The sequence below is a fragment of the Moschus berezovskii genome, chromosome 22, assembly GCF_049115385.1.
Source record: "Moschus berezovskii isolate FMDL1 chromosome 22, NW_MosBer_1.0, whole genome shotgun sequence".
Lineage (NCBI taxonomy): Eukaryota > Metazoa > Chordata > Mammalia > Artiodactyla > Moschidae > Moschus > Moschus berezovskii.
In genome coordinates this window covers 12203970-12319980 of record NC_142481.1, presented here as the reverse complement: position 1 = coordinate 12319980, position 116011 = coordinate 12203970, and the positions used below count along the sequence as shown (strand labels likewise).

General features: G+C 47.7%; 5 protein-coding genes, 3 long non-coding RNA genes and 1 other non-coding gene across 17 annotated transcripts; 6 read left to right on the top strand and 3 right to left on the bottom strand.

The window, feature by feature from the left end:
* Positions 1 to 3367: 3367 nt before the first annotated feature.
* LOC129546753 (cell adhesion molecule CEACAM21-like) lies at positions 3368 to 16408 on the bottom strand. 2 transcript variants are annotated; one of them, XM_088830303.1, is made up of 4 exons: positions 16252 to 16408; positions 14978 to 15337; positions 11516 to 11803; positions 3368 to 4589 (listed from the first exon to the last, which is right to left on the bottom strand). In XM_088830303.1, the coding sequence occupies exons 1-4, from the start codon at positions 16313 to 16315 to the stop codon at positions 4483 to 4485; spliced, it is 819 nt and encodes a 272-aa protein (XP_088686429.1). In that variant the 5' UTR covers positions 16316 to 16408; the 3' UTR covers positions 3368 to 4482. The 2 variants fall into 2 exon arrangements, with proteins under 2 accessions (XP_088686429.1, XP_055268006.2); XM_055412031.2 differs by lacking the exon at positions 14978 to 15337.
* On the top strand, positions 10580 to 10704 carry LOC129547390 (U6atac minor spliceosomal RNA). Its single transcript, XR_008684067.1, has one exon. It is a non-coding gene; the product is annotated as a U6atac minor spliceosomal RNA (small nuclear RNA).
* A 1411-nt stretch (positions 16409 to 17819) lies between the features above and the next one.
* Positions 17820 to 34056, top strand: LOC148774341 (uncharacterized). The gene is made up of 4 exons (XR_016035846.1): positions 17820 to 17972; positions 18512 to 18557; positions 21204 to 21310; positions 33922 to 34056. It is a non-coding gene; the product is annotated as an uncharacterized LOC148774341 (long non-coding RNA).
* On the bottom strand, positions 27529 to 34081 carry LOC148774340 (C-X-C motif chemokine 17). Its single transcript, XM_088830306.1, has 4 exons — positions 33941 to 34081; positions 30143 to 30223; positions 28990 to 29091; positions 27529 to 27951 (listed from the first exon to the last, which is right to left on the bottom strand). The coding sequence occupies exons 1-4, from the start codon at positions 34017 to 34019 to the stop codon at positions 27854 to 27856; spliced, it is 360 nt and encodes a 119-aa protein (XP_088686432.1). The 5' UTR covers positions 34020 to 34081; the 3' UTR covers positions 27529 to 27853.
* A 13231-nt stretch (positions 34082 to 47312) lies between these two features.
* On the bottom strand, positions 47313 to 70007 carry LOC129546751 (uncharacterized). 4 transcript variants are annotated; one of them, XR_016035841.1, is made up of 5 exons: positions 69862 to 70007; positions 68968 to 69065; positions 66815 to 67045; positions 52936 to 53046; positions 47313 to 47449 (listed from the first exon to the last, which is right to left on the bottom strand). It is a non-coding gene; the product is annotated as an uncharacterized LOC129546751 (long non-coding RNA). The 4 variants fall into 4 exon arrangements; XR_008683934.2 differs by having other exon boundaries at positions 68968 to 69028; XR_008683935.2 differs by having other exon boundaries at positions 52936 to 53043; positions 68968 to 69028.
* Positions 47367 to 68088, top strand: LOC129546750 (uncharacterized). 3 transcript variants are annotated; one of them, XR_008683932.2, is made up of 4 exons: positions 47469 to 47501; positions 54456 to 54504; positions 63964 to 64012; positions 67693 to 68088. It is a non-coding gene; the product is annotated as an uncharacterized LOC129546750 (long non-coding RNA). The 3 variants fall into 3 exon arrangements; XR_016035844.1 differs by lacking the exon at positions 54456 to 54504 and having other exon boundaries at positions 47367 to 47501; positions 67693 to 68070; XR_016035845.1 differs by lacking the exons at positions 47469 to 47501; positions 54456 to 54504 and adding an exon at positions 61799 to 62471.
* Positions 69424 to 80285, top strand: CD177 (CD177 molecule). The gene is made up of 9 exons (XM_055412023.2): positions 69424 to 69569; positions 69645 to 69785; positions 70024 to 70206; positions 70876 to 70995; positions 71194 to 71358; positions 75746 to 75886; positions 78556 to 78732; positions 78869 to 79000; positions 79769 to 80285. Exons 1-9 carry the CDS (start codon positions 69518 to 69520, stop codon positions 80020 to 80022), a joined length of 1365 nt encoding a protein of 454 aa, XP_055267998.2. The 5' UTR covers positions 69424 to 69517; the 3' UTR covers positions 80023 to 80285.
* An 856-nt stretch (positions 80286 to 81141) lies between these two features.
* Positions 81142 to 91981, top strand: TEX101 (testis expressed 101). 3 transcript variants are annotated; one of them, XM_055412024.2, is made up of 7 exons: positions 81317 to 81450; positions 88142 to 88349; positions 89362 to 89470; positions 89599 to 89742; positions 89873 to 90061; positions 91358 to 91486; positions 91644 to 91981. In XM_055412024.2, exons 3-7 carry the CDS (start codon positions 89407 to 89409, stop codon positions 91877 to 91879), a joined length of 762 nt encoding a protein of 253 aa, XP_055267999.1. In that variant the 5' UTR covers positions 81317 to 81450; positions 88142 to 88349; positions 89362 to 89406; the 3' UTR covers positions 91880 to 91981. The 3 variants fall into 3 exon arrangements, with proteins under 3 accessions (XP_088686430.1, XP_055267999.1, XP_088686431.1); XM_088830304.1 differs by lacking the exons at positions 88142 to 88349; positions 89362 to 89470 and having other exon boundaries at positions 81142 to 81450; XM_088830305.1 differs by lacking the exon at positions 81317 to 81450 and having other exon boundaries at positions 86657 to 89470.
* A 7868-nt stretch (positions 91982 to 99849) lies between these two features.
* Positions 99850 to 103439, top strand: LOC148774339 (seminal plasma protein A3-like). The gene is made up of 4 exons (XM_088829968.1): positions 99850 to 99925; positions 101950 to 102081; positions 102597 to 102748; positions 103267 to 103439. The coding sequence occupies exons 1-3, from the start codon at positions 99850 to 99852 to the stop codon at positions 102734 to 102736; spliced, it is 348 nt and encodes a 115-aa protein (XP_088686094.1). The 3' UTR covers positions 102737 to 102748; positions 103267 to 103439.
* The last annotated feature ends 12572 nt before the right edge of the window (positions 103440 to 116011 follow it).

Below are 116011 nucleotides of genomic sequence, written 5' to 3'. Positions count from 1 at the left end.
AACGTTCTGTTGGGTGATCATTAGAAGAGATGGATTATTAAATTCTACAATGGATATGAAGGAGGAAGCAGAACAGGCTCTATCTTGAAAGCTGGACTCCATCTTGGGTCGGATTGTGGACTTTTAAGTTCTATGCCCCGTATCTATGGAAACGACATACCAATGGAAAACCAGGCCCCTGGAAGGAAGAGCCCCAGGGCTCTCCATCACCTAAAAAACCCCCTAATTATCTGTGTAACTGAATAGAATCATACATTCTATTATGCTTATTGGGGTATGACCACAGGCCTATTGATAACTGTCCACTGTTAACTACCTAGGCTTAAGGCATATGAATCACGGTTAAGGTTGATTGTATCTTTCTTTTTCCTTTGTTCAGACTAATTTCAGGGAATTTTGGGGAGGTGGGTTTGGGCACATATGCTTAGGGTATATAAGGTTTTCACAAAAACTGGTCGGGGTCCTTGGTTAAGAGGAGACTCTACCTTGGGCCCGCCGGTGTAATAAAACTGCACTCCACTATCTGCATTGTCCTTTTGAGTGAGTGTGTTTCCTGGAACGTGTGGTCACAACAGATACAATGATACAGCAATGAGAATAAATTAGCACAACAGCATACAATGAGATGGATGACTCTCATAATTTTGAATGAAAGAACCAGACAGAGGTAAGGACATACTGTGTTTTTCCTATGTGGAAGAGCATGAACAGGCAGACCTATCTCACGCATTGGAAGTGAGGATGCTGGTTACTCTTTGAAGGGAAGTAATAGACATTCTAGGAATCAATGAATTAAAATGGACTGGAATGGGTGAATAAAACTCAGATGACCATTATATCTACTACTGTGGGCAGGAATCCCTTAGAAAAAATGGAGTAGCCATCATGGTCAACAAAAGAGTCCAAAATGCAGTACTTGGATGCAATCTTAAAAATGACAGAATGATTTCTGTTCGTTTCCAAGGCAAACCATTCAATATTACAGTAATCCAGGCCTATGCCCCAACCAGTAACGCTGAAGAAGCCGAAGTTGAACGGTTCTATGAAGACCTACAAGACCTTTTAGAACTAACACCCAAAAAAGATGTCCTTTTCATTATAGGGGACTGGAATACAAAAGTAGGAAGTCAAGAAACACCTGGAGTAACTGGCAAATTTGGTCTTGGAGCACGGAATGAAGCAGGGCAAAGGCTAATAGAGTTTTGTCAAGAGAACGCACTGGTCATAGCAAACACCCTCTTCCAACAACACAAGAGAAGACTCTACACATGGACATCACCAGACAGTCAACACCGAAATCAGATTGATTATATTCTTTGCAGCCAAAGATGGAGAAGCTGTATACAGTTAGCAAAAACAAGACCAGGAGCTGACTGTGGCTCAGATCATGAACTCCTTATTGCCAAATTCAGACTTAAATTGAAGAAAGTAGGGAAAACCACTAGACCATTCAGATATGACCTAAATCAAATCCCTTATGATTATACAGTGGAAGTGAGAAATAGATTTAAGGGACTAGATCTGATAGAGTGCCTGATGAACTCTGGACGGAGGTTCATGACATTGTACAGGAGACAGGGACCAAGACCATCCCCATGGAAAAGAAATGCAAAAAAGCAAAATGGCTGTCTGAGGAGGCCTTACAAATAGCTGTGAAAAGAAGAGAAGTAAAAAGCAAGGGAGAAAAGGAAAGATATAAGCATCTGAATGCAGAGTTTCAAAGAATAGCAAGGAGAGATAAGAAAGCCTTCCTCAGTGATCAATGCAAAGAAATAGAGGAAAACAACAGAATAGGGAAAACAAGAGAGCTCTTCAAGAAAATTAGAGATTCCAAGGGAACATTTCATGCAAAGATGGGCTCGATAAAGGACAGAAATGGTATGGACCTAACAGAAGCAGAAGATATTAAGAAGAGGTGGCAAGAATACACAGAAGAACTGTACAAAACAGATCTTCACGACCAAGATAGTCACGATAATGTGATCACTGACCTAGAGCCAGACATCTTGGAATGTGAAGTCAAGTGGGCCTTAGAAAGCATCACTATGAACAAAGCTAGTGGAGGTGATGGAATTCCAGTTGAGCTATTTCAAATCTTGAAAGATGAAGCTGTGAAAGTGCTGCACTCAATATGCCAGCAATTTGGAAAACTCAGCAGTGGCCATAGGACTGGAAAAGGTCAGTCTTCATTCCAATCCCAAAGAAAGGGACTGCCAAAGAATGCTCAAACTACCACACAATTGCACTCATCTCACACGCTAGTAAAGTCATGCTGAAAATTCTCCAAGCCAGGCTTCAGCAATATGTGAACCGTGAACTGCCAGATGTTCAAGCAGGTTTTAGAAAAGGCAGAGGCACCAGAGATCAAATTGCCAACATCCGCTGGATCATGGAGAAAGCAAGAGAGTTCCAGAAAAACATCTATTTCTGCTTCATTGACTATGCCAAAGCCTTTGACTGTGTGGATCACAATAAACTGTGGAACATTCTGAAAGAGATGGGAATCCCAGACCACCTGACCTGCCTCTTGAGAAACCTGTATGCAGGTCAGGAAGCAACAGTCAGAACTGTACATGGAACAACAGACTGGTTCCAAATAGGAAAAGGAGTACGTCAAGGCTGTATATTGTCACCTTGCTTATTTAACTTATATGCAGAGTACATCATGAAGAACGCTGGGCTGGAAGAAGTACAAGCTGGAATCAAGATTGCTGGGAGAAATATCAATAACCTCAGATATGCAGATGACACCACGCTTATGGCAGAAAGTGAAGAGGAACTCAAAAGCCTCTTGATGAAAGTGAAAGAGGAGAGTGAAAAGGTTGGCTTGAAGCTCAACATTCAGAAAACAAAGATCATGGCATCTGGTCCCATCACTTCATGGGAAATAGGTGGAAAAACAGTGGAAACAGTGTCAGACTTTATTTTTTTGGGCTCCAAAATCACTGCGGATGCTGATTGCAGCTATGAAATTAAAAGACACTTGCTCCTTAGAAGGAAAGTTATGACCAACCTAGAGAGTATATTTAAAAGCAGAGACATTACTTTGCCAACAAAGGTCCGTCTAGTCAAGGCTATGGTTTTTCCCGTGGTCATGTATGGATGTGAGAGTTGGCCTGTGAAGAAAGCTGATCACCGAAGAATGGATGCTTTTGAACTGTGGTGCTGGAGAAGACTCTTGAGAGTCCCTTATACTGCAACGAGATCCAACCAGTCCATCCTAAAGGAGATCAATCCTGGGTGTTCATTGGAAGGACTGATGCTAAAGCTGAAACTGCAATACTTTGGCCACCTCATGCGACGAGTTGACTCACTGGAAAAGACTCTGATGCTGGGAAAGGTTGGGGGCGGGAGGAGAAGGGGACGACAGAGAATGAGATGGCTGGATGGCATCACTGACTCTGTGGACATGAGTTTGAGTGAACTCCGGGAGTTGGTGATGGACGGGGAGGCCTGGCGTGCTGTGATTCATGGGGTCACAGAGTCAGACACAACTGAGCGACTGAACTGAACTGGAGATCTTCTTTAGGGTAGGAATGACATATTGACTGACTTGGGTGTTGCTAACATGGATTGTTCAACTCCTGAAAGTTCATAGATTTTTTTTTTAGAAACAGGTTTTTAAAAATTTATTTTTGGCTGCGCTAGACCTTTGTCGCTGCAAACAGTCTTTCTCTAGCTGTGGGTAGCCGGGGATCCTTTTCACTGCAGTGCACTGGCTTCTCATTGTGGTGGCTTCCCTTGTTGCCTTGCCTGGAGAACCCCATAGAGTAGCCTGGCAGGCTATAGTCCATTTGGTCACAAAGAGTTGGCCATGACTGAACGACTAACACTTTCACTTTCTGCGGAGACTGAACCCTGTGCTCCTACAGCTGTTGACTTTCAACACCCCGAGGGAATTCTGGGTGGGATGAGGCACTCTGTGCTCCAGGGAATCTGGTGGGGTAGCTGGATATTTTCAGGAACTGATTTCATGATTCCCATCCTTGCATCTCCTCATCTCTAGAAAAGCACTAAATCCCATCATGATGACATCACCTCCTCGTGTCTAGCAGAAAACCTTATAACATGAGCACTTAATCGCCTTGAACTCCCCCTTCAATGAAATCTTATATATTGACCTTCCCCGACTGCCTCTTCGGAGCAGGCTACCAGAGCTATCTGAGGTGCTGCCTCCCGGGCTACAGTCCTCATTTTGCCCCAAATAAAACGTAAGTCGCAGCTCTCAAGTTGTTCACCGTTTTTAGTCGACACCCCTCTAAATCAGATGGGGGTGGGAACAGCCATGTCCAAGAGAGAGGGGGGTACAGGCAGCATGAAGACCAGGGAAGAGGAGACCCATAAAAATCAGTGCTGAGAAGCAGGGCTTTAGGAAGACTGAGGAGCAGATCCAGCCCAGAGATGAAGATGAAGTCTCCTTCCCTCTCCCAAGCAGGGCAGTCAGCCTCGGAGCAAGCAGAACAAGAGGAAAGGCAGCATACCCTACAGTTTATTTGAGAAGCAGAAATACATAAGGGCTGCTATCAGAGCCAAACCAACCAAGGTTCCAATCATGATGCCGGCAATCGTTGTGAGGTGAAACAGAGAGTCTGTCATGGAAAGAAAAGAAAAGAACAGAATGAATGAAAGTGACATTATTTTACAGCAGGAGGTGCTCTACGAAAGAGTTGTCAACATTAAGTAATCTACTTGTGCCTTCAAGAAATCGATTTTCTGTGGGAGAGCTGTTGTGTGGTGATTAGGTGACCAGATCCTTGTGATTTTCTTTCTCTCTCCATGTATTTCTAGGTTGGTGACCAGAGTTGCCTCAGTTCCAATCTGGTCTTTCTGCACACATATATTTCTGAAGGCTTTGGAAATGTAAGAGGGACTGATGGTTATTTTTGTATGTTACTATTTCCCACCTTTTCATGGTTTTGTACATTATAACTTCCCACCTTTTCCTGGGGCTTCCTTGGTGGCTCAGATGGTAAAGAATCTGCCTGCAATGTAGGAGATGTGGGTTTGATCCCTGTGTCGGGAAGACCCCCTGGAGGAGGAAATGGCAACCCACTGTAGTATTTTTGCCTGGAGAATTCTATGGACAGAGGAGCCTGGGGGGCTACAGTCCATGGGATCGCAAAGAGTTGGACACAACTGAGTGACTAGCTCACACATCACCTCCCACTTTTTCATGACTGCATCTTCCTCTGGGTACCAGGTGTGACAGCTATGAATATGTGCCTCTCAGGTGTCTTGTGGTGGGCATTTATTGATGGAAAGCCCTCTGAATTCACTGCCCCTTCGCACAGAGAACACCCTTCACACGCTCCCAGTGAGGATGTGAATTCAATCATTCTATGAGAAATGATAGGGCCTTCCCTGGTAGCTCAGCTGGTAAAGAATCTCCCTGCAATACAGGAGACCCTGGTTTGATTCCTGGGTGGGGAAGACCTGTTGGAGAAGGGATAGGCTACCCAATGCAGTATTCTGGCCTGGAGAAGCTCTATACAGTCAGAAAAACAAGACCAGGAGCTGACTGTGGCTCAGACCACGGTCTCCTTATTGCAAAACTCAGACTTAAATTGAAAAAAGTAGGGAAAACCACTAGACTATTCATGTATGATCTAAATCAAATCCCCTACGATTATATAGTGGAAGTGACAAACAGATTCAAGGGATTAGATATGACAGAGTACCTGAAGAACTATGGACAGAGGTTCGTGACATTGTACAGGAGGCAGTGATCAAGACCATCCCCAAGAAAAAGACATGCAAAAAGGCAAAATGGTTGCTGAGGAGACCTTATAAATAGCTGAGAAAAGTAGAGAAGTCAAAGGCAAAGGAGAAAAAGAAAGATATACCCATCTGAACGCAGAGTTTCAAAGAATAACAAGGAGAGATAAGAAAGCCTTCCTCAGTGATCATTGCAAAGAAATAGAGGAAAATAATAAAATGGGAAAGACTAGAGATCTCTTCAAGGAAATTAGAGATACCAAGGGAACATTTCATGCAAAGATGGGCACAATAAAGGACAGAAATGTTATGGACCTAACAGAAGCAGAAGATATTAAGAAGAGGAGGCAAGAATAAATAGAACCATACAAAAAACATCTTCATGACCCAGATAATCACGATGGTGTGATCACTCACCTAGAGCCAGACATCCTGGAATGCAAAGTCAAGTGGGCTTTAGGAAGCATGACTACAAGCAAAGCTAGCGGAGGTGATTTAATTCCAGTTCCAGCGACTGAATTGAACTGATGAGAAATTATCTTCCTCCATGGGTGACTTAAGCTCAAGGACTCCCCATCAGCTTTGCAGACACCCTCTAAAACTGCACTGCAGCCTAAAACTTACTTCCTTCTCTTTCTTTTTCACTTGGGTCAGATATGCCTTGTGGTCTAAGGACCTTCCCAGGCTCCTCCCACTCCTGCCCCACTTTCCTAAACAGGCATTCTCCCAGTAAATGTCTTGCATGTCTAGTGCCATCTTGGCTGCATCTCAAGATGAAAAGTATCATACCAGACAAGAAATCTTGCAGTCAAATCTTTTTTTTTCTCTCCCATATTTAGTCAGTAACATGTTCCTATGAGTCTGTTTTATTCTTTCTCTCCCTTCCAATATGTAATATTTTTTGTATCACTTTCTTATCTGTTTTCTTCACTAGTCAACTCAAATCTGAAGATGAATGCTGATGTTAGCTATTGTTATGAGTGAAGTCGCTCAGTTGTGTCCGACTCTTTGCGACCCCATGGACTGTAGCCTACCAGGTACTTATTATAAGACAGATTCTCTGCTATATACTTTACACGTACCACATTTGATTCATATAATAACCCTGCCAGGTCAACATTCAGTTCAGTCGCTCAGTCATGTCCGACTCTTCGTGGTCTCATGGTCTGCAACACACCAGGCTTCCCTGTCCATCACCAACTCCCAGAGCTTACTCATACTCATGTCCATTGAGTCGGTGATGCCATCCAACCATCTCATCCTCTGTCATCCCCTTCTCCTGCCTTCAATCTTTCCCAGCATCAGGGTCTTTACCAATGAGTCAGTTCTTCGAATCAGGTAGCCAAAGTACTGGAGTTTCAGCTTCAGCATCAGTCCTTCTAATAAATATTCAGGCCTGATTTCCTTTAGGATTGACTGGTTGGATCTCCTTGCAGTTCCAAGGGACTCTCAAGAGTCTTCTCCAACACCACAGTTCAAAACCATCAGTTCTCTGGCACTCAGCTTTCTTTATCGGAGAAGGCAATGGCAAGCCACTCCAGTACTCTTGCCTAGAAAATCCCATGGATGGAGGAGCCTGGTAGGCTGCAGTCCGTGGGGTCGCTAAGGGTCGGACACGACTGAGCAACTTCACTTTCACTTTTCACACATTGGAGAAGGAAATGGCAACCCACTCCAGTGTTCTTGCCTGGAGAATCCCAGGGAAGGGGGAGCCTGGTGGGCTTCTGTCTATGGGGTCACACAGAGTCGGACACGACTGAAGTGACTTAGCAGCAGCAGCAGCAGCAGCTTTCTTTATAGTCCAACTCTCACATCCATACATGACTGCTGGAAAAACCATACCTTTGACTAGATGGACCTTTGTTTGTCTCTGTTTTTTAATATGCTATCTAGGTTGGTCATAACTTTTCTTCCAAGGAGCAAGTGTCTTTTAATTTCATGGCTGCAGTCACCATCTGCAGTGATTTTGGAGCCCAAGAAAATAAAGTCTGTCACTGTTTCCCCATCTATTTGCCATCAAATGATGGGACCGGATGCCATGATCTTCGTTTTTTCAATGTTGTGTTTTAAGCCAGCTTTTTCATTCTCCTCTTTCACTTTCATCAAGAAGCTCTTTAGTTCCTCTTCACTTTCTGCCATAAGGGTGGTATCATCTGTATATCTGAGGTTATTGATATTTTTCCTGGTGATCTTGATTCCAGTTTATGCTTCATCCAGCCTGGCATTTCGTGTGATGTACTCTGTATAGAAGTTAAATAAACAGGGTGACAATATACAGCCTTGACAAACTCCTTTCCCAATTTGGAACCAGTCTGTTGTTCCACGTCCGGTTCTAACTGTTGCCTCTTGACCTGCATTTCTCAGGAGGCAGGTCAGGTGGTCTGGTATTCCCACCTCTTAAGAATTTTCCACAGTTTGTTGTGATCCACACAGTCAAAGGCTTTGGTGTAATCAAGAAAGCAGAAGTAGATGTTTTTCTGGAATTCTCTTGCTTTTTCTATGATTCAGTGGATTTTGGCAATTTGATCTCTGGTTCCTCTGTCTTTTCTAAATCCTGCTTGAACATCTGGAATTTCACAACTCACGTACTGTTGAAGCCTGGTTTGGAGAATTTTGAGTGTTACTTTTCTAGCATGTGAGATGAGTGCAATTGTATGGTAGTGTGAACATTCTTTGGCATTGCCTTTCTTTGGGATTGGAATTAAAACTGACCTTCTCTAGTCCTGTGGCCACTGCTGAGTTTTCTGGTTTGCTGGCATATTGAGTGCAGGTCAACATTATTTCCACTTAACAGATGAAAAACCCAAGACTTCCAGTGATGATAAGAAAAAAGGTACCCAAAGTCATATAACTAATAAGAGGTGGATCTAGTGTAGTCCTTGACTGTAGGACTACCTGATTTTATAGAGCCCAATGGTAGTAATAGTAATAATAACATCTAATAGTTTGAGTGAACTCCGGGAGTTGGTGATGGACAGGGAGGCCTGGCGTGCTGTGACTCATGGGGTTGCAAAGAGTCGGACACGACTGAGCGACTGAACTGAACTGAATAGTTATGGAACATTTCCTCAGTGTGTGGAATTTTACTAAGGGTTTAATTGAATAGTACGTTAAATCTTTGAAACAATGACATGAAGCACAGACGTTTTAGTATGATTTCAGTTGAGGACTCTGGGGCTCAGTGAAGTTAAGAATCTCATGCAAGAATTTATAATTGTAAATGGTTACCCTGAAAAAGAAGAAAGATCTCAAATCAACAAGCAAACGTTACAAATGAAGGAACTAGCAAAAGAAGAACAAACCATACCATAAGCTAGCAGAAGGAAAAACATCGTAACAGAGTGGAGATAAAAAAAATAGAGAATGGAAAACTAATAGAGAAAAAACAATAAAACAAGAAATTGGTTCTTCAAAAGAGAATAAGAAAGGCTTCCCTGGTTGGCTCAATGTTAAAGAGTTTGTCTGCCAATTCAGGAGACATGGGTTTGACCCTTGATCTGGGAAGATCCCACATGCTGCAGAGCAGCTGAGCCTGAGATCCACAACTCCACATCTAGAGCCTGTGCTCTAGAGCCAGGGAGTTGCAATTACTGATCCCACGGGCTGCAACTTCTGAAGTCCATAGGCCCTAGAGCCCATTCTCCAGACAAGAGAAGCCACTGCAACGAGACGCCTGTGCACTGCGACTAGAGAGTAAACCCCACTCACCACAGCTAGAGAACAGCCAGCGCAGCAGTGAAGATCCAGCACAGCGAAGTAAATCAACAATTGGGGAAAAAGATGAACAATTTTGACAAAACTTACCTAGACTGATCAAGAAAAATAGGGAAGATTCAGATTACTAAAATCAGCAAGGAAAGTGGGGATGTTGCTACTAATTCTCAAGAAATAATGAGTTATAGAAGTATTATGAGTAATTGTATGCCAACAAATTGCATAACTTCAGTAAAATGGACAAATTCCTAGAAACACAGATGCTACCAAAGTGGAATCGCAAAGACTGCAACCCCATGGACTGTAGCCCGCCAGTCTCCTCTTCCCGTGGACTTCGCCAGGCAAGAATACTGGAGTGGATTGCCATGCCCTCCTCCAGGAGAATCTTCCTGACCCCGGGATTGAACCTGCATCTCTTACTTTTCCTGCCTTGGCAGACAGGTTCTTTACTACTAGCACTACCTGGGAAGCTCCAGTGTTATAGAGGCCATATATTAAAACCCACATCTAACACCATTCTAAGTGTGAAAGACTGAAAGTTTTCCCTCTAAGATCAAAAACAAGATAAGGATGCCTGCTTTTGCCACTTCTATTCAAAACAATATTGAAAGTAATAGACAAGGTTTCCCCGGTAGCTCAGTGGTAAAGAGCCCACCTGTCAATGCAGGAGACATGGGTTCCACCCCAGTCTGAGAAGATCCCATATGCAATGGAGTAATTAAGCCTGTGCGAAAAACCCCACACAGCCACAAAGACCCAGCCTGGCCAAAAATAAATAAAACAATTATTTTGAAAATTAATTAATAAAAAAGTGCCCATTGCATTAAGAATCTATACCAGGTATCTCATTTAATTCTAATAGAACTTTGTGAGTTACAAACAATAACTTTAAAAAAAGTAATAGACCAATTCGGTGCCAAAGAAAGAAAAGATACTAAAATTGTAAATTAAGAAGCAAAATTAACTGTTTGCAGAAGATGTGGCCTTAAATATTAACAGAAAACCCTAAAAATTTCACAAAAAAACCTGTTAGGTCTAATAAACAAATTTGATAGAGCTGTAGGATATGAAACCAACACATAAATGCAGTTCTATTTCTCTATATGAACAGTGAACAATATGAAAAGAAAAATTTAAAACTTCCCTTTATATGCTGCGTGAAGGATATAAGGCTAACATGCCCCTTGACAAAAATAGCAGAGGCCTTTGGACCTGACAACATGCCTACAGTGAAGGAATTGCTACCTGAATCATAGTATCTAACCACCATTTTTATAAAAATAAATTCCACTTATAACAGCATCAATAAGAATAAAATTTAGGAATTTTGGAGCTGACAGACTTGTACAAGAGAAACTAAAAAAAAATTTTTTTCAAAGGAAAAACATAGTGTAAGAAATTAAAGAAGACATGAATAAATGAAAAGTGTTCGTGGGCTGGAAGACTTAATAGTGCTTAGATGACAATACTAACCAAGGTGAACTGGATATATGGGTAACGACTGCAAAATATGAATGGACTTACTTAATACCACTGAGCTATAACCTGCAGAATTATTTACATGATAAATCTTACATTTTTTTTTTTTACCATATAAAGATCGTGTAGCAGAAAAAAAAAAAAAAATCTTGTGCAAAGTCACAGAGTAAATGCCGGCCCCAGGATTAGAAACTTACTGAATTTTTTTTTCTGTGTGTGTGTGTGTGTGTGCATGTTTGTGTGGGTGTGTGTTAGTTGCCCAGTTGCATCCAACTCTTTGTGACCCCATGGACTGTAGAGAATTCCATGGAATTCTCTAGGCAAGAATATTGGAGTGGGTAACCATTCCCTTCTCCAGGGGAATCTTCCCAACTCAGGGATCAAATTCGGATCTCCTATATTGCGGGCAGATTCTTCATCCTCTGAGCCACCAGGGAAGCACCCTGCCTTTTTTTTTTCGGAGATGGAGCTGTTAGGATTTTGCTATCTTTTTATTGTAACAGTCTCCTCACTGATATTCTGCCTGCTGTGACCTCGATCCACTGTGCACCCCGTTGGTGGAGCCATCCTCTTGGGAAGATGGAGCATGAGACAAGCGGTCACTTACGTTTCACCTTTTTCACCTTCAACTCAAAGGTCTCACTTCTGTTGGAAGTGCCTATGTTGAAGATCTCACACTGATAATCCCCGGCATTTTCCTGCTTGACGGGGTCTATGGTGAGGCTCTTCCTGTCCTCGGACAGGAAGATGTTCTTTGCGGATTTTAACTGCCGCCTGTTGAAGATCCACTTGACGCTGATGTCAGTTTCATTTGTGATACAGGTAATGACCACCCTGTTCTCTTTTTCTCTGACCATGGGGTCGCTGACTTGGATGGAGGGCCGCTGCAGCAGGCCTGTGGAGAGAACAGAGGAGGTGACTAGGTCAGCGGCCTGGGGCCAAGCTCCTTCCTCGGGTGTCTCAGCCACTGCGGGGTCAGTGAGCTCTGTAAAGGTGACCCCGAGGAGGACCCTGAGCCTGTGAACAAGGCTGTGGGTCTCTCTTCAAGAGAAGATGTGTCAGGAGAAGTTTCCCTTTCCTCCCTCACCTCAATGATACCTGAATGACCCTGACCTGTCCATTAGACATCTCTGCGGTACCTTCTCAATCCATATGTACAGCATCCTCAGCCTGAAGTGAAATTTTCCCTGTGAACTTTGATGGACCCTTTCCTAGAACTTCCTTTGGTTCTAAAAAGTTTCAGGTCTCATTTGTTATACACCCTTCTGTGTATGTTACGGAAGACAGTTTTGCCACCCCTGTGTATCTGTGGGGCCGAGGGAACTTTACGCAAAGCAGGAAAGGCAATTACTTCTCTTTGAAATTTTTTACTGGCTTTCCCGGAGGCTCAGAGGTAAAAGATCCGCCTGCCAATGCAGGAGACAGGAGATGTGAGTTCGATTCCTGGGTCGGGAAGATTCCCTGGAGAAGGAAATGGCAACCTGCTCTAGTATTTGTGCCCAGAGAATCCCACGGACAAAAGAGCCTGACGGGCTATAGTCCATGGGGTCACGAAGAGTTAGACGTGACTGAGCGCACACGTTTGCATCTAAGGGCAGGGAAGCTGTGCAGAGCAGGGCCAGTCCTTGATGGAATGACGGAGAAAGAAGGTGAGAGACATGGAAGGGGCAGAGAGAGAGAGAAATGTCCATTTACAAGCGACTTCAAAGTGGGGCTTTCAAGTGACTTCAAACATCCAGAGGTGCAAGAGCCCCACCACTGCCCAGAAGCAGGACCCCTGCCTCCCACCCCTGGAAACCCTCCCACAGCGGAGCAGCCCCATAGACACCATGAGACTAGGCTCCAAATGCACTTTAGGGGCAGGTGGTCAGAGGGTAAAACATGGCTCCCCTCCCTGGAAAGACAGGCGGCAGGCGTGGCCAGAGCCTCCTAGGACTCTGCTTCCAGATTCCAGCACCTGAAGAGATCACAGATCATTCATTCGTCCTTATTCCTTCCATTCTTCCCTCCCCAAAAAAACACTGAGAGCCTGCTGCCTGTCAGGCCCTGCGCTGGCTGCAGGTGTAGATGGGGAGTGAGGAGCTGAGTCCTTTCCATTTTACTCCAGTGGGAGTGACACCCAACACCTCTAGTAACCAGCAAATAAATGATCTCTGGTTCACTCAGTGCAAGGAGCTTGTCCATCAGCTACCTAAGGAGGGGAGGCCTGGACATTCCTGTCACTGATTTGATGGTTGATGCAGGTAATTTAGTTCTAGAATACAGAGAAATAATTCTGAATAAACAGAATTATTTCTCTGTTTCCTTTTACTTCTCAGTTCACACACTCTCTCTCTGAGTTGGGGATGCCCAAAAAGAAAGGATCTGAACCAACAGCTGGCTTCTGCATTCCTAGATATTATAATAAGACCCCTGGGATGGAGGAGAGGTGGAGCTGTGCTGCTGGCCTGACCCTGATTGGCCAGTTATGGTCTGCGTGACTCTGATTCACTGATTGAATCCCCCTAGTTGGACTGTGAAGAAAGCTGAGCGCCGAAGAATTGATGCTTTTGAACTGTGGTGCTGGAGAAGACTCTTGAGAGTCCCTTGGACTGCAAGGAAATCCAACCAGTCCATTCTAAAAGAGATCAATCCTGGGTGTTCATTGGAAGGACTTATGCTAAAGCTGAAATTCCAATACTTTGGCCACCTCATGCGACGAGTTGACTCACTGGAAAAGAGTCTGATGCTAGGAGGGATTGGGGGTAGGAGGAGATGGGGACGGCAGAGAATGAGATGGCTGGATGGCATCACCAACTCGATGGACATGAGTTTGAGTGAACTCCGGGAGTTGGTGATGGACAGGGAGACCTGGCGTGCTGTGGTTCATGGGGTCACAAAGAGTCGGTCACGACTAAGCAACTGAACTGAACTGAATACCTCACTTTCTCTTCCATAAAATAGGCTAAATGGCAAATTATCTCTGGACTGTCAGTGTACTGTAATGACCTTAAATCATTCATAATTAATAACCTAAAGCTGGGCATAGTACTGTACTTCCGTACTGTGCCAAGTCATTTCAATCTTGCCTGACTCTGTGTGACCCCATGGACTGTAGCCCGCCAGGCTCCTCTGTCCATGGGGTTCTCCAGGCAAGAATTCTGGAGTGGGTTGCCATTTCCTTCTCCAGGGGATCTTCCCGACCCAGGGATCGAACCTGCGTCTCCTGCATTGCAGGTGGTTTCTTTACCACTAGCGCCACCTGGGAAGACCAAATCATTCATAATTAATTACCTAAAGCTGAACATAGAAAAGTCACCAAGTAAACTTGTTTACTATTATTTGCGCCCACAGGAGAGGGCTCTCTGGGCTGCCCTCTGCGGGGTGAGGAGCTGCCGGGAGCATCTTCTCTTCTCTGGTCTTTCTTGGGGACGCTGACCTTCCTCTGGAGTCTCCTCTGACCCCCAGGGGGTCAGCTAACAGTGTGGGGACCCAGCCTAGCCTGCTTTCCATGCTGAGTCTCGGGGGAAGGACTGGACTCCACCCCTGCTCAGACGCGGCTCTAGGGGCTGAGCGCCGATGACCTGCTGAGAAACCTTGGCCTCAGGGAGCTGGGGAGTCATCCGCCCCAGTCAGCCCCGCCTGAGAGGCCAACACCCACCAGCGGCACAGGTTCTCCATGGTCGCTGGAGCCGGGACCCTGGGACAGGGTCAGGGAGGGGCTTCCCCGTGGGCCTGAGCTTCTCTGTGAGGATCCCTCAGGCCAGGGCCCTACTGGTCCTGCAGGGTCTTCCTCACGGTCATGGTCGCAGGGAGGGAGCCAGCGGGGCTGGACCGAGAGTTCTCTCCCTCTGCTGAGTCCCTCCCATCAGACCGTCCTTCTTTCTGCAGTGTCTGCAGGGTCCAGATCCCGTGAATGGAATTCTGACCCTTTGGAGTTTGTCTCCACAGTTTGTGTCCTAAATGTTCAAACCCCAACACGGGACATAATGTAGAGGGAGATGGAGGCACCATCCGGGTCTGTCAGTCCTGCCAGTATGTATAGAATTCACCTCACTCAACACCCCGAGGTCAAAGAGGAAGCACTCACTGTATACTTGGAGATCTCCAGATGCTGAAACATTTGTTAAATCATGCTTTACAGTCATCGCAGTGTAGGTCCCTGAGTCCTGCTTCTTGACAGATTGGATTATCAGGGAGCCATTGGGTTGTACTGTCTCTCGACCGGTGTTTAAAGGCCCACGCATATGTGAATTTTCAAGTACTTGGTAGCCTTCAATTGCAGCGTTTTGCTCTACCCTGTTCCCTCTGAACCAGCCATAGCCTATGATAAACCCTTCCTTTCCGAGGATGTTTAAAACAGCGACCGACCCTTCTGCAGCAAGTGGGGGCACTGTTTCAACAGTGAGGCGGGCAGTGGTGGGCGGGGTCCAGAAGGATAAGAGTGAGACTAGGAGAGAAGAGAGAGAAACCAGTTAATATCTGACCAGTGTGGGGGAGGGGAACATGGCGCCTTGGGTCCCGAGCAGGTCTCTTCATCCCTCAGCCTCGGTGTATGAGTGTGTGTGTGTGAGTGTGTGTGTGTGAGTGTGTGTGTGTGAGTGTGTGTGTGTGTGTGAGTGTGTGTGTGTGAGTGTGTGTGTGGTTCAAGGTCAGCAGCATGACCCCCATCACTTCAGCGCCTTTGGGCTCGTTTTTTCCTGTTTCCCCAGCTGTGCCCTGGCTGACTCCCTCGCTGCCCTCACACGCCTGCTCACACTCAGGGGCCTCTTGGGAGCTGCCCCTCCCCCCGACCAGCTGCTCTGAAGACCCTCCGTGTTCACTTGCTGACCCTTCCCCGCTCGATTCCTGTGTGACTCCTGTCAAAACCTACCAGCACATTCTCCATCTCTCTGCTTGTCTGTCTTCCTCCCCCCAGAGCGTGGGCTCTGTGAGGGCAGAGGCTTGTCTGATTTTCTTGTACCCAAATTTCTGGTGAGGGAACCTCTACAGCCTGGTGTTTGTCAGCTTTTAAGAGTTGTAGAGAAGGGTGTTGTTTAGTGTCTTGGTGTGTTCTTTCTGGAGTGACACCCAGACATGAATTGTTATTATTGTCATCAGTCTTCAATAGTTATTGCTCAGTGAAGAATAATTTCTTAAATAACTTGTAAAACCTACAGCAGTTGAGGTCTCCCCGCCCCTCACCAGCTCTAGTTCATGCAGCGTCCCCTGTGGCTGAGCCCCCCGCCCTCCCCTGCTCCCCTGTCCTCTGCCCTCGGGTCTGAACAGAAGCCCTCTGTCCCCTCAGAGCCCTGTCTCCTGCAGGGACCAGCCAGTCTCTTGTTCTCCAGTCTCGGCCCACTCCCTAAAATTGTCCCCTCTCACCTGCCAGGAGGAGCCTGTTCCAGGGGACATGCCTCCTGCTTGCAGGGCCTGACGGGGGCTGCATGGTGCCTGCTGTCTGCTGTGTCCCTCCGTCTGAGGAGAACTTCTGGTCCAGAAACGCTCACGAGCACTGCATTGCTTGTGTGAGCTGTGCTGTCCTTCCTGCTCTGTGCTGGGCCTGCCCCCCCAGCAGGAGCGCTTGGTTGGGTCTCTGCCCAGGCCCCGCCCTCTCCCTCCCCTCTCATCCTGCCCCCTCTCCCTCCTCTCTCATCCTGCCCTCCCTGCTGGCCCCCCTCCCCCATCCCCTTCTGTCTGTATTTCTAGTCCCTGAACTCTGCCGAGTCCTCTGCCTTCCAGAGGAGTGAGTTTCCACCTACACACACACACACACATCTACACACAGCCCTACACACACACATGCCTACATACACATACCTACACACACACACCCCTACACACACATACATAGCTACACACACACCCCTACACACACATACATAGCTACACACACAGTCCTCTGCCTTCCAGAGCAGTGATTCTCCACCTACACACATACACATCTACACACACCCCTACACACCCCTACACACACACACATGCCTACACACACATACCTACACATCTACACACACATTCCTACACATACACACCCGTACACACACATGCCTACACACACCCCTACACACCCCTACACACCTACACACCCATGCACACACATACATACCTACACACACAGCTACACGCAGACACCTACATACACACATGTCTACTCACACCCTATACACACACACCTACAAACCCAAATCTACACACACCCCTACACACACCTACACACCTACACACACATACCCTACACACACTCCTACACACACACCCACATACCCCTACACACCCCCTACACACACAGCTACACACAGACACCTACATACACACACATGCACACACACCCCTGCACACCTACACACACATCCCTACACACCTATACACACATTGCTACACACACACACCCCTACACACACTCCTACACACACACCCCTACACACACATACATACCTACACACACACATTCCACACACCTATACACACACACCTACAAATACACATCTACACACACCCCTGCACACACACATCCCTGCACACACACATCCCTTCACACAGACCCTATACACACACCCCTACACACACACCCCTACACACACATACATACCTACACACACACATTCCACACACCTATACACACACACCTACAAATACACATCTACACACACCCCTGCACACACACATCCCTGCACACACACATCCCTTCACACAGACCCTATACACACACCCCTACACACACATACATACCTACACACACACATTCCACACACCTATACACACACACCTACAAACACACATCTACACACACCCCTGCACACACACATCCCTACACACAGACCCTATGCACACACCCCTACACACACACCCCTACACACACACCCCCACACACACACTTGTGTGGACAAGCACAAATCTGGGGTGTCCAGTTCCGGGGTCCCCACTCCTCTGGACCAGATGCACACTCAGCCTCCCCCGCAGCCCTCCCTCATCCCCTTCTGGCTTTTCCCTTCAGAGCAGGAGCCTGGCAGGGGAGGCACATCAGGAACTCCTATCACAGGGACGTCATCCCCACGATGCATGGGAATCACCTGTGGAGCTTCATGAAGACTGCGAACCCCCAGGTGACACCATGGAAATGTTTTAGCAGCCACTCAGGTCACATGCTTGCCCAGCCTGGCTGAGACTTCATAATGTGGGGCGGGGCAGCCTCTCCCCAGCTTCTATGCACAGAGAGGGTCTGCAGATCCTATTAAAATGCAGAGCCTGACGCAGCAGATGTGGGGTGGGCCTGAGAGTCCGCATCTAACAAGCTCTCAGGTGATGCTGACCATACTGGGCTGTGGAGCACGCTTTCAACAGCAAGGCTGATGGTGACAGGTCAACTGTGAGGCCGACCCACCCATCCCAGCGTCGGCCTCTGCCGTGTTCTGGTCTGGGGTCTGTCAACACCGCACAGACCCTGGGGTCTCCAAAATGGGTGATAATTTCTGTGGTGACATAGAGACCCAGATGGTGCCCCAGATCTTCCCATTGTTCTCAAATATCTGAGAAGGTTAAGGTCATAGATGACTGGAGAAGAGAAAGGGGTCAGCTGAATGATGACTGGTGAGGGGACCTGACCTCCACTTTCGAGTGTCACCAGCCTGGCGTCTGTTTTCAGGGACAGAGACCCAGAACCGGGTGTTGGGAGGAGCTGCAGTTTGCAGGTGAGAAGGGAAGGGTTTCCTGTGTGTCCTGGGAAGAGAGGAACCTGGTGCTGGGGGGGGGGCTGACTGTGGGCTCCCTGGTCCTTGGAGGAAGTGTTTGGGGAGATCCTCCTGCTTTGTGTCTGTTGGCTGAGTCTTGGCTCATAAACTGTCCATGTTCCTCCCTGCCGTTGGGGGTAGCCCTGTCACCCTGGCTGATTTTCCTGTGGTCACTGTGACCTTTCCCACGGGTGGTGCCAGGCAGGGGTGGGAGCTGACATGGCAGGGTGTCCCTAGGCCCTTAGAAGGAGCGTGTGGCACAGAGCAGGCACAATAGGAAGGGCCCCGAGGGTCTGTTTAGAGGAAAGGATGGATTTCAGGCTCCTTCTCCACCTCCTTCAGTTCAGTGCAGTTGCTCAGTCATGTCCAACTCTTTGCGATCTCATGGACTGCAGCACGCCAGGCCTCCCTGTCCATCACTAACTCCCAGAGTTCACTCAAACTCATATCCATTGAGTTGGTGATGCCATCCAACCATCTCATCCTCTGTCGTCCACTTCTCCTCCTGCCTTCAGTCTTTCCCAGCATCAGGGTCTTTTCAAATGAGTCAGTTCTTCGCATCAGGTGGCCAAAGTATTGGCGTTTCAGCCTCAGCATCAGTCCTTCCGATGAATATTCAGGACTGATTTCCTTTAGGATGGACTGGTTGGATCTCCTTGAAGTCTAAGGGACTCTCAAGAGTCTTCTCCAACATTGCAGTTCAAAAACATCAATTCTCCAGTGCTCAGGTTTCTTCACAGTCCAACTTTCACATCCACACATGACTACTGGAATAACCAGAGCTTTGATGGACCTTTGTTGGCAAAGTAATGTCTCCACCTCCTTAACCAAAGTGAAGTTCGCCTGTTAATTTTTCGTATGTTCTCTGTATGACCCGATGTCACCCCCTGGAGGTCATGAGCAGACCTGGGGCCAGTGTCGGGATATGTACCAGGTGTGCTGACCAGGCTCCAAAGTGTGTGAGTCAGCCCTGAGCCCTGGGCAGAGGTGGGTGCTGACCTCCAGACTGGGGCTGGTCAGCTGGGGTCCAGGTCACTGTGGGTCCCCGGGCTTCCTGACTCCATCCCAGCACAGGGTGAGCCCAGGGCGAGGATGGGCGTTATCCAGTGTCAGGAGAACCATCCATCCAGGTGGACGTGTGCTCAGGAGGAGCTCTCAGTCCCTGAGGCTTCAAAGGAAGGGCCGTGGAGGTTCTCTGGGGCTTTGGGGAGAGGGTGGCGGCCTGTGGGCTGGACCCCAGAAGGCCCTGTTCTTGCCCCTCTCACAGCACTGGGGCTGCACTCTAGTTCTCTGTGTCCCCATCAGTGGTCTGTTCTTGGCCTCCCCATGGTACCAGGACCTGGGGCAGCTCCACCTGGAGACTCCGTCACGCAGGCTCCCCTGTCAGGGCATGGGAGAGCCCCATGGGACCCCAGCCCCTCTGAGATGGAGAAACTGCAGGAGCTGGGTTTCCCTCTTCCACCCTGCTCTGGAAGTTCCCTAACTTTCCCCAGATGCCTGGGGAGGCTGAGGTCTCTCCAGGGACCAGACCCAGGTGTCCCCACAGATCAGGGGCCTTGTGATAAGGAGCTGTTCCCTGATTCCCGTGAGTTCATGCTGGGGCTCCCCGCCTCCCCAGGGTGACTCCCGATGGGATGGAAGATCGGGAGTCTGAGCCAGGTCAGGTCTCCGTGAGAAGGGGAAGGTCTCAAGATGCCGGCCCAGGCCCTCCAGGGAGACTACAAGATTCTTCTGCAGTAGAGATGGGAGGGGGTGTGATTATCTAAGAATGAGCAGGAGTCTGATTCCTCACAGTTAAGCGGACTCTGTCATCTCCCTGGGTCAGGAAGATCCCCTGCAGAAGGAAATGGCAACCCACACCAATATTCTTGCCTGGAGAATCCCATGGACAGAGGAGCCTGGCAGGCTCCAGTCCATAGGGTCACAAAGAGTTGGGCGCGACTGAAGTGACTTAGCACTTAGCATGTCCTCTCTCCTGATTCCTGGAGGAATCAAGTCCCGTCAGGGAGCAGCAGCCAGAGACACTTGCAGCTCTCCTCCCAGGCTGATGCCGTGCCCGTGTCCACAGGAAATATTCCCTGACCTCTAGGTGTCACACTAGGGGTGGACCATTGCACGGCATCCCTCATCCATTTTATGAGTGTTTATTGATCATTTCTCACTGAGCGCACACAAATGTTGAATAGCTTGTCTGGCTTCCATTTCATCCTTCCAGACGTCATTGCTGGAGCAGAACCTTCTGTCCAGAGCTCCCTGTGGACTCAAGTAAGTAACTGTTAGTTGCTCAGTTGTGTCCGACTCTTGGCAACCCCATTGACTGAAGCCCACAAGGCTCCTCTGTCCATGGGATTCTCCAGTCAAGAACACTAGAGCCGGTTGTCATTTCCTTCTCCAGGGGATCTTCCCAATTCGGGGATTGAAACCGAGTTTCCTGCATTGCAGGCAGATTCTTTACCATCTGAGCCACCAGGGAAGCCCCCGTCTCAAGGACATGACAAACACATTTTTTAAAAAGTAATCTTATTTATTTAGCTGCGGCTGTGCTGGGCGGGCTTTCTCTAGTTGCGGTGTGTGGGCTTCTCATTGCGGTGCCTTCTCTTGTTGCAGAGCATGGGCTGTAAAAAGTAGAGCCTCAGTAGTTGCAGCTTAGTTGCTCTGAGATACGTGCAGTCTTCCTGGACGAGGGATCAAGATTGTGTCTCTTGCACTGGCAGGTGAGTTCTTTGCCACTGAGCCACCAGGGAAGCCCCGATGAACACATTTGCCGTCAGGGGCTTAATGTGGAAGTCCCTTGCCCTGGCTCTGCCCCCTGCTCTCCCAGTTGGCTCTCAAAGAAGAGTGAGTGCTTATTATAACTCTGCCTCCCATCCCTGAGTTGCCCAAGGTCTCACACAGCCTCCCTGGCACAACAGTCTGGGTGCTGGGTGCTCTTGAAGCCGAGCTGACCACAAGCCAGAGCTTCAGTTGATTTTTCTAGTACTGGGGAGAAGGTCCAGGTGATGGTATCAGGCAGTTTGTGGGAACTTGCCTCCAAGGCTTGACGACCACCACTTGAGGGAACTGGTGGGTTCCTCCCAGTGGCATCTTGGCAGAGGGCACAGATCAGGTGCTTGAGGTGTTCGGGTGCCCATGAGACCTGAGGGTAGAATCACTGGGATTAAGCTTCAGGAATTTCCAATGTCCCTGGATAGGGCTGGAGGTGAAGCCTATGGTTCTGGTGACGTTTTGGACTGAGTGACTAAAAGAGCCCCCCTGGGCAACTGCAGGGCCCTGCATCCACTAATTAGCCTCCCAGTGAATTCAGGGGCTTCGTGGCTGAAAGCCAGCTCAGGGGGACAGGTGGGGGTGGCTTCTCTGTTGTCCTGAGGACCAGGGGAGCCCGAGCCTCAGGTTATCCTGCCTCTGGTCACAGGCAGTTGGCTCTGGGAGATGGTCCAGGAGCAACCTCCAGTTTTGTATTTGATTTTAAATGGAAATGAAAGTGAAAAGTGAAAATGTTAGTCAGTCAGTCGTGTCCGACTCTTTGCGACACTATGGACTGTAGCCTGCCAGGCTCTTCTGGCCATGGGCTTTTCCAGGCAAGAACACTGGAGTGGGTCGCCATTCCCTTCTCCAGGGGATCTTCCTGACCCAGGGATCAAACCCACATCTCTTACGTCTCTTGCATTCGCAAGCAGGTTCTTTACCACTAATGCCACTGCTGCTGCTGCTGCTGCTGCTAAGTCGCTTCGGTCGTGTACGACTGTGCGACCCCATAGACGGCAGCCCACCAGGCTCCACCGTCCCTGGGATTCTCCAGGCAAGAACACTGGAGTGGGTCGCCATTTCCTTCTCCAATGCGTGAAAGTGAAAAGTGAAAGTGAAGGTGCTCAGTTGTGTCCCACTCTTCGCAACCCCATGGACTGCAGCCCACCAGGCCCCTCTGCTCATGGGATTTTCCAGGCAAGAGTATTGCCACAGGCAGCTATAAGTTTATCCCCCCTAAATATGCCTCCTGAACCCGAATGTGCCCTTTGTCCAAGGTCAGCCCCAGTCTCTCAACTCCCCAGGGTCCTCTTTGCTCCGCTTCTAGCGCGATCAGTCCACTAGAGGGCACTCACGCTCCTCTCTTGCCATCGAATGCCCGTGTGTTTGCTGCCAGTCACCAGCCCTCAAACACTCTCTAGGTTTGCTCGGGGTGAAGCTCCTGGGACAGACATCAGGGTCCCGCAGGAAGAACCTCACATGGAGGAGTTGGCAGGATGGACTGGTGACCTGGAACCCACCCCAGGACCCAAGTCACTGCTGAGGGGGCGGCTCTGGGCACAGTGGGCAGTGTGGGCTGGACATGGTGCCCAGACACCTAGGCCACCGGCGCGGGCACTGGGGGAAATGGCTGTGAACCTGCGGCCCCATCACTCGGGATCTGTGCACGTGGCCTTGGCTGGGCTGCTTAGGAACTTTCCAGAATGGACCCCCCCACAGCAGGAGACAAGTCCTCCCGGGCACTTCAGGAGGCCTTGTGCTGGGAAAGGTCAGGGGAGATGCGTCCATCACTGCGGCACAGGTTCTCCCATGGCCTGAGGGGGCAGGTGGGGTCCCAGTTTCACTGTCAACCCCAGATCAGGACCCGGGGTGCTGGGACGGTGAGGTCCTGCCACCCTGCCTCTCAGGACACCATTCCTGCATTTGACACCCCTCCCAACTCCCTGCAGTGCCAACCCCTCTGAGACCATCTGTCCACCACTGTTCCATCTCAGCCCTCACAGCATACTCTGAGTGAGTCTGTCACTCAGATTGTCCCCGAGACATCACATGGGTCACTCCATCCCTTTGCTTGAATCCTGATGCCTGTCTGGGGCTGTGCAGGGTCCTGGAGTTTCCAGTTCCCTGGATATAGTGGACACAGTTACAGTTCATGCATGCCTTCCCTGGTTAATCAGATGAATGTTTGAATGCCTGTGTGCCTGGCACACTAGACTCTACAATTGTGGGGTAAACAAAGTGGACACAGCCAGCTCTCGGGGAACCCACAGTCTAGCTGGGGTGACAGTGAGGATCCCGCCCACCCTCCTGAGGGCTTGTAGCACCAAACATCCTCCTACACTCTCCAAACCTCACAATTGCCTAGTGATAGGCAGTCCTGTCATTATGCCCATTTTATAGCTCAGAGGGTTGAGGCAGGGAGACTGCAGCACACCAGGCCTCCCTGTCCATCGCCAACTCCCAGAGTTTACTCAAACTCATATCCATTGAGTTGGTGATGCCATCCAACCATCTCATCTTCTGCCGTCTCCTTCTCCTCCTGCCTTCAATCTTTCCCAGCATCAGGGTCTTTTCAAATGAGTCAGTTCTTCGCATCAGGTGGCCAAAGTATTGGAGTTTCAGCCTCAGCATCAGTCCTTCCAATGAATATTCAGGACTGATTTCCTTTAGGATGGACTGGTTGGATCTCTTTGCAGTCCAAGTGATAGCATATTAAAAAACAGAGACATTACTTTGCCAATAAGGGTCCATCATGAATGGATGTGAGAGTTGGACTATGAAGAAAGCGGAGTGCCAAAGAATTGATGATTTTGAACTGTAGTGTTGGAAAAGACTCTTGAGAGTCCCTTGGACTGCAAGGAGATCTAAGCAGTCCATCCTAAAGGAAATCAGTTCTGAATATTCATTGGAAAGACTGATGCTGAAGCTGAAACTCCAATACTTTGGCCACCTGATGTGAGGAACTGACTCATTGGAAAAGACCCTGGGAAAGATTGAAGGCAGGAGGAGAAGGGGATGATAGAGGATGAGATGGTTGGATGGCATCACCTACTTGATGGACATGAGTGTGAGCAAGCTTTGGGAGTTGGTGATGGTCAGGGAAGCCTGGCGTGCTGCAGTCCATGGGGTTGCAAAGAGTCAGACACGATTGAGCGACTGAACTGTTGGTGTCCCACTGCATCCTGGCATCACTTCATAACCAGGTTGCCCCTTGAAGGCCAGCTTCATTCTGGGGGCCACTGTTCATCCCTCCTGGCTGGCAAATTGGTCTCTAAAGTAAACCCCACATCCGAATCTGCACCAAACTCTATTACCCATTCAAGAAATCTCTTCTGCTCTGAAGTGGGTTTCTGCATGGTGGTAGGTTTGGTATATATATAATTTAATTAATTAATTAAACTATTATCATGCTGGGTCTTCATTGCTATGCAGGCTTTACCCTAGTTGCAGCGGGCTGTGGTCACTCTCGAGTTGGAGTGTGGGGGTTTCTCGTCATAGCAACTTCTCCTGTTGCAGAGCACGGGCCCTGGGGCGCACGGACTCGGTAGTTGTGGCTCCCAGGCTCTAGAGCACAGATTCGTTAGCTGTGGTGCGCAGGCTCAGTTGCTCCTCGACAGATGGGATCTTCCCAGACCAGGGATCAAACCTGTGTCTCCTGCATCGGCAGGTGGATTCTTAACCACTGGACCAGCAGGGAAGCCCTGGTTTGGTTTTGCTAGAAATCTCCACGGTAAAGACCCCAGCTGGCCTTTGGCTCCCTGGGCCGGAGCTGTGTGCTGAGCCCGCAGGGTCCGACTCTCACCGTCTTTCTCAGGACATAGGTTTAGTCTGGGCTGGTGGTCCATTTTGGGGTTGAGGTCTAGGCTGGGCCAGAGGTGGTTGATCCGGCTTCTTGGGGGGCTACAAGAGGCTCTATAGGACCAGGTTCTGACTGGGCTCCGGATCCCTCTCTCAGTTCTGGGTTCTGTTGAGTTCTAGATTCTTTTCCTGGCTCAGGTCTGTGCTGTGAGGCAGCTTCCTGCTTACTAAAGGGCACCCTTTGGATGGGCAGTGACGGCTGCGGGGCAGAGACCTGGGGGGCACGAAATTCCTGGTGCAGAGTGGATTTTTGTTGTGCTCGAGGTTCCTGCTGGGCTTCAGCTTGGTGATGGGCAGGGGCTCCTGCTGAGTGAGGGTCTTTGCTGTGCAGTGGGCTATTGGAGTCTGTCGGTTGGGTCCCTGCTGATCCTCAGAAGGTGGCTGGTCAGGGTGTTTTTTCTGGTGCAGGCTTCAGCTGGGTTATAGTTGTCTGGCATGGTTTTGATTCTCTAACAGGCTTAAATACCAACTTAGAACCTGGCTGTGCTGTGCTTTTTTATTTTATTTTTTCCTCAAGACAGATATATTTTAAAAAATAATTTTATGTATTTATTTTTGGCTGTGCTGAGTCTCCACTGCTGCGCGGGCTTTTCTCTAGTTGTGGTGAGCAGGGGCTGCTCTCTTGTTGTGGAGCATGAGCTCTAGGGCGCGCTGGCTTCAGTAGCTGCAGCACGTGGGCTCAGCAGTTGCGGCTCCCAGGCTCTGGAGCACAGGCTTGTTAGTGGTGGTGCCTGGGTTTAGCGGCTTCGCGGCATGTGGGATCTTCCCGGACCAGGGATCGAACCTGTGTCTCCTGCATTGGCAAGCGGATTCTTTGCCCCTGAGCCACCAGGGAAGCCCTCGTGGGAGATATTGATCTCCCTGGCTTCATCCCTCTGGGTCCCCACAGACCTCCTTTGTCACAGATCCCTCATGGGTTACTCATGATGGCTCCCCCACCGTTTTGGGTTCCACTCCTTCAACCTGGCATCCCTGGTCTTCCTTTCGGAGGTGGTCGGCAAATGGGCTGAGCACCGCTGGCTCCCCGCTCCTGTGCCCCTGTGCCGAGCAAAACACTTGTGTCTCTTGCTGTAGGAGGAGGGCTGGGGACAGAAAGAAGCTGGATGTCCATCACCCTCCCACCAGAGGGTTATGTCTTAAAGGGGCCCCATTCCACTCCCCACTCAGACAAAATATTTCTTCTCATGAAGGCAGCATCCCAGCTGAGTCCTCTGTTTCATCCAGATGACAGAAGCTGGACTCTGGAGGAATGTCCCTTTTCTTTCTTGATTAAAAAAAAAATTCACTTGGCTGTGCTGAGTCTTAGTGGGATCTTCGTGCTGACATCTTCCTGTCGGCAGGATCTTTAGTTTCGGCATGCAAACTCTCAGTTGCGGCATGTAGGGTCTAGTTCCCTGACCAGGTACGGAACTCGGGGCCCCCTGCATCAGGAATGCAGCGTCTTGACCACTGGACCTCTAGGGAAGTCTCAAGTGTTCCTTTTCTTACTTCTCCTTCTGATGTTTGAGGAAAGGGTCAGAGAGGGAAGGGGATCTACCCCGTTATAACTTCCCCTCTTTATTTATTCTTTCTAATGGTTCCCACTTCAATTTCCTTTTATTATTGTTCTGATCATTTTATTCCCGTGTTAAAAAAGAAAAAAAAAAGGTATCTTCCCATTTTTACAGCTGGAAAGCCCTTTTCAGTGGCATTTGAGATCTTCCACACTGTCTTTCCCAGGTGGCTCAGTGGTAAAGAATTCACCTGCAATGCAGGAGACACAGGAGATGCTGGTTCGATTCCCTGCATTGGGAAGATCCCCTGGAGGAGGGCATGGCAATCCACTCCTGCATTCTTGCCTGGAGAATCCCATGGACAGCGGAGTCCAGCAGGTTATAGTCTATGAGGTCGCAAAGAGTCCATCATGACTGAGCGACCGAGCACTCTAGCCTTGAGCTCTGCCTCTGCACATGTGTCTTCTGTAGTTGCCTGGAAACTTAGAGTCCAGTGACCATTCATGATGATGACAGTGGTGATAATCATAAATACTGGGGAGGCATTTTATGTGCTAGGAAATGGCACCAGGTTCTTTTTAAACTTATATTACCGTTAGTAAGACAATGTCTGATTCATTGCTTTCACTGCTTTCTTTGCCTTACCTAGCTCTTACCTCAGGAAGGTTTGTTGGATGAGTAAGAGTAAAAATGTGGGCAGCGGAGAGAGACTGAAGGTGGTGTTGAATAGAGGTGTGTCTATAATCTGGAAACGGTTTGGAATGAACAGGGTAAAGTGGGTAAAGTCTGGATTGAATGTGCATTTCAAGACCCCATTTGAAAATGATTTTGATCTATTACATGTAAGTATATTTATTGACTTTGTTTGCCGTTTTCCTGCTTGTGTTTACAGTTGGGGAGGACCAGCTAGGTACTCAGAGATTCTCGGTTTCTTTCAGGTAAGGAAGCTTAAGGCTGTGTAAAGGGGCGGCCCCAGAAAAAGACTGTCAAGTGAAGAAGGCACTAGAGGGGTCAATAATCTCAGGGAACATGCTTTGGGGATGATTTAGGGAGTGGGCACAGGAATGGGGGAACGTGAGATGGGAGAAGAGCGTCTTCTAGGTGTGCTCACGGCTCTGTTGACTGAGAATGTTTCATCGGGAGGGTGGGGTCTCAGAGTGCCTAAAAGGGCAGAGCAATGCTTTCTAGCAGACATCGTGTGAGAAATTGCTGGCAGGCTCTGGAGGGCTTGGTTGGCTTCCTGTGGTGTCTTTGGTGTCCTAGGGTGAAGAGAAAAGGGAGACACTGCAGTTAAAAACATTTTTAGAATTTATTTTTTTTATGAGAGCTTCTAAAATGTTACAAGTGAGACTCATCCCATGGGGGAAAATTTTTAATGAAAAAATATCTACAGTAAGGAGATAAAGGATGTCCCAACCCCAGCTGCCACTCCTGATTCTGGTGAGCAAACTGTTGTTAACTAGTTTGCTGCAAAGTTTTCCATACCTTTTGTATATAAACTTAATAGTTGTTGTTGTTATTTAGTCGCTAAGTGGCGTCTCTTTGCCACCCCATGGACTATAGCCCGCCAGACTCCTCTATCTGTGGGATTTCCCAGGCAAGAATGCTGGAGTGAGTTGCCATTTCTTTCTCCAGGGATCAGCCCATTCTTGATCATGTAATATCATAATAATGCCACAATATCCATCAGTTTAACACTTGCCAGTATACTTTTCATATGACGTTTAATTATACCCAGACTAGGGAGGAATCTCATTGTTTGACACCAACACCGGTGTCATCATCAGAGATCGGCGACCAGGTCCCCAACAGCCCCATCTCCCTCCACTTAGATAAGCAATGACATTCTGTCATCAGAGGCTTTGGCGAGCCATCTCTAGTATTAGGGAAATCGTGTTTTGCTTTTCCTGCTCTTCCTGTTTCCCCACATGTTGACCTTGAGTAGGATGAGCTGCGATGGATGCTAATCCTGATCTTCATTTCATCTCTCTTGTCTCTTAACCCCTGCTTCGTCCCTAGCTGGGGTGTCCCTGGTGGCTCAGATGGTAAAGAATCCACCTGCAGTGCAGGAGACCCAGGTTTGATCCCTGGGTCAAGAAGAACCCCTGGAGAAGGAAATGACAACCCACTCCAGGATTCTTGCCTGGGAAATCCCAAGGACAGAGGAGCCTGGAGGGCCACAGTCCGTGGGGCCGCAAAGAGTCAGACACGACTGAGTGCCTGACACTTTCATTCTCATCCCTAGCTGATTCCACAGGCGACTCTGGGTTAAGGAGGGTCATTCTTTGACAACTTACTGGTTTTCTTCATCCTGCTCTTGAAATGATCACAGGGACACGGCTTCTTTGTCAGTCTGGGCGCTGTCGTGAGTGTTCTTCCAGGGGCTCTCAGGAACAAATCTGAAATAAGGGGGTTGCTGCTTAGGAAGGTTCATATGTTTGAGGGCGATCTTCCTTGCCTCCCCGTTGTTTTTCCTACTGCAGTGGGAAAGGGTCAACACAGAACAGTTATATGACCACCAGGGTCTCTAAGTCGCTTTGCTGACCTGTATGGACAAGAATGGGCTTCCCCGATAGCTCAGTTGGTAAAGAATCCACCTGCAATGCAGGAGACTCTGGTTCAATCTCTGGGTTGGGAAGATCCGCTGGAGAAGGGATAAGGGATAGGCCACCCACTCCAGTATTTGGGGGCCTCCCTTGTGGCTCAGCTGGTAAAGAATCTGCCTGCAAAGCGGGAGACCTGGGTTCAATCCCTGGGTTGGGAAGATCCCCTGGAGAAGGGAAAGGCTATCCACTCCAGTATTCTGGCCTGGAGAATGCTCTGGACTGTACAGTCCATGGAATCGCAAAGAGCCAGACACGACTGAGCGTGTTTCACTTTCAAGGGCAAGAATTTGGTGGCAGGTTTGGAGGAAGCATCAGAGTGTCATTAGGGATACCAAAAAAATGAGCAATGAGTGGGAGAAAGGTTCGAGAGGGAGGGGACATATGTATACATATGACTGATACACGTTGTTGTGTGGCAGAAGCCAACACAATATTGTAAAGCAATGATCCTCCAATTAAACATACATTTAAAAAATGAGGAATAAGAGGTGTCTGCCTTTCAGTGGCTGCTTTACTTCAACTAAGCCATTTTGCCCCTCTGATTTCAGTCTTGCCTGTGAGTAAAATAAGGCTGAGGATGGGGTCCAGGAACCTCTTGGAAGGCAGCCTTGGGTTGTTGGGCAAAAGGCTAAGGGAGAAGGGGCCAGCCAGACCTTCAGCCAGCTCCCGCGGACCCTGGAGGAGTCTGGCTCTTACATGAGACTCGGAAAGAAATGAGTGGTGGGCTGGGGGAGAGGGCAGGGGGTGAGGGCAGCTCAGGGAACATCTGCTCTGCTCTCAGAGGGATTCAGGGGAGCAAGTGGGGATCTCGATGGTGCACTGTTGTCGATATTGTGTTACTGACCTTGGCACTCACATTCTTGGCCTCCTTCTTGGAGCCACCTCCCAGAAGCCTGGCGTTGGTCCCTCTGGCCTCTGGCGACCCCTGTAGGAAGGAAACTGGTCACTTGCAGGCACTGGAAAGGGAGGGCGCCAAGGGACTTGGTCCCTCATCACCGAGCCTCTGGGTCAGCGCAGCTCCACTGCTCTTCCTTTTTACTGAGGGAGCCAGGCTGCTTCAAGAGAGCAGTGTTTTCAATGGATAAGGAACTGAAGTGTAAAATCTGGCCTAGAGAAAAGCCTAGCTGGTGGTAGGCAGAGAAAGAATAGCTTTTGGATAGAAGACAGGACAAAAGGTAGGGGTGTTGATCAAGACCTGACAACCTCCCCATGAAGGTCCCTGCCCTGCATGCATTATAATCCTCCTGACTTAAGACATAAGAGCAAAGAGTAGGTTATTCCATAACCAGTCAGGAACTTCACCTGACCTCTGTGTTTGCTTGTATTTGAATCCATAGTCCCAGTTCAACTGTAAGAGGATGGTGTTTACTTTTGTCCCTCTGGAACAAATGCATTTCTCTTTTTGTCTCTGTTCAAGTCTGCCTTGTCAGCTGATGCTCTCTTATTCCCGTTTTGTGTTTCTAGATATCGTTACCAAGTTGTTGTTATAGCATTGCACTAATTAAGTGAATCACCATCTCTTTTATTTTGAGGCGAGAAAACTGAGGCCCAGAGAGAGTCAGTGAAATGCCCAAGTTCACAGAGTTAATGGTGACTCATCTGGAGCTAAAACCTAGGTCCAAGGCTCTTAGCCTATTATTCTCTCTTCGAACCTACATGACCTTATGTCATGGGAGCTGTTTATCATAAGTAATTTTATAATTAATAGGTAATCTTATAAGGAATTACTCTGTTATAGTAAGTAATGTATTTCTTAACATTGTCATTGCTTCTCAGTTATTTATTTTTCTCCACTTCCCCATGAAAAGCATGTTAAGCAGGTATGCGGTTATTTTAAGAGATAAAGCAAGATCAGATTTTATTTGGAGACTTCTGGGCAGGAGGATTGTGTAGTGTTATTTCTGCTCACCAGACTTGGTCCAACATTACAACTACCCTTGCCTGGGAAACAGGAATTGAACCTGTAATTGCACCCTGGGGAGCCCAGCGAGCATTCCCTGTCTCTTTGCCCTGGTGCCTTTGTAGCAACTCAAGAATGAAATTTTACTCATTCGATTTATTGAACACTTACTAGGTTCACATTGCCTTCATTTATTCTTCGCAACAGTTGTACATGCTAAATGGTATTTTACTCATTTTAAAAGGAAGCTTAAAAAAGTTAAGCATCTTGTCCTGGGTCCCAAGGGGCTTCCCAGGTGGTGCAGTGGTCAAAGAATCCACCAGTCAAGCAGGAGACGCGGGTTTGATCCCTGAGTGCGGAAGATCCCCTAGAGAAGGAAATGGCAACCCACTCCAGTATTCTTGCCTGGAGAATCCCATGGACAGAGGAGCCAGATGGACTGTAGTCCATGGGGTCACAAAGAGTCAGACATGACTGAACGCGCACACACACACACACATACACACACCCCAGGGTTACAAAGTGAGTGATGGAACTGAGATTTGGATCACGGTTGATCCCCTGAATTCAAGTCTGAGTCTAAAGGTCCGGGTGAGTCTAAACGTGTCACTGTGTTTGAGAATTATTGGTAAAGCAGTGGCTCCCCTGGGGAGTGGGTCCCCCTCCAGGGGATGTTTGGCCATGTCTGGAGATATTTTTGGCTGTATTAACGGGGTGGGGGCGGGGAGAGGCTACTATTGGCTTCTAGAGGGTAGAGGCCACTCGGATGTTGCTAAACAGGTTAGAAAGAACAGAACAGTGCACCCTGCCCACCTTGCAAGAAGAATTATTAATCTCTAATGTCAACAGAGCTGCTATGAAACCAAGGTGTCCAGTCTCCTAAAGGGAACATTTTGAACTTAGAAACCCGAGGATTTATTCTTCTACTTAGATATATTTACTGAGCACTTTTCCGGGTCATGGGAGGGACATGGAAACAAGATAACCAGGTTGTGCCAGTGGCGAGGTTACAGCTCAGAAGGGCAGGGGTTGGGGTAGGAGATGCACCGGCACTCAACTCAAGGTGGAATGTGGACCGTTCAGAGAGAGTCGAGTCAGGGCCGAGTTTGTGCAGGGGAGGGAGGGCTCATGTCTGCCTCTGGGTTGCATCAGGGCAGCTGTGGGAGCAGAACCGAGCTGGTGGGAGGACACAAGAGCAGCTGGGGAGCAACCGAGGTTCTGAGATTTGGGCTGAGAGGAACATGGGCCCTTGTTAGTGAGGGGTGCAGGGGGGATGGCCGGGAAAGGCGGCTGTGACTGGAGCTTGGAGTCCAGGCTGAGGTCTCCAGCCTGGGGGCCCATCACAGCGGTAGAAAAGACTTCCCTCCCAGAATGCTGGTCTAGGGCCTCCCCCGCCGGGCCGTGGGGTCCAGCGGCTTCCAGAGAAATCTATAAGGGAGAAGATTCTGGAAATGGGTGCAGGAGGGGAGACTCCTGATTTTAGGACCCACTCAATGCTGAGTGTGTAACAAAGCTATTTCACCTCAAAGTAGCGCTTGGGGAGATAGTCACTTAGAGTGGGAACATAGGTGGGGAGGGGCTCCCTTCTGCACAGTTGTTCTGCTAAGGGCTGGGCCACTCTGGCTGTAGGAAACAGTGGGGCCGATTTGGAGCTCCTAACCCAGGATCTACTTCCTAAAGGTGAGATGTTCAAACAGGGCCTGTATGCAGTCTTGCCCCCTACCCCTGCCCAGGCCACAGGCACGAGGCCTTGTACCAAGAACACAGAAGCAGAGCTGAGAACCAAGGTCACCTCCAAAGCTGACTGAGCCCCTTTGTAACTGTTGCCTGGAGAATCCCATGGACAGAGGAACCTGGCGGGCTACAGTCCATAGGTCACAGAGAGTCAGATGTGACTGAAGTGACGTGACACACACGCACGTAACCATTGCCAAAAGCCCACGATCATCTCTAACAGGCTTCCTGACTCCAAATTAGTCAAAGATGCCCACTCCAGTAAGCACCCTATAAAGCCGCAACCAGTCCTCTAACGCCAGCCTTCCAGCAGGAATTGTCTTTGTCTTGAGGCTATAAAAATTGGCTATTAACCCACGAACACTGTCGACTCTCCCTGGCCTCTCAGGAGTTGTCGGCCCGCTGTGCTCGCAGGGCCCACGTTATCTCTGCTCTTTGTTCTTAATACACTCACTCCCTTCTGTAATGCTGTGTCTGGAAATTCTTTTCCAACTGGCGCTCGGATTGCCTCAACAGCTTGGTGTGGTCACAGCTCCAAACACGGGTACTACCTGGTGATGTGATTTTTCTGGTTTATCACCTTACCATGAAAAAGCATTAAGAATTGTTGGGGCACGTCTGGTGTACTAGGAAGAATATATTCGAGGCTGACTGACCGACTGGACTCACACTTGCTTTCAACACCCTCTCTGCACGGCCTCCAGGCCCGGCCCCCAGGACACTCAATACCCCTGAACAGGGACTGGGGGAGAGGTAAGGTCCTCTCCTGCCAGCTACCCTTGCAGACACTCCATACACACGGGCTCCTTTAACTTCACGACACTCTTAGGATTTCCGTTCAGTTCATTCCTTTTTGCAAATGAAACAGGCGCGCAGACAGGCTAACTCGCTGCTAATCCCCATAGCCTGCAGGGGCTACATTTTACTGCATGTGCGGTCATGCTCTTTCCTGTTTCGCCACGTTTTTCCCCCCTTTTTATCTTTCATAGAAAGTGGACTTTTTTTTACCTGTGTGTGAGCTGCTGGAGACCGCGACCATCAGCGTTAGTGGCAGCAACAGGAGGAGGGAAGAGATTAGAACCTTCATTTCACCTGTCGGAGCTGCTGCGCGTCGCTTGAAGAGTGTGTGTCAGGTTCCCAGTGAGAGGGTCCCCACTTCTGGTGGCTCAGGCCGTGCGTGGTAGGTGGCTGGGGTCGGGGGTCGGGATCTGCACTTTACTCCCAGGCCAGCATTCTCATTAGAGGGCGGGAAGGGCCGAGTGGCGCTGGCCTTGTTAGGTAACAGGTTGGACCATGTGTTTTATGGGAATCTGGGAGGCAAAACTGGCCAAACAAATGAAGCCTTCCCAGGAACACGAGAGGGTGACTGGTAACCTGGCAGCCGTGCTCGTCCCCTCCCTCCTGCCTCCCGCCTCCCCACCCCACAATGTGCTGTGATTTCTTCTTTTGAATTGTTTGGATTTCCTTACACGTTTGAGTAGCGTTTTCTAGCTTAGTGTCTGGCAGGAAAAGTGAGGGCTAAGGGTTGGCAAGGAGGATGACACGGCCTGTCTCCCCTTTGTCTTCCCCACTCCCAGCCTCGGCACAGTATCAGATGTCACGGTGTCCCTACTGTGGACAGCGTCCTCCAAGTCTGTGGCCGTGTAAGGAGGGAAGCAGAGAGGATGGAGGAGAGGCTCTTCTCTCTTGCCCAGAACACTGCCCTGGAGCACTCGGTCAAAGCAGGCCTCCTTGTTGTTCTTCAGACAGGTGACTGTGGCCTCATTGTTGTTGTTCGGTTGCTTAGTCGTATCCGACTCTCTGAGATCCCATGGACTGAAGCATGCCAGCTTCCCTATCCATCACTAACTCCTGGAGGTTGCTCAAACTCATGTCCATTGAGTCGGTGATGCCATCCAACCAGCTCATCCTCTATCATCCCCTTTTCCTCCTGCCTTCAATCTTTCCCAACATCAGGGTCTTTTCCAATGAGTTGGCTCTTTGCATCAGGTGGCCAAAGTATCGGAACTTCATGGTATACGGCCTCATGGCTCCTGCCTAGAGGAGAGGGATGTGGGTTGGCGGAAGACCCTCAAGGCTTCAGGTCCAAAAGGATTTGAGAAGCAAAAGCCACAGTAGGGACAGTGTCTGCCCAGCCTGTTGGGGCTCCTGGTGCGAGATCTTGTTTGAAATCAGTCCAAGATGAAAGAGAGAGTTGATACTTCTTGGAGCAAGCATCAAGGGTCCAGAAGGGCAGCACTTACTGACGTGACTCATTCCAGAGACTTCAGGAACTGGGCTCAAGAATAGAAGAGAGGCTGGTCTTAAGGGCTGAGAGATGTTTGTGGGGCTAAAAGAAAGAAAATAAGTGCTTAGTCATGTCCGACTCTTTGCGACACTTTGGACTATAGCCCACCAGGCCCTTCTGTCCATGGGGTTTTCCAGGCAAGAATACTGGAGCCAGGTTGCCATTTCCTCCTCCAGGGGATCTTCCTGACTCGGGGATTGAACCTGAGTCTCCTGTGTCTCCTGTACTGCAGGCAGATTCTTGACCTGCTGAGCCACTGCGGAAGCCCTTGTGGGGCTGAGGGGAAGGTTAACAAGGAAGTCCTTCCTGTTCCTCCAGGCAGGTGTGAGAGAAGGTGGTATGACTTTGTTCTAGTCAAGAAGAGGGAAGAGGCCAGGCTGGGCTTTTGTTTGCTCATTCCCGCCCTGTCAGTTTCAGATTATTTTCACCTGTGGACCTGTTGGAGACTTGATTGTAGACTTGGCTACAAAGTTTATAAACATCTGCAGGTGCCTGGCACCTCACTGGACAGTGAAGATTGTCCTTGAGTTGAAGGCTCCGTCTGAGCTTGGTCTAATGTGTAAAGCACTAATGTGGCTCCTCCCTGGAACATCATTATTAAAAAAATTTTTTTATTCATTTACTTATGGTTGCCCTGAGTTGCTGCTTTGCACAGGCTTTCTCTAGTTGCAGTGAGTGGGGGCTGCCCTTCCTCATGGTGTTTCTCATTGTGGTGGCTTCTCTGGGCTCTAGGCACATGGGCTCATTAGTTGTGGCATCCTGGCTTAGTTACTCTATGGCGTGTGGAGTCTTCCCGGACCAGGGCTTGATCCCACGTCCCTTGTTTTTGCAGATGGATTCTTATCCACGGAGCCACTAACTCCCTGGAAAATTCTAACCAAGCTCTCTGTCCTCAGGACGCTCAAGTCTAACCAGGGACATGACACACACTTCATAAATCCCAGGGATATTGTGCAGCCAACTTTCAGAAGTGGGAGCAGTTCACTGTGGCCCGTGAGTAGCTCAGAAAACGGGGTTCAGTGGAATCTGGGCCGGGTCTGGAGGGTGGGGTAGGGTTTCTGTTGATGGAAGGCAGGGAGGAGGGCAGGGCCGAGAAGGAGCATAGAGCTGACTGGGTGGGGATTTTTGAGGCAGGGCTGTTAATTGTTCACTTGTAAGTTCCTAAACTTATGCAGGGCCTGGCACTTTGTGGGTGCTCTGCAAATATTTGTTGAATTGACTGATATTTTTGCGAGCCTTTATCTAGACCTGCTATGTTAGAAAGCATGTGAAAGTGCAGTCCATTATCGGGAAAGCATTTTTCTGATAGAAGGTCACGCACACACTTGGAGCCTGAGGGGGTGTTTTACTTCCCCATCGAGTCCTCCTCCAGTCCACCCCAAGACTGCTAATCAGGGGGCTCCTTCCCTCCAGGACCCCTCAGTCTGTTCACCCCCATCGTCTCCCCAAGTCCTGGCTCCCTGGCGGTTCACTCCATTGGATTTTCCCCCTCTAGGGACTTGAAAAGGGATGTCGGGTCCTGTTTCCCATGGGAGAGGACTTTGGGTCTCTCAGCTGCATTGATGTAAGACCCTCCCACGACAAACTTTTCTCTTGTTAATATTGACAATCACTTAGGGCTTCCCAGGTGGCGCTAGTGGTAAAGAATCCACCTGCCAATGCAGGAAACACCAGAGACATAGGTTTGCCCTTTGGGTCAGGAAGATCCCCTGGAGTAGGCAATGACAACCCTCTCCAATATTCTTGCCTGAAAAATCCCATGGTCAGAGGAGCCTGGTGGGCTATGGTCCATAGGGTTGCAAAGAGTTGGACAGGACTGAAGTGATTTAGCACGCACAGTCAGGGAGCATCAGAGTCCCTAATGTATTTGGGTGGTGACTTCCGAGAAGAAGAAGGTATGACATTTCTCTGAAGAGCTCTCACCCCACACATAGACCCATGGAGGGTTAGTCCAACTGCTCCGTGATTTGTTCAAGGTCACAGTCAGTTCACCTCCAAGCCAGAGAAGAACTTCAGTTTCCCGACTTGCTGGAATGCCCTAGTGGGCAGCTGCCTGGCTGCTGTGTGCGCCAGTGTAGTGGTGGTGGGGGCCCCACCAATACCCTGGATTATCCAGAGGTAAATGTCTGGTTGAACAGTGACTGCAAAAATCTGGGACACTTGCATTCTCTCTCTTTTTCACTTTGAACTTGGAATGAGGAAAATGAGAGCCTAGAAAACCCGGAGTGGGTGATTTTCACAGGGGGCTGATGAGTTGTGCCCAGAGGCCTGTGTTTACCTCTCAACGTGTTTCTCACGGGACTGCATTGCTCTGATGCTGGGTTGGGTTCTCTCCCTCGGGAAGGGCAGGGACCAGGTCTGACTCATCCTTGTGTCTCTAGTGCATCACAGGCCCTAATAGATACTTCTTTTAAAAAATATATTTATTTATTTATTTTAATTGGAGGATAATTACTTTGCAATATTGTGATGGTTTTTGCCATGCATCAGTATGAATCGGCCGTAGGTACACATGTGTCCCCCCCCAATTCTGAAACCCCCTCCCGCCTCCCCACCCTATTCCTCCAGGTTGTCACAGAGCACTGGCCTGGGGTGCCCTGCTCCACACATCAAACCCGGGCTGGTTATCTATTTTACATATGGTAATGTGTATGTCTCAAAGCTCTTCTCTCAAATCATCCCACCCTCTCCTTCTGCCGCCGAGTCCAAAAGTCTGTTCTTTAGTCTGTGCCTCCTTTGCTGCCCTGTATGTAGGATTATTGGTACTGTCTTTCTAGGTTCCATATATATGCAAAGACACGATATTTGTCTTTCTCTTTCTGACTTATTTCACTAAATATTTCTTAGAACAACAGGGTTTCCCTGGCGGCTCAGTGGTAATGATAACCTAGAGGTGTGGAGGAGGGAGGGAGGTTTCAGAGGGAGGGAGACATGTGTTTGCCTGTGGCTGATTCATGGTGATGTATGGCAGAAACCATCACAATAGTATGACGTAATTATCTTCCAATGAAAAATTAAAATTAGAAGAAAAAGAATCCGCCTTCCAATGCTGGACACATGGGTTCTATCCCTGGCCCGGGAAGATCCCACATGCCGCGGAACAACTAAGCCCATGAACCACACCTCCTGAGCCTGCGCTCTACAACCCAGGATCAACAACTACTGAGCCCACGCACTGCAACTACTGGAGCCGGAGCACCCTAGGGCCCGTGCTGTGCAACAGGAGAAGCCACGGTGATGAGAAGCCTGTGCCCCGCAACTAGAGAGTAGCCCCCGATTGCCACAACTAGAGAAAAAGCCCGTGCAATAGTGAAGACCCAGCCCAGACAATAAGTAAAACAACACAAAGTATACACATCCACAGATATGGAATGACTGGGGCAGCAGCCTAAGTCGAGACTCCAATCTCCTCGCGTGAACTGAGGTGGAATCTGGCTTCTAAATACGGGGGAAGTGCCCAGCATGAGGACGTGGCTCGTCCTATGGCTCTGCAGCTGCGCTTGGAACACTCCCAGGATCGGAGTCTCTGCTCTGGTTGATATACTTCACTTGCCCTTCAGAAAGTGGCCGGAAAGTGTTGGGGAGCTTCAGAATACATCATTCTGGAAATGGCTCAGGGAAGACGCCGGGGGCGCGTGGTGGTTATTCACAAGTATTTGAAGGTCTGTTGTGTGAAAAGGTTTGAGATTTGTTTCCGTGCCTACAGAGAATAACAGGAGGCTTGGCGAGTCTGCACCAGACACATTTTGGCTCAGGATGAGAAAGAACTGTCAGACGAAAGTAAGTTTCTTTGGAAACTTACAGAGTTCAGGCAGGAGCTGGGTGTCTGAAAATAACTGTCACAGTGATTTGTTGTTTCTCGAAGATTCCAAGGGTAGAGCTTGGCTTGGAACCCAGGATTCCACTAATACTACATTTTATTAGGTATTATAAAACCTGCCCTTTGGAAAGTGACATTACTCTGTGAAGTCAGCCCAGGTCTCTGTGACTCTTGCTTCCAGTCAGTGTGGATGGTTGTAATTCCCTTACCTACGCTGAGACTTGGACTTCACCCACTCTGCCAACGCTCCCGCCTCCTTTATAGCTGCTGCTGCTGCTGCTGCTAAGTCGCTTCAGTCATGTCTGACTCTGTGCTACCCTATAGACGGCAGCCAACCAGGCTCATCCATCCCTGGGATTCTCCAGGCAAAAATACTGGAGTGGGTTGCCATTTCCTTCTCCTACACATGCATGTATACTAATTCACTTCAATCGCCTCTGACTCTGTGCAACCCTATGGACAGCAGCCCACCAGGCTCCTCTGTCCACAGGATTTTCTAGGCAAGAATACTGGAGTGGGTTGCCTTCATAGCTGAGAGCCGTCAAAATCAAGTGTGTTTACTGCGTATTCATGCCCACGAGGTGGCAGCACTGCCCCACTTGTGTTTCCAACCACTCGATTCTGTTAGTCACTCAGCCTTGTAACTCTCTGCAATCCCCTGGACTGTAGCCCGCCAGGCTCCTCTGTTCCTGGGGATTCTACAGGCAAGAATACTGGAGTGGGTTGCCCCGCCCTCCTCCAGGGGATCTTCCAGACCCAGGGATCGAAGCCGCGTCTCCTTCATTGCAGGCAGATTCTTACTGTCTGAGCCATTACAAAGGCTCCACTCTATTCTGGAATGTGGGCAAATCTGAGAGCTCTGATTAGGATTAGATAAAGGGCACAAGTGAAATGACTAGGTGAACCTTTTTTTTTTTCCTGCTAAGTGACAGAGTGGAGGTGAGTCTCAAGCAATTGCTTTGTAAAAGTGGCAGGCACTTCAGGGAAGTGACTCAAGTGTTAAGGTGCTAATTGAGCTCCTGATTATCTTGATCAAATACAGGTCTGACTCTTCTAGTGGGGCCTGAGAGTCTGCATTAAAAAAATTTTTTTGTGTTTCTCTATTTTTGGCTGTGCTGGGTCTTCGTTACTGCATGAGCTTTTCTCTAGTTGCTGCAAGCAGGGACTGCTCTCGAATTGCCGTGCATGGGCGTCTCATTGTGGTGGCTTCTCTTGTCATAGAGTATGGGCTCTAAGGGCACACAGGCTTCACTAGTTACGGCTCCTGGGTTCTAGAGCACAGGCTCAATAGTTATGGTTCACGGACTTGGTTGCTCTGCAGCATGTGGAATCTTCCCGGATCAGGGATCAAACCTGTGTCTCCTGCATGGGCAGGCAGATTCTTTACCACTGAGCCACCAGGGAAGCCCAAGATTCTGCATTTTTAATAAGATTTTGAGTGATGCCATTCCTACCGGCTGTTGGACCACATTCTGAATCATAAAGCTTAGAAGTCATTTACCTGGGACTTTATCCAGAGGAAAATATAATTCGAAAGGATACTTGCATCCCACTGTTCATAGCAGCACTGTTTACAATAGCCAAGACATGGAGGCAACCTAAGAAGATGTGGTATATATACACAATGGAATATTATTCAGCCACAAAAATAATGAAATAATGCCGTCTGCACCATCATGGATGGACCTAGAATAAGCATGCTGAGAGAAGTAAGCCAAAGAGAGATATCCCGTGGTATCACTCGTATGTGGAATCTAAAAGAATAATGCGAATGAACTTATTTACAAAACACAAGTAGACTCACAGACAAAAGAAATTTTTGGCTACCAAAGGGAAAAGGGGAAGGGATAAATTAGGAGTATGGGATTAAATTATACACACTACTAATAGATAAGCAGCAAAGACCTACTGTATAGCACAGGAAATTATACTCATTATCTTGTAATACCTTATGATGGAAAAAAATCTTAAAAAGAACAGATTCAAATATATATTTGAATCACTTTGCTGTATACCTGAAACTGACACAACATTGTAAATCAAGTATATTTCAATAAAAAATTTTTTGTAATAAATTTAAAAAAGGACCGCTTGGAAATTGTGAAAGAAGAGTAGTGTAAGAACTACATGAAAGCTTATCAACCGGAAGAACAACTTAGTGGCCTCTTAGCTACTCTGTCTGAAAAACAAGCTACAGTTTATTGCCCTTAAACTTTAGAGATTAAAGGTGTTTAAAGATATTCACTATAAGAGGACTCTGTGTTGGCCTTGCTGTGTGCTGTGCTTAGTCGCTTCAGTCGAGTCCAATACTTTGTAACCCCGTGGACTGTAGCCCTCCAGACTCCTCTGTCCATGGGATTTCCCAGGCAAGAATACTGAAGTGGGTTGCCTTGTCCTCCTCCAGGGGCTCTTCCTGACCCGGGGATCAAACCCGAGTCTCCTGTGTCTCCTGCGTTGCAGGCAGATTCTTTACCTGCTGAGCCACTGGGGTAATTTGCCATATATGAAGGAGATGTTGAGACGGAAGCCAAAGTATCAATAATATATTGTAATTGGACTTCGCTGGTGGCACAGTGGATAGGCATCCACGTGCCAATCCAGAAGATATCGGTTCAATCCCTGGTCTGGGAAGATTTCACATGCTTTGGGTCAAGTCACCGCAGTCAGAATCCCACACGTCACAAGGAAGAGCAGCCCTGGCTCACCATAATCAGAAAAAGCCTCCGCAAAGCAACAAAGACTCACTGCAGCCAAAAATAAATAACTAAAATAAAAAACAATATATTGTAATCAATTGTGTAACGTATTCACCTTGTTTAAATTTTCTGTATTATCTATAGATGGCTTATAAAGTGTTTATAGTCTAAGTAATTAAAACTTGAAATTACTTCCCCCTTCCCCCGCCCAAGAAATCATTAGATTAGTTCTCCCTTCCCCCGATTTATGGATGAAGAAAAACTGACATCCAGAGACAGAGAAGTTTTCTTGCCTGACGTAGCCGTGACTTCAGCACTTAGCTTTGTACGTCTTAACCCAAGCTTCTCACTCTCTTAGTCCGAGTTTTATTCCACTATATGCTGTGGCCCCCTTTACTATTGTGATGGCATCTCTGTAGCCTAGAACTCCCATTTTCACCACCATCCCCTTTGGTCTTTGCTCAAGGTGTCACTTTGGTTAACCCGTGTTTACGGAAATAATCAATAGCCAATCTATAATAAGAATAGAAAAGAGTTTTTTCGTTTTTTTTTTTTTTTTGAGCCAAAGTGAAGACTGCAGCCTAGGAGACTAGATAGCTCTGAGGAATTGCTTGGGAGAAGCATGGTTTTCAGCACAGCTTGTATCTTGTCAGAAGAAAGTCCATCAAACATGTTAGGAGTACATTCCTTCAAGATTTCAAATAAAAACAGGTCAGCAGAGTTAGTATGGCTTTGGCGCCTGGGAAGGAGTTCTTATTGTCAAGGAGTAAATAGCACGGTATCCCTGGGAAATCCCATGGACTGAGGAGCCTGCTGGCTACAGTCCATGGAGTCGCACAGAGTCGGACACGGCTGAGCAACTGAACACACAATTGCCAGGAAGGCAGGCATTTAATTGTTTCTGTTTGTTTGTTTTTAAGTATCCTGTTTCCTTCCTTCCTTTCTTCTCCTTTCTTTCTTTCTTTTTTATTGAGGTATAGTTTATTTATAATATTAAATTAGACTCAGGCGTACAGCTTAGGGATTTGATATATTTATAGATTATACTCTACTTATTATGAGGAGCTTACTAGGTGGCATGGTGGTAAAGAATCCACCTGCTAATGCAGGAGATGTGGATTCGATCCCTGGGTTGGGAAGATACCCTGGAGGAGGAAATGGCAACCCACTCCAGTATTCTTGCCTGGAGAATCCCCTGGACAGAGGAGCCTGGTGGGCTACCGTCCATGGAGTTATAAAGAGTCGGACACAACTTAGTGACTGAGTATGCATGCAACAATATACAGGGATTCCATTTTCTCCACTTTCTTGCCAGCATTTGTTATTTTTGGTATTTTTGATGATGGCCATTCTGACCAGTATGAGGTGATAGTCTCACTTTGATTTTGATTTCCATTTTTCTGATTAAAGATGAAGATGTTGAGCATCTTTTCATAAGCCTGTTGGCTATCTGTGTGTCTTCTTTGGAAAAATGTCTATTTTTCAGTTGGGTTGTTTTTTGATACTGAGTTCTATGAGCTATTTGTATATGTTGGATATTACTCCCTTACCCGTCATATCGGGCTTCCTCGGTGGCTCCATAGTAAAGAATCTGCCTGCAGTGCAAGATTCACAGGAGACGCAGGTTTGATTCCTAAGACAGGAAGATCCCCTGGAGGAGGGCATGGCAACCCACTCCAGTATTCTTGCCTGGAGAATCCCTTGGACAGAGGATCCTGGTGGGCTACAGTTCATAGGATTGCAATGAGTTGGATATAAGAGTGACTGAGCATGCACACAACACAGCGACAGACCTCTAGCACTGGCCTGAGAAGTCAAGGCCAGGAGGGACGGGCTGAGAAGGAAGTCAGAGGTTAACAGGTATGGAAAGAGGCAGACGGGGCGGCTATCCCTTTGAAAGGCCCTAATCTCTGGGTGTGTTTTCTGACCGTTTCTGCATTTGCAATCTCCTGCTCTTTGTGACCCTTCCAGGGACTCTCCCCACTCCTGCTTCCTCCTTAGTACACACTCTTTTCCCAGTGCACCCCTTCCATGGCCAGAGAATGGCTGTGCAAACAGTTGATAGTTCAATAAAAATGACATTTTTATGGGGACAGGGATCCTGCCCCTGTTTCTTCCCTGACAGAAGCTGCAGTTTGTAAAAGCAAGCTCTTATGAAGAATGATGTGTGATTGTGAGTGTGGTGTTAGGGAACAGGTGCCTAAGTGAAGAGTAAGATAGGAAACAAAAGGCTGAGTGTAGAAATGGAAGGGACAAAAATCGCTCTAGAAGGTGGGTTTCACTCAGGAGACCTCAGAAATCTTAGGGTGTCCTCTGCAAAGACGGAATCATTAACATTTATTTGGGTGGGAGAGGAGATTAGATTATGTTGTACGATGCTGTCTTCTTCTGATGCTTAACTTCTCTGTCTCATTTTTGTTGTTTTCTTAAAATTGATTTTTTTATAATTAACTTTTGCCTGTGCTGGGTCTTTGTTGCTGAGCACAGACTTTCTCTACTCTTCCCTGTGGCGCAGGGTCTTCTCACTGCGGTGACTTCTCTTGTTGCCGAGCGTGGTCTCTAGGGCACAGGCTCAGTAGTTGTGGCAAATGGGCTTCATTGCTCCGGGGCTTGTGGAATCCTCCCAGACCAGAGATCAAACCCATGACCCCTGCATCGGGAGGCAGATTCTTTACCACTGGACCACTGGGTAAGTCCTATCTTAGTTTTTTTTCAATCTGGCAAAACATGGGTGATAACACTCACGGTAGTTGCCTGGCACTTGGTGAGTGTGAGGGAGTGTGAGCGCTTATAATTATGGAACAGGAGAAAGTGTCACCCTGGTCATCTGAGGGGAGGGATCTTGTAGCCCAGGGTCTGGGCAGGCCAGCTGGAGATGAACATGATGGGCAAGTCTTACCTTGCAGGACCAGAAAGACTGGCTAGCAGTAACTCATGAGTGACATTCTGGAAAATGTCCTCATCCGAAGGCAGGAATATTCAGAAGGCATGGGGCTTGTGTCACAGTTATTGTCTCTGGGGGTCTGGGGGTATGTCCTAGAGTTAAATGGTTTTGTTGAATGCTAAGCCTTGGAAGGAAAGTTATGACCAACCTTGATAGTATATTAAAAAGCAGAGACATGACTTTGCCAACAAAGGTCCGTCTGGTCAAGGCTATGGTTTTTCCCGTGGTCATGTATGGATGTGAGAGTTGGACTGTGAAGAAAGCTGATCACCGAAGAATGGATGCTTTTGAACTGTGGTGTTGGAGAAGACTCTTGAGAGTCCCTTGGACTGCAAGGAGATCCAACCAGTCCATCCTAAAGGAGATCAATCCTGGATGTTCATTGGAAGGACTGATGCTAAAGCTGAAACTGCAATACTTTGGCCACCTCATGCGATGAGTTGACTCACTGGAAAAGACTCTGATGCTAGGAAAGGTTGGGGGCGAGAGGAGAAGGGGACGACAGAGAATGAGATGGCTGGATGGCATCACCGACTCTGTGGACATGAGTTTGAGTGTACTCCGGGAGTTGGTGATAGACAGGGAGGCCTGGCATGCTGTGATTCATGGGGTCGCGGAGAGTCGGACACGACTGAGCAACTGAACTGAACTGAACTGAAGCCTAGAAACAGGCTTCAGAGGGGATGTCTTACACTTATCTTGCTGAAGGAATTCCCTGTTGTGGCCCAGGCGTTACTTTTGTCTGTGTTCTATCCTTAATTATAATATGAAAGAGAAAGACTGAAAAAAGATGAAATAAGAAAAGGCATGTAGAAATTATCAGGGCAGAATTAGGACTGGCAGGTATAATTTACAAAGATGTTTATATAAGCTTCATGTGAACAGGGAAGGACTTTATTAAAAAAAAAAAACTGGAGTGGGCTGCCATCCTCTCCTCCAGGGGATCTTCTTGATCCAGGGATTGAACTGGCGTCTCTTACTTCTCCTGCCATGGCAGGCGGGTTCTTTACCACTAGTGCCACCTGGGAAGCCCCTTATAAAAAGCAGATCTCTCTATGTAAATGCAGTGAGCTATCTTGAGTGACATCAGATTCCATCTGAAGAAAGACGGAGGCAGAACCCCAGATGGGTTGGCGGATGCATGGGGCGGGACACCAAGGAATGTGGGTGTCTCTGGAGCCTGGATCAGGAGAGGGAGCGGATTCACTCCTTAGATCTCCAGAAAGAACACCATCTGCCAAACACCTTGATGTAAGTCCAGTGACACCATGTTGGACTTGTAACCTCCAGAACTGGGGGAATGTATATCATCATTAGGAATTCCCTGGCAGTCCAGTGGTTAGGGTTCTGTGCTACCACTGCAGGGGCCATGGGTTCAATCCCTGGTTTGGGAACTAAGATACTGCATGTCACATGGACAAAAAAAAAGTGTATCATCCTTGCATTCCAGGAGGTTACAGTTTGTCACCCCAGAAGAGGCAGAAACATGCCAAGTTGCTAAATAATGATTAAGTCTAGACTGTGGGTAGAAAGGGCTTCTCTGATGGCTCAGACTGTAAAGAATCTGCCTGCAAAGCAAGAGACATGGGTTTGATCCCTGGATTGGGAAGACCCCTGGAGGAGGAAATGGCAACCCACTCCAGTGTTCTTGCCTGGGAAATCCCATGGACAGAGGAGCCTGCGGGGGCTACAGTCCAAGGGTTGTAAAGAGTCAGACACCACTGAGTGGCTAACACTTTCACTTTCTGTGGGTAGAAAATGGAATTCTTGATGATAGTTTTCTGTTTCATACTTCATCTTAATTTTCAAAAGCAAAAAATTAAATGTCATTACTGTGTGTAGTTACAAACGGAGGTATATTCAACGAACTGTGGGCACACGGAGAGGGAACCACCACTCGTCTGCCTGTGGACCCCGAGAGAGTTCACCACTCAAGTGTGCTGAGGGCAAGGGCTGGAGAAGGAAGGACTTTACAGTGGAGGAGAGGCTTGTGCCAGGGCAGGAAGCAGGGATGGTAGCCTTTGTCTGGGGCTGAGCATGAGACTCTGTTCTTCAGTCTTAACGTTCAGTCAGGGACTCCCCTGGCGGTCCAGGGGTTTGGACTCTGTGCTTCCACGTCAGGGGGTACAGGTTCAAACCCTGGTCCAGGACCTAAGATCCTGCATGACAGGCAGTGTGGCAAAAAAAAAAAAAATTTCAGTCACTTGAAGGATCAAACCCAAAGGAATCGGTCTCTGGCCATCAAGGAAGACGGTCAGAGATGTTTTACAGAGCGAGACAAGGCATTCCGGCAACTCAAAATCACATCAAATGGCTTCAAACTTGGTGGCTAGGAGGATGTGCTCATGTTTAAGGCTCAGGCCTTTCTGCTTTTCCTTCTTCCTGTTTCTTGCAGTACTGAGATGGGCAGGGCCCTGGTCTCCAAATAGGGTCCTTGTATTTTGCAGGGGGCAGTATTTTTAGGGGTGGAGTGTTATTTGGTTTTGTTTTTTTCTCTCACCAGCAGTTAAGGAATTGATCGGGTGACTTCTTTTTTTTTTTTAGAACCTAGCCATGATTTTTCTCTTTTAATTATTTATTTTAATTGGAGGCTGATTACTTTACATTATTGTATTGGTTTTGCCATACAGTGACATGAATCTACTAACTAACATAATTCTGCTAACAGTGCAGTCATACAGCAGAGTCGTCGAATCTCGTCCTGTGTCCTCCACCCTCCAGGGAGCCACTGCTTTTCCTGGTCCTCCTAGATCCTGGGGGACTCAGAGGCCTGTGTGAGAAATGAAAAACAATAAAAACCCGGTAAAAGTCAAACACCAGGGGTGAGTAAGAACTACCGCAGTTGCCTTTCTTTTCTTAAAGCATGCGATTCTCTTGCTTCCTCTCCACCTTTATGTTGTGGTGCCAAGTCCCGATCTCTGGATATAAAACTGGTTTCCTTGATCCTGCTGTGGTTTGATTCCATCCATTAAGACAAGGGGCCTGTTTTTTCCTCTACAGTCAAAAGTCCTTGTGTTTGTTCTCAGAAGTTTCCACCCTCAACCGGTGCCATGGTTTGAGGTTTCCTGTTCCGTAGCTTGTAGGGTAGAGGGGTCCTGAGTTGGGTCCAAGGGAAGGTTCTGGAAATCCCAGACAGTTGCACCTGGGAGCGTTTTCTAGGTCTGTTGGCAGAAGAAGCAGAATTGTGGGCCAAGGAACCTGGGCCCTGGGGCTGGTGACTAAACACTGACCTTGAATTAATAGATCGACTTTTCAAGGCTTTAGCTTTGCCTGGAGCTTCCCAGGTGGCTAAGTGGTAAAGAATCCACCTGACATTGTAGGAGACATGGGTTCGATCCTTGGGTCAGGAAGATCCAATGGAGAAGGAAATGGCAACACACTCCAGTATTTGTGCCTGGGATAAATCCACAGACAGAGGAGCCTGGCTGGCTACAGTCCATGGGGTCATAAAGAGTCAGGCATGACTTAGCAACTAAGCAATGACAATAAAGTTCAGTATTAATGAACTCTTAGTTTTTGCTTCTCTCTTAAAAAAAAAAAATCTCTCCTTCAATTCAAAATTATAATCTTGCTGAGTAGAGTATCCTAACTGGTAGGTTTTCCTGTTTCAGCAGTCTATATATTACCACTCCTTTCTGGCCCGTACAGTTTCTGCAGAAAAATCAGCTGACAGCCTTATGACGGTTTTCTTGTATGCAGCTCTTGTATTTTTTCTCTTTCTCTATTTAACTCTTGCCATTTTCATGATGATATATCTTGGTGTGGGTCTGTTTGGGTTCATTTTGTTTGGGATCCTCTGTGCTTTTTGTCCCTGGATAGCTGTTTCCTCTTTCAGGCTTGGGAAGTTGGCGACCATAATTTCACCAAGTGGCTTTTGGACAGGTTTCTCTCTCTTCTCCATCTGGGACGTCTATAGTGCTAATGTCCGTCTGCTTGATGTTGTTCTAGAGATACCTTAAACTGCTCTTATTAAAATTTTTTTCTTTTTGCTATTCTGACTGGGCAATTTCCATTATTCTTTTGTATCACTTCTGCATTCTTCTGTATCACTTGGTAGTTCTATAGAGGGTATTTTTTCATTTCAGTTATTGTATCCTTCAGTTTTGTTTTTTTTTAATGTATTTTCTAATCCCTTGTTGAAATTCTCACTGTGTTCATCTAGTCTTTGCTTTTTTATGATTTTTGTTTTTAACTGGAGGATAATTGCTTTACAATGTTGTGCTGGTTTCTGCCATACAACAACATGAATCAGCTCTAAGTATACACATATCCCCTCCCTCTTGAGCCGCCCTCTCATTACCTCTGCCCTCCATCTTACTCCTCTAGGAAGTCACAGAGCACTTTCATAGAACTAGAACAAAAAATTTTACAATTTGTGTGGAAACACAAAAGACCCCCAAATAGCCATCCTTTTCTGTAATTGTTATCATGCCTATTACCAATGCTTTGCACTCTTTTTGTAAAAGTCTTTATTTTCCCACGTGGCACTAGTGGTAAAGAACCCATCTGCCAATGCAGGCGACATAAGAGCCTTGGGTTGGATCCCTGGGTGGGGAAGATCCCCTGGAGGAGGAGGGCATGGCAACCCACTCCAGTATTATTGTCTGGAGAATCCCATGGACACAGGAGCCTGGTGGGCAACAGTCTATGGGATTGCAAAGAGTCAGACACACTGAGGTGATTTAGCACAGCATGGGAACATTGAATTTGTTACAATATTGCTACTGTTTTATGATTTGTTTTTTTTTGTTTTTTTTTGGCCCACAGTCATGTGAGATCTTACCTCCCCAACCAGGGATGGAAACATCACTCCCTGCTTTGGAAGGTGAAGTCTCAACCCCTGGACCACCAGGAAGTCCCTTGAGCTCTGTATTTGGTCAGTTACTTATTCTGCTTCATGAGTTGTATATCCAGGGGTCATCTCTTGTTCTTTCAATGAGATATAAATTCTTCTATCTTCTCATTTTGCTTAACTGTCTCTGTCTGAAATTAAGTGAAGCAGTTACCTGTTTAGTCCTGCAGGACTGTCCCTTTGTTTTACGTGTGTGCCCAGTGGGAGAGCTGAGTCTGATGTGAGCCCGAGTCCCGTCTTTTTCCTGGCTGTGCTGACAGCCATCAACTTGGTAGAGGTGGAGGGGCTAAAGCCAGAGCCCGGCCGGGCTGGGGCTTCTCTGCACAGTGCCCAGCATCATCCTATTCAGGCCAGGGGTGAGGCTCAAGCTGCTGGAGTAGAAACCCCCAGGGCCAGTCTGTAAGCAGCTCCGTTCCCATGTGTGTGTCCCTGCCCTTCCCAGCCCTGGCACCCTCGCCCCCGAAGGGAGCAGGGCTGGAGCAGGAGGAGCTGGGCTGGGCACTGGATGGGGCAGGGACACATGCCCAGGCACTCCTAGGAAACCAGCCGGAGTCCTGGGCAGTTTCAATCTGCGGCCTCCTTCCTGTTTTGGGAGTCAGCAAGCATGTGCGTGTTCTTCAATGACGTATTGGTCTCAAAGAGCCCTGCTGTTAGTCCCACTGGTTTTGAATCTCTTATCTTCCTAGTTTTGGACCCCACATCAGCAGCACCCAGAGTATGGTTTGAACAGCTTACTCCCCAGGGATGATCTCTCAGGCCATATAACCCCCATGATCCCCATCCTTCTCCGTGTCCCTTCCCAGGGGCACAGGTCCTGACATGATCGCCTCTCTTCTCTGCCTACCAGAGTTTGTGTGCATCGTTCTGCCAGCCTCACTATGTAGATGTATTTTTTTTCAAACTTTACGTTTTATTTTGTACAGGGGTATAGCCGATTAACAATACTGTGGTGGTTTCAGGTGGACAGCGAAGGCACTCAGCCATACATATGCATGTATCCATTCTCCCCCAGAACCCCCACCTTCCACCCAGGCTGGTACATAACACTGAGCAGAGCTCCATGTGCTCTGCAACAGGTCCCTGTTGGTTTTGAATACAGCAATGTGTCCATGACCTTCCCAAACTCCCTATCTCTTACCCCCCCGCCAAGTCAACCATAAGTTCCTTTTCTAAGTCTGTGAGTCTGTGTTTTGTAAGTGTATCTGTATCATTTATAGATGTATGTTTCGATGGGTAGTATGGAGAGATGAGCTCCTTGTTCTACTCTGCCGTCTTAATCTCCCTCCAAGCTTGTGTACAAGTTCTTATGTGGACATAGATTTTCATTTCTCTTGCATATAAACGTGGGGGTAAAATTGCTGGGTCATATGGAGGCCTTAGGATTCTTAGGAAGAGACAGAGGGGCTTCCCTAGTGGCTCAGTGGTAAAGAGTCCGCCTGCCAATGCAGGAGACGTGGGTTCGATCCCTGATGCCTCAGAGTAACTAAGCCTATTCAGCACAACTACTGAACCTGTGCTCTGGAGCCCGAGAGCCTCAACTGCTGAGCCCATGCGCTGCAACTACTGACGCCCATGAACCCTAGAGCCCATGCTCCCCAACAAGAGAAGCCACCGTGATGAAAAGCACGGGCATGGCAACTAGAGAGGAGCCCCCGCTTGCTAGCCGCAACTGGAGCAAAGTCCACGCAGCAATGAAAACCCAGCACAGCCAAAAATATTAAATAAAAAAAAAAAAAAAAAGAACAGACCTTGCCTTAGAGAATAAGCTCATGAACACTTGAAGCACTTTGAATGACTCTTGCTGTTCAACTTGTTAATTTAGTGAGAGTCACATTTTTAGTTCGTTCTTTGAAGAATTGATGTTAATCAAATTTCGCTGTCTAATATAATTGGGTGAGTGTTAGTCCATTGTGTCTGACTCTTTGTGACCCCATAGACTGCAGACTGCCAAGCTCTTCTGTCCATGAAATTTTCCAGGACAGAATCCTGGAGTAGGTAGCCATTGCCTTCTCCAAGGGATCATCCTTACCCAGGGATTGAACCTGGGTTTCCTGCATTTCAGGCAGATTCTTTACCATCTGAGCTACCAGGGATGTCCCCGTCTAATATAAACTAGCCAACAGAGTTTAGCACTCCCCTGTGGGGTGATAAAGCCCTTGTTGGGTTTATATGATAGTGAGAAAGCTTCAACTGGGGGAGAGGGCCTGCTAGCTGATTTTAGCTGTAATTAACTCTCTGCTTCCTTCTTTGCATTATGATGGGAATGTATTGTTCCTTTTGTATTACTCTTTTTTTTGGCTCTTCTTTTTTCTTCTTCACACACCTATGCCACCGCATATACTCCTATTTTATTCCTGCTTTTCTTTTCTTTATCAAACTCCTGGTTGTATCAAAATGTTCCTCAGTCATGTCAGTTAAGACAATAAAATTATGAGACTCAAATGAGTTATCAGTTTCCTTTAGAAGTATGTCATATTCAGATAAATATGGGCACCACTGCGGGGCATTTATTCTAAAAGTTCTGTCATTACTGAAAATATTTTGGCCACTTATCACGTAGTGCATGCTGTACTCAGTCACCTCAATTGTGTCCTACTCTTTGTGACCCCATGGACCACAGCCCACCAGGCTCCTCTGCCCATGGGACTCTCCAGGCAAGAATACTGGAGTGGGTTGCCATGCCCTCTTTCGGGGGAACGTCCCGACCCAGGGACTTAACTCACGTCTCATTAGATCTCCTGCATTGGCAGATGGGTTCTTTACCATTAGCGCCACCTGGGTAGCCCATGTAAAAGTTACTCTCAGAACCTGTCTGAGCCCTGTGAGAAAACTGGTTTCTCATCCTTGTAACCACACTGAGTATTTCAGGAGTCTCCCACTCTGCTTTTCTCTTTTGTCTTCCTCTTTCCAGTTCTCTTTTGAATGTGTTGCTCTAGTCCCCGAGCAAGAAGAGTTCTGGGTTCAGTGGGGCTCAAAGTACAGCGCAAGGCTGATGGTCATGGAGAGCCCAGCAGGGAAGGGAAGTTGGCCTGGTTCACAGGACCTTGGCCTTTAAGCAGAGCATGCTTACGCAGCTCTTTCTAGTCTGTCCTTTCCTGTGGCCCATTTCTGCTCTGTGATTCCTCACCCACCTTTATAACAGGAAAGAACCATCAAATCCTAGGCCTGGGTCATAACCTCGAATTGCCCAACTCTCGGGGGTAACGGGGAGAACCGCAGAGAGAGGCCCTTCTGAGGCGCCCTTTCCTTCTGCCCCTGGGTGGTTAGTTAATGTCCTACCAGCACTTCCTACTTGTCGGGGACCAGGACTATGCTCCAGTCCCACATCACTGCTCAGGGCAGAGGGCGCTTTGTCCAGACAGCTTTGGTTCCAGAGAGACCTGCCTCTGAGCTTCACACTTCACCTTCGGGTCTGTGTCCACTGTGGCCTTGGATCTTCTCAGGTCTCGGGCTCTGGCTCTTCACATTCTCTTCTCTTCCTCACTGTTCTCGCGGGGTGAAAATGAGGATGTCTGCTAATGGACGAAAAAGAAATTAGTTTGCACAGCAAATAACAACCTAAAGCTGGGCTCCCTGCCCCTTGTGACTCCCTCTCCTCCCCAGAAGTTTCTGAGCACCAAACCCAGTGAGATGTTAGCTGATTGTACAAATCTGTCTACAGGGTCTCCGGGGCGGTGGGGTCATGTTTGAAGGCTTTATGTCCTGGCTACTGTGTTACTTGCTTTTCTCTTTTCCAGAGGCGTCTACTTCTCACTAGTAAATATGAGGCCGATGATCTACAGATTCATCCTCCTTTCACCCTTTCTTAGTTGCGGAATAAGTGTGGCTCTGTCTGTTTACATAATACAGTGGTGGGGAGAGAGAGCAAGGAAGCAGTGGCTCACCTGCCAGGGACGGGAGCAGAGAGCACCTTTAGTGAATGAACAGCTCTGCAACAGAGTGAAGGGCGAGGTGCCAACAAGGAAGGAAGCGAAGGAAGCCCAAGAGCCATAGGCAGTGAGAGTCTAATCCCTAGGGGAACAAAGAGGGGGCTGGACAGAGCCTTTGGGTGGTCCCAGCTCTGCTGCCTGAAAGAAGAGTTGCCTGATTGTCGCCTGTTGTGGTCATGGCCTTAGACGTCCCTGATGGCTCAGTTGGTAAAGAATCCGCCTGCAATGCAGAAGACTGTCTGCAATGAAGGAGAGCTGGGTTCCACCCTTGGGTTTGGAAAATCCCCTGGAGAAGGAAATGGCAACCCACTCCAGCATTCTTGCCTGGGAAATCCCATGGACAGGGGAGCGTGGCAGGCTACAGTCCATGGGGTTGCAGGAGCTGGACAGGACTTGGAGACTAAACCACCAAATCCATAGGGGAATAAAGAGGTGGCTAGACAGAGCCTTTATGTCAAGCCACTCCAGTACTCTTGCCTAGAAAATCCCATGGATGGAGGAGCCTGGTAGGCTGCAGTCTGTGGGGTCACTAAGGGTCGGACACAACTGAGTGACTTCACTTTCACTTTTCACTTTTACACATTGGAGAAGGAAATGGCAACCCACTCCAGTGTTCTTGCCTGGAGAATCCCAGGGACAGGGGAGCCTGGTGGGCTTCCGTCTATGGGGTCACACAGAGTCGGACACAACTGAAATGACTTAGCAGCAGCAGCAGACAGAGCCTTTAGGTGGTCCCAGCCCTGCTGCCTGCAAGAAGAGTTGCCTGATCCCTGCCTTTTATGGGTAGATTCTGTGCTTAGGTTAGGCTCTGGGCTGCAGAGATCAATAGGCGTGGCCCCTACTTTATAAGTGTACACTCTAACTAACCAAAAGAAGATAGTAACGTGGTTTTCAAGATGTGTGGTATCGTGGGCTGAGATCACTGCTTCCATCACTAACATCACTAATAGTGAATAACATCACTAATGTTTATTCTTCCCTCATTTTCTTCTAAGTGCTCTGCACATGGATTAACTCCCTGATTGCCGACAACAGCCCTGGGAGGTAGGTATTGTTACAAGTCCCCTTTCATGGTGAAGAATCGGAGGCACAGAGAACACACACAGCTTGCCTAAGGTCTCACAGTAGGGACTCGAGCAGGCACTCCAGCACGGCTGGTCTGGCTCTAGGACAGGTGCTCTGAAGTGATACAGCTTCTAGTATAAGTCATCTGAAGACCACAGAGCTCTGTGACTTCACATTCACATGCCTTTGGGTCCACTTGCCCACCCCTTTGCCTGGAAGACTCTTTCTTACTGACTCCGGTCAAGGGGAACTCCGTTGACATCTTGTCTGACTCCTGTGTATCCCGCGGCGGTCAGTGTCCTCAGAGCTTGACTAGCACTTTGCGTATGTTTCGTTAAACTACTTCATGGTCTGTTTGCTGGGATATCTGACTCTTTGTGTTGTAAGCTTCTGGAGAGGAAGTTCTTTTTTATTTTGGAAACTTTCAAAAATAGTTGGGAAAATGAAAGCAATAGTAGAGTGACTCTACCTGCACTTATCATGTGACTCCAGCAGTGATCATTCTGTGGCCAGTCTTGCAGCATCGGTACTTCCTCTCCAGCCTAGATTTGTTTGTTTGTTTTATTTTTGGCTTTGCTGGGTCTTTGCTGCTGTGTGCCCGTGTTGTCTAGTTGTGGTGGGCAGGAGCTACTCTTCATTGGGGTGCATGGGCTTCTCACTGAGGTGGCTTCTCTTGTCACAGAGCACAGGTTGTAGGCGCACAGCCTTCAGTGGTAGCAGCATGCAGGCTCAGTAGGTGAGGCTGCGCTAGAGCACAGGCACAGTAATTGTGGTGTGTGGGCTTAGTTGCCCCTCGGCATGGGGGAGTCTTCCTGGACCAGGGATCGAACCCGTGATCCCTGCATTGGCAGACAGATTCTTAACCACTGGACCACCAGGGAAGTCCCAACCTGCATTGTTTAGAAGCAAATCCCAGGTATCACGTCACTGCCTCTGTAAATATTTCATTTGTGTTACTCACATAGAAGGGGTCTTTAAAAAATGTAAGCCTAGTATCATTGTCCCACTAAAAAATTATACTTCATTCCTTGGAAGGAAAGTTATGACCAACCTTGATAGTATATTAAAAAGCAGAGACATTACTTTGCCAACCAAGGTCCGTCTAGTCAAGGCAATGGTTTTTCCCGTGGTCATGTATGGATGTGAGAGTTGGACTGTGAAGAAAGCTGATCGCCGAAGAATCGATGCTTTTGAACTGTGGTGTTGGAGAAGACTCTTGAGAGTCCCTTATACTGCAAGGAGATCCAACCAGTCCATTCTAAAGGAGATCAATCCTGGATGTTCATTGGAGGGACTGATGCTAAAGCTGAAACTCCAATACTTTGGCCACCTCATGCGACGAGTTGACTCACTGGAAAAGACTCTGATGCTGGGAAAGGTTGGGGGCGAGAGGAGAAGGGGACGACGGAGAATGAGATGGCTGGATGGCATCACCGACTCTGTGGACATGAGTTTGAGTGTACTCCGGGAGTTGGTGATGGACAGGGAGGCCTGGCGTGCTGTGATTCATGGGGTCGCGGAGAGTCGGACACGACTGAGCGACTGAACTGAATTGAACTGAACTGAAGTATCATAAAGTATTCAATGTTTGAATTTTAGCAATTTTCTCACAATTTTTCCCTTCCCGTCTCATTCTTCTATATTCTTTCATTTCCTCTATATCTCCCCTCCCTTTTTTTTAGTAGACTTTTTTGAATAAAGATGCAAATAAGGGCTTTATTTTATAATCGTCACATTGTTCTCAGCAAGTGGCTTAGTGCTTGTCATATAGTAAATCCTCAGTAAATGATGCTGAATGAATGAGTCATCAGAAGTCTATAACAAATCCTGGTTGAATTAGTGCAGTCTTACTGTCGCTCTTGGTTGGTTTATCGGGATGGCTTTTGGTTTCTGATGACTTTAGCTAGGAGTTAACTTCGGTGCTAGCTACTCTGAGTGCCTGCGACCATTACTGAAGGTCTGAGGGCAATGCATGCACCTGTGACTCAGATTTACAGGTAAGCAGGGAAGGGGCCTTGCTTTCTCATCTCTGTTTTTTGTCTTCAGTGTCTTATAATAATATCAACTTGACTGTGGACCAAACACATTTGGCTTTTTTTGTTGTTTCTGTAGCACAGAGACCCTGAAGGAGCTCGCTGAGAACAAGAACAGCTTCCGTACGGTGCTGTCGTAGGCAGCATTCTAGGATGGAACCTCAGGACTTACTCGTAATCCCTGGACTGAGAATATGTGATGAGTAACCATGTGGGTGATTGTGTTACAGTACATGGCAAAAGGGATTTTGCGGATCTACTGTAAGTAGGGTCACTCATCAGTTTACTTTGAGTTTAACAAAAAGAGATGTGATCTAAGTGGGCTTAATGTAATCACAGGAGCACTTTAAAAGCAGACTGTTGTTTTTTTTTAGCTGGGCTCAGAAAAGAAATCAGTGAGATTAGAAGTATAAGAGGGACTGGATTTAAGGAATGTTCTCTGAGTTATACTTCTCTGAGTCACTGAGATAGAGGGAGCCTCATGCCTAGGACCTGAGAAGGTCTTCTAGGAGCTGAGAGTGTTTGTACCATGAAAATGCAGAGTTGCCTTATGGCCTCAGAACTGGCTGTTCCTAAGCTGATGTGACTTCTAGCTGAAGGTGGCAGGTGGTGGGAGGGTGGGGGCCCACGATTAAGACATAAGGATTTCGCTTTCCTCAGTCTGTGGTCCAGACCCCAGGGCATTAGACCGAGGTGGTGGTGGGGCGGGGTGGGGGGATTGAGGGGAGGCCTCAGTGCACTTCTGAAGATTTCTGCCAGTTCACGAGACCTGAGTTTTGCCCAGGAGTGTCTCCCAGGTGTGTGTCTAGGCAGCAGGCTCCAGAGGCAGGAGGGGCTGAGGCCCACAGCACCCAGAGCACAGAGGCAGGGAAAGTCTCACCATAGGAGATGCCCGCATCCATAACAGAGGCAGGAGGGGGAAGGAGGCAGGATGAGGAAAGGGCTCCTGGAAGCTCGGCCATCTCATGGCTGCCTGGCTTGTGTGGCCTCGGAGGGGCCATGTCTCCGGGGACTCTTACATGACTAGGAGGGGTGTGAGGACCTGTGCCAAACTGAGGGGGACTGAGATCACCTCTCATATTTCAGAAGGTAGGGATTCCCTGGTTGGTCAGGGCATGTGGTGGAACAAACCAGCTCTCACTCAGTCCCAATCTGGCCTTTGGGCACCCAGATATTTCTGAAGGCTCTGGAAATGTAAGAAGGACTGATGGTTATTGTTGTGTGTTATAACCTCCCACCTTTCCATGGTTGTAGCTTTCTCTGGGTACCAGATCTGACAGGTATGAATATGTGCCTCTCAGGTGTCTTGGGGTGGGGATTTACTGATGGAAAGCCCTCTGAATTCACTGCCCCTTTGCATAGAGGAAACACTTCACACCGGCTCCCAGTAGGGATGTGAATTCAATCCCAATTCTGAGAAATCATCTTCCTCCACAGTAGGGCACGGATCTTCCCTGCCCTACCAGGGAATCCCGGGTTTCCAAATGAATCTCTACCTCTAGAATTTTTAGTGTCCCAGCCTCAGTTTGGGATAAGTCATTACACCCTGCCTAGCCATATAAGATTCCCTGGAGACACAGTCCCGGGAGAGACACTCACCATATTTCTATATATAAACAGTGAACAGTATGAAAAGGAAAATTTCAAAATTTCATGCACAACAGCATCAATAAGAATAAAATACTCAGGAATTAACTTAACCAGGTAAGTGACAGACTTGTGCGCAGAAAACCTAAAAAAACATTTTTTTAAAGGAGAATACATAGTAAAAGAAATTAAAGACGACATAAATAAGTGGAAAAATATTCTGTACTAGGAGACTTGATATTTTTAGATGGCAATATTAATGAAAATGTAGTGGATGTATGTGGGTATATATGGATACCCATATATATGAATACCCATATATATGGATATATATCCACATATATATATATATATATATATATATATATATATATATATAGATGTATATGTATATGAGTCCCTGCCCAGGAACTGAACCTGGTTAGCTAACATCCACTGGATCATTGAAAAAGCACGAGAGTTCCAGAAAAACATCTATTTCTGCTTTATTGATTATGCCAAAGCCTTTGATTGTGTGGATCACAATAAACTAGAAAATTCTGAAAGAGATGGGAATACCAGACCACCTGACCTGCCTCTTGAGAAACCTGTATGCAGGTCAGGAAGCAACAGTTAGAACTGGACATGGAACAACAGACTAGTTCCAAATAGGAAAAGGAGTACGTCAAGGCTGTATATTGTTGCTCTGCTTATTTAACTTATATGCAGAGTACATCATGAGGAACTCTTGGCTGGAGGAAGCACAAGCTGGAATCAAGATTGCCGGGAGAAATATCAATAACCTCAGATATGCAGATGATACAACCCTTATGGCAGAAAGTGGAGAGGAACTCAAAAACCTCTTGATGAAAGTGAAAGAGAAGAGTGAAAAAGTTGGCTTAAAGCTCAACATTCAGAAAACTAAGATCATAGCATCAGGTCCCATCACTTCATGGCAAATAGATGGGGAAACAGTGGAAACAGTGGCTGACTTTATTTTTCTGGGCTCCAAAATCACTGCGGATGGTGAGTGCATCCATGAAATTAAAAGACTCTTGCTCCTTGGAAGGAAAGTTATGACCAACCTAGACAGCATATTAAAAAGCAGAGACATTACTTTGCCAACAAAGGTCCGTCTAGTCAAGGTTAGTTTTTCCAGTGGTCATGTATGGATGTGAGATCTGGACTATAAAGAAAGCTGAGTGCAGAAGAATTGATGCTTTTGAACTGTGGTGTTGGAGAAGACTCTTGAGAGTCCCTTATACTGCAAGGAGATCCAACCAGTCCATCCTAAAGGAGATCCGTCCTGGGTGTTCATTGGAGGGACTGATGTTGAAGCTGAAACTCCAATACTTTGTCCACCTGATGCGGAGAGCTGACTCATTTGAAAAGACCCTGATGCTGGGAGGGATTGGGGGCAGGAGAAGAAGGGGATGACAGAGAAAGAGATGGCTGGATGGCATCACCGACTCGATGGACATGAGTTTGAGTGAACTCCGGGAGTTGGTGATGGACAGGGAGGCCTGGCGTGCTGCGGTTCATGGGGTCGCAAAGAGTTGGACACAACTGAGTGACTGAACTGAACTGAACTGAGCTGAGCCTGAATGAAAACCAGGAATCCTAGTAGTGAGGCCACCAGGGGCTAGAGGCAAAGTTCCCCTGACTTTACCCCCCACAGAAAGCAAGAATATTTCAAGGAGGCAAAAACTAAAAACAATAACAAGCTTTATTAAAGACACAGCATAATACGTGGGAGAGCACACAGAGAGGCAGTTTGTTTGTTTAAGATAGAAGCAAGGCGGAAATACACTCCCAGAGAGGAATGCGGGTGTCCTGAATGAGAAGCACAGTTAAGACATGATTTAATGGAAAAAAATAAATAAGAGTGACTTGGAATTTCAAAAGGAAACCACAAATTCCGCTAACCATGACATTTCAAGCACATTTAGTAAACTCAGTAAAGGTGTAAAAGGCTATTTTTTTTTTTTTTTTTTGCCCAAACCAGAGAGATATTTTTTGTTCTTCTGCCAAGGTGGGTGTCTTGGGTCTCAGTCACTCCAGGGCCCACGCAGCCCAAGTCACGCAGGCCTCTGTATTCTGTCTTTAGACAAGATGTGTTGAAAATCTATTTGAATAAAAGAAGTTCATAAATATGAAAAAAAAAAGACATGATTTAAATCAGTCATACGGATGGTCCTTCTGGGTCTTTGTTTACCTTTGGCCAGTTATATAACTTCTTTTCCACCTCAGACCTGTCCTAGGATCCTCCCCAAGTCACATGGGTAACTTTTTGCTGAGATGGCTCCCACCACAGAGGCATGTCCATACATATTATGGGGTGATGCCCCCTCCTCCCTTTTTGACCCCCAAGGAGCATTCCTACACATGTACATACAGGGAAGTTTTCCTTGACCTCAGGAGTGGTCTTTACTTCAGCAGAGCTCAGCTCCAGCCACTCGCTCTATCCTCAGAGTGTCTGGGTGAGAACAAAGCTTCAATTTTACTCCACTGGACAGATAGTTCGGATCAGGGGCCCATCCGTCTCCTACATCAACCTTGGTAAAAGCAATTTTAGAGGAAGAAGAGAAGGAAAGAAAGCATCAAGGAGTGAGTGAAAGGTGAAAAAATAGAAGGAAAAAAAATTGTGGGCTTCTCTGGTGGTCCAGTGGTTAACAATCTGCCTGCCAACACAGGGAACAGGACTTTGATCCCTGGTTTGGGAAGATCCTCAAGGCCGCCCCTCCTGACCTTGAACGCGGAGTAGCTCCTCTCGGCCCTCCTGCGCCCGCGCAGCCACTGCCTGTTGGACGTGGGGTAGCTCCTCTCGGCCGCTGGCCCTGGCCTCAGGCGTTGGGTAGCTCCTCACGGCCGCACCTCTTTGCGGGGTTCGTTGCGCCGCGGATGGCGTCTCTCGCGTCGCGTCTGCGCCGCCGGGGCCCGGGGGCGGCGTCTCTCAAGAGGAGAGTGAAAAGGTTGGCTTGAAGCTCAACATTCAGAAAAAAAGATCGTGGCATCTGGTCCCATCACTTCATGGGAAATAGATGGAAAAACAGTGGAAACAGTGTCAGACTTTATTTTTTTGGGCTCCAAAATCACTGCAGATGCTGATTGAAGCCATGAAATTAAAAGACGCTTGCTCCTTGGAAGGAAAGTTATGACCAACCTTGATAGTATATTAAAAAGCAGAGACATTACTTTGCCAACCAAGGTCCGTCTAGTCAAGGCTATGGTTTTTCCCGTGGTCATGTATGGATGTGAGAGTTGGACTGTGAAGAAAGCTGATCGCCGAAGAATCGATGCTTTTGAACTGTGGTGTTGGAGAAGACTCTTGAGAGTCCCTTATACTGCAAGGAGATCCAACCAGTCCATTCTAAAGGAGATCAATCCTGGATGTTCATTGGAGGGACTGATGCTAAAGCTGAAACTCCAATACTTTGGCCATCTCATGCGACGAGTTGACTCACTGGAAAAGACTCTGATGCTGGGAAAGGTTGGGGACGGGAGGAGAAGGGGACGACGGAGAATGAGATGGCTGGATGGCATCACCGACTCTGTGGACATGAGTTTGAGTGTACTCCGGGAGTTGGTGATGGACAGGGAGGCCTGGCGTGCTGTGATTCATGGGGTCGCGGAGAGTCGGACACGACTGAGCGACTGAACTGAACTTGGGAAGATCCCACATGCCTCGGCACAACTAGGTCCATGGGCCACAACTGCTGAGCCAGCACTCTAGAGCCCATGCTCTGCAACTAGACAAGCCATTGCGATAAGCCTGTGCACTGCAGTGAAGAGCAGCCCCCTGCTCTCTGCTACAAGAGAAAGCCACAAGCAAGAAGACCCAGGGCAGCCAAAAAAATAAGTGTCCAGGGACTTCCCTGGTGGTCCAGTGGTTAAGAATCTGCCTTCTAATGCGGGAAACACAGGTTGATCCCTGGTCAGGGAACTAAGATCCCACATGTGGTGGAACAATGAAGCCCTCGCGCCATGGCTAAGACCTGACACAGCCAAATGAAATAAACAAGTAAATTAAAAAAAAAATGTGTCCAGATAGTTGAAGATGCTTGACCCAGAAGGGAAGAAGCAGTGAACGGGATGGAAGATCAAGGAAGTGTTTTTTTCATCAGATTGCTTTAGAGGAAGTGGGGTGTGGGGGACAAAGCAGATGCAGAGGGGGAAGTTGAAGGCTGGCAGGGTACAGACAGTAACCCCGTGAAACCGTGAACCCACATCTCTGGATGTGAATGTCCACTTGCTGCTGCTGCTGCTGAGTCGCTTCAGTCGTGTCCGACTCTGTACGACCCCATAGACGGCAGCCCACCAGGCTCTGCCATCCCTGGGATTCTCCAGGCAAGAATACTGGAGTGGGTTGCCATTTCCTTCTCCAGTGCATGAAAGTGAAAAGTGAAAGTGAAGTTGCTCAGTTGTGTCCGACTCTTCGCGACCCCATGGACTACAGCCTACCAGGCTCCTCCGTCCATGGGGTTTTCCAGGCAAGAGTACTGGAGTGGGGTGCCATGGCGAATGACTGTTTTAGATTCTTTAAAGTTCGAGTTCGCAGTGTAGAGAGAACTGGGGTTTAGGGTCAGGGTTAGTTAGGGCTTAGCCTGGTCAGGATCAGGAACCGATTGTGGGAAGATGTTGATAGTCAGAACGTGGGCTTGACCTGGGGTCAGAGTTAAGAATCGGTCTGGTTCTGGGATCAGATTAGAGGCTGAGGTCCAAAAGAGAGAGGCTGGTCCTTAGAGGCCACAAACCTGAACCTCATTCTGTCTCTAGTACTTTCCCTCCTTCTCCATTCTGTAGCGAATTTTCTTCTGGTTTTATTTTTCATTTCTCTCCCTCCCCTTCTTTCTCTTTTTCTTAATCCCTCTTCTTTCTCCTCCACCTTTGCAACTCAAACTGGAAGAATGTAAACAGCTTGAAAAGTTGATTCTTTGCTAACTGAAATTGACTTTAGTCCCAACAGGAACAATTTAGAAACCAAAGGAGCATTAGTTGGTTCAAGGCTCTAAATTCCAATACTTGTTTTTTAATCTACTGTTGATTTTTTGTAATGAATCAGGAACTGCTGATTGATTTTTTTTTTTTTTTTTAGACTAGAACAAAACAAGCTTTATTCAGTGACAAAGAATGGAGAAGCTGGAACCGGTTCACAAATTAACTTCTCTGAAATTAATTTTTAAAATCTTGTAACCTTGTTTCTGGAGAAGGCAATGGCAAGCCACTCCAGTGTTCTTGCCTGGAGAATCCCAGGGACGGGGGAGCCTGGTGAGCTTCCGTCTATGGGGTCACACAGAGTCGGACATGACTGAAGTGACTTAGCAGCAGCAGTAGCAGCAGCAGCAACCTTGTTTCACAAATATCCTTGGGCAAAAGCCTTAACTTTCTGTAAGAGGAAATAGACTTGGCTAATCCTCAACAGGTTCTGAAAAAGTAAAATTGCAAGTTGATAAATGCAGATACATTTTAATATCAAATAGTAGGGATAGTAAGCCGTCGGCCATATAGGAAGTAGCCATAAATTAGAAAAAAGAACAAACCATTTAAACCACAAAAGAGTTATACTAGAAATCTCCCCCCAGGAAATATTAAAATGTTCTTCTAAGTAACTCCTGGGTGATTGTATTCAGAAAATAATGACTGTAAGAATGTTTCTGTTTCAAACCGTATTTAACAACATGGAACATCTTACAGAGTCTAATAAGAGAATCACAGTGCAGAACTCCTTGTTTTGGAGAAAATTCATGCCTTCTTCTGAAGATTGCAAGACATTTGGAAAGGGGCTTTAGGCTTGTTGTTACTGTTGTTTAGTCACTAAGTCATATCTGTTTCTTTTAAGACCCCAGGATTGTAGCCTGCCAGGCTCCCCTATCCATGGGATTTCCCAGGTAAGAATGCTAGAGCTGGTTGCCATTTCCTTTTCCAGGGGATCTTCCTGACCCAGGAATTAAACCTGCATCTCCTACACTGGCAGGCAGATTCTTTACCAGTGAGCCATCTAGGCTTATTACTGGGTCCCAGTGGAGGCTGAATGCCTGGTACACTGAAAATGCCAATCCCAGTATGAAGGTATTAGGAGCTGGGGTCCTTGGGAGGTCATTAGATCATGAGGGTGGAACGCTAATGATGGGATTAGTGCCCATATTCGTCAAAATTCTCCAGAGAAACAGAATCAATAGGGTATAAACAGATATATTTGTGTGTGTGTATTAGTCACTCAGTTGTGTCAACTCTCTGTGACTCCATGGACTGTAGCCCACCAGGCTCCTCTGTCCATGGAATTTCCCAGGCAAGAATACTGGAATTGGGTAGCAATTACCTTCTCCAGGGGGTCTTCCAGACCCAGAGATCAAACCTGGGCTCCTGCATTGCAGGTGGGTCTTACCATCTGAGCTACCAGGGAAGCCCAAACAGATATATAGAAACATATGTAGATTTATTATGAAGAATTGGTTCATGCAATTATGGAAGCTAGGAAGTCCCAGGATCTACTGTCTATGAGCTGGAGGCCCAGAAAATTTGGCAGTACAGTTGAAACTTCAAGACTGTTAACTAGGGGAACAAGTAGTCTAAGTCCCAGTTTAAGGTAGAAGCCCTGAAATAAGAAGGCCCGATAAGACTGAAGGCGGGAGAAGGGGATGACAGAGGATGAGATGGTTGGATGGCATCACCGACACGATGGACATGAGTTTGAGTAAACTTTGGGAGTTGGTGATGAACAGGGAGGCCTGGCGCGCTGCAGTGCATGGGGTTGCAAAGTGTCAGGCACAACTGAGCGACTGAACTGAACTGAACTGATGTCCCAGGGCAGGATACAGTGATGTCTCAGCTCAAGCAGAGAGCAAATTCTTCCTTCTGCTACCTATTTGTTCTACTCAGGCCCTCAACGAACTAGAAGAAGCCCACTTGCTTCTACAGGGCCATCTTTATTCAACTTTAAAAGACACTTGCTCCTTGGAAGAAAAGCTATGACAAACCTAGACAGCAAAATTAAAAAGCAGAGACATCACTGTGCCCACAAATCAAAACTATGGTTTTTCCAGCAGTCATGTAAGGATGTGAGAGTTGGACCATAAATAAGATTGAGCGCTGAAGAACTGATACTTCGAACTGTGTGTTGGAGAAGACCCTTGAGAGCCCCTTGGACAGCAAGGAGATCGAACCAGTCAATCCTAAGGGAAATCAATCCTGAACATTCATTGGAAGGACTGATGCTGAAGCTGAAGCTCCAATACTTTGGCCACCTGATGAGAAGAGCCGACTAATTAGAAAAAACCCTGGAACTGGGAAAGATTGAAGGCAGGAGGAGAAGGGGACAATGGAGGACAAGATGGTTGGATGGAATCACCAACTCAATGGACATGAGTTTGAGCAAGCTACAGGAGATGGTGAAGGACAGGGAAGCCTAGTGTGCTGCAGTCCATGGGGTCGCAAAAAGTTGGACATGACTTAGTGACTGAACGACAACAAAAATCTTTATTCAGTACACCAATTCAAATGCTGTTGTCTCCTGGAAACACCCTTACAGAAACACCCCAAAATCATGTTTTACCAGCTATCTGGGCACCCCTTGGATGTGGCGAGTTGAACACTAATTACCACAGTGCACTTTTATGAGGAAGGCAGAGCTAGTTGACTCTCCTCCAGCCATGTGAGGATGCAATGAGAAATCTACCATGTGCAGTCCGGAAAAGGGCCCTTGCCAGAACCTGATCACATTAGCACCCTGAGCACTTCCAGCCCCCCAAACTGTGAGAAATGGTTCTATTCTTTTTAAAAAAAATTGATTTATTTAATTTTCGCTTCGCTGGGTCTTCATTGCTGCAGGTGGGCTTTCTCTAGTTGCTGTGAACCAGGGCTACTCATTGTTACAGGGGGCAGGCTTCTCACTGAAGTGAATTCTCTTGTGCAGCACAGGCTCTAGGGGCACAGGCTTCGGTAGTTGTGGCAACATGGCCTTAGTTTGCCTCACAGCATGTGGGATCTTCCTGGTCCAGGGATTGAACCCCTGTCCCCTGCACTGGCAGGTGGATTCTTAATCACGGGACCACCAGGGAAGTCCTCCCATGAAATATTGTTTCCAACTAGAGGATGTATTTTGAGGCAAAGGAACTGAGGCAATTAACTCCCACCCACGGAGCTCACTGACCTTCCAGGTGCCCCACTCCACAGACACAGTTGGTTTATCAGAAGGGTCGAATGGCGATGATGGCTTTTGAAGGCACCAGGTAGAGAAGGCACCTTGCCATCCAACAGGAGATGCTCTAGGTCTCAGACGGGCCAGTCTACCGTGTCACCTCCCCTAGAGCCAGAACGCAGGGGTCCATGACACAGGGTGGGGTCAGGGAGTGTCCCCTCCCATCAGTACACACGACACCCCACTTAAAGGATTCTTGCTCCTGGTCTCTGTGACCTTGGGCTTGATGAGGGTGAGAAACCCAATCAGAGCTCTAATCAACCAGAAGCCAGGGCTGCCCCCATGCTGTTTTGTGTTCCTCGTGCTGCTGAAACAAGCGGCGGAGAAGACGGCCAGAGGGAACGTGGCCAGCAGGGGCAGGCTGGTTTGCTGGGTCAAGGAGGACTACGTTTGGAAGCCAGGGGATGCGTTGTGGGTAATATTTACTTGCCGGAGGCCCTAGTCAGCAGAAAGTGGCCAAAAGCCAATAGAGACGAGACTATTGAACACTTACTTCCCTTAAGAATGAAGATTTGTGTCCCAACGATGTCCAGAGGAGGTGCTGGCAGGTGGTCAGAGAACGTAGAAGGGGTGGTAGAAGGCGGCTCTCATCACCACCAGCGACAGTCAGGGCCTTTGCAGCTCCGTGACAGGTTTCCCCCATTTCCCTCTCACTGTGGTTCATGAAGAACTGGTCATCTGAAGCTGTGGGCGTGTGACCCCTTGTCATTAGCACAAGATGATTCTGTAAGTAACAGATGGGAATAACAGTCCTGTATTGAGGACTCTGCTCTTCATCTGGACAAAGGCAAGGGGTGGATTGTGCTGTTTCCTTCTTCACATTCACTCTTCCCCCTTCTCCCCCTGCCCTGTGCTGTGGGGACTGTTAGTGGGATCTCCCACCTTCCAGCTGGGTTTAGTCAATGGGGAGCCGCAGCAGGAGACCAGAGGGAGGACGCTGAGTGAAGCTGGGGTATTAATTCCCCAGCTCCCTCCCTGTAGTGTCACTGTTGGCTGTGTGAATTTTTCAGCCTGAAGTTGGAGCTCCTGTCAAATAGCCACCTCCAGAGAGGGTTCTCTCTGAGTCTCAGCAACCCCTCCGTGTTGCAGTAAAACAGCAATAGACACACAGCGGTATCAGAACCAGGAAACTGCTCTAACCCTTGTGTCTCCACAACAGTCTCATGCTTTTGCCAATTGTCTCATTTAAAATCTCTTTTCAAGTTAGGCAGGTGGAATGGGTCCCCTTTGAGCTGGAGCCCTGACTGCTAGGGAGAATTTATATTGGTTGTAGTATACCTTCACCTCCGAGGTCATGGTCATGGGCACGTACTTTGGGCGGCAGCACCCTGGGACTTCCCTGGTGGCTCAGTGGTAAATCTTCTCTGTCAGTGCAGGAGATGTGGGTTCGATCCCTGATCCGGGAAGATTCCACATGCCTCGAAGCAACTAAGCCTGTGTGCCGCAACTATCGAGTCTATGCTCTAGAGACTGGGAACTGCAATTCTTGAGTCCACGGGCCCCAACTGCTGAACCTGTGCACCCGAGCACCCGTGCTCCGCAACAAGAGAAGCCACCGGACTGAGAAGCTGGTGCTCCGCCATGAAGAGTAGCCCCTGCTCCCCGCAACTGGAGAAAAGCCTGTGCACCCATGAACTCCCAAAATATATAAATAAAAGATTTATATATTTTTGACACAGCCAAAAATATAAATAAAATTATTTTTTAAATTCTTAAAACAATAAACTTGCACACGCAAAGAAAAATAAAACCTATGCGGATGTTGAAATAAACATGTAATTGCAACTTTCGTATTCATTTCTTTGCTGCTGCTGTTCTCAGTCTTTTCTGTTTCCCTTCTCTCTCTCACGCATTCACATCTGGTTTCTGCAGTCACGGATAGACACCTCCTGTTCTTCCCTGTCTCTTCCTACCCAGCATGCTAGAGCTGGTTTGCACAGGTTTGCAAAAGCCAATTGTTAAATATTTAGGAATTTTTCGAGTTGGTTGTTAAAATGATTGGTAGCTTAAAACCAGACAGGATAAGAGAATTGACACCACAGAAATAGGCTGATGTTATGATGCTGTTTTTCTGAAAAGCTGATCTTCTAGCACACCACTCTTCCATCTATTTCTGGCAAAGACGCTTTGCTTTGCCAAGGCATATCCTAATTCTTTGATAGATGTTCGGTCTCTGCCACCACCTGTCCCCTCCCACCGCCCGCCATTCCTCACCAACCTCCCTCCTGTGTGGTGGGAAAGCGGAGGTTCAAGGACCTGTGTTGTGCTGAGAGTGGAAAGAACAGAAAAAGAGGAAGCAGGAAGGGAGTTCATGAAAAAGAGAATAAAAAGGACAGCAGTGTAGGAAGGTGGCGCTAGTGGTAAAGAACCCGGCTGTCAGTGCGGGAGACCTAAGAGACACGGGTTCAATCCCTGGGTCGGGAAGATCCCCTGGAGGAGGGCATGGCAACCCACTCCAGTATTCTTGCCTGGAGAATCCCACGGACAGAGGAGCCTGGTGGGCTACAGTCCGTGGGGTCACAAAGGGTCAGACACGACTGAGAGACTCACAGGCACACAGCAAGGAAAGAGAAGGAAAAGAGAAGCGGGACTCCATGGGGGGCAGGGGTTCGGGTGGGAAGAGCATAAGGACCAGGCAAGACTCACCACAGAGTGTCCTCACAGGCAGTTGGGTCATTTCCCCATCTCGGGCCAGAAGGTGGGCAAGCTGCTTGGAGATGAGGAAACCGCCTTCTCAGACTAGCCTGAAACCGGGTGGGGGTGGGGACCCACAGGGCTGGGCTCTGCAGGAAAGAGGGCTGGGGACCTGGACCCGTGAGGTCTAGGGGCTAGGACGCCTCAGTTTCTAACTGTTGAGAGGGGCTGCGGGCCCAGAGTCTTGGGTCAGAGAGGGAGTTGGGGGGGCTGAATCCTGGGTCTGAGGGAGGAGGGGCTGGGGAGCTGGACCCCTGGGTCTAGGGAAGGAAGGAGGACACAGGTTCCTCCCCCCACCCCACCCCACCCTGTCCTCGCCCTGGATCCTCACCCTACCCCACCCACCACTTTTAAGCTATGGAGACTCAGAGGGAGGCCCAGGCCTCATTTAGCAAGACCCTGTCCTCCCCACCCTTTCCTGGACTACCTTGGGTGTGACAAGATATAAAAGTGCTGTTTCCTGGGAGAAAGAGAGGGAGCCAGCATTCCCGCCACCCAGACCATGAGCCCTGCCCTGCTGCTGGCCCTGCTGGGCATCACCCTCGCCCTGCCCCGTGAGTGAGAGACCCGGCCAGGGAGGGGATCCACCTGGAGGCTGAGCTCAGGTGGATTTGCTCCTCCCATTTCAGGAGCGAGGGCCCTGAACTGCTACTGGGGGACAGTGGAGACCGTGAGGAATGTATCGGAACAGCCCTTCCAGTGGAAGACTTCCCAGCAGAACTGTGGGGAAGGTTTGGGCTGCCAGGAAACGGTCCTGATCACCCAGAACGGTGAGACGGGCCCCGCTCCTGACTTGCAGCCTCTCCCTTGGAGAGACGCCCCTATCACCCCACCCTCCAGTCCTACCTGCGTTCTGTGTACAAACTCAGAAGACCGCTCCCCGAAATACCAGGAGCGGCGCCCACCTGAGCCGCCCAGGGGCCTCCTCTGCACCCTTCTGGATGCACGCCCTCCCTCTAGGACCCTGGAGCCCTGACCCCACCCTGGCCTGCTTCTCTCTCCGTACAGAACCCTTCCTATACCTGGTGCTCATCAAGGGCTGCACCCAGGCAGCCAATCAGGAGGCCCGCGTCACCAAGCACAGGGCAGGCCCCGGCCTGTCCATCATTTCCTACACCCGGGTATGCCGGGAGAATCTGTGCAACGATCTCTCCACCAGATTCCCTCTCTGGATCCCGCTCCCACCCACAGGTGCCAGAGATCGGGGGAGAAAGGGACTGCCCGGAGGAGGGGGGCAATGGGGTTGAGGGGGTTGGGGTGAGCACACAGGCAAGGTTCTTTTAGAATCCCTCCCTGCCTCCCCTCAGCCCGGTCCAGCCTCCCCAGCACAGCTTCTTCTAACAGTCCCTTAGCAGCACACTGGACTGATGTTCCCTCCTGTTCGACCACCCACCTCTGACTGCGACTCTGGCCCTAACTTGCTGCCCACTCCTTTTTTTCCCGTGGGGTTTCAGCATCTCCTCTTCCGAAATGAAATTGACCTGTGGCTTCCCATTGTCCTCTTCTGTCTGAGATCATCAATCAGATTTCGCTCTGCCCTTTGCGTTTCTCTACTCTTGGGCATCGCTGGTGGACATGGGCATCTCATCTTCTTCCACAGCTCTGCTGGGTCCTCCCAGGTCACCCCTCCCCTCCCCTTACTAGGCAGCCCTCCCCAGATCTCATCCTCCCTCCCCACCTTGGTCTCACTCTAGTCACGGGTCCTAATGCCCTGCTCCGCAGACCTTCCTGAGAGGAGCCCAGGGAGACTAAGGGAGCTGATTCTCGGGAGTCGTGCCAAGCCGAGGAGGGTGGAGGGGAGGCGCCCGGCCTGCATTCAGAGCCCCTATTCCTCCCTCCCTTTGCCTCCCACCTCTCCAGTCCCGGGCTCTGTGCGGTGTCCAGTCTGCTTGTCTACAGAAGGCTGTCTGTCGGCCCCAGAGATGACCTGCCCGGCCGAGAGCTCACACTGCTACAATGGGGTCCTCCACCTCACTGCTGGTGAGCCCGGGAGGTGCCATCGGGGCCAGGTTGGGGGAGGCTGGGGTGGGGGGTAGTTGTGGGGCTGAGGATCAAGATCTGAGTCTCTTGGGGAGGAAAGGGAGGTGAGGATGGGGACCCTGAGGAGGGCGGGCCTGGCTTCCCCCTGAGTGTTGGCTGGTCCCAGGAACAGTGTCTCTGCCTTCTCCCGCTTTCCAGAGGGCAGCTCCACCAGACTCAACATCCAAGGATGCATTTCTCAAGCAGGCTGCAACCTGCTGAACGGGACCCAGAAAATCGGGCTCATCAGCCTGCAGGAGACTTGCGATCCTAAAGATGGATGTCACGGCAACAAGACCAAGTGCCAGGGGCGGAAGTTCCGGGGTATGATAACCCTCCGAAAGGCAGGCATCCAAACATATCCCACCAAAATCAGCATTACAGGTCATCCAGATGTTACTACTCACTCAGGCAGGTGTGATGGGAGGGATTCTCCCAGTAGGCACTTCGGGCGAGGATGCCAGGAAACAGAGAAGGTACGTGGCCCAGGGAACAGATCTATAGGACAGGTGTTTTAAATGATGTTGAGCCTGGCTTAGTTAGGACAGCCTGTCCGGTGGGAGAGGAGCAAGGGAGCTAGGAGGAAGGTCAGAGGCAAAGAGGGTGGGCCACTTCGAATGCCACTCTATCCATTGGCTGCAGGAGTGCCTGCTGGTTTCCCTGCTGGGGGTGACTAGCTGCTTCTATTTCTCCACCTCCCTGACCTTGGGGTCTCTGGCTTCCCCTTGACCCCCGACCCCACTCTGGCATCCCACCCTTGCCCAACCCCCACGCCTGGTACCGGAGGCCCCAGAAGCCCTGCTGCAGAGAAAAAGGGATCAGAAAGATGTCAAGGGTGCTTCAGGTGTGACAGGGAAAGTAAGAGCCAAACGAGGACCCGGGGAGGGTTCCCACTCACCCGTGGAAACCCGGTCCAGGCGGAACTCTGGTGGACGAGAGCGGCCTGGAATGTCTTGATGTCAGGGAGCAGCATGAAGAGAGGGGTGGGGCGAGAAGGGAAGTGGGGTCTGGAGAAAGTGGGAGGAGGGTCCTCCCTGACCAAGCTTCAGGCAGAGAATTGAGTGAGTTCAGCAAACATTCCTGTTTGGATCTCTGGCTGGACTGGGAGCTTTGAGGACAGAACCCACATGTCCCTGACACCAAGGTTTTCAGCCTCAGGCACCACAGGGCTGGGTAAGGATGGGTTCCCCAGGATGTTTGCTGACAGGAGTTCATACAGCATTCCAAGGTCTCCTGTGGAGACCCCAGAGGACTCAGACCCTGGCCCTGCCCTAAAGGGCCTCTGGGACTGGGAACAGAGACATCACAGACACAGGTAGCCACGAGGCTGTCATGAAAGGGGCCTGAGGGAGCTCAGAGGATGAAGATACTGATGTTCTGGGAGGGGAGATCAGGGAAGACTTCACAGAGGAGGTGACCTAGGACCCATGTCTTAATGATGAGCTGCAGTTCATTCATAGAAGAGGAAAAGGGCACAAACAGGCAGAGGAAACAGTATGGGCAAAGGCTGGGAGGTGGGGGCAGCCCGCTGTTTTCAAGAAGGCTCCCTGGGCTCTGCCTGAGGAGGGCTCATGGCGAGGATGAGGTACAGCTGGGAGCGGTGAGCAATGACAAGTTTTCCAGGCGGACAAGGTGCTTGTGGGTGGTGAAGGCAGAGCCCTTCCAAGCAGACGGAACGTCCTGCTGTGTCTTGGGAATGGATGTTGGCGGGGGAGCCAAGAGGTAGGTGGGGGCCCCGGTGGTGGGTCAGATATCTTCCTAACCAGACTGATGGGGCTGGCCTTTCTGCTAAAGGCAGGGGAGCCATGATCAAGGAGGGACAGAGTCTGAATCTTTTTTTTTAAATTAATGCTCGTTTACTGATTTGGCCTTCATCTCTGGAACTAGCAGGAATATTAGATAACATAATCCAGCAAACATTCAGAAACAAATCAAACACATGCCACATGCACCACACATCACAATGCACACAACACCCAATACACACGAGAGACACAACCACACACACTCTGCTGTGTACACACCACACACTACATACCACACACGTGTTTTCTTACCTCTCACATACCACACAACACCACATGCCACACCCAGCACACACCCAACACACAACACACACACAGCACAGATATGCGGGACACGCACCACGATACCCTCATACAACAAACACACACCACTTACATCACCAACACACTCGATCACTATACACACACCCCACACATCACACCCGCCCACCGCACACATTTCACACATCGCCATTCTGCCCCACGCCCTCCACAGGCCCACTGCACGTTCACACACCTCACACATGTCCCACACACGTGTGCTGCCCAAACCACACACATAAAACACAGCCATTACGCCACAAATGGATATTCCTCATACATGTCCCTAGTTTGTTGGCTTTCAGCGTCAGAGCCAGATCTTTTTTAAAAAACTGTTTATTTATTGACTGATACATGTGGCTGCCCTGGGTCTTAGCTGAGACACGTGAACTCTTAGTTGTGGCTTGTGAGTCTAGTCCCCAACCAGGGATTGAACCCGGGCCCCCTGCGATAGGAGTGTGGCGTCTTAGCCACTGGACCAAAAAAGGGAAGCCCCCAGCTAGAGTGGAGCAAGATGTCAGGGAGTAAGTGGAAAACAGAAGGACATCCCAGGGACAGAGATCAGCTCCTGGAAAGGCATGGGGCAGGAGAGGACTGGGTGCAAAATGGGCCACCGCAGGAGCCCAAACTGAAGAATAACCAAAGATCTAGGATTTTAACAGCCTGACTGTCCCCCTAAGGAACTGGATCGTGGTTCCAGCTAGAGTAGTGGGTCGGCCCAGCCCAGGAGAGCGCAACTGTTAAGAGCTTAGCGTCTGAACAGGGGTTTCAGTCTGGGCTCTGCAGGATTACCACTGCTTTTAGAGCCTCTTTGACCAAGTTCAGGGAGAAGGAGACTCTCACTGATGGTCAGAGGTGGCAGAGCATATACAAAGGCCCTGGGGCAAGCATGTGCCTCCATGTGTGGTTCAAAGAAGACTCCAGAAGTCAGTGGGACTCCAGCAGAGTGATCAAGCGGGAGCAGAGCAGGACAGGAAGACAGTGCAGAGGAGGGAGGGCACCTCAGGTAGAGCCTTTGGGGCCATTTTAAGGACTTAGAATTTTATTCTAAATGGGCTGAGGATCTACTGGAGTTTTCTGAGCAAAGGATTGATGTGAATCAACCTTTCTTTTATGGGAATCGTTCTGAATGCCTGGTGGAGAATAGAGTAAAGGGGAAATGGGCATGGGGGAGGGGACCCTCCAGGGAGACTCAGGAAGAAGCAGGTGAGAGCCAAGGGGTCTTAGACCCTGGTGGAAGTCATGGAGGAGGTGAGAAGTGGTCAGGTTTGGGAGGGATTTTGCAGCTTCAGCTGACAGGATTTCCTGATGGGTGCAACACGGGGTGTAAGAGAGGAGGGATTGTCGAGAATAACAGCAATGTCTTCAACTTGAGCAACTGCAAGAAAGGAGGTGCCATTGGCCAAGACGGGAAAGACGGGGATAGGCAGAGTGGGAACCAGGCTGGGAGGAAGGCTGCGGGAGCCATGAAGTGTCTGTGAAGTGGGGGAATGAGTGATCCTCCTTCATGGGGGCCGTTGTGAAAGTTAACACATTTGTGGGTTACTTGCACAGTCAGCCCCGGGGTTTCTGCGTCAGGAGACACATCCCAGCTGATCGTGTGATGGTCTCAAGAGATGGTCTAATGGTTTTCAAACTATACTGCCGAGGGTTCCAGGGACTGAGGTGGCCCAGGATGATCATCAGTCCTCCTCTTCCCCATCACTTCCTGCAAGGAGCCGGAATAATGCCTGAGTTCCCAGCCTAGCTCTTAACTCACTCGCGGTGGGACAGTGGGCAACCTGCTTTCAAAACTCCTCTGTTTCTCACCTTGAAAATCGGGGTGATGATGATGACAACCTGCTTGGGGTAGGGGATGCCTGGAGGAAATGCAATCCAGGTGAGGTGAGCTTCTGGGGAGGGTTCATCCTTGGAAACTGATCACGGCATCTGGGCAACTTTTAAATGTTCATTGCACACAAGGCATTTGAGTATTTCTGTTTGGAACATAGAATTGCTCAGTGAAGACATATATGATGTCAGGCTACATTTCTCTTTATCCAGATGAGGACCTTGAGGCCCAGAGAGGAAAGTAGAAATTGACTTAGGCTAAGGAAGAGCCATCTGTCTCCATCACAGCTGACAGAGCAGCTGTCCTCGGGGAGGGGGGGTGGGGGGGCATTGAGAAAGGCCCCTGTAGTGTGTTTGAGCAGAAACAGGGTAAAGAATGAGAATGGGGCTCAGACTTCCAAAATGAAAGAAATGAAAGTGTTAGTCACTCAGTTATGTCTGATTCTTTTGCAACCCATGGACTGTAGCCAGGTTCCTCTCTCCATGGGATTCTCCAGGCAAGAATACTGGAGTGGGTGGCCATTCTCTTCTCCAGGGGATCCTCCTGACCCAGGGATTGAATTCAGATCTCCCACATTGCAGGCAGATTGTTTATCATCTGAGCCACCAGGGAAGCCCTGAAGGCCCCTTCTAAATCTGAGGTTGAGGGACCCAGTGGCCTGACGGGCTTGCAGGGTAGCTCAAGAATGTGAGCATCTTCCCAAGCATAGGACCAGGAAGGAAGACACCCAGCAGGTCCCTGGCTTCCACAGACCCTGGTGATTCTTTCTCTGCAGCTGTTCTGACCTGTCATCGGGGGACCATGCTGAAGATGTCTCCAAACCTGAGCCAGGACCCTGTCGAGTGGTCCACAACTGGGGAGCAGCAGTGTAACCCTGGGGAGGTGTGTCAGGAGACCCTTCTGCTCATAGATGTAGGTGCGTGGGCTGCGCAAGAGGGCAAGACCCCTGCATGGGGTCCTGTGTCTCCCTGCCTTGGGTTTTTTAAAAATTAATTTATTTATTGTAATTGGAGAAGGAAATGGCAACCCACTCCAGTATTCTTGCCTGGAGAATCCCAGGGATGGGGGAGCCTGGTGGGCTGCCATCTGTGGGGTCGCACAGAGTCGGACACGACTGAAGCGACTTAGCAGCAGCAGTGGTTTTGCCATACATTGACATGAATCAGCCATGGGTGTACCTGTGTTCCCCATCCTGAACCCCCCTCTCACCTCCCTCCCCATCCCATCCCTCAGGATCATCCCAGTGCACAAGCCCTGTCTCATGCATCAAACCTGGACTGGCGATCTGTTTCACATATGATAATATACATGTTTCAGTGCCATTCTCTCAAATCATCCCACCTTCACCTTCTCTCACAGAGTCCAAGTCTGTTCTTTATATCTGTGTCTCTTTTGCTGTCTTGTATACAGGGTTATCGTTACCGTCTTTCTAAATTCCATATATATGCGTTAGTATACTCTATTGGTGTTTTTCTTTCTGACTTACTTCACTCTGTTTAATAGGCTCCAGTTTCATCCACCTCATTAGAACTGATTCAAATGCATTATTTTTAATAGCTGAGTAATATTGTGTATATGTACCACAGCTTTCTTATCCATTTGTCTGCCGATGGCCATCTAGATTGTTTCCATGTCCTGGCTATTATAAACAGCACTGCAATGAACATTGGCGGAACACGTGTCTCTTTCAATTCTAGTTTCCTCAGTGTGTATGCCCAGCAGTGGGATTGCTGGGTCATATCCTGACTTGGATTTAAAAAAATACTTATCTGTTTATTTTTGGCTGCTCTGGATCTTCGTTGCTGCGTGGGCTTTTCTCTGGTTGCAGAGAGTGGGGGCTACTCTCTAGTTGCCGTGCGCCAGCTTCTCGTTGCTCTCTTGTTGGGGAGCACAGACTCTAGGGCGTGCGGGCTTCAGTAGTTGCAGCTCACGGGCTTGGTCGCCCTGTGGCTTGTGGGACCCTCCTGGACCAGGGATTGAACCGGTGTCCCCTGCAGTGCAAGGAATCCTCCTGAAGTGGTTAAGGAATTTTAACCACTGGAGCACCAGGGAAGCCCCCTGCCCTAGATTCTGTGCACTAAATTTCCTGCCACCGTCCCTTCAGGCTTGCAGTTCTAAACCCAATTCTTCCTCTATCTGTGCCTTGGTTTCCCCTTCTGAAAACTGGGACGAGATGATGGCAGTAATAGTAACCTACTTCACAGGGTGGTCACTAGGATATAGCCGGCAGTCCAGGCAAAGGGCTGAGAACAGAGCCGGCACAGAGAAAGCTCTTGCTCAGTCACTTCAGTCGTGTCCGGCTCTTAACTCATTTCATTCAAAGTCTAAGGAACTGCTGTTATGTGTCAGGCACTGTTTGAGGTGCAATAGATCCCATTACATTTGCCTTCTTGTAGCTTTACAGGCCAGTGGGGAAGCTGCAGGCAAAACAAAACAAAAGAGTAAGATGCCATGTGTGAAGATAAGAGCTGTGGACAGAAGTCCAGCAGGGACGGGAGATCGGGAGAATGATGTGAAGATTGCAATTTGTGCTCTGAAGGCTCCCTGTCAACTAAAACACCCCCAAACCTAAAAGTTGAGAGTTATTTATTCGGTGGGAATGTTATACACATTTGCAGCAAGCGGCAGGTAATCTGAATAGGAAAGATTACTGTTAATTAAGAGAAGACTAAATCTCTCACATGAAGAGATTGCACAATCTTCTGTCTTCTATGGGAGGACGCAAATGTCCAGACTTGCTGAAGCCATTTCCTTCATACGTGCCGCTGTTGTTCAGTCGCTCAGCTGTGTCTGACTCTTTGCAACCCCATGAACTGCAGCCAGCACACCAGGCTTCCCTGTCCTTCACCATCTCCCGGAGCCTGCTCAGACCCATGTCCATCGAGCCGGTGACGCCGTCCAGCCCTCTCACGCTCTGTCACCTCCTCCTCCTGCCCTCAATCTTCCCCAGCATCAGTCTTTTCTAGTGAGTCTGCTCTTCGTGTCAGGTGGCCAGAGTGTTGGAGCTTCATATGCATCCAGCTATCTGGGGCCAGTCCTGCTTTCTTCATTGTTCACAAACTAATTTCTTGTTTATCATAAGAGATGGCAAATGTGGTGGATGGCTGCCTCTTTCTCTCTCTCTCTCTCTCTCACACACACACACCCAGCTCCTCAGTGCTTTTGCGGGGGAGGAAGTAGCTGCTGGCTTCCAAATACATGGCTTTGTTTCACGAGGGCTCAGAAATCTGCATTACACACACAGAGCTCCTGCTGGCTTCCAAAAACCTGGCTTTGTTTCATCTGGGCTCATAAATTTGCATTTGAAAAAGGCGTGTTGACTGGTAGGGCATAGAGCAGAAAACATTTCGTTTCCCATGGGAAAGTCAGAGGACGTTCTACTCCGAAGGTGACATTTGAGCCAGAAATGAGAAGCGGCAGAGCTGGGAGAGGACCCCGACTCTGGCCCCAGGCTTCCCTGTGCTCTCTACAGGACCTGTGCCCCGGTCATCGTCACGTACCTGTCCCCTGCCTGACGAGCCCCTGACTCTGCCGCCCTTGGAGCCTCCCCTCCCGCCACCCAGCTTTCTCTCTCTCACCCCTCAGGACCCAGGTCGATCCTGGTGGGGAGCAAAGGCTGCAGCCAGGTCAGGACCCGGGCTACCTCCATCCACTCGAGGCCCCCCGGGGTGCTGGTCGCTTCCTATGCCCGGGTCTGTTCCTCCGACTACTGCAACTCGGCCGCCAGCAGCAGCATCCTGGTCAATGCCCTCCCTCGTCCAGGTGTGTGATACCAGCGGGCTGGGTGGGGCCCGGGGTAGGGAGAGACGGGGCCCCAGAGACACATCTCGGGTCTCAAGGAGGGTGGCCGCGGCTAAGCGCAGGGCTGTGTGTTCCCAACCTTCTCTCTGCTCCCCAGCCGCCCCGGCCCCAGGACACCTGCAATGTCCCATCTGTCTGGTCCTTGGATCCTGCTCACAAAGCTCTAACGTTTTGACGTGTCCTAACGGCACCAGTCACTGTTACAAGGGTCAGATTTTTCTCTCGGGAGGTGAGTGCTGAAGGTCAGGTCCCAAGGAAGAAGGGGCTGGGGGCCTGGATTCACGGGGTCCAGAGGTGGGAGAGTGCTTGAGACCCTGATGTTGTGGTCCTTGGCGCGGGTTGGAAAAGAATTTCCAGACATGAAGCAGAATGAGAGGAGAATCAAGTTTAATAGAGTGGGAAAACTAAACAGTGGACTGGTTCAAGGGAGAGCCAAACCCTTTCACAGGCTAGTAGCCAATTTTTACAGCCTCAAGACAGAGAAAATTCCTACTGGAATGGTGGCATTAGGTGATTGGTTAGGATGCTATAGGGTGGGTAATAGGGTGGGTATTTTACCTAATACCAGGTCAGGGAACTGGTCGGTTTAGATCCAGAGGGTCATGGCAACGGTTGCTATGGGGTTTGGTCAGTTCCAGAGATTGTTATCCTGTGACCTTGGTACAGGGCTCCACACCTGGCTCACGACTTTGGGGGTGGAGGGGCTTGGGGACCCAGATTTTCTAGGTCTGAGGGAGGAGGGGACTAAGAGCCTGGTCTCTTGGTCTAAGGTGGAGTAGGGGAAGGTCTAGGATTAATAGGGTCTAGGAACTTTAAATGGCAACCCACTCCAGTGTTCTTGCCTGGAGAATCCCAGGGATGGGGAAGCCTGGTGGGCTTTCGTCTATGGGGTCACACAGAGTCCGACACGACTGAAGTGACTTAACAGCAGCAGCAGCAGCAGGAACTTAAGCATGAGGAGCGTTGAACCCTCTCTGACTCTATCTTCACTCTCTAGGTGGGGTGACCTCCCCAGTGGGCATCCAGGGCTGCATGGCCCACCCTTCCAGCACCTTGTTGAGCCATACGCGGAGTATCGGGGTCTTCAACGTGATTGAGGCCCGTGAGGGTGGCACTGAGGTGGATCGACTTCTCATCTCAAGTGGAGCTGTCCCTGGCCCTTCCCTGGCTTGGGTGGTGGGTCTGGGGCTGTCCCTAGCCCTTTGGTGTGGGACACCCTCCTTGCTGACCCTATTCTCCCATGATCCTTAGCTCCTGCTGACCCCCCACGCCCAACCTCTCCCTCTGACCTCATAACTCAACAGCCTTGGACACTGAATCACGTCCCAGTCCTCATCACCACCCCCTCCACCACCACACACACACACACACACACACACACTATCTGACCTGGTGACAGCATATGAAAGGGCCTGGGAACAGCTGAACTGATCCTCTGGGAGGGTGGACATTCAACCAGTGGCCACCTGTGTGTGATAATAAAGACACTGTCCTTTCCCCACATGCAGGGGTTTCTCTATGTAAGGGGAGGGCAGGGCTACCAGAGACCTGGCACGAGGGAGGAGAGGAAGCCGGTGAGAGACTCACCATCTCAGGTCATCCTTTACTGGTCTGGTCCACAGCCCCCCTGGACCAGCTTGGGTGGTAGCAGAGTCTTCCAGGTCCTGCAAGCAGAAGTATTAGGGCCTCTTGTCAGGGGCTTTCCAGGCAGCTCAGCAGTAAAGAATCTGCCTGCAATGCAGGAGACCTGGGTTCGATCTCTGGGTGGGGAAGATCCCCCAGAGGAGGGCATGGCAACCCACTCCAATGTTCTTGCTTGGAAAATTCCATGGACAGAAGAACCTGGTGGGTTTACAGTCCATGGTGTTGCAAAGAGTCAGACACAACTGAGCCACTGAGCACATACATACAATGACTTGGGAAGTGAAGGTGTACCAGACCAATGAAGCTTCTATTTTAGTAGCCAGCACCAACAGGGGGCTCACCCCACTTGAATAAATTGACATAATGGTTTGTGTGAAGCAGAGAAATGAAAGGGTTGGCACCGTTTCCTGAGGCTGCTATCATTGGGTCTGTTATCATCCTAGGCTTGAAAGACTAAGAAGTCATTACTGCTGTTAGAATCTGGAAGCGGGTGGTGTTTAGAGAGGGCTGCCTGACAGGAGCCGTGATCTCAGGCTGAAAAATCCACCCAACCCACAACGACACTACAGGGAGGGAGCTGGGGAATTAATACCCCAACTTCACTCAGTGTCCTCCTTCCGGTCTCCTGTTGGGGCTCCCCATCAACTGAACCCAGCTGGAATGTGGGAGATCCCACTAACAGTCCCCACAGCACAGGGCAGGGGGAGAAGGGGGAAGAGTGAATGTGAAGAAGGAAAGGGCACAATGCACCCCTTGAGTCCGCAATTCAGAAGACACACAATTCCCATCTGTTACTTTATCATGGAACTATCTTGTGCTAATGACAAGGGGTCACACGCCCACAGCTTCAGATGACCAGTTCTTCATGAACCACAGTGAGAGGGAAATGGGGGAAACCTGTCACGGAGCTGCAAAGGCCCTGACTGTCGCTGGTGGTGATGAGAGCCGCCTTCTACCACCCTTCTACGTTCTCTGACCACCTGCCAGCACCTCCTCTGGACATCGTTGGGACACAAATCTTCATTCTTAAGGGAAGTAAGTGTTCAATAGTCTCGTCTCTATTGGCTTTTGGCCACTTTCTGCTGACTAGGGCCGCCGGCAAGTAAATATTACCCACAACGCATCCCCTGGCTTCCAAACGTAGTCCTCCTTGACCCAGCAAGCCAGCCTGCCCCTGCTGGCCACGTTCCCTCTGGCCGTCTTCTCCGCCTCTTGTTTCAGCAGCACGAGGAACACAAAACAGCATGGGGGCAGCCCTGGCTTCTGGTTGATTAGAGCTCTGATTGGGTTTCTCACCCTCATCAAGCCCAAGGTCATAGAGACCAGGAGCAAGAATCCTTTAAGTTGGGTGTCGTGTGTACTGATGGGAGGGGACACTCCCTGACCCTCCCCTGTGTCATGGACCCCTGCGTTCTGGCTCTAGGGGAGGTGACACGGTAGACTGGCCCGTCTGAGACCTAGAGCATCTCCTGTTGGGTGGCAAGGTGCCTTCTCTACCTGGTGCCTTCAAAAGCCATCATGGCCATTCGACCCTTCTGATAAACCAACTGTGTCTGTGGAGTGGGGCACCTGGAAGGTCAGTGAGCTCTGTGGGTGGGAGTTAATTGCCTCAGTTCCTTTGCCTCAAAATACATCCTCTAGTTGGAAACAATATTTCATGGGAGGACTTCCCTGGTGGTCCCGTGATTAAGAATCCACCTGCCAGTGCAGGGGACAGGGGTTCAGTCCTTGGTCCAGGAAGATCCCACATGCCACGTGGCAAATAAGCTTTTATGCCACAACCACTGAGCCCACGCCCTAGAGCCCATGCTCTGCAACAAGAGAAGCCTGGGCACCACAGCTAGAGAAAGCCCATGCAGCAAGGAAGACCTAGGGCAGCAAAAAAAAAAAAGGAAAGAAATTAATTAATTAATTTTAAAAAACTTCATGGGATCTTGTAGCAATAGAGTAGACATTTCCTAAGTCCCCAAATGGCAGTGTTGACAGAAGCACTGAGCACAAGGAAGGCAGAACAGCAGCCACAGTGTGTATTACCCTGTGGGGAGAAAGGTCGGTCTCGAGAGTTGGGTTTACGTCCTGAAAAGTCCTGCTGTAGAAAGATGTCATAACAGGCTGAGACTGGCCTCTGCCTTTGTTGGTTTGGGCGCTGAGTGGAGTCAACAGCCAGGTCACCTGGGGAGAGTTAGCTCATTTGGTGTCACTGCATGGAGACATTAGTTAACTCACTAACCCAATAGAGCAGTAATTATATCCTCAGACGCTTGAACTAATACCTTCAATCCTATATTCCCTGTGAAAGATTTTGGCCCCATGAAGCCTTCCCCTTGGTCCTGTCTAGTCTCACACCCTTAGAATCTGTATCAGTCGGGGTCCAGGCATGTGTCAGGAACCACATGTTAATTTTAACAGGTGAAGTTTTTTGTTTTGTTTTTGTTTTGGCCACGCAGCATGCGGGATCTTAGTTCCCTGACCAGGAATCGAACCCCAGTTAGTATAAAAAAATCATTATTGGACTTCCCTGAGAGTCCAGTGGCTAAGACTCTGCCCTTCCAATGCAGGGGGCCTGGGTTCAATCCGTGGTTGAGGAGTGAGATCCCACAAACCACAACAAAGATTGAAGACCCCAAGGGCCACAACTAAGACCTAGCACAATGAAATAAATAAAAATAAATATTAAAAAAGGAAATATTTAAAAATAAAAGACTCATGAGGGAATTCCCTGGTGGTCCAATGGTGGGCTCTGAGCTTCCACTGCAGGGGACATGGTTCCATCTCTAGTCAGGAACTAAGATCCACAAGGCCAAAAAGGAAAGAGAGAATCATTATCTAGCAAGGATTAAGAGGAAACTGATTACTAAGCCTAAAGAACACAGGGCTTTCCAGGTGGAGCTAGTGGTGAAGAACCTGCCTGCCAATGCAGGAGATGTAAGAGACAAGGGTTTGATCCCTGGGTCGGGAAGATCCCCTGGAAAAGGGCATGGCAACACACTCCAGTTTTCTTGCCTAGAGAATCCCATGGACGGAGGAGCCTGGGAGGCTATAGTCCATAGGGTCGCACCAAGTTAGACACGACTGAAGCGACCTGCTGCTGCTGCTAAGTCACTTCAGTCGTGTCCGACTCTGTGTGACCCCATAGATGGAAGCCCACCAGGCTCCCCTGTCCCTGGGATTCTCCAGGCAAGAACACTGGAGTGGGTTGCCATTTCCTTCTCCAATGTGTGAAAGTGAAAAGTGAAAGTTAAGTCGCTCAGTCGTGTCTGACCCTTAGCGACCCCACGGACTGCAGCCGACCAGGTTCCTCCATCCATGGGATTTTCTAGGCAAGAGAACTGGAGTGGCTTGCCATTGCCTTCTCTGGAAGCGACCTAGCACATGACAAAGATAAGAGAATAGTGTATCTAGGTAGCAACCGCCATACTTGGGGCCAGCAGATAAGCTTGTCAGCCTGCAGTGTCCCTGTACCACTCTCTACTGGCAAAGCCTAACATTGTGCTGGGAGATGAAGAAAATTGCTTGCAGTATCCAGCAGGGCAATGAAGAGTGGATCTGGAGCTGAGAGGCCATAACTGGCACAGAATCTGCTCATGCACACACTCTAGGTTTCCTGCCCATGCAAACTGGTGAGGTTCTCTAACTCTCTCAATGTGTGGCATGTTCATGCCAGACCAAGTCCTGTGCTTCTTTGGACTACATTATAAATTTATTCTGGTGGGTCTGGAGGAGAAACAGTTTCCTATGAGTGGTCTCTATCCCACTTCTGAGGGTCACACTCCCTTAACACAGACTGGCAACATTGAACATTCACCTGGCATCTCTGCAACCCGTTCACTCAAGTCTTAGGCTTGGCGCTCAGCCATATCTGCCCTGTGACTGGAAACGAGATGTTCTGCCCAGGGAGTTTTCTGATTGTCCATCACATTTCCATTTGGACAATCTCATCTTTCCATCGCTCCTCTTCCCCCATGTTTGCTCACTAGGGTCATTGGAAGAAACCAGCTGACTCCCCAGTCAACCTGTGCACCATTGTTGCCATAGTAACAAAGTGCCACACCCACTTCAGCTCCCAATACCTTGCTTTCCATCTGCACTTCTTTCACTGCTACCCCAGTGAAAACTTGGCCAACTATGAAATTGTCACAGGACTTCTCTCACCTGTGCCATATCTTTTTCCATCAAGGTGATCATCCCTGTGCTTCTCCCATGTAGTGGAAACCTAACCCCAGAATACAATTTTGTTTGTCTGTTGCTGGATGCCACTGCTGATCCTAATTACTGAATTGGCAGGGTCCCGGCTTCAGGTTCAGTCACTCAGTTGTGTCCAGCTATTTGTGACCCTATGAACTATAGCCTGCCAAGTCCTCCAGGCTCCTCTGTCCATGGGATTTTCCAAGGAAGAATACTGAAGTGGGTTGTCATTTCCTATTCCAGGGATATTCCTGACCCAGGAATTGAACCCGCATCTCCTGCATTGGCAATGGATTCTTTACCACTGAGCCACCTGGTTCAGTTCAGTTCAGTTCAGTCGTGTCTGACTTTCTGTGACCCCATGAATTACAGCACGCCAGGCCTCCCTGTCCATCACCAACTCCCGGAGTTCACTCAAACTCATGTCCACAGAGTCGGTGATGCCATCCAGCCATCTCATTCTCTGTCGTCCCCTTCTCCTCCCGGCCCCAACCTTTCCCAGCATCAGAGTCTTTTCCAGTGAGTCAACTTGTCACGTAGCAGGAAATAAATTGTTCACCCAAGTTGGGTAACTTGAGTAGAATTTATTAAGGGGAGTGCTGATTACAACTGTTAATACTGGATCCAGGGAAACCACAAAGGATGGTGCAGGAGTTGGGAGTAATCATATATTTTATTTAATTTTATTTATTTTTGGCCGTGCTACACAGCTTGCAGGATCTCAGTTCCCCATCTAGGGATTGAACCCAGGCCATGGCAGTGAAAGCCCAGAATCATAACCACTAAGCCACCAGGGAACTCCTTCATGTATTTTAAACATATGATTGCAACAATATATAACAAAGAGGATTGTTATGACCACAAATGCTCTACATCTGAGGGGGTGCCATGCACTTCATAGATTTATAACTGGCCTGAAAAGGCCCAGTACTGAAATGAGGGAGAGAGCTCCTTTCTACATAAATGCACACTTGAACACAAAGCCACGTACACTTATGGTGTGCTGGTAAATGAACAACTGCCTCCCTGAAGGGAGAAATAAAAACTCTGATCTGTAGCATTTGCCAATGACCTTGGTGTAAATACTACCACTGTGGCGGATTTCAAGCTATCATGATGTCCCTGCCTATGGAGTTTGGAAGAAATGACCATGCAGGAGACACAGGTTTGATCCCTGGGTCAGGAAGATCCCCTGGAAGAGGAAATAGAAACCCACTCTAGTATTCTTGCCTGGAGAATCCCATGGACAGAGGAGTCTGGCAGGCTACAGTCCATGGGGTCACAAAGAGTCAGACATGATTGAAAGACTGCATACACACACACACCATACAAATACAATAGTTATAAATAAGCTCAAGAATATAGGTAATAGTAAAATAGTAGAGAGATAATTTAGGAAGTGATGAGTTTTGAGAGTTTATTGCCTTTGTTTTAAAAATTCTGTTCTTTATGGCTATGCCGGGTCTTCGTTGCTGCAAGAAGGCTTTCTCTAGTTGCAGCGTATGTGCTGCTCATTTTGCTGGCTTCTCTTGTTGTGGAGCACAGGCTCTAGGGTGTGTGAACTTCAGTAGCTGCAGTGCACAGGCTCAATAGCTGTGGCACATGGGCTTAGTTGCCCTGAAGCATGTGGAATCTTCCCAGACCAGGGATCGAACCTGGGTCCCCTGCACTGGCAGGAAGATTCTTAACCATCGGATTACTAGGGAAGTCCTACTTTCGCCTCAATATAGTTTAAAGTTGACTGAATTTAATTTTTAATAGTGGCTGTATTTAGCAACTGGCTTGAAAAACTCCTGAAAATTGACTCTTATGAGCCAGGTGGAGTCAGTCCCGGCACAGCATGGCCCACACCCCAGAGAGAGCCAATGAGTATGCACAAATGCTCTTGCACAAGCTACCCTGAGAGCCCTCAAGGATCCCCTGAGCTCTCAATTCTTAAAGAATAGATCCTTATTCTTCCTTCCATCTCTGAACCTGTCAGGGTAACCTCACCCAGGGTGGGTGGGTAGGGGACCAAGTTGGCTCACTGCCGGAAGCATGGGCACCTCAATATCCAAGATTTGTGGTGTGTGAACATTGGAGCCATCAACACTGTGGGTCTCCCTATTATGTCTTGAGAAGTTACCCGAGATGACCAACACTTACAGTTCCCAAGATACGAGAAGGATGGGGACTTCCCTGGTGGTCCAGTGGCTAAGACTCCACCTCCTGATGCAGGGAGCCTGGGTTCAATCCCTGGTCAGGTAACTAGATCCTGCCTGCTGAAACTATCAGATCCCATGTGTGATAACTAAGACCTGGCATAGACAAATATAAAGAAATAAAAAGAATTTCTACAGAGTTACTGATGGCTTTAAAAACCGAACCCAGAGAAAGATTTACTATATATCAGTGATTAACATTTTAAAGTAGCACTAGCTCTTGTTAAAATGTCTGCTTTAGTTACTTTATTCAGAGGTGGTTTGGGGCATCTTAACCTTGCCAAAAGTTAATTTAAAACACACAAGTAAAAAAGCCATGTCTCCCTACCAGGGCTAAGTGAGCAGACACAGGCAATTTACTTTAGAATAGAGCAGGGGTGGGGTGGAAGCCCTTTTTTAAGTTTGTGCATTTGGGTGCAAACAACCTTCCAGGGAGAAATACATGGAACAATGTCCAAAGCTCACACAGAAAAAGAGTCTTCCAGCCTCTCAGTCCCATAGTACTTAGCTATGGCAGCCTCAGCAAACTAATTAACAGGCCAATGTGTTATTTAAGATGACCTTCACTACAGTTGCTAGATGCCAGGTATGGAGCTAGGACTGAAGAGGCAGGGTGAGTGCTACTCAGAGGCATGGGAAGGGATGAGGGTCTTAAGACAAGATTCTGGAGCTCCAAGCAGGTGTTTATGCAGCTTCCAACCACCCTCTCTGCCCTCCAGTTCCCCCTAACTCATTGGTCCTATACTGGCAATAGTGACCAAGATCTGAGACCTTGGAAACCACAGGAAAACCACATACTGTTACAGATCAGAGGAGGTGAGTTCTGGAGGCCTAAGTCCCAAAAATAAAGGAGTGTGGCTCAGATTCCTGGGTCCTAAGGGGCAGGGTCTTTGGACAAGAATGGTCTCTTACTAGGTATATTAACTCTTTCTAATATTTGCATGAATAACAATATTGATTATTATATTCTTAATGTTAACAGTCCCCAACTGGAAGCTCTTAATATATATTCACATAAAGTTAAGAGTTTTACCAACACCATTCTTACTGTGGCATTTTCTCTATGAAAAATAAATATTCATTTATACCACAAAACTCACAGAAACAGTATCAAGTCTGAAAGAACAAATATGGCATCTTTGTTACATCCAGAGAACTTATATGTAAGTATACATACATGTAAATATATATATATTATATAATGATTTCCAGCCATAAACAAGAAATCTGAATGATTCATCTTGTTCATGATACGACACCAATATGCGGGTTAGCTGCAATGGCATTCTGCCGTTCAAGGGTGCCTGAAATAACGCTGAAGCCAGCAACCCTCTATTCAGTCTTCCAGAAGACCACGGAGGAGGCTGGTGCCCTGGTGTGTACAGACGATGAGGCCTGGGCTGAGCAGGAACCACCGCAAGTGAAGAGTGAGGGGACCAAGTTGACTCCCAACAGATATGGCCACTGGATGGATGCTGGGAAGGGGCCAAGCTGGTACCATGAGAGGAATTTGGGCTAGGAGAAGAGTTCGGGGGATGAAATCTAAAGGTTTGCCTTCCTAGTGCGGCTAGGGAAGTATGGACTCTATAGATCAAACAGAAAAGTTTAAGCAAGGTCATTTGGGGATGCGCCGCTCCGGCACTAGGCGGGCCTAGCACCGCTAAGACCAGCGATTTCTTGGTCCTCCAGCTTACCCACCACTCGCCATTCTGCGCATGTGTACCTTCCAAGCCGGTCAGGGATAGGCCAATGGGGTGTGGGGTTCCTCCAGGTTCATCCAATGAGCTATCAGACGCTTTCGTGTCAACCAATGGGGCTTCAAATGAGCTGTCGGGTGAAACAGGTCCCGCCTTCCGTGCCTCAGGGAGCTTGAAGGAGAAGGCCTGGTTGCGAGAGTGTAGCGTTCCAGGGTGTTACTTCAGCACCAGTATGTTTTTGTGAGATTATCTAGATGTCAGGAGGAATTTTGGTCCCTTAAAGAGAAAAAGAGGGGCTGGGGACCCAGGTTCCTGGGTCCTGGGTAAAGATAAGGCTGGGGTGGGAGTGGGACTCCTGGAGCTAGCGGGGCGAAGGCTGGAGCCTTGTGCTTGTTGATCTGAGACGGGGAGAGGCTGGGTGCCCAGAATCACGCGTCCTGCCAGAATAGGTGGCTGAATCCAAACTCCTGGATCCTTAGATAGGACCAGGCTGAGATCTCAGAATCCCGGGTTCGGATGAAGATGGGGGCTGAGAGACCTGAGCCTCCAGGGCGTAGGTTTGAATCTGGACTCTGGAGTCTGAGGGAGAAGGGGCCTGTAGGCCGGATTGTGCTCCAGAGGTTGGCGGGTACGGGTTGTTGAGCTCGTTGGTCTGGGTGGCCGAGTCTGAGAAGTACAGCTATCGAAACTGAGGTTTGTTAGCTAGTTCAGTCAGTCAGTCTCCCAAACTCACAAGCTAGATCGGGACAGACTTTAGAAGTCATCGTTTTATATATACCCGTAAGCTCTGCCCTTAAGTCGGTGCTTGCTTAGATTTTATCTTATTCCACGTGGCTGAAAAGCTTCCTGTCCATGTCCATCAGCTCACAGATCCTGATCAGTTCTTCCAAACGTCTATAAAAGAAGCCATGGGAGCCTGTCACTTTCAGGGTTTGCTGCTCCTCTTTCTTTTAGGAGCCCCGACCTTAATCAGTATGTATCGGAGATGTGGGGGTGGGGGAGTGGTTGGGTCAAGGAGGATGGATTTCTGGTGAAAAAAGAGTGATTTGGGGCCCCGGCAGAGGAGGACAAGTGTTCATATTTATCTCCTTTTCTCCCAGTGGCAGAGAAATTCTTTTGTCAAAAGGGTACATTCATGGGTATCCAAGAGAATCCAGCAAGCACGTTCAACTGGACCTCAGAGAAAGTTGAGGCTTGTGACAATGGGGCATTGTGCCAGGAAACCATCCTGCTGATCAAATCTGGTAAAATGAGAAAGGGGTGATTGTGCTGGTGGGGGCGGGGGAGGGGGAGATGCTTATGTTCATGTTAATACGGTTTTACCTTCCCCAGACCAGACAGTAGTGTCCACCCACTTTCCTTCCTGTCTCACAGCAGGGACCAAGACAGCGATTGTGGCCACTAAGAGCTGCAGCTTGGAAGGGACACCAGCAATAACATATATCCAGCACACTGCAGCCCCCGGCCTAGCTGCAATCTCCTACAGTAACTACTGCGAGGATCCCTTTTGCAATAACAGAGAGGGATTACATGATATATGGAATATAGAAGCGACTGAAGAAGGTACCCTGAGAGGGAAGAGATGGGTGCTAAGGGAAACTCTATACACTCCTGAAAAGAAAACTCTATGCACCTTGGTTTAGGTTCAAGTGGGCCATACACAAAAGGACCTCAGACCTTTTGCTTGTCTCTCTTTTTCTAAATTGTCACCTCAAGATCTGTAAACAGTACTCCGAGCAGAGGGACATCAGTGAAGGCTGCAGTGTAAAGTGGATTTGGGGTTTATTAAGCAATAAGATGTCAGTGGATGTTTCTGATCAGGCTGGTGGCACTGGTCTAGCTGCTCCAGCTTTCCCATTGCCATGTGGCCACAGCCCAGTTCCTTCATTTATCCTCAAAGTCTACAGTAACCTGGCCACACCTATCTTTTCAGGTCATTTTTTTCTCTTCCCTCTCATTTATTGTGTTTTAGTTAGGGCAGAATTCAAAATATTTAACAACGGAGATGGTACTGACCAATCAGAATGGACGCTGGCTATAAAAAACAGTCCAGCCCTGCCTTTCTGTGCCTATCAGCTGAATATCAACACCTGGTGATTTCTCACAATTCCCAAATCCACCAAGCCAGCTCACACTTCCAGGCCTCTGTCCTTGCTGTTGCCGTTTTTACCCTCACGCAACCCCCATTTCACACAGCTAACCTCTGTTCTTCCTCCATCTCAACTGAGGTGTCTATTCTGGGAAAAAAATTCAACCAAATTATTTTAGGTAATTAAGCATTCTTTCCTCATGTGACGAGTTGACTCACTGGAAAAGAGTCTGATGCTGGGAGGGATTGGAGATGGGAGGAGTCGGGGACGACAGAGAATGAGATGGCTGGATGGCATCACCGACTCTATGGACATGTGTTTGAGTGAGCTCCGGGAGTTGGTGATGGACAGGGAGGCCTGGCGTGCTGTGATTCACGGGGTCACAAAGAGTCGGATACGACTGAGTGACTGAACTGAACTGAACTGAAGCATTCTTCCATTTCTTTGCTACCGTACCTTGGCCACAGTGCCCACAGAGTTGTATGGTAGCTAATTCCTTCCATGTCTGTCCCTTTCAGGACAATGATCCTAGATAGCAGGAACTGTGTCCTTTGCGTATCTGTACCTCAACACCTATACACAGTTTGGAAGTCATGTTGGATTGTGTTCTGCCAGCACAGAAATCAGTTGGAGAGGGATGGGGAGGTGGTAGTAACAGGCCTTGAGCAGGGAGGCATCAGCAGGAAAGACTCGAGGAAGAGAAGGCAGTAAGGAGAGAGAACTCCAGAGGCAGGACACATCCTTAACTCTCTCTCTCTTCACTCTTCAGAAACCGAAGGGACAACAGGCCTCCGCTGTCCAACCTGTCTGGCTCTGGGGTCCTGTTTGAATGCTCCTTCTCTTGCCTGCCCCAACAAAACAGATCGATGCTATCAGGGGCAACTTCAGGTCTCTGAAGGTAAGTTGAGCATCTGATGGTTTCAGAGGCCAGAAAACCTCAGACATCTGAGTGTAGCCTAAGAGGTTCTGACACTGAGTTCCAGGAATGAGGTGAGGACTGGATTCCTCTCTGATTTCTTCAAATATCTATGTGTCTCCCCATCCTTGTTCCACAGGAAACTTCAACTCACTTTTGGAGATCAAAGGCTGTACATCGATCATTGGTTGCAGGCTGATGTCTGGGATCTTTAAAGTAGGACCCCTGTGGGTGAAGGAAACTTGCCCCATCAGGTTCATCTCGACCCGAAAGATTGACAGTGGGGCCATGTGGCTTCACCCTTCAGTTTGGAAGTTAAAGCTACTGCTGATCCTGTTACTGCTTGTCCTTGGAGGGAGTGCTTCTGGACCCTAATCATCTCTTCAGACTGATCACTGGCAGCTTGAGGAGCAGGTGGAGATTTGAAGAGCAGTTCCTGTGAACGTATTTGACATTTCTAATAAAGTTTCTGCTGTGATTTGTGTATGCCTCAAGACTAGAAGTGGTGTTATTGTGCTGAGGGTCCTTAAAATTCATGCTGTCCAACCCACACATTTACAGAAAGGGAATCAAAGATCTCAAAAACTTGAGTAAATTCCTTACACTTACATAACTATGGACAAAGCCATAAAGTCTGGTATTCCTTTCACTATAGTAGGCTTCCTTCTCTTGCTGGCTAGACAGGAGACTAACATTATCCTCCCCTAGAACACTCCCAACTCAGTCGTAAGGCTGAAATCATGTGCTTTGGGATTCTAATAATTCCCGGGGAGGTGTGTCAGAAAAATCAGACTCCAATTCTCCAGTTACAATGGGCCCTGTCTCCCCTATCCTGTTCGTTCCTTGCACACTTTACATCGTTCCTTTTCAACTCTGCTGCCTACTTAATGCCTCCTCAGTGGACAGAGAGAACTTGGGACCGAGCTAGGGCTCCATAGGTTCTGGTGAGTGTGAGCCAAACAATAGTTTGGATGGGGAGATTTGTTTTTCAAATTCTTAAGCATTTTTATTCATTACTCCCAAATACATAAAGTCTATATTATGGTGAAAGACTCCAGTGATACAGGAGCTCTATAGAGCAAAGTAAAGGAGTAAAGAGAAACAGACTGTTTTCCTTTTTTTTAAAGCAGCTTTATTGAGGTCTAACTGACACAAAAGAAACTGCACTGGAGGTGGGAGGAGAGACTTTTATTGCAAACTGTTGACGCCTCCCACAAAGGACAGGGAGCCTGACCATAGCGTAGTCTGGCCAAGTTCTTTCTAGAAAGTTCTCTAGTTCTAACTAACTTTTGGAGGTAAAGCCTCCCCACACAAGTTAATATTTTATCTTTGTTCTTAGGCATCCAGCTCTCCATTGTGTCAGTTGGGTAAATCTCTCTAAAGAGTGAGAAGAAACACCAACAAAATATTAACTTAATGAGGGGACATGTAAATGTGGGAAATTACAAGCAATCAGAGCCACGACTGGTAAATACTATTTGGGGTAAAACACAAAATCAGAAATAAACCAAAAAAGCCAAGTAGGTGTTTCCCATAGAACACTGGTTTCTTTTTTTTTTTCATGATTAAATAAGTTTTTATTGTCACATTTAACTGCTTTATCAGATTCACATTGTAGGTTTCAGTATGGCATAAATATAAAATTATTTTCCTGAATGTCAAAATCTGAACAGAGGAGATGGTGATAGCAGTTAAAAAAAAAATATTCACACTGGTGCTGAAGCCACTAGAAGGTAGCTGGTAAACACTGGAACTCATTCGCAGATAAAGCGGTCTGAAGTGAAGTGATGTGAAAGTCGCTCAGTCATATTCGACTCTTTGTGACCCCGTAGACGGAAGTCCACCAGGCTCCCCCATCCCTGGGATTCTCCAGGCAAGAACATTGGAGTGGGTTGCCATTTCCTTCTCCAATGTGTGAAAGTGAAAAGTGAAAGTGAAGTCACTCAGTTGTGTCCGACCCTTAGTGACCCCACGGACTACAGCAGTGCACCAGGTTCCTCCATCCATGGGATTTTCTAGGCAATAGTACTGGAGTGTCTTGCCATTGCCTTCTCCGGAAACTTGATGCTAATGAGAAGAAAGAAAAAAAGGCAGTAAGTTCTAGAGAGTAGACAAGAAGAGAGGCAGAAGTCTGAAAAGGATGAGAACTGCAGAAAGGTAAGAATTTGAAAATCCCTTTATTTTGTGATGATGTTTTAGTAGCCAGGTGGGCGGGCACATCCTCATTTAGGGCAGTGATGTCAGAGTGGGAGGTGAATTTTGATCAGGGGTTGCAAAATTAGTTGTTAGGATTCTTTTATTATTGCTTAATGTCAATGAAGACAATAATCGTTTATTGGGCAATTTCTCTGTTTCTTGCTCTACACTAAAAACTTTACAACTACAATTTGTATATTCCCTCTGTGCATTTTTGTAGGTAGTTGGAGGCAGCTCAAATATCCATGACTAGGGGAATAGAAAGGCAAAATGTGGCAAACATCATCTTTAGGTGTGCAACACATTAAATTTACACTATATATATTTTTTGAAAGTAAGAAAATTATTTTGTAGCAAAATATTACTTGTATAAATTAACTAGTTCGGGCAATTCTCTGGTGACCTAGTGGTTAGGATTCTGGGCTTTCACTGCCATGGCTCAGATTCAAACCTTGGTCAGGGAACAGAGATCCCAATAGCTGTGTGGTGTGGCCAAAGTAAAAAAAAAAAAAAAAAATTAATGATTTTAAACCACAAATCTTGAAAAGAAAACAAACTGTTTAGATTATTTTGGGTTCCTTGAGTTTCTATACAAATTTTAGAATAAGAAAAAAAGCTGAAGTTTTGATAAGGACTGAGTTGAATCTCTGGATCAGTTTGAGGGTATTGCCATCTTAACGGGCTTCCCTGGTGGCTCAGACAGTAAAGAATCTGCCTGCAATGCAGGAGATGTGGGTTCAATAGCTGGATCAGGAAGATCCCCTGTAGAAGAAAATGGCAACCCAATCCAGCATTCTTGCCTGGGAAATCCCATGGGACAGAGGAGCCTGGCAGGCTACAGTCCCTCCCTGAGGTCTCAAAGAGTCAGACACGACTGAGTGACTAAGCACATGGGCAAGGGCCATCTTAACAGTATTTTAGGTCTTCCAATCCATGAACATGGGATCTTTCCATTTATTTAGGCCTTTCTTAATTTCTTTCAAAAATATTTTTGATTTTTAAAAATAACTCTTATGCTTCTTTAGCAACTGAACAAGTGTTTTATTATTTTTGATATTTTTATTAATTTTGTTTTTAAAGTATTCATTGCCAGTGTATCGAAATACAATTGATTTTTAAATTTATTTTGAAACCTGAAACTTTGTGCAAGAGTCATACTTTCCTGTTTCATTATAAGTGTCCAATATTTTTACTGAAACCTGAACATTTTATATAATATATTGTCCCTACTCTGGATACTGATTATAACCAGCAATAATAATAAACAACAAGGCTTCCTTTTGTTGTTCTTTGCTTGTCTTTTTGTTTGTTCAGTGACTTGGCTAGATTATTTCAGTGATGTCTGTCTTCTCTGCAGAGAGCCTCTGATGTTAGTCCTCCCTTTGAGGGCACCTCCTTTGGGCATACACACAGTCTACATGGAAAGACAGTGGTTCTACCAAAGTCGTCTGTCTGGCTTTCTCCCGATCTCTCTGGTTATCACACCCAGCTGTTAGGTTCCACTAGTTTCTGGCTGATTATTCTATTGCTTTTTTTTTTTATTTATTTAAATTTATTTTGGGCTGCAGTGGGTCTTTGTTGCTGTGCACAGGCTTCTCATTGCTGTGGCCTCCCCTGCTGCAGGGTACAGGCTCTAGGGCTCAGGAATTGTGGTCCATGAGCTTAGTTGCCCCACAGCACGTGAAATCTTCCCGGACCAGGGATGTAGCCCATGTCACCTGCATTGGCAGGTGGATTCTTAACCACTGGACCACCAGGAAAGCACCTATCCTATTGTTTTTGACAGTGCCCGGGAAATAAATTGCTTTACATTCAGATTCTATTAAATGCAGTCAAGGGTGGTTTCTGAGGCCAAGTTTTGAGTTTGTCCTGACCCCAAGAGGACTCCTGTTAGTTATTTTCCCTAGTTCTCTTTTGTAGACAGTGAGCCTAGGGTTTAATTTGTTGACACAGTGGGGCTGCTAGTCTCCTCTTCATTGCTTACCACCAAAATCTCTATTGTTGGGGATGTCCCTGGCAGTCCAGTTAAGACTTCACCTTCCACTGCAGGGTGTGCAGATTTGATCTCTGGTCAGGGAACTAAGATCCCACATACCTCACAGCCAAAACAAACAAACAAACAAAACCCCAACAAAACATAAAACAGAAGCAATATTGTAACAAATTCAATAAAGACTTAAAAAATGGCCCTCATCAAAAAAAAAATTATTTTTGATCTCCATTGTCTGCAGAGAGTCCTTCATGAACTGCCCCCCCACCGCCCCCACCCCCAGCCTCCCTTTCTGTTCCAAATGAAGTCGCTTTCTGTGGGAAGAACCTTAAAGCTCTCTGTTCTTATCTGTATCTCTGAGTCACATTTTGGGAGCTGGAGGCAAGGACAGTGGAGAGGTTTTCTCAGAATGCCACTCGTGCTTTATTATTAACAGGACACTTGGCAGGGGTGGGAGCCTCTGGCCTTCTTGGCTTGCTTCCCCCGGCGTGGAGAATCCTCACTACAATCTGGAGTAAGGGTGACGGAGAACCCTGTGTTCTCAGCTTGCTGTTGCTGAACGGAGCCTCAGCCCCATGATTGAAGTTGGGCTGGAGGAGACAGACTCTAGCCTCTCGATCGCACTTGCCTGAAATTTCCCTCTATCCATCTGCGACACGGAATTGAGCGGGGTAAGTAAAGCTGGAAGCCTGCCCCACTGACAATGATGCTATATAGTCATTGGCTGGAGAAGGAGCATGAGGGAATCCGGCTTTTATTTTTTGATTTTTTATTTTTAAGGGTCTTCCTTGCTGAGCGAGGGTTTTCTGTAGTTGTGGCAAGCAGGGCCTACTCTCCAGGGATGCTTGAAGTCTTCTCGTTGTTGTGGCTCCTCTTGTCACAGAGCACGGGCTCTGCGGTGCAATGGCTTCGGTAATTGTGGCCTACGGGCTCAGTACTTGCAGTGCACGGGTTCAATTGCCCTGAGGCATGTGGGATCTTCCTGAACCAAGGATCGAACTGGTGTCCCTTGCATTGCAAGGTGGATTCTTAACTACTGGACCCGCGGGGAAGCCCAGGAACCTTCTTTTTGCTACACCCAGTTAATGTTACTTTCATCACAAAGAGCTGGAGGTGCATGCAGAGCATCATTCCAAATCTCACAGACTTTTGCTATTCTACTGATATTCAGTGTATTTCCTTAAAGAAATATTTCTTCTTCTTTTTTTTTTTTGGCCACACAGTGCTAGCATGCGGGATATTAGTTCCCCCAACCAGGGATGGAACTTCAGAGTCTTAACAACTGGACTGCCAGGCAGGTCCCTAAATAAGTGTTTCTTTGTAATCCATTTAGAGTGACAAAAATGAAAATTTCTTTCCTGCTTTTCTGGAACCACAGGTGAAGGTTTTCTAGGTTCCTTAACTGGATAGCCCTTAATATCACCTGGTTTTTAGTTTTGTGCATGCTAAGTTGCTTCAGTCGTGTCTTACTCTGTGCAACCCTATGAACTGTAGCCCACCAGGCTCCTCCGTCCATGGGATTCTCCAGACAAGAACACTGGAGTGGGCTGCTGTGCTCTTCTCCAGGTTTTTGGTTTTAGTTTCAGTTATCAATCCCCACATCATAGAAGCCAAGAATGGCAACCTCACCTGAATGGTGACTTAAAGGTCATCAGCAGCTCCCACAGCCTCTATTACACCCAAAGATTAGGCTCTGGCTTCCAGGTCCTTCATTATTTCTAATACTTGTGAATTTAACTTTGTCTCATTCAAATTCAGCTACTAACTCATACATTGCTTTCCAGAATATCTGGGGGTTTTTTAAAGGGCATGTTGCCTTTTAAAATTTGTGCCAGGTTCTACATTAAGGAATGATGCCAGGGCAGACAGCCCAGTCCATCTGGTTCTTCCAAAGATGACAGTCTGCTGGGGAAGGCGGACAATTTAACTGCAAGAAGGAAGTAAGAAAACTGGCAGGACCTGACCAGAGATCCTCGTACTGAGGAGTCCCAATATATTTCCAGAAAGAAATAACATTTCAGATAGGTCAGGAAAAGAACAAATCCTTTATTTATTTAATTTTTAAGTTTTATGGAGTATTGTTGTTTTACCATATTCTATGGGCTTCCCCAGTGGCTCATTGTTTTAACAATCCACCTGCAATATGGGAGATGCAGGCAGATATGATTTCGATTCCCAGGTCGGGAAGATCCCCTGGAGGAGGGCATGGCTCCCCACTCCAGTATTCTTGCCTGGAGAGTCCCCATGGACAGAGGAGCCTGGTGGGCTACAGCCCATAGGGTGGCAAAGAGCCGGACACGACTGAAGTGACTGAGCACGCACCCTGTCGTGTCAGTTTCAGGTGTCTAGCAAAGTTACTTAGTTATGCATATACATATATTAATTCTCTTTTAGATTCTTTTCTCATATAGGTTATCAGAGAGTATTGGGTAGAGTTCCCGTGCTGTACAGTAGGTCCTCATTGGTTGTCTAACATATAGAGTAGGATGCACATGCTCATCCCAAGCGCCTGATTTATCCCTCCCAGCCACCATGTTTCCCCCTTGGTAACCATTTGTTTTCAAACTGTATACAGTCTGCTTCTGTTTTGTAAATAAGTTCGTTTATATCTTTAAAAAAAAAAGATTCCAAATGTGAGTGATATCATATGATATTTGTCTGAGTGAACGAGTGAAAGTTAGTCACTCAGTTGTGTCTGACTCTTTGCGACCCCATGGACTGTAGCCTGACAGGCTCCCCTGTCCACGGAATTCTCCAGGCAAGAATACTGGAGTGGGTTGCCATTCCTTTCTCCAGGGGATCTTCTCGACCCAGGGAGTGAACCCTTATCTCCTGCCTCTTGTGGGTCTGCTGTATTGGCAAGAGGATTCTTTACCAATGAGACATTTGGGAATCCTGATAGCACACAGGGACTAATGGGGGGAAATCAAAAAAGAAGGGGATGTATGTATAGGTATGACTGACTCATTTTGCTTTGTGGTAGAAGCTAATACAACACTGTAAAGCAGCTATGATGCTGTTGTTTAGTCAGTAAGTCATAACCGACACTTTTGTGACCCCATGGACTGTAGCCCACCAGGCTCCTTTGCACCTGGGATTTCCCAGGCAAGAATATTGGAGTGGGTTGCCATTTCCTTCTCCAGGGGAACTTCCTGACCCTGGGATCTATTCGTGTCTCCTGCACTGGCAGGCAGATTCTTTACCACTGAGCCACCAGGGAAGCCCAAAGTAACTATACTGAAATAAAAATTATTTAATAAAAAAATAAGCTTATATCATCAATACTACGTGCTAACAAAAACAGTAGACAGGGACTTCCCTGGTGGGCCAGTGGTTAAGACTCTGAGCTTCCATTGCAAGGGGCTTGGGTTCCATCCCTGGTTGTAGAACTAAGAACCCCTGTATCACAATACGCAGCCAAAACAAGTAAACAGAAAGAAAACCAAAAGACAACTTGAGTGACGACGGGCTCAACAGGCCTTGCAATCAAGTTGGCAAATCAGCCAATGGCAGGATGAAGTTCTATGTCTGATTTCCAGCCATTTCAGTCCAGCAGCTCTAGGAGAAAGGGGTCAAGAAACTCTTGAGTCATTTAGGCAGCCCTTGGGCTAAAAGTTTGAGTGCCTGGGCTCACCATTTTCTTTCACCATTTTGTCTGATGACATTAGGAGCAACCAACCAAGGTCATTATATTCCTTAGTTTCTCCCCAGATGTTCAAATGTATTATCAATAGAGTCACGTAGAACCCTGCTTGTTATTTTAAGTGGTTGATTAGGCATATCTAACAGATACTTTGCCTATCAGTGGTCTCTTTACAACTGGGAGGTCATTAGTGTCTCTTATTTCGGCCACACCACGCAGCTTGCAGGATCTTAGTTCCCCAACCAGGGATCAAACCCGCACCCCTGAAGCAGAATTCAAAGCCCCAGGTCTCATTTTACATGCATTTCAAACCACTGAGGCTTGGCGACATTGAACTGCCAGCCAATGTCCTGTACTTTCCATCTGAGAGATAAACTTGAACAGCATGCTCTCAGGTTGAGGAATGACCAAGCATTGACCAAGTGAGGTTGATTCCTATCAGGTTGAAGGGATGTTGGGGTCACCAATTATTTAAGAAGCAAAATGACTTGGTCAGCCACAGGAGAGCAAGCTACCATGGCACTGCATTTGGGGCTCTTTCTGATTTGGGCTGGCATGTCTGCGTTTCTACAACTGGACCCTGTGAATGGAGGTGAGAGAGGGGTGACCAGCTAGAAATGGTGAGAAAGACCCTGCCCCAGACATGGACTGTAATTAAGGTCATGATAATAATAATAGCAGTGACAAATCATCTCCCATTTCTTGAGTACGTCCCAAGGGACAGACATTGTGAAGGGCTTCACATTTTATTTAATATTTAAGAAACTCTATGAAATTGAAACACAGATGAGTTTGGCAGCAAAGCTAAAGGCCTTTTTGAGAGCTGCCTCATTCCTGAATCTCCATTGCACTGTCCCAGACACAGGCAACCTACTCCCAGGGTTGGTTATGTTGTTCAAATGAAGAGCTTTTGATGTTTGTAGAGTTGACTGTTTGAGATATTGGGTTGGCCAAGAAAAAAGTTCACTTGGTTTTGCCATAACATCATATGGAAAAACCAGAACTAACTTTTGGACAACCCAGTAACAGGGACAATGTGGTCTCAGGGTAGGTCCAATGAACAGTGCACTACAGCAGACCCTGACTTTGTGGTTGAATTCATGTATGCTCCTAGGGGAGCAGTGAGAACGTGTCAGGGTCTCCCTCACCTATTTTGCTTAGCTCACTAGTCTTCAAGTATACTGTTCAGGTAAACAAGGATTTCAACATATAAAAGAAAATAAAAGTTAGAGATGCAAGGCAGGTCCTACTATAGATGATATTCTGATCATGGTCCTGCTTTGTTTGTTTGTTTGTTTTTGGTTGTTGATGTTATTTTCTGTGTGTTTGTTTTTTTAAATTTTTAATTGGAGAATAAGTGCTTTACAGTGTTTATATATATATATATATATATCTCCCTTTCCTCTTGAGACTCCTTCCAACCCCACCCACCATCCTACTCCTCTAAGTTGGAAACCCAGAGGGCTGGGCTGGGCTCCCTATGTTATACGGCAGCTCCCCACTAGCTATCTGTTCAACACATGGTGGTGAGATATGTCAGTGGCACTCTTTCAATTCGTCCCACCTAACCCTAACTCTGCTTTGTTCCTGCTCCTCCCCTGTCCATCTCCTCTGCTCCTGCTCTTCTATTTCATTCTTCCTCAAGAAAAGGAAGACACTGCTTCTGCTGCAGAAACCAAAGGTAATCAACAATGGAAGGGAATGACAATAAATAACAATTCAGTGCAACAAATTAACCTGTGCGGCAGGGTAACTGTGAAGGGGGTTCTCCAGAGATACGTTACAGGCAGGAGCTAATAGTACCCTCTCAGTCACGGGAGGAGGCAGGTGTGCATGTCCCCCAAGGGAGCGACCCGAGACAGCATCAAACATGAACAACGTATAGATGTCAGGGCTGGAATCTGAACCCAGAATCCAGGCTTCAGAGCTGGTGTCACATGCTGAAGTAGAAACTGTCCAAAGTCACATTTCTACACCAATCCTTACAATTTATATATTTTTAACATGTCAACTAGTCACTTTTCATTTGTATTTCTTTGTATTTACAGACAGGTGTACATTTCCAAATGAATTTTTTTTCACTATCAAAAAAACAGTAAAGTAGAAACTGTCCAGAGGAAAAGGCGATGGCACCCCACTCCAGTACTCTTGCCTGGAAAATCCCATGGGCAGAGGAGCCTGGTAGGCTGCAGTCCATGGGGTCACGAAGAGTTGAACACGACTGAACAACTTCACTTTCACTTTTCATTTTCATGCATTGGAGAAGGAAATGACAACCCACTCCAGTGTTCTTGCCTGGAGAATCCCAGGGACGGGGGAGCCCGGTGGACTGCCGTCTATGGGCTTGCACAGAGTTGGACACGACTGAAGCGACTTAGCAGAAGCAGCAGCAGCAGCAGAAGCAGCAGAAACTATCCAAAGTTAGAGAACCCTTCCTAGTCCCTGAGGGAAGGACCACACCACATTGACCTTGACATCCCCGATGCTTAGCAGGGGCTCTGTACACAGCAGGCTTGGGGGTGATGGGCAAATGTGAAAGGAGATTTTGCCAGAGTTACCACAGAAATCATGAAACCCTAAATGCCAAAGAAGCGAATAAGATCTTTCTTCTTTCAGATGATGAATGTGTTTTCCCATTCACCTATGGAAACAAAAAGTATTTTGACTGCACATTCCATGGTTCCATATTCCCATGGTGTTCCCTCGATGTAGACTATGTAGGAAGATGGAAATACTGTTCTAAGAGAGGTAAGTGTGCAGCCTGTCCTCACGTGAGGAGCACCCGGCTTCCCAGATGAAGGAGGAAAGTCCAAATTGCCTCCTAGAGGGAAGCCTCAGGCATCTCCTGATCCAACCCTTTGTGTTCCGTTCCTGTCCCTTTCTCTCTCTTTTTTTTGGGGGGGCGGGGGAGGGCCATGCTCAGTCTGTTGCTGGGCCCAGGTTTTCTCCAGTTGCAGCAAGTGGGTTCTATTCTTTGTTGGTGTGTGGGTTTCTCAATGTGGTGGCTTCTCTTGTTGGGGAACACAGGCTCTAGGCACAAGGGCTTTAGTTGTTGCAGCCTGTGGGTTCAGTAGTTGAGGTGCCCGTGCTTATTTTCTCCTCGGTGTGTGGAATCTTCCCGGACCAGAGATGGAGCCAGTGTCTCTTGCATTGCAAGGCATTCTTAACCACTGCACCACCAGGGAAGCCTCACTTTCTCTTGATAACCCTAAAAATAATCCTCCTGCTATTAATATTTTCACCTATCCCTTCTATTTTTCCAGACTATGCCGAATGTGTCTTTCCCTTTCTCTATGAAGGCAAGTCATATGACGCTTGCACAATAGCTGGGAGTATTACTATGAGCTATTGGTGCTCACTCTCTCCAAACTATGACCATGATAGAGTTTGGAAGTATTGCTAGCAGTAAAAAGAGGTAAGAGTGTCCAGGGAGGATGGGTAGAAACAGGCGTGAGCAGGGAAGAGAAAGGGCTGGGTAAAGAGGTGGAGTCAGATGCCCAAGTGAGAAGGCGGAAGGAGGCAGGGGGAGAGAGGGGAGGAGGGAGAAAGGTGCAGGGCCAAGAGGGAGGAGCAGAGGGTCACGAGGAGAATGGTACAGATATGAGGATGAGAAAAAGGGGAGGAAAGCTGGAAACAGAGGAAGAGACCAGGGCAAAATGCAAGAGAAGTGGAGAGGCGGGTCCGGAAGAAAGAGAGATCGCGGGATGACAGATGGAAGGAGGAGGATCTGGGGAGGATCAGTAGCAAGGGAAGATGGAAGGAAGGTGAGAGAGGGGTCGAGAGAGGACAGCACAGTCTTAGGAGCAGGCGTGAGGCTGTAGGAGTCAAGATGGGATGAATAGAAAGCAAAGGAGAAACAGATCTTTGCCCTCCATGGGAATAACTGGGAAACAAAACAGACTTCGTTAACACTGACTCCAAAATTATGCTCAGTTACTGTCCAGTGCATCCACCCATGGCCAAGGATGCAGTCAAGCCTTTGAAACTTCAGTGGAGAAAATCAAGAACTCTCAAGCGAAGGTGATGCTCTGAGTGACAGAAGTGAAATTCTTTCCCTACATCTCCACCACGTGCCTGCTCTGCATGGGTCCAGTCAATAAACACTTTCTCCGCAGATGTGGTCTTGTTTGTTTTCCTCCACAAAGAAACCTCTGTATCAAATGGGAGGGTCTCAGTGTGCTCAGGTTAACCAGGCAGGATCTTCTTGTTTTCCTTTCCCTTCCTCGGGGTCCCGATGGAACATCAAAGCCATCACAATTGTCCCTCCTGGGCGTCTGATTGACAGGTGAAGACCTGGTGGTAAGACCAGAAGTGGGGTGGGAGGAGAGTCCCAGAGGGTACCAAGGCCCCGTGCTTGTCGTAAGAGATTTTTCTTTTCCCAACTTAGCTGAAACGTTATTTCTTCCTGGAGTTATTCTCTGATTCCTCAGTACAAGGAGTCCCATCATGTCTTCTCAGTTCACCGTTTCTCTCCTTAGAATTAAACTGCCATCTCTCCAGGGGGACTGTAATTGGGGTGGGGGAAGATAAGACGGGCTGTGTTTGCCCTGGTCTCAGTCCTAAATGCAGAATCTAACACATCCATAGAAATTTTAGACAAATATTTTTTCCATCACTAACAGGGCCTGATTGAAAGAAAGTTAAATTCATAGGTGTCAGAAATAATAAAGGGCCTGAAAAGGCCTGATCACTAAATTTTATCCTGAAAAATCACTCAGTGCCTATCACAAAAATGAAGTATAGACCAACGGAATATGATAGAAAGCCCAGACACTAACCCATGCACCCATGGGTACTTTATATTTGACAAAGGAGGCAAGAACAGACAATTAAGGAAAGGTAGTCTCTTCAGTTGGAGAAGGCAATGGCAAGCCACTCCAGTACTCTTGCCTAGAAAATCCCATGGATGGAGGAGCCTGGTAGGCTGCAGTCTGTGGGGTCGCTAAGGGTCAGACGCGACTGACTGACCTCACTTTCACTTTTCACTTTCACACATTGGAGAAGGAAATGGCAACCCCCTCCAGTGTTCTTGCCTGGAGAATCCCAAGGACGGGGGAGCCTGGTGGGCTTCCATCTATGGGGTCACACAGAGTCGGACACGACTGAAGTGACTTAGCAGCAGCAGCAGCAGCAGTCTCTTCAATGAGTGGTGCTGGGAAACTTGTACAGCTACATGTAAAAGAATGAAATTGGAACACTTCCTAACACCATACACAAGATAAATTCAAAATGGATTAAAGGCCTAAATATAAGACTGGAAACTTGAAAACTCTTAGAGGAAAGCACAGGCAGAACACTCTCTGACATAAATCACAGCAAGATCCTCTGTGATCCGCCTCTTAGAGTCATGGAAATAAAAACAAAAATAAACGAGTAGGACCTAATTAAACTTAAAAGCTTTTGCACAGCACAGAAAACTGTGAAGAAGGTGAAAAGACAACCTTCAGCATGGGGAGGAAATAACAGCAAAGGAAAAACTGACAAGGGACTAATTTCCAAAATATACAAGCAGCTCATGCAACTTAATACCAGAAAAACAAACAACCCAATCAAAAAGTAAGCAGATGACTTAAACAGATATTTCTCCAAAGAAGACAAACAGATGGCTAACAAGCACATGAAAAGATGTTCAACTTCTTTCATTATTAGAGACATTCCAATAAAAACTACAATGAGGTATCACCTCACACCAGTCAGAAAGGCCATCATCAAAACTCTACACACAATAAATGCTGGAGAGGGTGTGGGGAAAAGGGAACCCTCTTCCACTGTTGGTGGGAGTGTAGATTGATGCAGCCACTATTAAAGACGGTATGGTGATTCCTTAAAAAGTAGGAATAAACCTACCATATGACCTTTCCAGATCTTGTTACCGAAAGGTACGCATGGGGAGTCTGGCTGCTCGCTGTTCAAAAGCCAGTAAACAGGCCAGGTTGGTGGAAAGGAAAGTTTGCTTTATTTCAGATGCTGGCAACTGGGGGTGGTAGCGTGGCGGACATCTGCCGAAAGGCCGATTCCCTACCTGACAAGGAGTGGGTGAGAGTTTTATAGACAAAGTGTGTGTATGGGTTACATGCAGAAACAGTACAGTCATCTCTAAGAGTCATCTTCAAATTGTCCATCAGTGGTCTGACCAGCATCATCTTGGTTGTTTTAGGTGCAGTTAATCTTCAGTTCCAGGGTCGGTTTGTTCCCATTTCTTTGTGATCAGTTCTCGGAATTGTGCCAACTCAAGTCCTGGGTTCAGTCTGGTAATCATGTAATTAACTTCTCCACCCGATGTTTTGTTATCTATAAGACAGCTCACAGGATATGGCTCAGAATATTATCTACAGCCCTTGAGAAGGAACTAAAGGTCCTTGACTCTGCTTGATGACTACATTATTATTATTTAGTCTCCTTAGACTGTTTTCCTTTGTTTCAGCATTTCTTATTTCCCTGATTAAACTTGTTCTTTGACTAAAGTTTTCCACAGGCAAAAGGCAGGCAGAAGGCATGGGGGATGGGGCAAGGATCATAGAGTCCTGCTCTGTTTCAATCTCAGTACTGGGCACATACCCAAAAAAACCATAACTGAAAAAAAAAACAACACATATAACCCAATATTCATTGCAGCACTATTTACAAGAGCTAGGATGTGGAAGCAACCTTAATGCCCACTGACAGATAAATGGATAAAGAAGCTGTGGTACATACATACAATGGGATATTACTCAGCCGTAAAAAGGAACGCATTTGAGTCAGTTCTAATAAGGTGGGTCCTGGGAACAAAGTGAGAGTCACTCAGTCATGTCCAACTCTTTGTGACCCCGTGGACTATACGGTCCATGGAATTCTCCAGGCCAGAATACTGGAGTAGGTAGCCAGAATGAAATAAGTCAGAAAAAGGAAATCAAATATTGTACACTAATGCATATAGATAGAATCTAGAAGATGGTACTGATGAAACCTATTTGCAGGGCAGCAATGGAGACTTAGAACAGACTTGTGGACACAGTGGGGAAGGAGAGGGTAGAACAAATGAAAGCAGCATGGAAACAAACACATTCAGTTCAGTTCAGTTCAGTCGCTCAGTCGTGCCCGACTCTCCGCGACCCCATGAATCACAGCACACCAGGCCTCCCTGTCCATCACCGACTCCCGGAGTTCACTCAAACTCATGCCCATCGAGTCGGTGATGCCATCCAGCCATCTCATTCTGTCGTCCCCGTCTCCTCCCACCCCCAGTCCCTTCCAGCATCAGAGTCTTTTCCAGTGAGTCAACACATTACCGTATGTAAAATAGATAGCCAGTGGGACTTTGCTCAAATCGCGGCTCTGTGACAAACTAAAGGGGTGGGATGGGGTGGGAGGTGGGAGGGAGGTTCAAGAGGGAGGGGACATATGTATACTTATGGCTGAGTCATACTGAGGTATGGCAGAAACCAACCCAATATTATAAAGCAATTGTCTTTCAATTAAAAATAAATAAATTTAAATTAAAAAAAAAAAACACCACTCAGTGCCTATCTAAGGAATCCTTGGCACCTGGTGATAGACTTTCAGTCTCCATCCGGGGAAGAGATACCCAGACTCTTAATCACTGCGCAGCAAGGAGGTATTGATAGAATGTTTGTCCTCTGTGATTCAAGGCCAGTAACTCAGAGCTTCACTTGAAACGAGGAGGTAAAAATAAAACGTAATTTTTAAGTTAAATAATAAAAAGTTTTAACTGAAAATGGTTTAATAAAAATAAAAAGGAAACCAGGGGCTTCCCTGGTGGCTCAGTAGTAAGGAATCAGTCTGCCATGCTGGAGACATTGGTTCCAGCCCTGGTCTGGGAAGATTCCACTTTTCCCAGAGCAACTAAGCTCACATATCCCAACTACTGAGCCTACTCTAGAGCCCATGAGCTGCACCTACTGAAGCCTGGGTGCCCTCGAGCCTGTGACCTGCAACAAGAGAAGCCACCACAATGAGACACCCCTGCACCACAACTAGAGACTAGCCCGCAGTTGCCACAACTAGAGAAAAGCCTGAACCACAATGAAGACCCAACCGAGAAAAAAATTAAATAAACAAAAAATATAAGTAAAACTAACAGGAGAGAAATCCAAAAGGACTGGAGATACACATGGCTGATTTATTTTGCTATGCAACAGAAGCTAACACAAGATTGTGAAGCAAGTATGTTGTTGTTGCTGCTGTTTAGTCACTAGATCATGGTCCAGCTCTTTTGTAACCTGCATGGACTGTAGCCCTCAAAGCTCCTCTGCCCATGGGATTTCCTAGGAAAGAATACTGGAGTGGGTTGCCATTTCCTTCTCCAGGGGATCTTCTCAACCCACGAATCAAACTTGCATCCCCTGCGTTGGCAGGGGGATTCTTTACCACTGAGCCACCAGGGAAGCCTAAAGCAACTATACTGCAATAGAAGTTATTTAATAAAAACAAGTAAGCTCTATATCATAAATACTATATGCTGCTGCTGCTAAGTCACTTCAGTCGTGTCCGACTCTGTGTGACCCCATAGATGGAAGCCCACCAGGCTCCCCCGTCCCTGGGATTCTCCAGGCAAGAACACTGGAGTGGGTTGCCATTTCCTTCTCCGATGTGTGAAAGTGAAAAGTGAAAGTGAAGTCGCTCAGTCGTGTCCGACCCTTAGCGACCCCACGGACTGCAGCCTACCAGGCTCCTCCATCCATGGGATTTTCCAGGCAAGAGTACTGGAGTGGCTTGCCATTGCCTTCTCCAACTATATGCTAACAACAACAAAAGAAGTAGACAAGAATTGCCCTGGTGGTCCAGTGGTTAACACTTTGAGCTTCCACTGGTCGTTGTACTAAGAAACCCCATTCTTAGTTGCTTAGTTGCTCTGGGAAAAGTGGAATCTTCCCAGACCAGAGATGGAACCAATGTCTCCAGCATGGCAGACAGATTCCTTACTAGTGAGCCACCAGGCAGCAAGGCCCAGCAAAAACAAACAAACAAAAACACCGGTAGATACCCTGAGAAGCTGACAGTTCAACTTGCCTTAGAATCAAGTTGGCAAATTAGCCAATGGCAGGATGAGGTTCTCTGTTTGATTTCTAGCAGTTTCAGCGCAGCAGCTGTAATAGAAAGGGATCAAGAACCTCTTAAGTCATTTAGGCAGCAGTTGGACTGAAAGTTGGAATTCCTGAGCTCCCCCCTTTCTTTCAGCAATGACATTAGGAGCAAGCAACCAAGACCATCATGTTCCTTAGGTTCCCCCTCAAATGTTCAAAAGTATCACCGACAGTCACAGAGTACCCTGACTGTTGTAAGTGTTTGATTAGACATATCTAACAGACATTTTGCCTGATTCTAAAACAGTTCACTCCATGGACTCTAAGTCATCTTAAGGTAGGAGATAGTGGGTCTCTGGGCTGGATACCTGGTATTCGTCAAGTGGAGTAAAATTCAAGTAAAAATCAGACACTCCAAGGACAAAGCTAGTGGCAGGAGCTGAGCTCTGCTGAAACAAAGAGACAAGGTGCCCACTCCTGAGGTCAAGAGGTCAAGGCTGACTGCCCCGTCTGCACTTGTCCAGAAAGGCTTCTTGGAGTCAAAGAAGGAGGCGGCCCTACTCCAGAATAAGTGTGGACAAGCAGCTGTAGGCCTCTGTGTTGGGATCCATCTTAGCAAAGTTAAGCGCACATCTGGCAGAGGGTCCATGGACCAGACAGCTGTGAAGAAAGAAACAAGATAATTGACCAAATGTGAACAGACACCTGGAAGGACTGTCCTATAAAAGTGGTGTACATCACCGCCTTACCTCACACCTCCTCCTTCAGGCCGCCTGCACTCCCCTCAGGGTCTGTATCTCTGCCTAACTTCTGAGCTGGATAAACAAACCGTTTTTCTGTGAGGTCTCGCATCTGTTGTGCAGTGTCTCTAATAATAACCTTGGTACTTATTTTTACAGTTTTTGATTCCTTGAAACATTCTTGCTTTCAAACAGGGGCAAGAGACAGGGCTCCTAAGTGTCTAGACTCTAGCCTAAGCTGGTTTAGTGGCTAGGAATCCTAGTTTTCATCCAGGTGACCCAGGTTTAATTCCAGGGCAGGGAACTAAGTTCTCTCTAGAGGACTACTCACTGCTCTCCCTCCGAGATCAGTCACTTTAAGACTGGGAGTTCATTAGTGTCTTTTCCTATTTATTGGTCACACAGTGTGACTTGCAGGATCTTAGTTCCCAACCAGGGATCAAATCTGTGCCTCAGCAGTGGAAGATGGAGCCCTAGGTCTCGTTATAAATGCGTTTCAAACCCCTGAGGCTTGGAAACATTAGACTGCCAGCCAATGTCCTGTACTTTCCATCTGAGAGATAAATTTGCCCTGCATGCTCTCAGGCTGAGGAAAGATCAAGCATCGACCAGGTGAGGTTGATTCTTAGGTTGAAGGGCTGTTGGGGTCACCGGTTAAATAAGAAGCAGATCGATGTAGGTCAGCCACAGGAGAGCAAGCTACCAAGGCACCACGTTTGCGGCTCTTTCTGATTTGGGCTGGTGCGTCTGTGTTTCTACAACTGCACCCTGTGAATGGAGATGAGGAAGGTGAGATGGACTAGGATTGGTGAGAAAGACCCTGCCCCAGACACGGTGATTGTGCAGTGCTCCGTCGTTCAGTCGTGTCTGATCCTCTTGCAACCCACTTGACTGTAGCCCGTCAGGTTGTCTGTCCATGGAATTTCCCAGTCAAGAACACTGCAGTGGGTTGCCATTTCTTCCCCAGGGGGTCTTCCTAACCCAGGGAGCAAACTCACGCCTCCTGTTTTGGCAGGTGGGTTCTTTAATGCTGAACCACCAGGGAAGCCCACCCCAGACATGGACTGATGAGTAAAAGTCATGACAATAATAATACTGTGACCAATACCACTGCCATCCCTTGAATGTGTCAGAAGGGCCAGCCGCTATGACGTTCACATTTTATTTAATTTTCCAGCAGCTCTATGAAATTGAAACCCGGGTGAGTTTGGCCACAGAGCCAAAGGCCTTTCTAGGAGCTGTCTCATTCCTAAATCTCCATTGCACTGTCCCAGACATGGGCAACCTACGCCAGGGTTGTTTATGTTGTTCAAGTGAAGAGTTTTTGATGTTTGTAGAGTTGACTGAAATATTGGGTTGGCCAAAAAATGTTCCTTCCTGTTTTGCTGTACCATTGTATGGAAAAACCAGAACCAACTTTTTGGCCAACCCAGTAACAGGGACCGTGTGGTGTCAGGTCAGGTCCAAAGAACAGTGAGTGTCTGACTTTGTGGTTGAATCCATGTGTCTCAGTAGGGGAGCAATGCGAATGTGTCAGGGTCTCCTTCACCTGTTCAGTTTACCCTCTAGTTGTTGAGTATATCTGTTCAGGGTAAACAAGGACTTCAAACTAGTACAGCCACTATGGAGAACAGTGTGGAGATTCCTTAAAAAACTGGAAATAGAACTGTCATACAACCCAGCAATCCCACTGCGAGGAAAACAGAATTGAAAGAGACACATGGACTCCAATGTTCATTGCAGCATTGTTTATAATAGCCAGGAAATGGAAGCAACCTAGACGTCCATCTGCAGACAAATGGATAAGAAAGCTGTGGTACATATACACAATGGAGTATTATTCAACAATTAAAAAGAATACATTTGAATCAGTTCTAATGAGGTGGATGAAACTGGAGCCTATTATACAGAGTGAAGTAAGCCAGAAAGAAAAATACCAATACAGTATACTAACGCATATGTATGGAATTTAGAAAGATGGTAATGATAACCCTGTATACGAGACAGCAAAAGAGACACAGATGTATAGAACAGTCTTTTGGACTCTGTGGGAGAGGGCGAGGGTGGGATGATTTGGGAGAATGGCATTGAAACATGTATATTATCATATGTGAAACAAACTGCCAGTCCAGGTTCGATGCATGATACAGGATGCTCGGGGCTGGTGCACTGGAATGAACCAGAGGGATGGGATGGGGAGGGAGGTGAGAGGGGGGTTCAAGATGGGGAACACATGTACACCCGGGGCAGATTCATGTCAATGTATGGCAAAACCAATACAATATTGTAAAGTAAATAGCCTCCAATTGAAATAAATTTAAAAAGAATATAAAAGAAAATAAAAGAGACGCAGGGCAGGTCCTACTACCAACGACAGTCTGCTTGTGGCTCTGCTTTGGGCTTTTTTGGTTGCTGTTGCTAGTTTTTGTTGTTATTATTTTGTTTTTTATTTTTCATTGGAGGATAACTGCTTTACAATGTTGTGTTGATTTCCGCCGAATGACAACGCAAATCAGCCATCAATATATATACGTATATATATATATTTATGCAGTCTATGGTGTAGCAAATATATATTATATATATATCTTCGCTCCCTCTCAAGCCACCCCCCCACCCCACCCTCATCCTCTAGGTTGACAGCAGAGAGTGCAGGCTGGGCTCCCTGTGTTATACAGCAGCTTCCCACTAGCTATCCATTTTACACATGGTGGGGTACATATGTCAGTGCTCCTCTCTCAGTTCATCCCAACTAACCGTAAGCCTGCTTTGTTCTTACTCCTCTTCCGTCCATCTCCTCTGCTCCTGCCTTTCTTCTAGATGAGCTGCTGATTGATATGTACCACTTTTCCTCCCGAAATTCACACTACAGTTTATCCTGACATCTTTGCTTATCCTCATGGTAATCAACCACTGAAGAGAATGACAATGAAACAAAAATCAAATGCAACAAACTAGCATGCGTGTCCTGGTAACTGTGATGGGGATCTTCCAAAGATACTTAAGGGTAGGAGCTAATTTTACCCTCTCAGTCACGGGAGGAGGCAGGTGTGCACAATCCCCAAGAGGGCTTATCTGGAGAGCATCAGGGATCTGCCTCTGTAGATGGTGGGGCTGGAATCTGAACCCAGGGTCCAGGACTCAGAGCTGGTGTCCCATGATAAAGCAGCAACTCCCCAGATTCACATCGGTACAGCAGTCCTCACAGATTATGCACTTTTAACACGTCAGCTAGCCACTCTTCACCTCTATTTCTTTGTATCTATAGACACGTGTATATCTCTAAATAAAATTTTTTCACTGTCAAAAACAATAAAGTAAAAACTGCCCACAGTCAGAGAACCCTTCCTAGTTCCTGAGGGAGGGACTACACCATATTGACCCTGACATCCCAGATCCATAGACAGATGCTAAGGATGATAAATGGAAGGAGCGGGATCTGGGAAGGATTTGTGGCAAGAGAAGGTGAGAGAGAGGCAGAGAGAGGACAGCACAGTCTTTGGTGTAGGCGTGACACAGCAGGAGTCAAGATGGGAAGAGCAAGGGCATAGGGGAGATGTCTGCTGCAGCCGAGTCCCGGTTTTGTACTGGAATCCCTGTGTGTCCTCCAAGAACAATGAGAACATAAAAGTTAGAGATGCAGGGCAGGTCCCACTACAGACGATATTCTGGTTGTGGCTCTGCTGTGTTCGGTTGTTGTTATTTTCTTCTAATTTTGGTTTTGTTTTTATTTTTAATTGGAGGATAATTGCTTTATAATCTTAAGTTGATTTCTGCCACACAACAACACAAATCAGCCATAAGTATATACATTTACCCTTCTCTTGAGCCTCCCTCTCACCTCAGCCCCCATTCTCCCCCTTTAGGTTGACAGCACAGAGCGCCAGGCTGGGATCCCTGTGTTAAACAGCAGCTTCCCACTACCTAGCTATTTTACTCATGACGGTATATATATGTCAATACTTCTCTCTCAATTCCTCCCTCTTAACCCTAACCCTCAGAGAAGGCGATGGCACCCCACTCCAGTACTCTTGCCTGGAAAATCCCATGGGCAGAGGAGCCTGGTGGGCTGCAGTCCATGGAGTCGCTAAGAGTTGGACATGATTGAGGATCTTCACTTTCACTTTTCACTTTCAGGCACTGGAGAAGGAAATGGCAACCCACTCCAGTGTTCTTGCCTGGAGAATCCCAGGGATGGGGGAGCCTGGTGGGCTTCCGTCTGTGGGGTCGCACAGAGTCGGACACGACTGAAGCGACTTAGCAGCAGCAGCAGCAGCAGAGGTACAAGCTAGATTTAGAAAGGGCAGAGGAACCAGAGATCAAATTGCCAACATCTGTTGTATCAGAGAAAAATAAAGAGAATTCCAAAAATGACCTACTTCTGCTTCATTGACTACCCTAAAGCCTTTAACTGTGTGGGTCACAAGAAACTGTGGGAAATTCTTTAAGAGATGGGAATACCAGATCACCTGACCTATCTCCTGAGAAATCTGTATGCAGGTCAAGAAGCAACAGTTAGAACCGGATACGTAACAACAGACTAGTTCAAAACTGGGGAAGGAGTCTGTCAAGGCTGTATTTTGTCACTCTGCTTTTATAACTTCTGTGCAGAGTTTTTGTTGTTCAGTCACTCAGTTGTGTCCAACTCTTTGTGAGCCCATAGACTGCAGCATGCCAGGCTTCCCTGTCCTTCACCGTCTCCCAGATCTTGCTCAAAGTCATGTTCATTGAGTCAGTAATGCCATCCAACCATCTCGCCCTCTCTTCCTGCCTTCAATCCTTCCCAACATCAGGGTCTTTTCCAATGAATCAGTCCTTTCATCATCAGGTGGCCCAAGTATTGAAGTTTCAGCTTCGGCATCAGTCCTTCCAATGAATATTCAGGGTTGATTTCCTTTAGGATGGACTGGTTTGATCTCCTTGCAGTCCAAGGGACTCTCAAGAGTCTTCTCCAACACCACAGTTCTCAAGCATCAGTTCCTTGTGACTCAGACTTCTTTCTGGTCCAACTCTCACATCCATACATGACTACTGGAAAAACCATAGATTTGACTACACAGGCGTTTGTGGGCAAAGTAATGTCTCTGTTTTTTAATATATTTTCTAGGTTTGTCATAGCTTTTCTTTCAGGGAACAAGCATCTTGGTGTCATAAGAGTGATGTCATCTGCATATCTGAGGCTAAAGTACATCATGCAAAATACCAGGCTGGATGAAGCTTAAGCTGGAATAAAGATTGCCAGGAGAAGTATCAATAACCTCAAATATGCAGATGACACCACCCTAATGGCAGAACATGAAGAGGAACTAAACAGCCTCTTGATGAAGGTGAAAAGAGGACAGTGAAAAAGCTGGCTTAAACTTAACATTCAAAAAACGAAGATCATGGCATTACGTCCCATCACTTCAAGGCAAATATGTGGGGCAAAAACTGGAAACAGTGACAGACTTTATTTTCTTGGGCTCCAAAATCACTGTGGGCGGTGACTGCAACCATGAAATTAAAAAATCCTTGCTCCTTGGAAGAAAAGCTATAACAGATCTATAAAAGTGTGTTAAATAGCAGAGGCATTACTTTGCCAATAAAAGTCCATATAGTCAAAACTATGGTTTTTCCTGTAGTCACATACAGATGTGAGAGTTGGATCATAAAGAAGTCTGAGTGCTGAAGAACTGATGCTTTCAAACTGTGGTGCTGGAGAAGACTCTTGAGAGTCTCTAGGATAGTAAGGAGATCAAACCCGTCAATCCTAAAGGAAATCAACCCTGAATATTCATTTGAAGGACTGATGCTGAAGTTGAAGCTCCAACACTTTGGCCACCTGATGCGAAGAGCCGACTCATTGAAAAATACCCTGATGCTGGGAAAGATTGAGGGTAGGAGGAGAAGGTGGCAGCAGAGGATGAGATGGGTTAGACGGGATCACCGATTCAATGGACATGTGTTTGAGAAAACTCCAGGAGACAGTGAAAGACAGGGAAGCCTGGCGTGCTGCAATCCATGGGGTCACAAAGAGTTGGATATGACTGAGCAATTGAACAAAACAACAAATAGATTTGAAAGAAAAATGTAATGATATTGATACATCAAATAGAGAATACCAATAATTAGAAAATTTTTTCAAAAGGACCAAATGTAAATTCCTTAGTTGGAAAGCACAATAACAAAAAAAAAAAAACCTCACTAGAGGGCCCCAACAGCAGACTTGAGCTAACAAAAGAATCAGTGAACTTGATGATAGATCAATAAAGACAATCCAATCTGAAAAACTGGAGGAGGAAATGGCAACCCACTCCAGTGTTCTTGCCTGGAGAGTCCCCATAGAAAGAAGAGCCTGGTGGGCTACAGTCCAGGGGGTCGCAAAGAGTTGGACAGGACTGAGTGACTAAGCACAATTTTAAAAAAATAAAAGAATGAAGAAAATTCAACGAGGCCTTGGCAATCCATGAGCCACTATCCCATTTAGCAACATGCACACATAGCAATATCAGCAGAAGAAAGGGGCAGAAATGATAGTAAAATCAATCTGTCGAGTATTGCCATCATAGTAATGTTAAGTCTCTTTATCCATGAAGATGGAATGTCTTTCTATGGATTTACGTCTTCTTAATTTCTTTCTGCAATGCTCTGTACACAACAAACAGGTGGGTTTTTGATCGGCATGCAAACTATACTTAGCAAAGCTCTTTTTAAAAACTAAAATAGGGAATTCCCTGATGGTTCAATGGCTAAGAATCTGCTTTGCAACACAGGGTGTACTGGTTCAATCCCTAGTCAGGGAACTAAGATCCCAGATGTCGAATGGCAACTAAACTTGAATGCCACAACTAAAGACCCGAAACAGCCAAATAAGTAGAAAGAAAGAAAAAAATATAGACTTAAAAAAAGAAAGAATAAAAGGAAGTTCCATGG

What these genes read in the sequence shown, in the direction of transcription:
- CD177 (XM_055412023.2), top strand. Translation starts at nt 69,518, where the DNA reads ATGAGCCCTGCCCTGCTGCTGGCCCTGCTGGGCATCACCCTCGCCCTG. An exon ending in GGTCCTGATCACCCAGAACG is followed by an intron (nt 69,786 to 70,023) that starts GTGAGACGGGCC and finishes CTCTCCGTACAG; the next exon opens with AACCCTTCCTATACCTGGTG. An exon ending in GATCCCGCTCCCACCCACAG is followed by an intron (nt 70,207 to 70,875) that starts GTGCCAGAGATC and finishes CCACCTCTCCAG; the next exon opens with TCCCGGGCTCTGTGCGGTGT.
- LOC148774340 (XM_088830306.1), bottom strand. Translation starts at nt 34,019, where the DNA reads ATGAAGGTTCTAATCTCTTCCCTCCTCCTGTTGCTGCCACTAACGCTG. An exon ending in CTCCAGCAGCTCACACACAG is followed by an intron (nt 30,224 to 33,940) that starts GTAAAAAAAAGT and finishes TCCTTCCTACAG; the next exon opens with GGGTCGCCAGAGGCCAGAGG. An exon ending in GAGCAGGATGAAGAAAACCA is followed by an intron (nt 27,952 to 28,989) that starts GTAAGTTGTCAA and finishes TCTTCACCCTAG; the next exon opens with GACACCAAAGACACCACAGG.
- TEX101 (XM_088830304.1), top strand. Translation starts at nt 81,354, where the DNA reads ATGAGAGCCGCCTTCTACCACCCTTCTACGTTCTCTGACCACCTGCCA. An exon ending in CATCCTGCTGATCAAATCTG is followed by an intron (nt 89,743 to 89,872) that starts GTAAAATGAGAA and finishes CCTGTCTCACAG; the next exon opens with CAGGGACCAAGACAGCGATT. An exon ending in GCAACTTCAGGTCTCTGAAG is followed by an intron (nt 91,487 to 91,643) that starts GTAAGTTGAGCA and finishes CTTGTTCCACAG; the next exon opens with GAAACTTCAACTCACTTTTG.
- LOC148774339 (XM_088829968.1), top strand. Translation starts at nt 99,850, where the DNA reads ATGGCACTGCATTTGGGGCTCTTTCTGATTTGGGCTGGCATGTCTGCG. An exon ending in ACTGGACCCTGTGAATGGAG is followed by an intron (nt 99,926 to 101,949) that starts GTGAGAGAGGGG and finishes TTCTTCTTTCAG; the next exon opens with ATGATGAATGTGTTTTCCCA. An exon ending in GAAATACTGTTCTAAGAGAG is followed by an intron (nt 102,082 to 102,596) that starts GTAAGTGTGCAG and finishes CTATTTTTCCAG; the next exon opens with ACTATGCCGAATGTGTCTTT.
- LOC129546753 (XM_088830303.1), bottom strand. Translation starts at nt 16,315, where the DNA reads ATGCAGCCCCCGTCAGGCCCTGCAAGCAGGAGGCATGTCCCCTGGAAC. An exon ending in TGGAGATCTCCAAGTATACA is followed by an intron (nt 11,804 to 14,977) that starts GTGAGTGCTTCC and finishes TTCTCTCCACAG; the next exon opens with GCCTGCTGCAGCGGCCCTCC. An exon ending in GAAGGTGAAAAAGGTGAAAC is followed by an intron (nt 4,590 to 11,515) that starts GTAAGTGACCGC and finishes TTTCCATGACAG; the next exon opens with ACTCTCTGTTTCACCTCACA.